Source organism: Eleutherodactylus coqui, chromosome 1 (assembly GCF_035609145.1).
Source record: "Eleutherodactylus coqui strain aEleCoq1 chromosome 1, aEleCoq1.hap1, whole genome shotgun sequence".
Taxonomy (NCBI): Eukaryota; Metazoa; Chordata; class Amphibia; order Anura; family Eleutherodactylidae; genus Eleutherodactylus; species Eleutherodactylus coqui.
The window spans coordinates 485,608,024-485,729,936 of record NC_089837.1 but is presented as its reverse complement, the minus strand read 5'-3'; the positions used below and the strand labels follow the sequence as shown (position 1 = coordinate 485,729,936).

The 121,913-nt window shown below is 43.3% G+C and overlaps 1 protein-coding gene across 1 annotated transcript; it reads right to left on the bottom strand.

Moving 5' to 3' along the window:
• Positions 1-17,801: 17,801 nt before the first annotated feature.
• HTR2A (5-hydroxytryptamine receptor 2A) lies at positions 17,802-84,468 on the bottom strand. Its single transcript, XM_066594067.1, has 3 exons — positions 84,069-84,468; positions 56,070-56,270; positions 17,802-18,955 (listed from the first exon to the last, which is right to left on the bottom strand). The coding sequence occupies exons 1-3, from the start codon at positions 84,451-84,453 to the stop codon at positions 18,174-18,176; spliced, it is 1,368 nt and encodes a 455-aa protein (XP_066450164.1). The 5' UTR covers positions 84,454-84,468; the 3' UTR covers positions 17,802-18,173.
• Positions 84,469-121,913: the final 37,445 nt, after the last annotated feature.

Below are 121,913 nucleotides of genomic sequence, written 5' to 3'. Positions count from 1 at the left end.
TCTTAATGCACGTGAAAAATAAAAATGATTGATTTCTTTGAATTGGATCTGTTTACGTTTTTGTTCTTTTGCATGTGTGAAAAACGGATGGCGTACGGAAGAAAAACACCACCCAGAGGGCACTGGTTAATAAAGGCGCGGCGCAGGGATGGCACGCTGACAAGTGTTTTTACGCTCACATGCCCCTAATGCAGGGCCCTTTAAGATGGGACAATTATCGTTTAAAAAAAAAAATCCCTCAAATGAACGCTAATCGTTTCGTGTGAACGCAGCCAAGGGTCAAACGGTAAATCGTTTTTAATGCAGGCAGAAAAGTCACGTTGCCTCATTTGCGTACGGTCCAGTTTTAGCCGCGCTCGTTCAGTCGCTCTCATTCCCTTCAGGCATCTTTCACACGGGCGTTGCGATTTTTGGCAGGCGAAAATCACATGAACAAGAGAGAGCCGCGACCAAGTCACGGCTAAATCTCCCGTTTTCTCGCCCATTCAGACGGCCTCGAATTCCATTGGCCAGGGGGAGAGACTTTAGTGCTAAACTCACTCCCCCTCCCTCTGCCGGCTGATCGCACCAATAGAAGCTCCCATAGAAGCCTATGGGAGCGGCCGGCAAAGGCAGGGGGAGGGACTTTAGCAGCACTTGCCATGCTTATTTCCCTCCCCCCTCTCCTCAGCCTATGGGAGCTTCCGGCAACGGGAGGAGAGTGACTTTAGCAACGCAAGCCGCCGCTAAACCCCCTTCCCATTTCTGACAGTTCTCATAGGCTCCCATAGGAGTCTCTGGGAAGCGGCTCCGTATTCTGGCAATTGATAGGACAATCCTATCTTTTCTGGCCGCATGTAAAAGCGGCCGGCCGGCAGGCGAGCGCGATAATGGGCTCAGAAACTCAGCCCAATATCATGCTTATCAACGTGTGTTTTACAAGCGGATCTGAGGCGTTTTTCATGTAAAAACGCTTCGCTTCTGTGCAATTCCGAAGCTCGCGCGTTTCACATACGATAGAGGATCGCAAGTGTTTCCTATTGATTTCAATGGGAAACCACATCTCACTTACATGCACACCACACGGCATGTGCGAGCCATGTGATATGTTTAAGGTCCCATTGAAAACAATGGACGAGGCGTTCCGAGGGATGCGAAAAACAGGACATGCAGCCATTTTTTACAAAAACGAAAAAGGAGGGGGTTTGGTACCTAATAGATCAAAGTGTGGTTGTTCGCAGCGAGAGAAACCAAGTAATCCTGTAGATATGATACCTTTTAATGGCTAACAAAAATACATGATGTTATAGCGAGCTTTCGGGTTCTTCTATCGACCCATCAGGCTAAAATGGAACTGGTTTGGATGGGGTACAAATATAACATACAAATGCAGAGACGACCCTCTTGATCTCAATAAATGTCCACACAAAAATTTGAGACCGTTTCGCACTCAAGACTTAAAATAACGCCAAAAATACTGAGCAAAGAGATAAATGCTTAATCAGTCCACTGACCTAAGGAATGTGACAGTTTTATGATGTCTGTTATCTCTCCTTTAAAATCTTTGGAAACACTACCTCTGCAGCACCACCTACTGGATGACGACATTCTCACAAATCAATTTCTGCATTTTTATGAAGTTTAAAAAAAAAAACCCCAAAAAAACAAAAAAAAACAAACAAGGATTGGTAAGCAGACACCCCTCTTGACTTTTTTTCTTTTTTTATGCTTAACTTTCTAATGACGCTGCCATTTTTTTTACATATTCGTTTTTCCTTCCCCCTTTTAAAAAATCGTAACGCCTTTATTTATCCATCGACGTTGCTGCATGAGGGCTTGTTTTTTGCGGGACGAGTTGTATTTCTCAATGGTGCTATTTATTGTACCATATAATGTGCTGATAAACTTCTAAGTGGAGTAAAATGAAAAAGAAAAAATGACATTCCGCCATCTTTCAGTGCGTCTTGTTTCTACGGCGCACAAACTACAACAAAAATGACACGATAGCTTTATTCTGTGGGTCGGTATGATTGCTACGATACCAAACTTGTATAGGTTTTTTTTTGCTGTACTACTTTTAATTCTTTTCAAAGTCTTTTTTTTTTTTTTTATTCTCTGCCCCAATCTTTCTGCGCGCAATAACTTTTTTTTTTTGTAAGAAGGCTCATTTTCTGTGGGATGTCCTGTAGTTTGCAATGGTATGATTTTGGAATACATACAGCTTTTTGATCGCTTTGTATTGCATTTTTTCTTGGAGACAGGGTGACCAAAAAAGCACACTTTTTATGTGTTTTTTGGGGGGGGGGGGTGAAATTCATCGTGCGTGGTAAATGATGCATCACTTTGATAGATTGGACTTTTATGGACGCAGCGATACCAAATATGTATTTTTGTTTTATAATTTTGATATTTTTATTGTAAATATGGGAAAAGGTTGTTTTTTTTAAACTTTCATTACTTTTTTCAACAATTAGCAAAACTTCATTGTTCTTATTTTTCCTTTTTTTTAGTCCCCAGAGGGGAAAACAACCAGCGATACTTTGATCACTACTGCAGTATGATATAATGCCATAGCATTACATCATACTGCTATCGAGCACACAGTCTATCAAGCCGCCCCCCGGGCCATATGAAACCCCAGAGCATCGACCGGGGGATTAAAATTTAAAAGGTTAACAGCCCCGATGAGCAGCAAAATGTATGAAGGGAGATAACCCCGCAATATCTTTTCGTACATAGACCATACAGGCCGTCAAAAGACATATCGGCAGTCATTTACCCCTTGCCTCCATATGATGTAAGGGTACGTCATGGCAGCGGGGTACTTCCCGCAACTAGACACACACTTACGTCATGTGGACAGCGGGAGCCGGCTGTCAGTGATAGCCGACCTCCTGCTGCAACAGAGGGGGGGCATCGCAGATGCGCCCCCCACTGTTAACTCCTTCCCTGCCGTGATCTATGTAAATCCCTGCATGGGAAGGGTTCACAGAGGGAGTGGGCTCCCTCTGTGACATCAGCAGGCTTTCGCGATATAATCGCAGAGAGCCTGGCAGGTTGACATGGTAACAGGACGCCACCTACAGTCCTGCAATGCCTTATCATAGCGATCATTGGTGCTATGCTGCAAGTCCCCCACAGGGACACAAATGGTGTGAAAGAAAAAGGTCAAAATAGTGCAAAAAATAAAAATGTTAAAAAAAATGTAACCCCCCCCCCTCACATAGCAACATACACCTGGGGCGTAAACATATATTAATTATCAGTATCGTTACATACTAGGCCAATCATGAGTTGTTATGATGTTGGGAGGGGCATGCATGTAATTGGTGTGCCATATTCAGTATGATTGTATTGTACTTCCTTTCAATAAACCAGAAGTGTATGGGGGCTGATGGTGAGTTCAAATACGTATATTCATGCAAGAAGCTTCTCATTATAACCAATCTGGAGCAAACCAGTGAAATCTTCTGGAATATGATGTATTCCCATAACATCTGGCGCCGAACGTAGGGGTAAAAACTGAGGGAAAATGGTAATTTTTATCATTTTGCCACCCAAAAAACGCAATAAAAGTGATCAAAAAAGCCGTATGTACCCCAAAATGGTACCAATAAAAACTACAGCTTGTCTCGCAAAAAATAAGCCCTCACAGAGCTCCGTCCATGGAAAAATAAAAAAGTTAGAGGACTTTCAATGTAGTGATTTTAGAAAAAAAAAAGATTACTAAAAAAGATTACCAAATAAAGGGTTTTTATTGCAGAAAAGTGGAAAAACCTAAAAAAAAAATCAGAATTTTGATATCGTTGTAATCGTAACTGGCCTGCAGAAAAAATGTGTTGTGTCATTTATGCTGCATAATTAACGCTTTAAAACCCCCCCCCCAAATCTATGGCAGAATTGATGCGTTTTCTCTCCCTGTTATCATAAAGGAAAATAATAAAAGTTTTACAATATAGTCTATGTACCCAAAAAAAGGGCACAGATAAAAACTACAGTTCGCCACGCAAAAAACAAGCCCTCATACGGCCGCGTCGACGGAAAAATAAAAAAGTTATGGCTTTTGAAAAATGGAATTTAAAATCTCCCAAAAAACATTGCGTCCTCAAGCCCTAAATAGGCCGTGTCCTTAAGGGGTTAACATAAAAAACTGATCTATACAGTAGACCATTTCCTAATGACACATTCACTTTAAGAGCTTGAACATTGACTGACAAGGTATCTACCTCTACAGTAAGTACCGCTACACAGGCAGTTCTCATCCGTGCTCGCATGGGACCTCGTGACATGAATGGTGGGATCACTGGAGTCTGCTTGACAAATTCTGTCAGTCATGGCGTATTATAACGCTCACTATGGTGAACCTGGAAGTAAGTCGGTACCTTAATTGCTGCGACTCTCTGTAAGTGCACATAGCGGCAGCGCCGCTGTCATTCATCACCCGATTTGCTTGTCAGACTGGTATCAGAATAATATTTGCATATGAATAATAGACGCTCCAAATGTCATCTCACGCCTAACGGTCGCTGCGCAGCTATAGCCGCGGTAATGACTTGGTTTTATGCATTTAAGTGCTTTTAGAGAATTACGGAACAAACCGCATGCCTTTGGCACATCTACAGTACGAGCCGTTTACCAGGGTGCCGTTAATATTTATACTGAGACTACTTTGCATTATTGTTGCTCATTTGCATAAAGCCTGTGGTTCGTGACTGCTGACTTTTTAATTGGAGGCGGATTGAGAAAGGCACCACTATTATCATGGAGCAACAGCGCAGTACTTAGGGAAGGCACACCTGTCAACAAGTGCCTTATGTGGCAGGAGAGCGTCTGGCCTCCTAGAGAACATCTGCATACGCTGTATCATAAAGGTTGGAAGGAATGACGGATTCTTTCAAGGGATTACATAGTTTCATTGAATTCCACCATTGCCGAATGAATATATAGTGTTGTCTATATAGGATATTTGTATATAGTATGTAGTGTTGTCTCAATTGGGTATGCATATGGCTCCGTATAGAATAAATATAATGACGCATTAAGTATTTTACGGGCACAATGGTACTAAACTTAATCCAGCCAAAATGCTCAGCATGGTTGACATTTAAAGGGGTGACGGCTGAGGATGTGAGGCTATCGCTGCATTTAATGTGATGTCACCGCAGGGCTCAGTCAGACGGGCGTTTTTTGCTGCACATGTTACTTGCGTTGCGATCCGCATCTATTAGAATCAATGCTTTTCAATGGCAGCGGTCACATGCCCGATTTTTACCTGTGCACAAAAATGCGCAGCGGTAAGTATAGGGCAGCGGATTTTGAAACGCAAATACCTGTGGCATGCCGTCTTTTTGGGATATGCAACCCCTGGATGCTGTCACATCTGCAAGAGGAGGAGGCGGGCCTGTCTGGGAGCTAGTGCACTGAGCTCCCGCCCTCTCTGCCCATCGCCACTGTTTGCAATAGGAGGGGCAGGGCGGTCGGAACTTAGCCCCAACCCCGCCCTCCAATTTCAAGCAGTGGTAAGGGGCAGAGAGAGCTGGAGCTCAGTGCACTGCTCCCGGCCAGGCCCGCCTCCTCCCCTTGCAGAGAGGGACAGCGTATATCGGCCGGGCGTGAAAACCCAACCGATATATGCCTGCCTAAATAAGCCCTTATATTGCATATCAGTTTATTTCAGCATGATATTTATCACCTGGCTCACTACGAACACCAGTGTTATATTGCTAAGACATGCATCTAATGTCACATCAACGGGGGGCCTGACCACTGTAACTCTACCGAACAAAGGGCTGAAGCAGCTAGAACATCAATTGCTCTGCTGATGGCTCTGCTTGGTGTTTTTTTATGTAACCACCTTGAAAAAGCTGGGTATACAGAATATGTCATGTGCAGTTTCCTATCATTCAGCCTAGCCTAAGGCGGAGTGATTTGGCTGAAAATTAAATTCTCAAATTTCTTTTTTTTAATCTTTTCTCGGTTTTGGATTTTTATCTCGATTTTCTTTTTTGTGTGTTTGGTGCTAAACAAGCTAAAATGCCAAGACACCTTTTTTACTTAAGGAAATTGTATAACCCATTACAATCCAATTTCCCTGCCACCCACACAATCCCCAGCGCTTATTTATTTTGGGTGGGAAAGTGTGTTGTGGATTGCTTGGAACTACTCAATAGTAACACATAGAAATGAACCCTCATGATGATTTTTTAGCAATCTGCTGAAAATTTAATGTGAGTTATGAGTGTTTCACATCAGGAACATTATTGTAATAATCCCTGAAATATATGAATATTGATATTAAATACATTTATATAATAAGACTCTAATAAATTCTAATTTATCTAGTAGCTATCAATTAGAGATAAGCGAGCACGCTCGGTAAGGGCAGTTACTGGAGCGAGCCTCGCTCATCTCGAGTAACTGCCTTCTCCTCCAAATGTGCTCGGGGGGACGGTGGGGGTGAGCAGCAGGCGGCGGGAGGTAGCGGAGGGGGGGGGGGGGGAGACAGAGAGATATCTCTCTCACTCTCCTCCCCGCTACACTCTGCTCTCCTCTGCTGCCCCCCCCCCCCCCCCCCGAGCACGCTCGGAGGAGAAGGCAGTTACTCGAGATGAGCAAGGCTCGCTCGAGTAACTGCCCTTACCGAGCGTGCTCGCTTATCTCTACTATCAATCTATGGCCCCTGCACACTGCAGAGCCACACTGCACGCAGAATCCAGCTATGCCAGCAGCGGTGTCCACGCGTACCTGGTTAGTTTCATCTTCTTCTGAACTGCAGATGGTCCGCACGGCTTGTCGTCGGACATGCCCGGTACAGATTTTTTTTTTCTTAAAACTACTGCTTTACCCGCGTCATCAATTTTGGCCTAGCGATGACCAAAATCCGCAACCTTTCCTCAATGTCATTGTGGAAGGGCCGCAGATCAGACAACTTCCATTGATTTCAATGGAAAACGTCCACGCAAAATCCATGAAGAAATGGAGCATGATGTGATTTATCCTCCGCTTGCGGAAACCGCAATTGGTTTCTGCACGTGTGCAGGAAAAATCGATTTCCCATAGCATGCCATGGGAGCTATTTGCTGCAGATCCGCGGTGCAGACTCCTGCCGTGGATTCCGCAGCAAATAACCATCCGTGGACACGAGCCCTATCTCATATCTATCTATCTATCTATCTATCTATCTATCTATCTATCTCATATCTATCTCATATCTATCTATCTATCTATCTATCTATCTATCTATCTATCTACCTATCTATCTCATATCTATCTATCTCATATCTATCTATCTATCTATCTATCTATCTATCTATCTATCTATCTATCTATCTATCTATCTATCTATCTATCTAATTCAGTGCCATATAGAGGCATTCTATAACTGCATACAATGTGTATAGCATATGTTTCTAACACTATGCAGAAGAGTGTTCCGATGTTGAAGGTCTCTTCTGCGTAGTGTAATATACATATGCAGAAGAGAACTCTGACATCGGAGCTCTCATTTGCATAGTGTTAGAAACTTGTGTCGGGCCTCGCACAACATAGGAGCTATGCAGGGAAATCTCAATGTCATACAAGGTTTAACACTGGATTGAAAAGGGTTAATATATTGCGGGAATAGGACACTTCTGCTAATCAGTGTGTATATGATTCCCTTACGTAAAAGAATTGGGCATGTACTTTAGTTATATACATGTGGAGAAAGGAGTTCCACACCCCGGTCGCACAGTCCCCTTGTACCAGGCACACTTCCCCCAATCATCCCAGCACCCATGTACTATGCACACACCCCATCACAGTCTCCATATACTGTCCTCTCCCTCTCATCAAAGCCACCCATGACCTTTCCTCCCCCAGCCCTCACTGCTAAACTTCCCGCAAACCCCAATTAGCCTCAAACCAATATTCGCCCTGCCCATAGGGTCAGAGAAATCTCGATTTCATGATTCTGATGAGAGTTGAAATCATGTCTCAGCAAAAGAATTTGATTAATTGGCCAGCCCTATTTTACCAGTTCTGTACTCATATTCTCTGCATTCCCATTTTATGTAATGCAGGCGTTTTACCAGTGAAATGTCCATCCAGGCGTGTTAGATCTTCCAGTACATACGCCGCAGATCCGGGCTGTCGGTAGAATTGGATGTTGAATCTAGTTCCAAGTTACAATGTCCCTGGAAAGACCATTGTATGCTGAAAATATTCTATCCTGAGGCCATTGTAACTCGAGGGATCCCTAAACTGGAAATAAGGGTCTGCCTATGACAGCATGTAATTTTTCTAGAATTTAGGAAGATCCAGTATGTCATCTAAATCCCGTGACTTGTCTATTTTAGTTTTCGTTTAGTCAGGGGACATTTAGTGGAAATTTTGCTTGATCCATGAGAATTTCACCTGTCGTTGGATTTTCCTATGTGAATACAGTAGAGAATAAGGTATTGAATAAATTGACCTTTCCACATCTTCAACCATTCTATCCAGATTACTCCGGACATTGTCAAATTTTGAGTCTTTTTTTTTTAACTATTTCTGTATTTTTTGATTAGCTGTATTTGGCAATAAGTCCCAGTTTTTTTATCTTTGCTGCCTTTAATTATTTATTTGCATTATTTATTATTTTCTTATTTAGGCCCCCTGTCCAAGGCCATTGCGAAATATCACCAGCGATATTCCTCCACGGGGGAGAGCTATCTGACGGATAGGCTCACCGGGGCAAATCGCGGCATGCCGCGATTCAGATCCACTGAGCGTAGAATCGCTATGATTCTCTGCTTGTGGATGCCGCAGCTGCGCTCTCCATAGCAACGCTATGGAAAGCGTTCACTGCGTTACCTGCGGCTGGATTAGTGCCGCGGGTAATGCAATAAGCAATTGCCTGTGGACAGGCAGCCTTACCTTTCTTTTAGTAGTTTAAATTATTTATTTTTTCTTATTTTTTGAGTCACTTACATTTTTATTTAACCAAATTGATTTTCTCCCTGTAGCTTTTTTCTTCCCAAGAGGAATACAGGTTTCACAAGTAATGCAATGCTTGTAAAGAACTTTTTTTATTTCAGCTTTTGTTTAGTTTTGAGGTTTTCTCCGCAGTGTATTAAATTTAGAGCTCTAAATGCATATATAGAAAGAAGGAGAAAAGCTTTTCTATGGGTAATGGTGTTCCACACATAACGCTTGGTATTTGTATAGTGACACCTTATTCCGCAGCGCTTTCAGGTAATTATTACTTATTACCCCCCACCAAGCTGGGTTCTCATTTTACCGACCTCAGAAGGATGGAAGGCTCAGTCAACCTTGAGCCGGCTATCTGAATCATGCAGGGATTGAACTTGCAACCTTCAGGTCGTGGGTGAGAGCTTACACTCTGCGTCACACAAGGCTCTATGCTCATTTAAATCCTTTGCATATTTTTAAAAATTTCTCATCATACAGGACCATTGTAAATAATGCCAGTTTGTGTCCCTCAAAAAATGCTTGATGAACTCAAACTAATGTTCAGGGAATACATATAATAAAAATGTGTCCTTTAGGGGATTTAATGGAAAACTATTCTTAACTACACAGATGTCACTGCACTCAAGTCTCATGTGTCTTTCAATTTATTCTACCCTTTTAGCGCATCTGAACACTAATTCAAAAGGACCGTAGTCTTGACTAATACTTCCTTAAAGGAGTTGTCCAGTTGCCAATTAATGTTAGCCTATACTTAGGTTAGATCATCATTAGTAGATCAGCTGGGATCTGCCACCTGGGAGTCTCGCTGATCAACGGTTTGCCAGGCCGGTACGCTCATGCACTGGGATGATTTCTGCAGGAAATAGATAGTTTTGATCCTACTGCAGTGACCAGGCTTAGTATTACAGGCAAAGTTCACTTCAATGCCTACAACACCAAGACTTGAGCACCAGAACACCACTGATATATTATTGATGGCCTATGGCACACGTGCCAGAGGTGGCATACAGAGCCCTCCCTGCTGGCACGCGCCACCATCCGCCACTCACCCAGTTAGTGAATACCGGCAGGGGCCATGGCTCCCCTGCCAGTACTTACCCAGCTGCGCTGCTAGCGGCGCTGATCCCAGTGCACACAGTGACGTCAGTGTGCAGCCAGAATCCGCCCCTGACGTCTCTTCTTAGTTTCCGCGAGAGCAGGAGAGGAGGTTACGGCAGCATACTAACGTCAACAGTGTGAACCTGGGATCAGCGCCAGCAGCAGCGCTGAGCAGAGGAGCAGCCGCACTTCCACGAGGAGGAGGGGGTAAGTATATGGGTCTCAGGGGGGCACTATCACTACTGGGGCTAATATAGGGGATACTATTAGTAATACTGACCCCTATATCGGCCCTAGTAGTAATAGTATTACTAGTGAGGACCGCTATGGGGTGTCACTATTACTGCTGGGGCCGCTGTGGGATGTCACTATTAATACTGGGGCTGCTCGGAGAGGGGAGTGGGTCACTATTACTGCTAGGGTATGTTTACACGTGGCGGAAATGCTGCAGAATGTCCTCAGCAGAAATTTCCGTGGCAAGTTCCACAGCATTTCTGCTTCCAAAAGCAGTCAAAATCTACACCCTGTCAATTTTGAAATAGCTCTGTCCTTTTAAGAATGACGGAGGTAAAAATCATACGTTGTGATAAGCCCGCCCCCTGACGTGTTGGCACTTTGGGATAAATAAGTGGGTTTTGGGTTGCAGTATGGGCACTTGGTCTCTAAAAGGTTCGCCATCACTGGCCTATCTAAGAATAGACCATCTATAGTTTACAACCAGGCAACCCTTTTAACACAACAGAAAATATAGTGGAGTCCTTTTATTTCGGGACCTGATTCTCCATTTTCAATCCGAGGAAGAGGAAGTCTTGAACTGCTTCGATTTTTTTTTTTTTTTTTTCATTGTTGATTTAGATTTTTCCTCTGCCGTTACCGACTGTTGTCGTGATCCTAGTTTTCTTGATATTCATGTACAGGTCTGCTTTTTCACTTTCTTCTTTAACTTTTAGTATCAGTTGTTCAAGATCTTCCTGACTTTCTGCCACCAAGGTTGTATCATCTGCATATCCGAGATCTTGACTCAAATGTTGGATTCGTCTAAATTGCATTGCCTCAAAATTGCCTCTGCATAGAAGCTCATAAGATGCAGGAGATAAGGGTAGTAGTGTATCTTGATGCCACCAAAAGCTAGGGGTTTGACAGGACTTCCATGGAGGAACGCCCTCTCACACCCCTAACTTCGGATAGGGGCAAGATAAAGGTCCTGGAAGGTCCTAGGATTAATTATATCGAAGCCGCCGGCTTTAGCGTCTCTCTGCAACGGCGGTCAGCAGCGCTTGCATGGACTGGCGGGTCTGGCCAGTGGCTTCTCCGCCACTGCATCAAGTGCACCACCAAAGCTCAGCAGCGCTCACATTTGCCAGGCAACGGCTATGTCCGGGGGCTTCTCTCCCACAGCGCTTACATGTGCCAGGCAACGGCTGTGTCCAGGGGCTTCTCCCCCACACCATCAGGAGCAGGACGGGCGACAGCGGGCCAGGATGTGCGACTGTACAGCCGATGCGGACACTGCCGCCCCGCAGCCTCAGGGTCCACTGCGGGTTCCACAGCCGAACAGCGGCTGCTTATCCGGTGGCGACAGCGCCTTCCCTGCTGGCCTCCCTGCACTGCCAGCGCACGCACCACAGAGTGACGACAGACAGTGAGGGAGCGGCGGTGCCGCATGGCCCACTCTTACTGCACTTTGAAGCCACTGTCACAGCCGCCGAATACTACGAAGAAGCCGCTCTTAGTCACTGGCAGAACCTGAGAGCTCGAGCAGGGGGAGGCAGGCCTGCAGCCAATGAGAAATGAGGGGCGTGCCCAGGCTGTCAAGCAGGCTGTATCTTGACACCACCCACAGTTGCGGTGGTGCCAAGATACACTAATACTGGAGATAAGATCCAGCCTTGGTGTGAATGTAAATAATCTGCAATGCCAGACCCAGACTGGTGTGGCACTGTTTGTGTAGTAAAAAGCAGACCCTTTTTTCTAATCCTAGATAATCCTTTTAATTTCCCTATATTAAGATTGTACATATACACTAGGGGCAATTTAGTATGAAGCTAATTTAACCTAATATTTCTCCCCCCCCCCCCCTCCGAATGTGTGAGTTGAGAAAATTGGAGTAACCGGAGGAAACTCACTCAAGCAAAAGGACATAAACTCCATGCAGATGTTGCCCTGGGTTGGACTTGAGCATAGGATCCCAGTGCTGCAAGGCAAGAAAGTAATTCTGTTGTCTCTAAAGAATTGTTATTGTTAATATGAGTCATCGAATATAAAGCATCGCAAGATATTTTCAGTCATTTAGATTTGTCCAAGTGACCTAAACAGAACACAGAATTAAAAATAACTGCATTGATTTAATTTATAATATTGCTCAAAAATATACAATGCATTTTCACGTAAATGAACCATTTGAATTTCCTTAAAATTAAAAACATCAAGATATTAAATAACAGATGGAAAACACTGTAAGATATGCAGGATATTGGGTACAAGTGCCACAGGTACATTCAATTGATTTTAATTGTCATGAATATTGGTTGAAGCTAAAGTATATAGATAATCCACAATCCAGTGACACCTTCAGGTCGCATTTCAAAAGATGTAGCCCAAAAAAATGTAAATAAAAATAAACCATATAAATATGTTAACAATATAAATACCATAGTAACTCATGACTGCAAAAATTGAAGTGGTATTTTGTATTTTCACAATTCACCCACTTGAAATAAATAGAAAAACATGGAATAACTTTTTTTTGAGTCACACTTCTAGCACTGGGACTTTCAGTAAGAGCAAACCAAGTAACCAGTTCTGCTAAATTGATGTTTGCTTCATTAATTAGTTTGTGCTCCTATTGCTAAACCTAGAATATTGTAGATAAATCTCCTTATAATATGCAGCATTGTTCCATTCTAAATGCCAGAAGACCCGCAAATCACTTAGGTTTAACCCTTTCCAATTCAATTTTGGATTCAGGGTTTCCTAAAAGGCTTTCTCTGTTTGCTGTTATACAACGGTGCCATCTGCTGGCTAAAGCCAGTGTGTGCGTGTGCCAGAGAGGCTCCGACAGTGGTGTGGCCAGCAATAGATGGTAAGAATACCCTGTCGGACGTCTTCTAACATTGGAGCTGTACAAGCTTCAATCAGAATGAAGAAAGACGTCAGACGGTGGATTGGAAAGGGTTAATAAGACAGCACTGAAAACCATACATGTCAACAGTGAACAAAATTACAACTTGTAGTTCGGTATATGGAATCGATATCATATCAGACTTCATTCAGCTAAGAGAGTCATGGTGCAGTTTACATATGAAAAAAATCTACATAAAAGCTGACTTTACAAATATAGTGTATTACAGGGGTGTCCAACCTTTTGGCGTCTCACTGGAAGAAGAAGAGTTAGTCTTAGGCCACACATTAAATACAAAAATACTAACGATGGAGTGCATCATCCTCCACACAAGCCCTATCATCTTCCACAGTCCTCCAAATAATCCCCCATCATCCTCTACAGCCCTCTAAAGAATCCCCCATTGTCCTCCACTGTGCCCCTAAACAATCCCAATCATCTTCCAAATAACCCCCCTGCTGCCAGGCCATATGGACTGCTTCTGCATGCCAGGCTGGATACAGAAAACTGTCTAGGCTCACATGCAATTTGCGGCCACCGGCCCGTTTCTGGCAGCAGGGGAGAGACACATAGCGTCGGCTGGCTAAGATGAAGCCAGCACCTCTCATTCTCACTGGATGCTGGATAGAAGCCATCAGGACAGGAAGGATAAGTGCTGCCACACTCTGCACCCAGAGTGACTGAGTGAGTCAGACAGTCACAGAGCTGCAAGTGCTGCCCGCTGCCTCATCCTCTGTATGAGTCTGCTGCTGCAAGGAACCGCCTGCGGCCTCGCCTCCTCCAGATTCAGCCTGTACAGACCTCCCTGCCCTTTGGACGGCGCTCATAGCCATCCTGGGCCATTGGTTGGATACCCAAGTTGTATTTCTTACCTTGTATTGATCATATAGTATATCCAGAGCAGCATTCACAATTCTGCATGTTGTTAAGCAGGCATTTCTGATTATTTCTTGCTAGTTCAGTGTCTGAACAGAGTGTGCACTGGTGATGTCAATTCTGTGAAATATCTTTTAGGCCATGTTCACACGGGTCGAGAATGTTGCAGAATTTTGCAGCATTTACGGTATAAGGCAAGTGGAAGAGATTTCTAAAATCTCCTTTAGGTGCTGTGGAAAATGTACGCAAAAATCTGCAGCAATTTTGTAAAACGTTGCAGATTCAGAATCTGCACCATGCCTATTTTTGCTATGGATTGAAATACAAAGCTTAAATCCTGCAGCAGATCTCCATTTAAAAGTGCAGCCAAATCTGCACCATTTAGACACAGATTTGGCCACTGTGGATTTTGTGCGCATATGCTGTGGATTTTCCGCTGCGGAAAACGCATAACAAATACACCGAATGTGAAGTGTCCTTACACGGGTCACCGTACAATACTCAGAAGTAGGAAATACTGCATTTTAGACACTCACCTGAGCTAAAAGACACGTGCATCAATAAATTTCTCGATTGCTCCCAACAGCTAGCAGCAGAACTGTGAATGATGCTTTATGCTTTAATGAAAGCTGTAATTTGTATTAACAGATTGGCATAAGATGTCTAATGTATTTAAACTGTTTATGTAGATTGTAGCAATATAAACTGTCAAATGGTATTTGAAGATGAACTAGGACTTTAAATAGGCCATACACTGTAAGAAATATACCAATATGAATATTTATATCATCAGCGAAACCTTTGAAGGATTGTAGAGTCAGGGCAGGGTAGGACAGGTTCCCTTCAGATTACAAGCATCTGTGTCAATTCTGACTTAATGGACATATGTCTCCAGTAATTGGTGCCTCAAAGTGGTAGGTTCAGAAGAAGTGAGCTTTGCAACCTCTCTCAAACTCCTAAGAAACAGAAAGTCATCTCAGTCATTCGGCAAAGCCATGCTGGGTATTATGAGTGGCATGATATGACAGAGGACTTCATATTTCTAAGCAAATGTTGAGGGACTGGACTCACTTCTTCTGGCTTCCTTATCATCACATTTGGTACCACTGATTGGCTACAATGTAAATGATCTGATCCTGGTAGCAGGTTACCTTTAAAATGAGAAAGAATCCACAGAGCAGGTAAATAGGAGGTATACATGTTTGACATCCAAATCTCTTGTTTTATAACCACTATGATTGATCTCCATCCAAAGTAGTCAATTCTTATTTTAGCTGCTTGATATTTGCTAACTACTCAAAACCTGAAAATGCAGGTCAGACTGCAAAAAAAACACCCAAATTCTCCCATCTCACTGTAACACTATCATGGGTCCACGCTAGAGTTCAGCGAACGTACTCTGCCGAGCTTGATGTTCGTTCGAGTATTAGCATACTTGATAGAGACCCTTCCCCAGTTTTGGCCCCTCCCCGCTGCGCATGTCAATGGTAGTTTGTGGCTGGCTTGGGGGAGGGGGGGGGGGGAGAAGAGAGAGAGAACAAAGAAGAAAAAGCCCGGCAACCGTCGGGTCCCATACAAAAATGCTCAAGTCTCCCATTGAAGTCAATGGGGTTCGTTACTCGAATAGAGCTCTCGTATTTTACGAAGAGCTCGACTCGAATAACGAGGACCCGAGCATTTGGGTACTCGCTCATCTCTAGTCCACGCAACTGATACATGGTAAAATATTTGAGAATTGTTTTTCTTCACACTGGAGAGTTGGTGGTAACTTGTGGTTTTGTTTCCCTGATTACATGCTAGGTCTTCTGGATAATATACTTTAGGAGGTTGTCCCAGTTTAAAAAAAAGCACTCTCATATGTCACATTAGGGAAATTTTGAGAAGGGCATTTTTGGTAAAGGATCCTCATCTCTAGCTCAAGGGGGCATGTCCTATTCTGCATTATACAGGCAACCCATTAGTGCACTGTATAATGCTTCAGTTCCATTGTGGTGGGGTAGTAGTGAAATTGGACACGTAGCCAGTTTTCCCCAAAAACTACAACAGAAAAAAAAAATATATATATATACAAATTTGGTATTGCCACAGCCGCACTGACCCTCAGAATAAGGATTTGTCTAAAAAAATTTTGTGTTACGGAAAAAAAATATTAAATCGAAAATCTGCAAGAAAAATGAAATGTTCAAATGTATCCTCCACTTTGCTTTAGTTCCTGTGAAACATTTAAAGTGGTTCTTCCACAATATCAAATTGAGACCCCACCGATCTCAAGAACCGGACTCCCGTGTCTCACGTCCTCCTCACTGCAGGGTTACTACACCCCCCACAATGATCCAGAGACTGAATGGAGCGCTATTAGAAAATGAATTTTTGATATTTTCATCAAAATTTGAAAAATTGCCCCTATTACATTTCTTCTAACGTCCAAAATAAGTAAAACAAAGCTTTCATAATGGTATCAACGTACAGCTCAAGTATGGTAAATATCAGCTATTTTCTGTGCCATTATCTCTCTTACATGCAGAAAAATTCATTTTGAGAATTGGAAATCTTTCAAAATTTTCTGTAAATTTAGGATTTTTTTTTTTAACAAATAAAATACAAAACGTATATTGACCAAATTTCACCACTAACTCACAGTACAATGTGTCATAAAAAAACAAACATTCCAAAGTTTTTTATCACATAAAGTGACACATGTAAGATTTGAAAAGTAGGGGAAGGGGTTAACCTGCATGTAGTCAGGCCTCATGTCCATGGGGAAAATCAGGCCCGCTACGGATTCTCCATGGAGAATCCGTAGCGGGTCCCTCCTGCCCCGCGGACATGAGGGCTGAAAATAAGAATAAACTTACCCGCAGTGGACTGGGCAGATCTTCTCTTCTTTGCGGCCGGATGTTCTTTCTTCGGCCGGCGGATGTGCTCGGCACGCCAGCAGCGTGCCGCGCGCATGCGCCGGACACATCCGCCGGGCCGAAGAAAGAAGATCCGGCTGGGAAGAAGAGAAGATCTGCCCGGTCCGCTGCGGGTAAGTTATTCTTATTTTAGGTCTCCCACGGATCCGGATGGCTTCCATAGGCTTCAATAGAAGCCTGCGAGAGCCGTCCCCGCGGGAGACCCGCACCTAATTGGAGCATGTCCATTTTTTTTTCATGCTCCATTTTTTTAAAAAAAATCACTTTTATTGACCATCCGCGGGTATTTATCTACCCGCGGGTGGTCAATGCATCCCTATGGGGTGCGGATCCGCGGGCGGGAGAAGAGTTAAAATCCGCTGCGGATTTTAATTCTTCTTTTCCCCATAGACATGAGGCCTCAGGGAGCACATCACTAGTGACCGTTGGTAAAATTGGTGCCTTGCGTTATGACCTTGCAAAACAAAGCGCTAAGGAGGAATGTTTCCCTTTTTAATATTCGGATTTACTGCAATCACATGGACATTTTCAGGCTTTGAGTAGAATTCGTATGCTTTTGAAGGGTTACGTAGCAAACCGGTACAATGCTTAACATTCAAGTTCAAATTTTCTTTTCTTCTCTTGTACCAATTTTGAGTTACATTATGTATTCTTCTACATTCATGTCTAAAACTAATCTCCAAGGTCAAACAGCGGGTAATTGAAAGCAGCTACAGTAGTCATATGCATAAAAGACATGGAATAACTCAACATAGGTACAATAACCATAAAGAAAAGAATGTATAAAGCTATGATGTCGTTTTAATCGGTGAATGTTGGTAAAAGCGGAACAACAGTAGATCTGAAGAGTTTCACTTTGCAAAGTATTAGTTGAAATCCTCTTAGATGTAGACCGACCCATGCTAGAACGTAGACCATTAAAGTGCTCAATCGTAGATAGAGGGAGTTGTTTGAGGTACAGTAAGACGCATGAGGCGTGCCTCATATAAAATCTTTTGTTACTCTTTACTCTTCAATTTCTATTTTCTTCAAAGAGTGAAAAATAAATATTTATGTAATATCGGATATTTCTACGTTGTCCGTATAGAAAATCCCACCCTGGTTTCCGTTATAAAATCTTTAGGAAGGTCTTTGTTTCCCATATTTAACCCTTTTATCACCATCACTTGTGAATCACCGGCTCCATGTGCAGTCAGTATACAACACATTGACATTTTGTAACATGACCACATTCACAAACAACTAACATTTTCATTAACGGATGGTTTATCTAAGGGGTGCAACCCTATAGTCACCAAAGAATAGTCATTGGTTTTCGTTTTGGCTTCTTTTTTCATGTTCTTCATTTGTTCTAGCTGCAGTTGACTTGAGTTGTACGCCAGTGCTGGAATGGTGTTCACTAAAATTAATTGTAAAGGCTTCTTTTCTTCCCTGTACCGACACTGAATGTAGCGCGAGAACGCACGGCGGTAGGTTTGGTTGAAAAGTGTGTATACAAGTGGATTAACTGCCGATGAGAGGTAACCAATCCACACAAATACTTTCAGCAGTTCTCCCATAATATGCTCATTGCATAGTTCCTTGCAGAATACGGCCATCACATTAGTGATGAAAAACGGACACCACATAATCACAAAAAGGAAAAAGACAATCCCCAGGACCTTGGAGGCTTTCTGCTCGTTGCTGATGGACTGCATAGTTTTTCTCCCATACGGAGCAAATTCTTTTTGCAAAGAACGCTGGAATAGTTTCTCTGATGAAATAGATGTTTGCGGGAGGAAACTGAACAAAGCGAGCTTGCTCTTCGCCCCCAGGTTATTAAAACACAGGTCAGCTTCTTTCTGGAGTGATCTTATGGTTAAAAAGTATGTGACCAGCATTATGAGTAGAGGAATGAAAAAAGCTACAAAGGAACCAAAAATGATGAAATACTCGTCGGATAAAGAGCAGTTTTCTTGGTTGAACACTTTGCTGTCATCTTGTAGTCCAAACACAGGCACTGGCATGGAGATACCTTAACAAAAAAAATAAGAAAAGTATCAAATATGTGTCAAAAATGGTCTGTAGATGGAATATCAGGCTTAAAGGGGTTTTCCAGGGAGAATACTACTGATGACCTATCCTCAGGATAGGTCATCAATAGTTGATCGCCTAGGGTCTGTTGCTCGGAACCCTGACCGATCAGCATTGAAATCAACACAAGCTGTGGCTGCAGTTAAAAGCGCTGGCCACTACACAGAGCTTGGCACGGAGACTTCCGCTGCTTCAGCTTCGACCTCTGTGTATTTGCGGCGCTAATAGCATGCTCCCGCACCAAAGCGACGGATCCCAGCCGATCAACTATTGATGACCTATGCTAAGGATAGGTCATCGATAGTATTCTCCCTGGAAAACCTCTTTAAACTGCATCACAGCTGAATCGTGTACCTAAAAAGACTGTAACTGACCCAACCTCATGCAGTATGATTCCAAGTTTAGGTCCCCTGTACATATTCGCCCCTTAACATACATTATGGTAGATTAATATGATTCATATTGATTATTGTTTTCTTATTTAAATGCAAAGAATAACACAATTACAGATACATTCTGAGGGTGCATTCACACAAACGTATATCGGCTTGGTTTTCACGCCGAGCCGATATACGTTGTCTCTCTCTGCAGGGGGGGGGGGGGGGATAGAAGAGCCAGGAGCAGGAACTGAGCTCCCGCCCCCTCTCTGCCTCCTCTCCGCCCCTCTGCACTATTTGCAATGAGAGGAGGTGGGACGGGGGTGGGGCTAAGGTCCTAGAATTAGCCCCACCCCCATCCCACCTCTCACCATTGCAAATAGTGCAGAGGGGCGGAGAGGGGGCGGGAGCTCAGTTCCTGCTCCTGGCTCTTCCATCCTCCCCCCCCCCTGCACACGAGGACGACGTATATCGGCTCGGCGTGAAAACCGAGCCGATATACGTTCGTGTGAATTCACCCTGAACTTTAAAATACAATGTTTCACTGGATCTCATTAAAAACTTCACATTTATTTAAATAGACACTAATTGTTCATCAAACAGCCTTTTATGTGTATCACAATAATATAATTGCATGACTTTTTTTGTTGTTGTTGTTCTACCACTGAAAATCAAGTTTGAAGCAGCTTCCATTAGGGGTCTCCCTTTCCAGCACCTTTGCAATCCACTACCTGTCATTAGGCATTTAGCTTCTCTAGTAACAGGGATGTTAAGACAATGCTAGTTAAAACATACAACAGGAAACAACCCTACAATACGCAAAATCGGTATATACCCTGTTGTGTTTTGTTCTATCATGTTACATTATTGCTATGTTAATAAAGTGTTAAAAATTTCAATAACTCTGTTCTACAACCAAATGTTTAAAACCTATCCCCCTGCGAGGGGTAAATGCGGCAGAGTGTTGCCAACACTACATTTATAATTCAATAAAAACCGTTGAAACATAAAACATACAACAGAGGGGCGGGCACTCAGATGTTGCCTTGCAGCTTATTGGAGCAGAACTATGCAAGGCAACATGTGAAGTGCAGCAGAGGAAGTCCCAGACAGTACAGCAACGGCAGAATGATTGCTCAGGACACCCATCATCTGTAAGTGGACTGCAGGCTCCCAGAAAATGTATCTGGAAAACCGAAATGAAAGAGCTCAAACTGGGTGCAAACAGCATTAAAACCACAGCCAATGAGTATCTGGGCTGCTTATGATTTTTTGGGGGAAATTCAATTTGTTAAATAAATTGTCAAAAAAAATGCTTTGTCTTCAATGTTTTTGATATACCACCTTATATAGGTCCAGGTTGTCACATTGCCATTGGTCAGCTACCCTGCTATCGCCTTACCACTGCAGTAATCTGCATGTCAGTTTCTATTTCACAATCCGGAGAAAAGTCTACACATCTCAGCTCCTTGATGAACTGAGTCTTGCGTTCAGGGAAATGCATGGAGCATAACAGCTGAGGTTTACTGAGAAAACACAAGGTCACTAAGGGAAAGGTACACTTTTCAGATCAACAACCTTGCTTTCCACTACAGGGAATTAAGAGTTGACATCAAAACTGACATTTTTCCATCTTTCTTTTTTTTCAACCATAATAAATTTGAAACATAACCAAAGTCAATAAAACAATAGATTAAAAAAAATAATACAGCAAATAATAGTTTGTTTACTCATTTGTCATCTTACACAAGAAAAACCTGAGTACATCAGAGATGTACAAACCCTTTCCAATCCACTGTCTAACGTCTAAAGACATTCTGATTGAAGGCTGTACAGCTCCGACGTCCGGCAGGGTATTCTTACTGTTGTTAACTGGCCGCTCTGTTGTCAGGGGCCTCTCCAGCATGTCACATACTGCAGTACTGACTCTAGCCAGCAGATGGCACCATTGTATAATGGCAGAAAGAGAAAGCCCCCTAAGAAACACTGAATCCAAAATTGGATTGCAAAGGGTTAACTGACACAAGGACACTTTAAAGAGAATATTCACATATGTACTTTTTAGACAAATTATGTTGTGCTGATTTCTTAACACATCTTTATAGCTGTGTGAGATCTGATAAATTGCTCCAAATCCCCACATACACATTATAACATTGTTAGCTAGAAACAAGATGACAGGCTTCACCTATAGCAGTTACCTTTCCCTGGTGCTAATGGTTTCTTCCAGTATTCACAAACCCCTAGGACTTAAAGTAAGGCTGAAATATGCAACAACCAGACAGTCAAATGAGTAATAATATAAATCAGGTATCAACACTAATGTAAGTCTAGGAACTCACCAATAGATGACAGGAACAGCATGGTAATCAGATTATGGCACAAACAGAAGATGGTAGTCAAATAATGGAGCAGACAGATGAGGGTGATGTTTTCAGATAATGAAGCAGATGGATAATGGAGAATAGATAATAGCAAATTGACAATAACTAATCCTAACTCTAGCTTTTTTTTAAGTCCTCCCCTAATCTACCCCTGATGTTGACCCTAATAACAGGCACCACTGTCCCTGGGTATCCCTAGATATTTCTCTAATAGAAACCCTATAAACCATATCTGGAACACTACCCTGGCAAACAATGATATAATCCAAAAAGAGAAATATATGGGCCAGCACTATAGCCTCAACTTTCAATAAGTGAACCTATTATATGGATTTCAGTGTAGTTCTTAACATGTGTAGTAGTGTTCAAGTGCTGTAGATACGAGCAGAAGATTCAGCACAGCACTCATCATATCTTCTTAGTGAATTCCATGGTCCATCCAGGTGACACATGTATGACACAAAACAGCTGTCTAACAGATCATGGAAGAAGCCTGCTATAGCCCGACTTATCTGGAAGTGGTTTTAAAGGGGTTATCCAGGGACACAGTAGTCAGTAAAACCTCACTCAGATTGCAGTATTAAAATAACAGAATACATACTCACCCTTCTCCGTTCCTCTGCTACTGCCATCTCACCAGCTCTCCGACCCTCACTGGTCTTTACTACCGGGTGTAGGGAGCCAGCAGTGATGTCCATGACCAAAGGGCCACGTGACCGCTGCAGCCAATCACTGGTTCCCTACAGCCGGTAAATAGTTGCAGCACTTCAGTCACCCAGTGTCAGGTCATCTTCACTATCCTCCTAAAAGTGAAGTTTAGCAGGGACTGGAGAGCCGACAAGATGGCAGCAGTGGAGGAACGGAGAAGGGTGAGTATTCATTGTGTCATTTTAATACTGCGAGCTGAGTGAGGTTTTATAGAATACTATGACCTCAGATAACCCCTTTAAGTTGTATCTGTCATACTAATAAAAGCGCTAAGAAGGCATGGTGAGTGATGTTTTTTTTTTCTTATATGAACCTCACAAACAATGAGAGGGCACTAAGCCCCAGGGACAAGAAAACTAAACTGAGGAGAGCTGAAGTAAGAGCAAGGCATAGGAAGATGCAAAGAAAGAGCAAACAACAACCTACAAAACCGAGAAGCAAGGAATGGACTATAATATATTATATATAAATAACCACAAGAACAAAACTACACTGACAAAAACCAAAACTAGAATTGGAACTGGCACAAAATGGAAATTCTGAAAATGTTAAAATGTAGGAGGTATGGCTACGTAACATCAACCCGTACCTTTTAGCTGCCACTCTGGACCCTCTACATCAGTGTTCCCCAACTCCAGTCCTCAGGGTCCGCCAACAGGTCATGTTTTCAGGATATCCTCAGTGTTGCACAGGTGATGTAATTATCATCAGTGCCTCAGACATTGCCACAGGTGTTTTTACCATAGGATATCCTGAAAACATGACCTGTTGGTCCCTGAGGACTGGAGTTGGGGACCCCTGCTCTACATCCTGTGCCGTCACCGATTTGCCGCTGTGATCATCTCTCTCCCTAGCAGTCCCTCCCGTTCAGAGTGTAAAGATTGCAGTTGAAGCTTGGGACTTCAGCCTGGAAAAGTCGTTCATTCATATGTTTTTCAGCAGCTACTAGAGATGAGCGAGCGTGCTCGTTTAGGACAATTATTCGATCAAGCATCGCTTTTTTCGAGTAACTGCCTACTCGGCCAAAAAGATTCTCAGGGCGCCGGGGGATGGCAGGGTGGAGCAGGGGGATATCAGGGGGGAACAGGGGGGAGCTCTCTCTCCCCCCCCCCCCCCCACTCCCCACTGCAACCCCCCGCTCACCCCCCGGCGCTCCCCGAATCTTTTCGCCTGATTAGGCAGTTACTCGAAAAAAGCGATGCTCGATCAAGTAATTGGTCTAAACCAGCACGTTCGCTCATCTCTAGCAGCTAGAGTTGCGATTTTTTTTTTTTGCACAGCTAGCAGCTGCATGAATTCCATGCTCATGTGAACGAACCCTAACTGTGTTTTTTATGCAATCTCATAACATATTGAAGCAGAAGTTCACAAAGAAGAGAAGGGGACCATATCAAGGACCAAACATGACCCAGCAGTATAGACCCTGGTTTTGTAGCCCAGGGCAGGGATTCTGGTTCCCCGCTGTTTTCGTGACCATTCTGCCAGTTCCCCACATGTTGGGTTGTTGCCACTTAATAGTCAAGAGGATTGGACTAACTATGGATGGTCTTCTCCAATTCAATTATGGCACTATCTTGGCATTATTGATTTCAAAGAAATGGCATTCCAGCAGAATGCCAAATTTGACAAGTTCTTCCCCCTTTTTCACAAGTTTCTGAGAAGAGATATGTCTTTCAATCACATGCGATTTACTAAAGATCTCTACCGTGTTTGCAACATATAACCTATACACCTCAGCAGCTACACCATATTTCTTGTGCACTATGAGGAATATGGCAGACACCACTAAAATTTCCTACTGGCACACTGCTATTCACATGAGCATATTATATGCCTGCAATATCAATGATTGTCCCAACCTGACCGTAGATCTACTGACACCAAATCACAGCATCATAAGTGCCCATAATACTGACAACTGCTTCGGCTTTACCGTGTATCTACTGACCCAAACTCTCAATATCATAGGTATCTAAGTGCACCTGTAATATGCCAGTGTGAAATTGGCTTTATGCAATGAAAATATGCCCCAATCACAAAGATAGCACATCAGCTTATCCTGCCGTCCCATAGAAAGGCACAGATAACATTGGGGGAGATTTACTAATACTGGCATATAGTACAATCCTTATACAGATATGCAAGGTGGTAAAAACTACAGTCAGCTGACTTGTGCTTTTTCATCGTTCATATGGAAGCCTGCTTATCAGATCTTACATATTGTATAGATGGATATATCACCTTGTTGGAATTGTAAGGCTGGGTTCACACAGGGCGGATTTGCCGCGGAAATTCCGTGCGGAATTTCACCGCAGCAAATCCGCATGCGGCCGCTAATCCCGGGATTAGCCAGCCAGGTGGACGAGATTTCTCAGAAATCTCGTCCACACGGGACGGCAAATCCACTGCAGCTAAGCCTGCAGAAGCTGCTGCTGCGACGCGGATTTGCCGACCGCAGCATGTCTATTTTTTTTTTCTATGGTAGCGCCAGCCGCAGTGGAAGAGCAAGCGGCCGGGCCACTTCAAAGCTGCGGCGGTTCTCCCGGCGGAAATGTTGTGGTTTTTCGCTGCGGCCAAACCGCGACATTTCTGTCGGGAATCCGCCCTGTGTGACTGTGGCCTAAAGCTGAACAAGGATAAGGCTGCATTCATATTTGTCATAATTTCTATTTAGAAGTGAAGCCATGATGCTGTGAGAAATCTATTATACAATGGATGCAAAGGTGACTAACAGACCCCATTGAGACCCATAAGCATTTACAACTGTTCTTGCAGTTTAAAGTGATGGAAATCCTGGTGGAGCCCCCAATGAAGTAATTTAAAGGTAACCTGAACAGAACCTAGCTGCAATAAAGACAGAGTAAATAAAAAGTTCCAGCACTCCAGGGGTTTCGTAAGAACAATACACTAATATAGTTATAAATGAGGGCAGATAAATTCTCACTTATGCTCTGAAGGGCTCCAAAGAGGGAGAACCCCCCCTAAATTCCAGGTGTGCCTTGAACTGACCAGCGGTAGGGAAATGAAGTACAGGGCCACGATCCTAGGCTAACACTATTTTATTACTAAATACACACAGAGATACATCAAACAGGTATGCATTTTCGGAGATTCTATATCTCCTATGCTTGATATCTCCTATATCAAGCATCACAGCCAAGGTTCGGACTTCCCATTTCCCTATGTTTTTCTGATGTGTTCATTTGAATCAAAGGCCAAATACTACTTGAGGGCTTAGTCACACGGGCGCATCCGGGTGCCGATGTGCCTGTCTTCCTGCACGAAGAAGACGGATGCACCTGCCGGTACGGACGATTCTCCGCAGCGCCGGAAGAAAGAACACATGACCGGCAATGAAGCCGGTGATGTGTTCTTTCTGCCAGCGGTGCGGAGAATCGTCTGTACCTGCAGGTGCGGCCGTCTTCTTTGTGCCCGGATGCGCCCGTGTGACTAAGCCCTGAATGTGAAAGCAGTCATAAAACATTTATAAAACTTTTATTTACATTTTGTTTTAACCTCTTCCCACCACGGCTAAAAAAAAAAAATCACTGGGGCAGTGGGAACTTACTATTCAAAAATGCCCTTCACAGAGAAGCACCCTTGAAACCTAACTTTTAAATAAACCTACGGGCCATATAAAAGACTAGCTGATATACCCGGCTTCGCCCGAGTTAATTTGGTACTGGTGTTTATCTGGTGTTCACACGGAAATCTTATGAAGTCATGGTTACTTTAGAGATACCAGAAAAACATATGTTCACCATTTTGCATAGTTCTCTGTGTTACCCAGAAAACACCACGTGGAGGTAACCATGCGACGTTTCCTTTATATAAAATGACATCAGGAAGTGAGAGAATTAGATTCCATACGTAAAATGTGGACGCTATTTCTTTTGCGCTTAGAATTAAACAATCGAGGTGGGACCCATTAGCTTTTCCTATTTATGACATAATCAATGCTCGTGCCAAATTTCATGTTTCTATGACACCGGAAAGTGAGAAAATTACATTCCGTATGTAAAATTTGGACGCTAATTCTTTTGCGCTAGAATTGAATATTCGAGTTGGGACCCATTAGCTTTTCCTATTTATGACATAATCAATGCTCGTGCCAAATTTCACGTTTCTATGAGACCGGAAAGTGAGAAAATTACATTCCGTACGTAAAATTTGGACGCTGATTCTTTTGCGCATAGAATTGAATAATCGAGTTGGGACCTATTAACTTTTCCTATTTATGACATAATCAATGCCCGTGCCAAATTTCACGTTTCTATGTGAGAAAATTACATTCCGTACGTAAAATTTGGACGCTAATTCTTTTGTGCATAGAATTGAATAATCGAGTTGGGACCCATTAGCTTTCCCTATTTATAACATAATTAATGCCCGTGCCAAATTTCACGTTTCTGTGTGAGAAAATTACATTCCGTACGTAAAATTTGGACGCTAATTCTTTTGCGCATAGAATTGAATAATCGAGTTGGGACCCGTTAGTTTTTCCTATTTATGACATATTCAATGCCTGTGCCAAATTTTAAGTTTCTATGTGAGAAAATTACATTCCGTACGTAAAATTTGGACGCTAATTCTTTTGCGCATACAAAATTGAATAATCAAGTTAGGACCCATAAGCTTTTCCTATTTATGACATAATCAATGCTTGTGCCAAATTTCACGTTTCTATGACACTGGAAAGTGAAAGAATTAGATTCCGTACGTAAAATTTGGACGCTAATTCTTTTGCGCATAGAATTGAATAATCAAGTTGGGACCTATTAACATTTCCTATTTATGACATATCCAATGCCCGTGCCAAGTTTTAAGTTTCTATGACATTGGGAAGTGAGAGATTTAGTTTATGTACGTTAAATTTCGACGCCAATTCTTTTGTGCTAGAATTGAATAATCGAGTTGGAACCCATTAACTTTTTCTATTTTGGAGATAATCTATGCTCGTGCCAAAATTCATGTTTCTACGATATCGGGAAGTTGGAGAACTTTTGGCGAGTCAGTCAGTCAGTGAGTCAGTCAGTGAGTCAGTGAGTCAGTGAGTCAGTGAGTCAGTGAGTCAGTGAGTCAGTCAGTGAGTCAGTCAGTCAGTCAGTGAGTCAGTCAGTCAGTCAGTGAGTCAGTCAGTCAGTCAGTGAGTCAGTGAGGGCTTTCAGCTTTATATATATAGATAGACAGGACATACAAACAAACAAAAGGTATCCCCCCAGGTCAGTAACCAGGGTCACTCAAAATAAGTCTCTACAAGTGCCCACTCATTGGGGGAACCAATAATGAATATATAAAGTCAGGCTGTAGGAGTCTCCCAGTAGGATGAACACCCCAGGAGGTAGAGTTATACTCCTAGCTAGAGTGCTCAATATAAAAAGTGCCAAATATATCACCAGGCACTATAAGAGAATGGATAGGTGCATCAATTAGATCAAATCAGTTCTGATTAGAGATGAGCGAGCGTACTCGGATAAGCACTACTCGCTCGAGTAATTGGCTTTATCCGAGTATCGCTGTGCTCGGGGCTAAAGATTCGGGTGCCGGCACGAAGCGGGGAGCTGCAGGGGAGAGCGGGGAGGAACGGAGGTAAGATCTTTCTCTCCTTCTCTCCCGCCCGCTCTCCCCTGCTCCCCGCTGCGACTCACCTGTCAGCCGCAGCGGGGAGCAGGGGAGAGCGGGCGGGAGAGAAGGAGAGAAAGATCTTACCTCCGTTCCTCCCCGCTCTCCCCTGCAGCTCCCCGCTCCGTGCCGGCACCCGAATCTTTAGCCCCGAGCACAGCGATACTCGGATAAAGCCAATTACTCGAGCGAGTAGTGCTTATCCGAGTACGCTCGCTCATCTCTAGTTCTGATGCATCTAGCATGGTAGATCTAAGGGATCTCGATAACCCACATTCTTACGTCCTCTTCCTGCCCATCAACCGAGTGCCTAGTTGAGCCACTAAAAGAAGAATCACCCTATGTTAGGGCAATAAACTGATACCTCCAGACTTCAACAAAGCTAGAAGAAACGGTTCTTTATCTAGGATCTTAACGCGTTTCCCTGAAAATAAGACACTGTCTTATATTAAATTTTGCCTCAAGAGAGGCACAGTGTCTTATTTTGGGGGGGGGGGGGGGTGTCTTATAATACTCACCTAGCAGCCGGCGTTAGGGTCCCTCGTGCTGGTCTCAGTCAATGCTGCAGGCTTCTGTGTCCTCCTGCATGCCGACAGAGCAGTTCTTCCTGGTAGCAGGGTTTAAACACCCTGCCTCCAGCAAGTTAATGCCCTGATTGGTTAATCGAGCACCGCGTCAGCCAATGAGAGCCTGCACTCGATTAACCAATCAGAGCCATTCATTCAATGACATCATTGAATGGCTGTGATTGGTTAATCGAGCGCCGGCTTTCATTGGCTGACGCGGTGCTCGATTATCCAATCAGAGGATCACCTTGCTGGAGGCGGGGTATTCAAGCCCTGCTACCAAGAAGAACTGCTCTGTCGGCATGCAGGAGGACACAAAAGTCTGCAGCAGCGCCGCAACCCAGCGCAAGGGACCCAAATGCTGACTGCTAGGTGAGTATTGTTTTTTTTTTTATTATACGTAGTCTAGCTAGAGCTTATTTTCAGGGGATGGCTTATATTTCAAAAATCAGGGTAGGGCTTATCGGGGAAACATGGTACTAACATGATTCTTAAAATTGAATCTGTTGAGCAACGTAAAGGGTTCGACATGTTTCAATCAGATATCAGACCCATGAGGAACCTTATAGATCTTAAGTGCTAATAATGACCGACCACTAGATCAGATGCACTACAGTTACGTGAGGATCTATTTTAGGGGAACTAGATAAATTAACTACCACTGGTAAGCTGCTTGTATACATAGATCTCACTATGTGATGAGCTCTGCTAAAGTAACCCTAGGCCTAATCACCCAAGGTCACCAAACTAGAGCCCAGAGCTCAGTCCTCCCAAGCCCATGAAGAGCAGTGAATTCAAAATAACAAAGTGGCAGCGAGGACTGCCCTGATGGCGGACAGCCTGTCCTCGCTACCACTTTGTTATTTCGAATATGCTGCTCTTCTTGGGCTTCCTGGTATTGCAACTCTGTGTCATTTCATTAAATGGAGCTGAGTTGCATTGGCGGATACAGCCACTGGATAAAACTGGCACTAATTGGACCGAACAATTGTAAAATAATAACTATGGCGGTAAATGAAGCACCCACTTTCTATCAGTTATATCACTTCACTGTTGATGACATTTGATTTCATGGTTGCTTCCCTGATTTATTATCTGAACATTAATGAGTGATTCCAATAATAGTTGGATATGGGAATTTCTGTCCATGCATTTTCCGAACTTGGTGTATCTTCGCCATGGGTAATATTTATAAATAGATTCTTTTTGTCTATTTTATATCTTCTGATGTGCTGAACTTTACTTTTTGATGGCACACTGCATATTCCTCAGTGTTATCTTCATGCCCAACATCACAAAATAGTCCACAAAAGAGATTTCTCACTCCGTATTTATCTCTCCCAAATCATGTCTTCTTTGCTATCTTTATCAGTTTTTCCTTTCATGCGGCAACACACTAAGGCATGAGTCACGAAGCAGAGAAGGGGGGCTGCGGAAAGCACAAGATTTAGGTCATCTAGAGTAAGTCGCAATGTAAAATCCCATGCAGTGCAGAGCATTAGTGCTTCATGAGTCCTACTTAAACTGTCAATATTGTGTTACATTTCTCCTCCTTCAATATGATGTAAAACGCAACAGGGAATAAAAAGGTATTCTATAATATTAGATAATAGGAGCTTTCTAAAGAGCGGATGTAATACAAAACATGTATAGGTTGGTTCCTTGTCTTACATCTCTGAAGCATAATATTCAGTCTGTCTTGTAAATGTAATAACTAGGCAACTAATTATCTCTTATTATTAGATGTGCATATTGTATATTATATGTAACTATTATTAAGGATTGTCTGTACAAATAAGATACAACCTTAATTGACTATGTCATCTACATAAAACCTCACACATATATATAGTAGTGGAACTTGGAAGTGTGGCAGAAAATTTCTGAAACTTGGATCAAATTATCTCCATGTGAAGGGTATTGAATAATTAAAAACTGGATGAAGTACATGTATTAGTATGCAAATTATGGGGCCCTTTGTTATACAAAATGCTACATTGTCTTAGTTTATAAGTCGTAAAGTATGTTATGTAACAAGGTCCTTTCTTGTCTACAGATTCCGTATGCCAAATCATAGAGTTTAAACTCCATACACCCAAATGTCTGACTTTGAGAGGTCGGATAATTGGCATGTTCGGAATTGGAGCATCATATCATGAAATCTCCCAAAGGACTGGCTGTAGTGCAATGTCAGTATAAAGAATGGTTACTCAGTAAACACAGGATGGCTCCAGTACTCACAGACCTGGCACAGGTCCGCATAGAAGTACAACACCATGTAAAGATTGTCAATTTGTACAAATGGCAGTTGCTGATAGATAGTACAGATCTGAGCAGTGGTTGGAGCCAGTTACCCAACGAACAATTGTAAAGTGATTGCTTGAAGCTAGGTTGTATTCTTGGACCTCCATGCAATGTATTCCGTTAACTAGATTTCACTGCCAGCAATGACATGATGTACTGATAGACACAACTGGACACATGAATGGAGAACAGTTGTGGTTAGTGATGAGTCCTGTATTGTCTGGAGCATAGTGATAACCGTCAACATATTCAGTTATGTCAGCAGGACTGAGTTGTTGGTTGTTGAAGGCACAATGACTGCCCACCAGTATGTGGACAGAATGATACACCCATTTCTCATACCCTTCATGACCACCATCCAAAATGGTATCTTCCAACAGGATAATGCTCGTCCATATATTGCAGCCATCCCAAGACACCCCTTGCAATGTGTCATACCATGAAATAGCCCACATATTTATCCCCCATAGAACATGTCTTGGACACCATAGGAAGACGCATTACGCCACATGGCCACCCACCACAAACTGTACAACTACTGACTGCACAACTCATGCAGGCATGGAGAGAACCCAACAAGATATCCGAACACTTATTGATTCAATGCCTGCAAGGCTCCAAAAGTGTATAGGTGCTCATGGTGGGCACATTTCTTCTGGAAACCTGCACCGAACAGTCAAACTTTGTCTAATTCATTCCAATTTGCTATAATTTATTCTGGGTATGACTCTGCATATCTACCAGGTTTCTTGAAAATCCTCCAATTTCTTCTGGGTGGAACACTATCCATTTCCACTAGGGTATATGTACAGAGGCGTAACTTGAAGCTCCTGGTCCCCAATGCAAAACCTGGAACGGGGCCCCCAACTATATGCTTTATTCATAGTACTGGGCTCAATATATGGAGAAGAGAGGCCTTATGGGCCCCCAAAAGGCTCCTGGGCCCGGGTGCAGCCGCATCCCCTGCATCCTCTATAGTTACGCCCCTGTGTGTATACGTAGAAATGTACAGTATATGAACCATTTCTTCGAGTGGCTTTATATCTTGCAGCCTGAGATTGATTATCTCATGAATCTTTCATTTATTTATCTTCCTAAATTCTTACCAACTTGACAAATAATATACAGATTAAATACAAAACTTTCCCAAAGTCTAGAAGGATGGACAAACACATCTTGCACTGGGAAATGAAAAAAAATACATATTGGTTGTATAAGATTGTAAATGAAGAAGAAAATAAAGACATCTACAAAAATATAAAACAAGATGTTGTAAGGCCACATAAACAACACAAACAGGCCTATTAAACAACATCCGCTGACAGGGGGATGACCATTTAAAAAAATGCTTTTACAGCTTAATATGGTCTTAAATCCCAAATACTTCAAGTCACCTGATCTAATGATGTACACTATGTTGACAAATGTATCGGGACCCCCACCAATGCTGTGCTGTCAGGAGAAAGGGATATGGTGGTGTGATGTCGCCTGTGCAACCAGTCAGTACGGGACATCGTAGCACTTTTGGACTTTCCAAAGTCTATTGTTGAAAATGTTATTTAGAAATGGTAAACTTTTGGTACGTATGAAGTGCAGTCACATTCATGGAGACCTTGTAAACTGATAAAACATGGTCAACATAGTCTTGTACAAGCTGTGAAGGCATCACACATGGTCTTCTGAAACACTCAGGAGAGAGGTCTTACAGACCATTGGAACATCCATTCTGTTATGGTGTGAGGGTGTTTCTGCTGGTAAGGACTGGAACCAGTGAAGTCCACCCTCAACGCCAAAGGGTACAGGGACATTCTAGACAATTTGGTATTACCTACTCTGTGGCAATGTTTTGGTACAGTTTCATGTCTCTACAAACATGACCAAGCACCATGTCATACATCATGTAGTGCTTCGTTTGAGGAGCAGAGCCTCTGCAAACTTCATTGGCCAGCCCAATGTCCGGATCTTTGGGACGAACTAGAATATCGTATCCATGCACATCCAACACACCCATCCTGCCCTCTCATGACTATTTGGCCAGTATTATTACTGCGGCCACTATGAGGGGGGGGGTCACTATTACTATTTGGGTCACTATGAAGGCAGTGTTACTATTGGGACTACTATGGGTGGCACATTCTTACAATTACAATCGGCCCTTTGAAGGCAACCATAAGGCTAATGTGGCTGAAAATGACTTTGGCACCCCTGCTTTAGAGTGAATTCTCACTTGGCAGACTTGTTGCACCCACTCCTGCTTCACTTCCTCCTGCTTGAGGTGTCCAGGATTTCGGAAACAGCCAAACTGTCTGTTCTATGCTGTTTCATAGAAGTGAATGAGAGTTGTGTAAACAGTGTAGTACACCAAGCTACACTGTTTCTACATCTCAGAAGTTACAGAAACTGCGTATCTTGCTGTGCTAGGCTCTTTACGTAACTTCCATCCACTTCTAGATGAATTACAAAAGTGTAGAACAGCCAGTTTGTCTGTTTCCGTAATTCTGGCTATAATTCTCCATCGTTGGGTGTTTTTATTGCATTTTTTAAAATATTTCTTATATCCATTGCTATTTTCAACATTTTTTTCAACCTCATCATGTTTTGTGTAACATTTTAATATCTAATACTAGAACATTGTTTAGTATGTATAAACGATATAGCAAAAAAAGACACATTTGAAACAATTTTCAATTTGTGATGGATATCGTGATCGCCTGATGAAACTTTAAAAACCGCTGCACAGGTAAACTGGGGATGAAGTAACAAGTAATTGCAGAAATATGTCTTTTGGTTTGAGATACTTTTTATGAGCAGCTGATGTGAAGCAAAACAACAATGTTACAGCAGCTTAAATGCAGGTTCCAGTGTCTGGGGAAGATGGAAAAAGCACTCATGTGCAACGCTTCTCCATACGATGCAATGTTATTTCGAATACCCCTGTTACACAGCGAGCTATAATCACTCTTAATAGCTGGATTTCAGCAAGGCTTGAATGAACTCCATGAATATAGTCTTAAAAGCAAATACTGTTTTTAAGCAGCCAACTTTATAATACTACAGAAGCTTTGGATGAGATGAAACCAGTGCTAGACTGGAATACATAGGGGCCACCAGTGGAATTGATTCTCAGAGCCCACCTTTCATATAATAACAATGCATGTTCAGTTGAATTATTACTGAATTAAAGGGGTGTTCCGGGACTAATATAATGATGATGCATCCTCAGGATAGGTCATTAGTGTCAGATTGGTGTGGGCCGCTGCCGATCAGAAATCCAAAGGGGCTGTGGTGCTTAGGTGAGCACTGCTGTCACTTCACAGCATACCACCCACAGCGCTGTATATTTTATAGTGAATGTGTCTGGTATTACAGCTCAGTCCCCGTCACTTGAAAAGGACTAAGCTAAAGGTAGTTTTCTCGGAAATACTACCTGCACCATGAGCAGCGGAGCTCAGGGAGGTAAACAGGTGGCTCCAGAGTTGGTGTAAGAAGAAGGATATTTGGTTTCCGGAGAACTGAGGTGACTTTGCTGTCGGCTACAGTAGGGACGGGCTACATCTCAATGGGGAAGATACAGCTGTGTGGGGGGAGAAGATGGCTAGAAGGTTGGAGGAGTGTTTAAACTAGGGACTGGGGGAAGATAGTGTAGACAGTTACCTGGGACCAAGTATCGGGAATGGGGGTCAAGCAGGGGAAGGGGTTAGTACAGTTAGAACAGCTAATAGGACATAAGTAGCATAATGAATACAAAGAATAACAACAACCGTATAAATTGTATGGCAACGAATGTAAGAAGTCTGATCAGTAAAGTGGGTGAGCTTGAAGCAAGGAACTCTGAAGAAAATTACGACATAGTAAGAATAACTGAAACATGGCTCGATGGGAAGTGCGATTGGACGGTGAATTGGTGAAAAGGGCGGTGAGAAGGGTAGCAATTAGAGATGAGCGAACGTACTCGTTTCGAGTAGTTATTCGATCGAGCACCGCGATTTTCGAGTACTTCAGTACTCGGGTGAAAAGATTCGGGGGTGCCGGGAGGTGGGGGGGAGGCATGGCGGCGCGGGGGGTAGCAGCGGGGAACAGGGGGGAGCCCGCTCTCTCTCCCTCTCCCCCGCTCCCCGCTGCAACCCCCCACTCACCCACGGCGCCCCCGAATCTTTTTGCCCGAGTACGGAAGTACTCGAAAATTGCGGTACTCGGGCGAAAAAGTGGCGTGGCCGAGTACGCTCGCTCATCTCTAGTAGCAATCTCTTCAGGAGAGACTGTGGGAAACAGAAAGGGGGAGGGGTATGTCTGTACATTAAATCCTACTAAATGCCGAAGCTAAGGGAAGATATAGGTGTGGGAGACGAACAATAAAAAAATAACACAATTCTGATAGGGGTTTTCTATAGGCCACTAAAAATAAAAGAAGAAACTGAAAACTTAAAAATAAAGCAAATAGAAGAGGTGTCAGACTGCAATGAAGTAATTATTATGGGAGACCTTAATTATCGATATATAATATGGGAAAACGAAACCTGTGAAACTCACAAGGGTAATAAGCTCTTGAGAACAATCAAAGACAACTACCTTATCCAACTTGTATGGGAGCCAACTAGAGGGAGGGCCACTCTGGACTTACTTTTAACTAACACACGGGACAGAATCATGGGGGTGCAGGTGCAGGGACACTTGGGAAATAGTGACCACAATATAGTTAATTTCCAGCTGTTATTCTATAAGAAGCCCTATCAGGGAGCGACAAAAAAAATAAACTTTAGGTAAGCAAAATTTGATCAGCTTAGAACTGCTATCGGTAACATTAATTGGGATAATGTCCTCATAAATAACAGTACAGACGCAAATGGGAGAAGTTTAAAACCATCCCAATTACCTCATATGAGCAGCTCATACCCTTTAAAAATAAAAGATCTACAAGCAGAAGGAAACCAATGTGGCTTGATAACACTGTAAGGGGGCAATAAGTGAAAAAAAGAAAGATTTAACCCCTTAGTGACGAAGCCTGTTTGCGCCTTAGTGACGGAACCAAATTTTGGAAATCTGACATGCGTCGTTCAACGTAGCATAACTCCGTAAAGGCTTTACATATCCAAGTGATTCTGACATTGTTTTTTCACCACATGTTGTACTTCATTTTGGTTGTAAAAAGAGACCGATATAATTTGTGTATATTTATTAAAAGCGCCAAAATTGGGAAAATTTTGAAAAAAATTGTCATTTTTTCACATTAACTGTAGTATCTCAAATATGTCCAAACATACTGTACAAATTTTTGATAAGATATATATTTCCATCTGTTTACTTTATTCTGAATGCACATTTGAAAAACTTTTGTGTTTTTTTTAACCATTTAGATGACGTACAAATTTAACATTACTTTTCAGCATTTTGAGGAACACTTTGTTTTCCTGCACCAAGCCAAGTTTGCAAAGGCTCATTAGTGTCAGAATAATAGATACCCCCCCAAATGACCCCATTTTAAAAACTACACCCCTTAATGTATCCACTGAGGGGTGTCATGAGTATTTTGACCCCACCGTTTTTTTTCAGGAATTAATTAAATTTAGAGAAGAAAAAATAAAATTTCATATTTTTGCAAATATGTCATTTTAAAGACATTTTTTTCCTGTAGTGCCCATGAAAATGAGGATTTACACCCCAAAATGGATACCCCCGTTTCTCCCGTGTTCAGAAATATACCCATTGTGGCCCTAATCTTATGTCTGGATGCACAACGGGACCCAAAATGAAAGGAGTAGTCGGTGTCTTTCAGAACATAAATTTTGCTTGAAGGCCTTTTAGGCCCCATAGCACTTTTGTAGAGCTCTTGAGCAGCCAAAACCAAAGAGAACCCCCACAGGTGACCACATTTTGAAAACTACACCCCTTAACGAATTTATCTAGGGGTGTACTGCCCATTTTGACGCCACAGTTTTTGAATGAATTCAAGCAAAGCAAAAGGAAAAAAATGTGATTGTCTTTTTTTTGGCAATTCTGTCATTTTAAAAACTGCTTTTTTGTACAGCACACACATGAATGAAGACTTGCACCCCAAAATAGATACCCCTGTTTGTCCCGTGTTCAGAGACATACCCATTGTGGCCCTAATCTTTTGTCTGGATCCACAGCGGGGCCCAAAATGAAAGGAGTAGTCGATGGCTTTCAGAACAGAAATTTAGCATGAAGGTGATTTAGGCCCCATTGCCCACTTGTAGAGCCCTTGAGCGGCCAAAACGACAGAGAACCCCAACAAATGACCCCATTTTGAAAACTAGACCCCTTAACGAATTTATCTAGGGGTGTATTGTGTATTTTTACACTACAATTTTTGAATAAATCTAAGCAAAGCAGTAGGGGAAAAAATTACAATTTTCATTTTTTTGTCAATTCTGTCATTTTAAAAACAGCTTTTTTTGTACAGCACACACATGAATGAAGCCTTTCACCCCAAAATGGATACCCCTGTTTGTCCCGTGTTCAGAACCATACCCCTTGTGGCCCTAATCTACTTAAAGGACACATGGCTAGGCCTATAATGGAAGGAGCACCCGTTGGATTTCAGGGTACAACGGAATAAATTCCAGGCCCCATCGCCCACTTAGAGCCATTGAGCGTCCAAAACGATAAAGAACCCCCACAAATGACCCCATTTTAAAAACTAGACCCCTTAATGAATTCATCTGGGGGTGTATTGCGAATTTTGACCCCACAGTATTTGAATAAATCTAAGCAAAGCAGAAGGGAAAAATTCCGATTTTCATTTTTTTTTGGCAATTTCATCAATTTAAAAACTGTTTTTTTTGTACAGTGTACATAGGAATGAAGACATTCACCCCAAAATGGATACCCCCGTTCAAAAACATACCCATTGTGGCCCTAATCTACTTACAGGAAACATGATGACGATAACGTGATGACGCGGGTACCCGCAGCCCGTATACAACGTAGTTGCGTATGGGCAGCGGGTATATCCACGACCATGGAGCACAATGGGCTCTATGTTGCGGATATCTGCGGTAAAATAGAGCATGCAGCGTTCTCTTTTCTGCAAGTGGATTACGCAATTCCAACCCTCTAATGTGAGCGGAATTGTGTAATCCCATGCAATTGATCTGCATATTACCACAGATCAGACGCATGCGGAATCCATAATTCCTATCCGGTCATGTGAGACCGGCCTAAGGTAGATTGCTACCTTTTTTCACGTGACGTGGGACCGCTCAACGAGGCCACTAGAGATGAGCGAACGTACTCCTTTCGAGTAATTACTCGATCGAGCACCGTGATTTTCGAGTACTTCAGTACTCGGGTGAAAAGATTCAGGGGGCGCCGGGGGGCGGGGGGAGGCGTGGCGGCGCGGGGGTAGCAGCGGGGAACAGGGGGGAGCCCTCTCTCTCTCCCCCCACCCCCCGCTGCAACCCCCCACTCACCCCCTGAATCTTTTTGCCTGAGTACGGAAGTACTCAAAAATCGCGGTACTCTGGTGTTATTTGAGTGTAACAGGGTTGAGTAGGTGTCAGCTGTTGTGAAGTGGAGACGCCCTTGTCAGAGCGAATACCCCTTTCAGGTAGGGCTTAACTGCAGACAGAAGAGAGACATCCTGTTTATCCCTATATCCTGATATACTTTTGTTTCATGGCTTATTAAGAACCCTTCTGGTCCATGAGTGACCGCATGATGATGATAATGAAGTTCCACAAAGTGTAACTAATTTATTCTTACTTTATTGCCCCCAGCTTACATGGTTGATAATTACTATTCTATGTTTGTATCTACCTGTTTGTGTTTATTATTGTGGGTGGTCTTTTACCAAATGTAATGAAGTTTACAATTTTAATATTAGAGTGTTTTGCAGTGAAAGCTGTGATTGTGGCCATTGCAGGCAGGTGTCCGCTGTCAGAAAGTTGATAACTGCAGGGTGGTCTGGCTAAAATAGTTTAAGTTGCTAAATATCACTTATGATGTATAATGGACTGTATTTATTTACTATTTCATCCTTAAGGCTATTTCAAGTCATTACAGATATAGTTACAGCATCATTTCTCATCCTGTCGGTGAGGCAGTTACTTGTTTGATTGTACCTAACCCCGTATAAGCTGAACTGTAAACATCAACAGGATCTCTTCTCTCAATGCTCTCTTTTTGATACAAGGTTTGAGAAGGAAGGATATTTATTAACTCTTTAATTACAATTCTGGACCTGCTGGTCCTGTTAGGTTCTGTTAACATCTGCATCTCCTGAACTCCATATCTGGCAATCAGAATAATCCCCAGACCACAGACCCTTCTGAAGTAATCAGTGACACATGTAATATTGTATCACTCAAGAAAGGAGTCCAGGTCCCTTTTGAATAGTGAGTTCGCCATCACCATGTCCTCAGGCAGAGAGTTCCAGTTGTCTCACTTCTCTTACAGTAAATAACCCACTTCTGTGTCGGTATAAATATATTGTTAGAGAGATCTTTGTTCTGACCTCTGATATATTTATACATAGTTATTAGGTCTCCCCTCAGCCATCTTTTTTTCTAAACTAAATAACCCCAATTTTGATTACCTCTCTGGGTATTGTAGTCCGACCATTCCATTTATTACTTTAGTTGTCCATCTTAGAACCCTCTCAAACTGTGATATATCCCACTTGAATACTAGCGTCCAAAACTGTCCACAATATTCCATGCGTGGTCTGACCAGTAACTTTTAAAAAGGAAGAACAATTATCTGGTCATATGCCCCTAGAACTCTTTTGATGCACCCCATAATCCTATTTGCCTTGGCAGCAGCTGCCTGACACTGGTTGCTCCAGTTAAGTTTACAGTTAATTAAAATGCCCAAGTCCTTTCCAATGTCAGTATTACTCAGTGTTTTCCCATTTAGTGTGTAATAGTGAAAGGTATTTCCTCTGCGCATGGGCAGAACCTTACATGTATAATGCACTGTGATTGGGTTATGCAACTTGAGTGACAAGAGCAGCTGGGAGTCATGAAAACCACTGAGCAAAACCAGACCTGCTCCTGCTTGGTTGCAGGGGCAGAAACTTTAATCCTGCACCGTACTTTTTCTATTGGCCGGGATTAAATCCCAGGACCAAGCGCCATACATTTACTGCACTTGGTCCTTAAAGGGTTAAATGGGGAAAATTGACTTCTAACTCATTGGTTTGTCTTTTTGCCTGCCTCTCGATCAACATTTGGAGAAAAAATAGGCTGAACTCGATGAACGTATGTCTTTTTTTCGAAAATACTGTGTTACTATATTTGTATATGGGACAAAATGATGTGAACTATGCTAGGAAAAGGGTATAACTGCGTCAGAGTTAATTTAGTTGTCAAAGTATACAGTTAATTTATTTTTTTCCCCCACTGTTTTATCTATAAAACAATGATATATAATAACAAATACTATAATTACAACTATGAAACCTTGTCCATGGTAAAGATCAGTATAAAACACTTATTGTAGCGTGGCATGGAGCCACTCTGGCATGCGTGTGTATTGAACCAGCTAATTTGTTAACCACATTGCTAAAATGGTGCCCTTTACTGTCTAGAACAGATACATTTCCCTTAGATCTTTTTGGAAACTCGTTAAGTGTGATGAATGAAATTTTAATGCTCTGGATTTATTTTGATGATCAAAGAAAAGTGGCAGTAATGATGTTTCCAAGATGAAAATCTCCCATAAGTGTTCTAAAGATCGTTATGTACTTACTGCATGAGTGAAGGCAAAACAAAATTAAAAGAGTAGTTTTCTTTTCTGTCTAACTTTTGAGCATTTTTCCTAGCCCTAATAGGGCAGTTTTAAACTTAATTTTTAAGGAAAAAAAAACAATTTTTTTGTCTGACAAATTTTGCCAAAAACTTGTCTCCTCCAGATCTTACTGTACCTCAGTATACAGTTATGAAATGTGCATTTTTGTGCTATTCCCCTCACCGTTGGTGTTTTTGGGGGGATGTCTGTGGCATCTTTTTCAAAGTGCAGCATGCTCTACGGGTGGCATTTTTAAGGCATTATCCCATAGACTCCTCCATAGGAAAAAAACACCCGAAAAAGATTTATGTGTATAAAAAAAGCCAATAAAAAAAACCTCATGTCAAATTCTTGTCAATCATGATGTTTTCTACAAGCCAGGAAAAAATGCTATCAAAAACGTTTGCACATTATGATCACATAATGATTATAAAATCTATATAGATAACATGAATAGAAACATCTACATTGGTTTAATTGGATTTTCGGACTATGTATAAATTTGAGGGATTACCTATGGTGAGACAACCACTTTAACTTTAATTTTCCTGAGCTGCACCAGTTCTATGGAATGCGCTGTCCTAGACAATCAGGTTTATAACCAATGACTACAGATTTAAGCGTGCTCTAAAAACACATCCCTTAAGGGAGGTCTTTCACATTTCCTAAGCTAACTCTAGTCATTCACCCAGCTTCTACATTCCTTCTCAGAACCTGACCCCCTTTATCCCACTGCATCCCCACATCCCATACACTTCATATCTGTATATACACTGATACCAGCTGGTGGCGGGGGAGTGGGTTATACAGCTTTATATATACAACCCTATTTATATAAAAGATGGCTGGACAGAGGTCCCATCTAAGGCAAGATATGAGCATTCTTCCCTCATTGGGACTGAATTTACCTGTTTTAATTGAGGAATATAGGACCCTTATGCTTTGAAAAAAATTCTGAATATGTTGTTTTTAAGATCACGATCACCAACATGGATACCATGTTGTTCTCCTTACAAGTGCGATTTACTTGGCCCTCCGGATGGGTCAACTTCGTACCCTAGTTACCTTTTGGTTCCTTACTCCCATAACTGTTTTTTACCCATTTCCCCTTGTTGGTTACAATTAGAGATGAGTGAGCATACTCGCTAAGGACAATTACTCGAGCGAGCATTGTCCTTAGCGAGTACCTGCCCACTCAGAAGAAAAGATTCAAGTGCCGGCAGGGAGTGGCGGGGGAGAGCAGGGGGGGAACGGAGGGGAGATCTCTCTCCCTCTCTCCCCCCCTCACTCACCCCTGCTCACTCCCGCAACTGACCGCTCTCCCCCGCCGGCACCCGAATCTTTTCTTCCGAAAGGTCAAACTTACAACTTGTCCTTCATCAAATGGGATTTGGGGGGCCCTTCTTAAACCTTATTACAGCCCTTTATTCCAAACCTACAGCTTTTCTTAAAATCCCCTCTACCAGGCCTACTCCTGTTAATATACGAAGAGGCACTAGGCAAGGTCGCCCACTTTCTCCAGCCCTGTTCGCGCTGGCAATAGAACCCCTAGCTATGGTCATACGTAACAACCCTAAGAATTTCTGAGGTCCCGGTGGATTCTCAAAATTCAAAACTCAGTCTCTTTGCCGATGACCTCCTCCTGACACTGACAAAATCATTAACCTCTCTCCCTAATCTGTTGTCGGTTTTGGGGAACTTTGAAAGGGCATCTGGTCTCAAAATAAAGCAATCAAAATCTGAAATACTTTATTGTAATGTTCCGCCCCACATTCAAAAGCTCATTGATATTAATTTTCAATTCCACATCTGCCCACAATATTTACCCTATCTTGGAATCAGACTAACAAACAACATACATTCTATCTATAAGTGGAATTATGAACCCCTTTTTCAAAATCTCAGACAAGACCTAATAAAGTGGGATTGCCTGTACCTCTCCTGGATAGGCCGGATTCACAGAATAAAAATGGTGCTCTTACCAAGGATATTATATCTATTTAGAACACTCCCAGTCCCAGTCCCGCTTCAGGCCATTCAAGCTCTACAAAGAAGAATCATGTCCTTTATTTGGTCCCATAAATGTCCGATGATATCAAAGAACATCATGTTTCTTCACAAAAACATCAGGTGGACTATCTGTACCTAATCTCCTTATTTACTATAAGACAGCCCGTCTAGCCCAAATCCCGCATATTTATGCAGGGACTAGCTCCCCTCTATGGGTCGCCATAGAAAACATACAATTACGTCCCTATAATTGGCCAACCCTGCTTTGGACCAAGGCCATCCTCCCAACTAGCCTCAGAATGTCAGCTCCTCTTACATTTTTCACAATTTTACTATGGTGTAGGGCACGATTCAAGTTGACGTCTCATTCAGGACCATCTCCTCTGACCCCACTCCTGTCAAACCCAGCATTCCCCCCAGGATTTGATACCTCAAGCTTTACCTGGTGGCAGTTTAATAAAATAACTACCCTAAACGAATTCTTGCTTCATGGTAGGCTAACTTCACTTTCTGCCTTCAGAAACCATTTCCAGCCACCCCCCAACAGAGTGGTGGAGAATTATCCAAGTATTCCACTTTTGGTCATCCTTGGTTCCCCCAGAGACTAAGGTTGAAATGAACCCACTGGAGGCACTCTGCAAATATTGTCCAATTTACCCAGGCACATTGTCGCATCTCTATAAGATATATATCTCTATATCTCTGAATAAAGCTGAACCAGACAAATTACCTTACATGATTCAATGGGAATCATTGCAGTGAGAGTCTAAGCAAAAACAGCTGGCGGGTTAGTCTTACTGAGACTTCCTTAAAGGTGCTTCATAGAGCCTATTTGGTGCCAGCTTGCATACATGCTATCTACCCTGAGGTCTCAAGCATGTGCTTTAGGAGATGTGATAACATGGGAACCCATTTACATACATGGTGGATGTGCCCCATAGTGCGGGCCTTCTGGAAAAAGGTTATCCACTTTATTTCATCAGTCACGGGGACTTTTCTAGGTTTGGACCCATATATGCTGCTCCTAGGCAATAACCCCCCCAAAATACGCAATGCCCCCTTTAAGTTTATGCAATTTATAACTATGTCAGCTCGTACCCATATTGCTCAAAATTGTCGAAAATCGCTTCTTCCCTTCAATCCCCTCATTTCCCAAATTAATAAAACACTCCTAAATGAGAGATTGACTGCCATACGCCAAGACAAGATTGCACAATTTGAGACAGTCTTGGATCCATGGATCACTTTTGTTAATATTCCTAACCTACAATACCACCTACAACTCTGTGACCATTTGTACCTTAAGTATGTAATCGTGGTGAGAGAGGATTGATTGAATAACTTGAGAGATAGAAGAAAAGAGATTAAACATAGCACCACCCCGACTCGTGGTAATATGCCGGCACAGAGATTATATTGTATTTCAAAGTTGGGCCAAGATCTTCGGCCCCTCCCCCCTCCCTCCCCTTTCCCCCTCGCTGTTTTACCCTGTACAATGCTAGTTTTGAATTTGTACCAGTTTATAAATGTTTATTTTAGAGCTAATTGATGCTATATATGCCAAAAATTCCTGTTGTTTTGCTAAACTTGTTGCCCCCTGCGTTGGGTCTATGCGGCAGGAATGTTGCCAATAGTTAAATTTTCTTTCAATAAATACTTTTGAAACATAAAAGATGGCTAGACCATCATACAGAACAAGCACTTCTACTAGAGATGAGCGAGCGTACTCACTAAGGCAATCTACTCGAGCGAGTAGTGCCTTATGCGAGTACCTGCACGCTGGTCTCAAAAGATTCGGGTGCCGGTGGGGGAGAGCAGTGAGTTGCGGGAGTGAGCAGGGGGGGGCGGGGGGGAGAGAGGGAGAGAGAGATCTTCCCCGTTCCTCCCCGCTCTTCCCCGCTCTTCCCCGCCCCCTGCCAGCACCTGAATCTTTAGAGACGAGCGGGCAGGTACTCGCTTGAGTAGTTTGTCTTAGCAAGTACGCTCGCTCTTCTCAAACTTCTACCTCTTCTGTCACCCCTATTTCCCCATAGACTGTAAGCTCCTTGTATTCAAAATATCTATTGGTTTAAAGGGGTTGTCTGAGTTTTATTTTTAATTAAGGCTTTGCGACCCCAAGCCCCAAATTATGTCTTGCATAACATACTTACCATGGCATCACTGCGTCTGACAAGTGACATCACTGGGCTTTCTGCCTGGTGATGTCCAGCAAGCTTGTCATGTGGGCTTCTAATGTAAAAGCCTTGGCAGGCTTATGGGACATCACTGATGATGTCCTTGTCAGGACTCCTTTTGGCTGCAGCAATATTATGGATAAATAACCATTGTGACCAAGTAAACAAAGCAGCAGGGGACTGAAGTGGCTGTGGGGCAGCATTGTGGCAGCGGAGAGATTAGCTTTTTTTCAACTGGATAACGACCAAGCACTGTAAATCTACGCGCTTGGTCCTGGCCTTTAATCCCAGCTGATCGTAAAAATACTGTGCAAAAATAAAGTTCCTGCTCCTGCAATCTAGCAGTAGCAGGTCAGGTCCTCAGCCCTTAGTCACAGCCAAGAACCTGGAGGAGAAGGCAGAAGTAGTTTTTAACCACTTCTGCCTTCTCTCTTGCAGACTACATAGCGCTCAATGATTGCTACTTCCTCTATTCGACCGGGTAATCACGTGACCGTCGGGTGCCCCCTGCCATGGCAGACATGTAGGGTCCTAACAGACCCTGATCAGTTCTATGAGTGACTACTGTCACTGCAGTGGGGATGATTTTTCCTGTAACTAGGGTTCCTGTGGATGTGGCTCCTATGAATACCCCAGCTCTAATGAATACCCCAGCTGTGAAATTGAAACAATTAAAAAAAGACAATTTGAATGACCCCCAGGGGTCTTATGATAGATAGATGTTAAAAAAATAGTTACAAAAGTAAGCAAAAAAATTACAGTATAAAAGAAATATATACATAAAAAAGAAAATGACCCACCGCCGACCAAAAGCGTTACCATATGCTCCCTGTAATCCAACACTATACAAATTATATATCAAAACATCCAAAACAAAATGAGGAACCTATTCCTGTACTTTGTTTTAGCATAAATATAATAATTTTAAAAATAAAAATACTGTAAATTTAAAAAATTATTTTTAAAAAATTTATAGCACAAATTTTACCCATAATAAGACTAAAAACTGAAAAACAATTAAGGGAAAAAGATATAAAAGAATAGCCCTAGATATCACGTACCAAAAAAAAAGCACAAATAATTTTGTTAGCTAAAAAAAAAAAAATAGTGACACTGCCTACTGTCCCATTGGTTTCAATGGGACCGGCACTGCTGCCCCATTGAAAGCAATGGGATGAAGGCAACCCCTGCAGTGATGATTTTCGTGGGGGTGGCTTAAAATTTAAGCCCTACCCCAAAAATCATCCCTAGCTGTTAAAAAAAGTCTAAAAATTTGTAACTCACCTAGAAGTGCTGTCTGGCTCTTCTCCCCATCCCTGTCAGTCTTCATTTGTATTCTGGTGGCCGATGATGAAAAAATCCCCACCTCTAGAAAGTTTCTTTTGGTACCATGTTGGAATACATAGGACTTTTTGATCCCTTTTTATTGTATTTTTTTCTTAGAGACTGGGTATTTGAAAAAGTGCAATTCTGGCGTTTTTTCCTTTTTTTTTTATGATGACATTCTCCTTGCGGAGTAAATAATCCGTTACTTTGATAGATTGGACATTTACAGATACAGCGATACCAAATATGTGTTTTTGTTTTATTATTTAGATTCTTTTATTACAAATATGGCAAAAGGTTTTTTTTAAACTTTTATTACCTTCTTATTTTTTTTAATTAGTAAAACTTTTTAAAACTTATCTTTACTTTTTTTTAGTCCCCATAGGGGACATGAACGTACAATGGTTTGATCGTTCCTGCATTATGATGCCATTTTGCCAGTCTTTTCACATAAGAGGCAATAGTTTGGCTCTTCAAAAATTATTTCCTGGCCTGTCCAGACTCCCCTGACAGACCATCGATTGACTGAACAATGCACAATGAAGAAATGTAAACGGTCATTTGCACATACAAATAGCCATCATTTAAAAGCAAGCAACTCATTATATATATATATATATATATATATATATATTACATTGTTTTTGTGGCTAATCCTGCATATCTCACATATTATGTCTGATTTAAGGGGGGGGGGGGTTAAGCTGAAGAAATTACACATGCGTTTTTTTTAACTAAAAACGCTTCACTAAGCTTCCATTAATATCAATAGGGCCTCTCGGACAGGAGTTTTAGAGCAGCTTTTTCAACATGTGCTAAAAAAAAGCTGTATGTTTTAGTTTCAGCATTGCAGTGCATTTTTGACCCTCTGCATCGTCGATTAAAATGAATGAGGTGTGTTAAAAACGGTGCTTCCTATGCCACCGGGAGGGGACAAAAAGGGTGACATCATCACCTTGCTTTGCCTGCAGGCAAACGCTCACGAAAACACTGTAAAACGCTGGGTTAAAAAACACAACCTTTTTACAAACGCTTGTGTGAGAGTGGCCGAAGGGCTCCTGCACACTTGCGTTTTTTAACACAAATGTCAATGGAATTTTCTAATGTTAAATCGCACAAAAATCGCAAAGCACAAACTTGCTAAGCGTTTTTAGTAGAGATGAGCGAGCACCAAAATGCTCGGGTGCTCGTTACTCGGGACGAAATTTTCGCGATGCTCGAGGGTTCGTTTCGAGTAACGAACCCCATTGAAGTCAATGGGCGACTCGAGCATTTTTGTATATCGCCGATGCTCGCTAAGGTTTCCATTTGTGAAAATCTGGGCAATTCAAGAAAGTGATGGGAACGACACAGCAACGGATAGGGCAGGCGAGGGGCTACATGTTGGGCTGCATCTCAAGTTCCCAGGTCCCACTATTAAGCCACAATAGCGGCAAGAGTGCCCCCCCCCTCCCAACAATTTTTACTTCTGAAAAGCCCTCATTAGCAATGCATACCTTAGCTAAGCACCACACTACCTCCAACAAAGCACAATCACTGCCTGCATGACACTCCGCTGCCACTTCTCCTAGGGTTACATGCTGCCCAACCCCCCGCACGACCCAGTGTCCACAGCGCACACCAAAGTGTCCCTGCGCAGCCTTCAGCTGCCCTCATGCCACACCACCCTCATGTCTATTTATAAGTGCGTCTGCCAGGAGGAGGAACCGCAGGCACACACTGCAGAGGGTTGGCACGGCTAGGCAGCGACCCTCTTTAAAAGGGGCGGGGCGATAGCCCACAATGCTGTACAGAAGCAATGAGAAATATAATCCTGTGCCACCGCCATCAGGAGCTGCACACGTGGGCATAGCAATGGGGAACCTATGTGCCACACACTATTCATTCTGTCAAGGTGTCTGCATGCCCCAGTCAGACCGCGTTTTTTTATAAATAGTCACAGGCAGGTACAACTCCGCAATGGGAATTCCGTGCGCACCCACAGCATGGGTGGCTCCCTGGAACCCACCGGCTGTACATAAATGTATCCCATTGCAGTGCCCTGGACAGCAGAGCTAACGTCAGATTAAATGCAGGTGGGCTTCGGCCCACACTGCATGCCCCAACCTGACCGGGGTTTTTAATTCATAGACACAGGCAGGTACAACTCCCTATTGTGAAGTCCCTGTGGACAGACAGCATGGGTGGGTGCCAGGAAGCCACCGGCGGTACATAAATATATCCCATTGCATTGCCCATCACAGCTAAGGTAATGTCATGTTTAATGCAGGTGGGCTTCGGCCCACACTGCATGCCCCAGTCAGACTGGGGTTCTTTAAAAGTGGACACATGCAGTTACAACTCCGTGTGGACCGACAGCATGGGTGGGTGCCAGGAAGCCACCGGCGGTACATAAATATATCCCATTGCAGTGCCCAGCACAGCTGATCTAACGTCAGCTTTAATGCAGGTGGGCAAAAAATTTATTGGATTACACTGTAGGCGAGGGCCCCAAAAAATTGGTGTACCAACAGTACTAATGTACGTCAGAAAAATTGCCCATGCCCAACCAAGAGGGCAGGTGAAACCCATTAATCGCTTTGGTTAATGTGGCTTAATTTGTAACTAGGTCTGGAGGCAGCCCAGTTAAAATAAACATTGGTTCAGGTGCAAGTTTCAACACTTTAATGAGCATTGAAACGTATAAAAATTGTTTACAAAAATTATATGACTGAGCCTTGTGGGCCTAAGAAAAATTGCCCGTTCGGCGTGATTACATGAGGTTGCAGGAGGAGGAGCAGGAGGAGGAGGAGGAATATTATACACAGATTGATGAAGCTAAAAGGTCCACATTTTTGATGGTGATAGAGAACAATGCTTCCATCCGCGGGTGCAGCCTATGTATTGTTTAGGTATCGCTGCTGTCCGCTGGTGGAGAAGAGAAGTCTGGGGAAATCCAGGCTTTCTTTGTTCATCTTGATGAGTGTTAGCCTGTCGGCACTGTCGGTTGACAGGCGGGTACGCTTATCTGTGATGATTCCCCCAGCCGCACTAAACACCCTCTCTGACAAGACGCTAGCCGCAGGACAAGCAAGCACCTCCAGGGCTTACAGCGCGAGTTCAGGCCACGTGTCCAGCTTAGACACCCAGTAGTTGTAGGGGGCAGAGGCGTCACGGCGGACGGTCGTGCGATCGGCTACGTACTCCCTCACCATCCTTTTACAGTGCTCTCGCCGACTCAGCCTTGACTGGGGAGCAGTGACACAGTCTTGCTGGGGAGCTAGAAAGCTGTCAAAGGCCTTAGAGAGTGTTCCCCTGCCTGTGCTGTACATGCTGCCTGATCTCCGCGCCTCCCCTGCTACCTGGCCCTCGGAACTGCGCCTTCGGCCACTAGTGGTGTCGGATGGGAATTTTACCATCAGTTTGTCCGCCAGGGTCCTGTGGTATAGCATCACTCTCGAACCCCTTTCCTCTTCGGGTATGAGAGTGGAAAGGTTCTCCTTATACCGTGGGTCGAGCAGTGTGTACACCCAGTAATCCATAGTGGCCAGAATGCGTGTAACGCGAGGGTCACGAGAAAGGCATCCTAACATGAAGTCAGCCATGTGTGCCAGGGTACCTGTACGCAACACATGGCTGTCCTCACTAGGAAGATCACTTTCAGGATCCTCCTCCTCCTCCTCAGGCCATACACGCTGAAAGGATGACAGGCAAGCAGCATGGGTACCCTCAGCAGTGGGCCAAGCTGTCTCTTCCCCCTCCTCCTCATCCTCCTCATGCTCCTCCTCCTCCTTAACGCGCTGAGATATAGACAGGAGGGTGCTCTGACTATCCAGCGACATACTGTCTTCCCCCGCCTCTGTTTCCGAGTGCAAAGCGTCTGCCTTTATGCTTTGCAGGGAACTTCTCAAGAGGCATAGCAGAGGAATGGTGACGCTAATGATTGCAGCATCGCCGCTCACCATCTGGGTAGACTCCTCAAAGTTTCCAAGGACCTGGCAGATGTCTGCCAACCAGGCCCACTCTTCTGTAAAGAATTGAGGAGGCTGACTCCCACTGCGCCGCCCATGTTGGAGTTGGTATTCCACTATAGCTCTACGCTGCTCATAGAGCCTGGCCAACATGTGGAGCGTAGAGTTCCACCGTGTGGGCACGTCGCACAGCAGTCGGTGCACTGGCAGATGAAACCGATGTTGCAGGGTGTGCAGGGTGGCAGCGTCCGTGTGGGACTTGCGGAAATATGCGCAGAGCCGGCGCACCTTTCCAAGCAGGTCTGACAAGCGTGGGTAGCTTTTCAGAAAGCACTGAACCACCAAATTAAAGAAGTGGGCCAGGCATGGCACGTGCGTGAGGCTGCCGAGCTGCCGAGCCGCCACCAGGTTACGGCCGTTGTCACACACGACCATGCCCGGTTGGAGGCTCAGCGGCGCAAGCCAGCGGTCGGTCTGCTCTGTCAGACCCTGCAGCAGTTCGTGGGCCGTGTGCCTCTTCTCTCCTAAGCTGAGTAGTTTCAGCACGGCCTGCTGACGCTTGCCCACCGCTGTGCTGCCGTGCCGCGCGACACCGACTGCTGGCGACGTGCTGCTGCTGACACATCTTGATTGCGAGACAGAGGTTGCGCAGGAGGAGGAGGAGGAGGAGGGTGGTTTAGTGGAGGAAGCATACACCGCCGCAGATACCACCACCGAGCTGGGGCCCGCAATTCTGGGGGTGGGTAGGACGTGACCGGTCCCAGGCTCTGAGTCTGTCCCAGCCTCCACTAAATTCACCCAATGTGCCGTCAGGGAGATATAGTGGCCCTGCCCACCTGTGCTTGTCCACGTGTCCGTTGTTAAGTGGACCTTGGCAGTAATCGCGTTGGTGAGGGCGCGTACAATGTTGCGGGAGACGTGGTCGTGCAGGGCTGGGACGGCACATCGGGAAAAGTAGTGGCGACTGGGAACTGAGTAGCGCGGGGCCGCCGCCGCCATCATACCTTTGAAAGCCTCCGTTTCCACAACTCTATACGGCAGCATCTCCAGGCTAATAAATTTGGCTATGTGCATGTTTAACGCTTGAGCGTGCGGGTGCGTGGCGGCGTACTTGCGCTTGCGCTCCAACACTTGCGCTAGCGACGGCTGGACGGTGCGCTGAGAGACATTGGTGGATGGGGCCGAGGTCAGCGGAGTTGAGGGTGTGGGTGCAGGCCAGGAGACGGTAGTGCCTGTGTCCTGAGAGGGGGGTTGGATCTCAGTGGCAGGTTGGGGCACAGGGGGAGAGGCAGCGGTGCAAACCAGAGGCGGTGAACGGCCTTCGTCCCACCTTGTGGGGTGCTTGGCCATCATATGTCTGCGCATGCTGGTGGTGGTGAGGCTGGTGGTGGTGGCTCCCCGGCTGATCTTGGCGCGACAAAGGTTGGACACCACTGTTCGTCGGTTGTCTGCACTCTCAGTGAAAAACTGCCAGACATTTGAGCACCTCGGCCTCTGCAGGGTGGCATGGCGCGAGGGGGCGCTTTGGGAAACAGTTGGTGGATTATTCGGTCTGGCCCTGCCTCTACCCCTGGCCACCGCACTGCCTCTTCCAACCTGCCCTGCTGCTGCACTTGCCTCCCCCTCTGAAGCACTGTCCTCAGTAGGCGTAGCAAACCAGGTGGGGTCAGTCACCTCATCGTCCTGCTGCTCTTCCTCCGAATCCTCTGTGCGCTCCTCCCTCGGACTTACTCCAATTACTACTACCTGAGTGATAGACAACTGTGTCTCATCGTCATTGTCCTCCTCACCCACAGAAAGCTCTTGAGACAGTTGCCGGAAGTCCCCAGCCTCATCCCCCGGACCCCGGGAACTTTCCAAAGGTTGGGCATCGGTCACGACAAACTCCTCCAGTGGGAGAAGATTCTGAGCTATTGCTGCCCATTCTGGGCAGGGGCCCGGGAACAGTTCCTGGGAGTCTGCCTGCTCCTCAGAATGTGTCATTGTAATGGAGTGAGGAGGCTGGGAGGAAGGAGGAGCAGCAGCAGGAGGATTCAGAGTTGCAGCAGTGGACGGCGCAGAATTCTGGGTGGTCTATAGATTGCTGGATGCACTTTCTGCCATCCACGACAGGGCCTGCTCACACTGCTCATTTTCTAATAAAGGTCTACCACGTGGACCCATTAATTGTGAGATGAATGTGGGGACGCCAGAAACATGCCTCTCTCCTAATCCCGCAGCAGTCGGCTGCAATACACCTGGATCAGGAGCTCGGCCTGTGCCCACACCCTGACTTGGGCCTCCGCATCCTCGCCCGCGTCCACGTCCTCTAGGCCTACCCCTACCCCTCAGCATGCTGTATTACCAGTACTGCAGAAACAGATCGCTGTAATTAAATGTGCCGCTTATTGGCCTGTGGTTGGAGGCTGACTTCCCTTACGGAAGGAACGCACAGCAGAGCCAGGAAACAATTTTGTGCACGCCTGTAGTGAGACGTAGGTGCGTATGACTGAGCTAGTGGAATTCACAGCGCAGAAGCAGTCAAGTGGCCAAAGGCCAGTAGTAGGCCTTAAGTATTTTGCTTCTATTTTTTGAAAATGCTGAGCTGATACAGCAGACAGATACTGTAGGCAGCGTATAATATTATGTATACTGTGTCCCTCTGGCGGGATGACGGCGGTGATGTAACGGAGACAGCAGAGCCAGGAAACAATTTTTGCAAGCCTGCTGTAATGCTTAGCTGCGTATTAATTAGGACTACTACCCCCAGCAGATAGATACTGTAGGCAGCGTATAATATTATGTATACTGTTTCCCTCTGGCGGGATGACGGCGGTGATGTAACGGAGACAGCAGAGCCAGGAAACAATTTTGCGCAAGCCTGCTGAAATGCTTAGCTGCGTATTAATTAGGACTACTACCCCCAGCAGACAGATACTGTAGGCAGCGTATAATATTATGTATACTGTGTCCCTCTGCCGGGATGACGGCGGTGATGTAACGGAGACAGCAGAGCCAGGAAACAATTTTGCGCAAGCCTGCTGTAACGCTTAGCTGCGTATTAATTAGGACTACTACCCCCAGCAGACATGCAGTAAACTGAAGACGGTCACAGGCAGCCCAAATATAGTAATTTTTCCCAATTTTTTTGAAAAAGCCCACTGCCTATAGAGCCTGTATATCTCTTTCCCTGCCTCACCAGTACTGGCCCTATACTCTGTACAATGACTGCAGACTAAGGACGCAATACTCTGCACGCCCGATATACAAAAAAAAGCAGCCTCAACAGTACTGCACACGATCAGATGTGGCCCTAAGAAGGACCGTTGGGGTTCTTGAAGCCTAAAATCACTCCTAACGCTCTTCCTATAGCAGCTCCGGCATCAGCAGCACTTTCCCTGATCTCTGTCAGAATGCATCTGTGGCGAGCCGCGGGAGGGGCCGATTTATATACTCGGGTGACACCTGATCTCGCCAGCCACTCACTGCAGGGGGGTGGTATAGGGCTTGAACGTCGCAGGGGGAAGTTGTAATGCCTTCCCTGTCTTTCTATTGTTCGCTCATCTCTAGTTTTTAGTAAGCCCCATTGACAATCGCGCTAACAAATGCAGCGATATCACAGCGTTAAAAAAATGCAAGTGGGTAAAAGCCCGAAGAGACTGTCTATAGAACTTACTGCACCCACAGCAGTAAACTTTCATCCCACACATGTATATGGGCAGTTACTAGGCCGAGTATCATTCTTCATAATTTAGAGACAAGGTGGGATCTGTATATCGGGGTGTCCTGACTCTCCCCAACAGTAGATGTCTGAGAAAGAAGGATTGGGCATATTGAATTTCAGCATGCTCAATCCTTTTCTTCCCCACAGGAGATAAGTGAAGTGAATGGGGTCATCCCTCTATACAAGTTGACATATATGGACCGAGGCTGCCCGGACAAATTTGCTAAGATATGGGGCCGGTGGGTTGGCTGCCCTAATGCTGCATCAGGCGTATCTGACTAGTTTTTTGGCCAAAGGGAAATTTAGAGGTTTTTCTTTTTCTACTTCTCACTATGCACAGGGATATTGAATGTTTGCTGTGATGACGGTCGTGTCGTGGGGGAAACCTTGTTTTTATGTTTTAGTTACTACTATTTCCCAGTTTGGGAATCTTCGGTTCTGTTTTTTGGGGGAAAATAAATAAAAGGGTATATGTAACTACAAAGGACGGGAGGAGTACAAGTTCTGATTTTAAAATTTACAAAACACTGCCGATATCTCTTCCTATGCGTGTTTGTATTACATTGTATGAGAATGCCCAATAAACGTTTCTCAAAAAAAAATAAAATAAAATTACGCTATTAAAATGTTTCGCCCAAAAACTACAGAAAAGTCTGATGTTAGGGATGGAACAGTTAGTGAGTTGTTAGCTATTCCAGCATTGATGGTTTTCTAAACGAAGCCACTTAGAACAAATATTTACCAGATTTGATCTTATAACCACGCACGCGGGCTCTAAAGCTGCCCATTCACAAAACAACCTGCTGCCAAGGCAAATAGGATGATGGGGTGCATCTAGTGGCACATCTACTAGGGTCTAGTGGCACATGACGAGAACATTCTTCTTCCTCTTTACAAGTCACTGGTCAGACAACACATGGAATATGGTGGACAGTTTTGGGCACTGGTACTCAAGAAGGACATATCAGAGCTTGAGCGGGTACAAAGGCGGACAACTGAAGCAATAAATGGAATGGGCGGACTACAATACCCAAAGAGGTTATCAAAAATGTGTGTTATATAGTTTAGAAAAAGACGGCTGAGGAGCGACCTAATAACTATGTATAAATATATCAGAATTCAGTACAGAGATCTCGCTAACCAAATATTTATACCCGGGACTGTGCCTGTAACAAGGGGCGCCCTCTACGCCTTGAGGAAAGAAGGTTTCTACACCGACATAGTCCCTTGTCTTAGGGCTCATTCACATGGGTGTATTTGCGCTCGCAATACGCAAAGAACATTACCCATTGATGTCAATGCAAATTTGAAAAAAATGCAGAAGTCTATGGGGGTGCGCAATATGCAAGGAGATGCATGAAACACTGAGCTGGAAAAAGAACACATCTGGAACTCATTAGGCTAAATAGCCATTTAAATCGAGGCGTGATTGTCTGCCGCACGCAAATAAACATGCCCTGCGTGCGCAAAAAGTACAGTAAAATATGCCGACACACATGCAAAAAAAACCCCTGCTCCAATCGCAAATATTTTGCGCTTAAGAGCTTAGTCACATGGGTGTATCTGCACCTGTACACACCGGTGTGACTGAGCCCTTACTGCAGGAAGAAGACGGCCGTACTTCAAGACGGACGACTCCCCGCAGCGCTGAAGAAAGAACACGTGACCAGCAATGAAGCCGGTCACATGTTCTTTCTCCCGGCGCTGCAGAGAGACGTCCGTCCTGAAGTGCAGCCGTCCTTTCCCTGCGCCGATGCACCCGTGTGACTAAGCCCTAAGTGTTTTGCTTTTGCGCATCCGTCATTGTGAAGGAGACCTTATTGTTTGCTTGAATCTCTTTACTGTTGAGTTCTTGGCCATTGCATGTATTATTCAGCATAATACCTCCACATAATGAAAAGTCCTGCGTCTACGGACAAGTGTTTGGCAATAAATGTTTCCTTATGGCGTGATTTAGTGAAGGCAATTGCTAATGAATTATTGCCGCGCTATTACACCTAGAATGGCGTAGCTCATCTCTACATTTCCTACTGGCACAAAAATCAGAACTTTAAGGGTGTTAATAAAAAGAGCAGCTCTACAGCTGGCGGTCTCTCGGGTCTTTGGTATTAGTTAGGTGGCGTTATCCTGTCGTAATTTGTCTTTATAATTTGCTTCCAAGCCCTGAAATATTACAGCACTTACCCACAGATATAGTCCATACAGCAATTATTTTCGCAAAAGCCTTGGTTCTTGAGTTGAAACGGCTATGATGAATAGGATTTCGTATTGCAATGTACCGATCCAGAGAAATTGCACAGAGGTGCATGATAGAAGCGGTGGAGAACAGTACATCCAAGTATATCCAGACAGGACAAAGCTTCCTATGTAAAGGCCATTCATAATCTATGAGACAATGAGAAGTAATACTATTAGAATAACATTATGAATATATTTATATATTTACAATCAGTTTTAAAAGGAATGAAAAAGAGTAAAAAGGTACATTTATTGGAAACAAACATTCATTGTTGTTTCCTACTATTTATACTAATATTCATATAATTTACAATACATTCTAATTTTTTTTTACTGTTTTAACTAAAAATAACATATACACATGCAGGACCCCTCAAAATAAGACCTACCCTGAAAATAAGCCCTACCCAGTTTTTCATGGGGACTTGAAATATAAGCCCTACCCTGAAAATAAGCCCTAGAAGCATTACATAAAAAAGGAGTACATTACCTAGCAGGCTTGACCCATGTCCTTCTCACTGCTCTCCGGAGCTCCAGTGCACTTGTGCGGTCCTCAGCCACCCACAGAAGATCACTTCCTGGATTCATAAGTCCCACCTTCAGGAAGCGATGGCTTTGATTGGCTGAGCAGCGCTCGATGAACCAATGCAATGGCTGTGATTGGTTCTTCTAGTGCTTCATTGATTGGCTAAGCAGAGGTCGAAGAACCAATCATTGCAGCGCTCGAAGAACCAATCACAGCCATCGCATTGGTTCATCGAGCACTGCAAAGGCAATCACAGCCATCACGTTGTGGAGGCAGGATTTATAAATTGGCCAATCAATGCTATAGCTCAGTGCATCGGAGCTCCAGAGAACAGCAGGAGGGACCTGGACCAAGCCTGCTAGGTAAGTATAATAAGACAACCTCCAAAAATAAGACCTAGCACCTGTTTGGGGGAAAAATTAATATAAGACAGGGTTTTATTTTCGGAAAAACACGGTGTATATATATACTCACACACATGCAGACTATGTTGTCAGAAGTATTGGTACACATTGATCACCCTCACTTTTTGACACTGAGGGTGATCAATGAGTGGGACAGGTTACCATGGGAGGTGCTGATTCTCCTTCAATGCAAGTAGGTTGGACCCGATGAATCTGGAGGTCCCTTTCAACTCTAACATTCTATGATTCTACATGTAGAAGGTGATGAAATTCGATTTTATTCACATTTTTCAATATGGTTTTGGGCCGCCATTGGACTCAATGACTACAGTAACCCTCCTACGGATGCTCTCTACCAAATTCTGCTAGATGTGGGGAGGGATTTGGCTCCATTCCTTGAGAAGAGCTTCAGATGTGGTGGATGACGGGCATGTTGGACGTACACAAATGTGGCATTCTAGTTTGTCCCAAAGATGCTCAATGGGATTGAGATCCAGAGTTTGAACTGGACAGTGAAGTTTGCAGACGTTCTGCTCCTCAAACTAAGCCTCAACATTGCCTGCTGTATGACATGATGCTCCTCATGTTGGTACAGACATGGAACTGTACCAAAGTAATGCCACATTGTTCACAATGTCACTGTACCTATTAGCATAGAGAGTGGACTTCACTAAAACCAATGGCTCTTGTACTTGCCAGCAGAAACACATTCACACCATAACCGAACCTCCTCCAAGCCTCACTGTTAATATGATGCCATTGCGTAGAAACCGCTCTCCAGGCAACCAGCACACCCAACTGTGGCCATCTGATTGGAAGATGGTGTACTGTGATTCAGTTGTCCACAACCCTTGCTTTCACTCATCCAAGAATGACGCTCCAAGCCCCATCGCAGACGCCTCTATGCATTCACTGCTGTGATATTGGGCTTGTGTGCAGCTAGTCATCCATGGTAACCCTTCACATGCAGTTCTCTATGGATGGTTATGGTGTTAATAGGTATTCTAATGGCCTGTGAGATCTCAAAGAGCAAGTGTTTCAGCAGATGATATGCATAATGCCTTCGCGGCTTGTACGAGGCTTCGTTGTTCACCTTCTGTCAATTCATGAGGTCTCCCTAAATGTGGCTGCATTGCATACACCAGGTGGTTTACATGTCCAAATAACAGTGTCAACAGTGGACTTTGAAAGGTCCAAAAGTGCTGCAGTGTCCCATACTGATTGGTTGTTCAAATGACATCCTGCACATCTGATTTGCATATCCCCTTCTCTTGACAGCCCAGGATTGGTGGGGGTCACAATACTTTTGTCTACATAGTGTATAATTATATTAAGCAATTAATATATTGGCTATTTAAAGAATATGTAAATATATACCAAATTTTACTCTATGACTATACAAATTAAGTAAGATTTTCTGGCTGGTAACTAACACTTAAAAGAGTTGACCCACAGTATAGGCCATCAATAGCAGATCAGCAGGGGTCGGCCAGCCTGGACCGACACTGATCAGCTGGTTGCCAAAGCTGGTATTTTAATGCAGTTACTTTTTTGATTATTTTGCCTCCCCAAAAAATGCTATAAAAGTGATCACAAAAGCCATATGTACCGCAAATTCATTCAAATAAAAAAATACAGCTCATCATGCAAAAAACAAACCCTCCCAGATCTCTGTCAATGGAAAAATAAAATACTTGTTGGACTTTGAATGTAGCTATGCCCCCCCCCCAAAAAAATTACAAGCAAACTGTTTTTATTGTGCAAAAGTGTAAAAACCTAAAGCAATTATATAATTTTGCTATTATTGTAATTGTACCAACCTAGAGATAAAAATGATCGTGTCGTTTAATGCTGTCAAAATGAAACAATGTCAGATTTGATTTTTTTTCTCCCTACCCTTAAAAAAATGAATAAAAGTTATACAGTCCATGTACCCAAAAATGGTACCAGTAAAAACTACAGTTTGCCATGCAAAAAACAAGCCCTCATACGGCCGTGTCGACAGAACAATAAAGAGTTATGGCTTTTGAAAATTAGAGATGAAGACCCCCAATAAAATCGCTGTGCCCAAATGGCCAAAATAGACCGTGTCACTAAAGAGTTAAAGAGATTGTTAACTTTTTTTTTGGTTTTGTTTTTATTGATACCACAACTTCAAATGAGGAGCGACATGGGATGACTGCCGCCAATCTAGATTTGTGTTGCTCAGCTGAGACATGTCTAACACTCTGCTTGAGATGCAAAGCTAGAACTGACAGAGAACTAAGTGCATTGAAGGGGCAAGAAGACTTATTCAGTTGTTGTGACTGATAGTGAAATCTTGCGGAATGGAGGTTGTATTATAGATGTTTTTAAACTTTTAATATACTAAATATGCAAAATGTTTAAAGAAAATATTCACCTTTTATTGTCATGTTTGTCCTCCAGAGTACTATAGAACCCTCCCATCAATCACGGCCCGATATCGCGCTCGCCAACATACAATTTACCTCCGGATGTGAAGCATTTTTATCTCAATACTTTGGGGAAGTAGGAGGATCACAGAGTTTCTCCCATTGTCTTCAGGTACGGCTGCAAAAAACACTCCTGCACTGTGCATATACATTGCACAGGATCGAGCATTTTTGCGCTTACGCATGTGTGCAGCCGCCCTTCTGCTGATGTGCGCTCTGAATCTGCGTTTGCTGATGCTTGAAAATGAAGTTTGCCCATGTGAACTCAGTGCAGGAGCTTAGGCCGCCTCCACACGGGTGGATTTGCATTGCGGAATCCAGAGCAGCCGTCCGCCTCCGGATTCTGCAGTAAATGCCACCCATAGCATGCTATGGCAAAACAAGATTTCCTCTGCATAAGCGGAAATTGATTGCGATTTTCTGCTTGCGGAGGAGAAAACGCAGCATGCTCCATTTTTGTGCCGACTCTGCACGGACGGCTTCCATTGAAGTCAATGGAAGCCATCTGATCTGTGACACTTCCGCTATCACATTGTAGAAAGGTCACTGACTCTGGGTCATCGACTAGCGACGATGTGGGTAAAGGCCCATTTACACGTAACGATTATCACTTGAAATTCGTTCAAATGATGGTATATGAGCGATCATTGTTGCACACAAATGCTGCCATCCTTTACTTTTCGGCTGAACGATGATTTTAAGGTGGCTTAGGTGAAACAGGGACCGCACGCTGTGTTTTCCATGGGAGCGCCGCTTACATTGTATTCTGTCAACAGCCTGTGCGAGAACAAAGCAGTTGATTGCAGAGCTCAGACCACATGCTGTACCCTGCAAACAGCTCCTGGGGGCCCTTTTACACACAAATTAAGCTAATAAAGTGTTAATGGACATTAGTAGCCATTAACACTTTGTGCAAAATGATCGCTAAAGCCGTCATTTGAAAGATTTTCTTTACGTGTAAATGGGCCTTAAGCCGGGATTTAAAAAAAAAAAAACTAAAAAAAAACAAACCTTTACTGCGCATGTCTGATGGCTTGCCCTTCGGACCATCCTTAGTACAACCGGCGAAAAAAAAAGCAGGGCACAGGGTTGGATTCCGCTGCGGGATTACGCATGCGGAATCTGACCCGCCTATGCGCAGTCGGCCTAACACCACATATCACAAAAACGCAACACATTCTACAGCAGAAAATCAGCACTTCTGTTAAGTGTGTCTTAAGATCGTTTGGGGCTTGATTGCGGTTGGTATCGATGGTCTGCACCTGTGGGTCTCCCCTGGTTAGCCAATCAGGACACAGGTATGTGGGGGTGTTGTCTTGAGGTGTCACACGGGATGGTTATTTATTGAAGAGTATATGTTCAGAAAGCAGAAAGTCAGAAAGCCGGGGTCACAACAGGAGTCAAACAATACGCGGGTGCAGCTGGAAGACCAAACTAACATTCGCAACCATTTGCACTCAAAGACAGGTTTAAATCTTGTCAGAGCTCCCGCCCCAGCAACTGATTGGGGCGGAGAGTCTGACAGCCTCCAGGAACACCCAGCCCCGCTGGGGACCCTGTCCCCAACCCTGCGTGAGGCGGAGAGGATGAGTGACAGATTGCCATGGGGCCGAGGATGTGGCCCGGGGCGGCCCCCGCCACGTCTCTAGCAACCCAGCGTCGAGAAGGAGCCTGGCGGCCAGGGGAGATGACAAGGACTGGGGCTCCCCTGCGCCGCACGGCCGCTGTCCGTGTGATAGGACCCTTTCCCTCGCCGCCGGTCCTGACAGATGTAATTATTTAATCGAGGAAGATTCCCGTGTGCTGCTTGTTATACTTTTCGGGGCCGGCATTAGGGTGGCCCATAGAAATATGGCAAAAAGTAAAGTGGCAGCTATACAGCAAGACACCTTTCCAATTTGTTACATCTGCTAATAGTAAGGTTAGGCTAGTTCCACACGGGCGATCGCGATTTTGCCATGAGAAAATTGCGGCAAAATCGCATATTTGTTCAGAATCCACAATCCACAAATCAAATCATTCAGAATTCACATTATGGGCTCAGGAACATTATAGAGCCCCAGACCTGATTGGATTCTCCCGCACTAATCTCAGTATTAGACCTTCTTTGGTCTGATCTATGTATTTGTCCCCACTTCTGTCTCTGTTCGGGACAGACTTACTTGTTCTAAGTGACGGCACGCAGGCAATACTTGAGTGGTCTGGGATCATGGGCACTTGTGCCATTCCCCTTCATAACTTCTGAGGACTATTTTGTCCTCTCTATCTTAAACCACTAACACACTTATTCTATGTCTCTTACACACTAAGACATAGTTGGTTACTCTATATAGTAACTATAGGCAAGGCCTGCTAGTGGAGACTATTATTTATGTTGTCTTTGTCCATAAGCCGCATTTCTCTTGATTTTACTATTTCTTTATTAACCCTTTGCAATCCAATTTTGGATTTAGGGTTTCCTAGGGGGCTTTCTCTTTCTGCCATTATACAATGGCACCATCTGCTGGCTAGAGCCAGTACTGCGGTATGGGACATGCTGGGGAGGCCCCCGATAACAGAATGGCCAGTAATATACAGTAAGAATACCCTACCAGACATCTTCTGACATCGGAGCTGTACAGCCTTCAATCAGAATGTCTTCAGACATCAGACAGTGGATTGCAAAGGGTTAAAGGTTATCTTTTAAGGAGTTTGTCAGTGATAGTAGTGGAAAAGTGTGCAATCAAAAAAAACATGTGAATGTCCCCCAGAGATCCTATATGACGTCATGAGGGACATAGATGATGACAACAATAGTTACATAAATAAGTAAGAAAAAGTTACAGAATAAAATAATAATATATACATAAAAAAGAAAATAACCCAAAGCCAACGCTAACCAAACCCGTCGCTGTATGCGCCCTGTAATCCAAAACCATACATATTATATATCAAAACGTTCGAAACACAATGAGGAACCCGTATCCATACTTTATTTTTGTGTAAATATACTAATTAAAAAAAGTAACCATAAATGTTAAAAAAAAAATCTTTTCTTTTTTAGGTTTTTACCCCCAATAAAACAACAACAAAAAATATCAGTGAAAAAGGTATTAAAAAATCGCCTTATATGTCACGGAAAAATAAAACACTGTAAAAATAATTTTGGTAGTTGAAGGAAAAAAATATAGGGCAGTTAAACCACCACATGGGTAAAATCTCTAAAAAGTGTCTGGTCCTTAGGGTACAAAACAGCCTGGTTAAAGCATCCGGAACTTAGTTTTCATTATACAAAGCTTTAAATTCCCTGTATACCTGCATGGTTTATAAGACCCTGGCCATTAATATACTTGCTAGTAATCAGCAACTTTTTTGCTCTTTTATAGCATTAACACAGTTTATGATGATTACACTAGAATATTCACACAAGTTTTTTTATGTCATTTCTGGATTAAAGGTGTCTTTGGGATTTTTATTTCTGCCATTGCAAGTCTCAATTCCTAATAACCTGTGGTTGGTGGTACATATATCCATTAGACAATATTAGTAGGGGACCTTTGACACAGGACGGAATATTCCGCAACAGTGTTGCAGCACATACCCTCCTGTTCAGCTCGACCCCCCACCACCTGTACCGGTACACAGAGGCGTAACTTGAAGCTCCTGGGCCCCAATGCGAGAACAATATGGGAGCCCGAGAACAATATGAGAAGGGAATTGAAAGGCCAGGTAAAAATATACAGCTAATTAATACATTTGAGAACCTTGCTATTAGAAGTAAAAAGAAAGAGCAAAAATTAAAAAATCAGAAGCAAAGTAGAGGAGCAAGAGACACCGATCACAAACTAAAATGTTTTTACACAAATGCACAAAGCATGGGAAATAAACAAGGAGAATTGGAGCTCCTAACTCAGGAAGAGAAATATGATGTCATAGGCATGACAGAAACCTGGTGGAATGGTACACATGATTGGAATACAAGACTTGAAGGATACAACTTATTTATAAGAAACAGACCTAAAAAAAGGGGGAGGAGGTATTGTGTTGTATGTTAGGAAAACATTAATCTCTACAGAAATTCAAGCTTCAGAGCATGGGAGTTCTGTAGAAACTGTCTGGGCAAGAATACCAGGAGAGAACAACAGAGATGGACACCATTGTAGGCATTTACTATAGGCCGCCTGGACAAGCAGAAGATATGGATGAACTCTTTCTACATCAGATGACCAAGCTCTCAAAAAAGCATGCCAGGGTGTTCATGGGAAATTTTAACTATCCAGACATTTGTTGGGAATCTCAGGTAAAAGTAATGGATCCAATAAATTCTTATCTTCCCTTGCTGACAACTTTATCTTCCAAAAAGTCGAAGAGAAAACAAGGGGATCTGCTATCTTGGACCTAATTCTTACCAACTGTAAGGACATGGTTGAGGAAGTAAGGGTGGCTGTGACCTTAGGAAGCAGTGATCATGCTATCCTTGAATTTTGGATAAAAAGGAGAGGAAAGACCTGAGAAAACTCAGACCTCAAGGTTGGATTTCAGAAAGGCAGATTTTAATGAGCTCAGAAAGAGGATAGGAAGAATCCAATGGCTGGATGTTCTTAAGGACAGAAGTGTCCAAAAAGGTTGGGAAATATTGTGAAATGAGATTCTCAAAGCTGAATCATTAACAATCCCTAAAAGAAGGAAGAATGGGAAGCATTTAAAGAAACCAGGATGGATGAACACAGAACTTGCACACATGTTAAAAGGAAAGAAAAATATGTTTATCAAATGGAAAGAGGGGGGAATATCTAAAGAAGAATATAATGCGGTCTGCAGAAACTGTAGGGCAAGTGTCAGAAAAGTTAAAGCTAATAGTGAATTGAAGCTTGCAATAGAGGCCAAAAGCAATAAAAAAGGATTTTGGGGGTTATGTCAAAAGCAAAAGAAAAGTCAAAGATGCTATTGGATGCTTACAAGATAAAAATGGTAAATTGGTTAAGAATGATGTTGAGAAGGCCGAACTTTTAAATTCCTATTTTGTATCAGTTTTTTCTCAGAAAGTAGATGGAACATCAACTGATCTTTCCTGTGCTATTGGGGGAATAAAAGACCGCAGGCTATCTATAAGCAGAGAGATGGTAAGGGAACACTTAGCTAACTTAAATTAATTCAAGTCTCAAGGTGCAGATGAATTACATCCTAGGATACTAAAGAAAGCAGCGAAGTTAATTGCTGAACCACTTGCCATAATCTTTGAAAATTCCAGGAGAAGTCCCAGAGGATTGGGCAAATGTTGTCCCTATCTTCAAAAAAAGGGAAGAAGGTGGATCCAGGAAACTACAGGCCTGTGAGCCTGACTTCTATACCAGAAAAGATCTTTGAACAAATCATTAAACAGCATGTATGCAAGTACTTGGATGAAAATAGAGTAATTAACCAGAGCCAGCATGGGTTTGTAACAAACAAGTAATGCCAGATTAATTTAATTTCTTTCTATGACAGTATCACCGACTGGGTTGATCAGGGAAATGCGGTGCATATAGTTTATCTTGATCTTAGTAAAGCATTTGACAAAGTATCTCATACCATACTTATTAAAAAAAGGGCAAATATGGGATTGATAAGGCAACTGTTAGGTGGATTCACAACTAGCTGAGTGATCATACTCAATGAGTGGTCAGAAATGGCTGCACAAGGCTCTGTCCTAGGCCCAGTGTTGTTTAACATTTTTATAAAAGATCTGGAGGAGGGAATTGATGGGAAACTGATCAGATTTGCCCACGACACAAAGCTAGGAGGGATAGCTTTCACTAAGAGAAAGACAGTATTCAAAAAGATCTAGAAAAGCTTGCACTGTGGGCAGCCACTAACAGAATGGTATTTACCAAGGAGAAATGCAAAGTCCTACATCTGGGCAAGAAAAATGAAGAAAGCACATACAGAATGGGAGGAACTGGGCTAAGCAACACATGTGAAAAAGACTTGGGTATACTAATAGATCATAGACTGCACATGAGTCACCAATGTGATGCAGCAGCCAAAAGTCAAACACAATTCTGGGATGTATTAGGAGAAGCATAGAGTCTAGATCACGTGAGGTAATTATTTCCCTCTACTCTTCCTTACTCAGACCTCATCTGGAATATTGTGTCCAGTTCTGGGCACCCCACTTTAAAAAATACATCGACAAACTAGAGCAAGTTCAAAGAAGAGTAACCAAGATGGTGAGCGGTCTGCAAATCATGCCCTATGAGAACAGTTAAAGGATCTGGGAATGTTTAGCTTGCAAAAAAGAAGGTTGAGAGGAGACTTAATAGCTGTCTACAAATATCTAAAGGGCTGTCACAGTGCAGAGGGATCAGCCCTATTCTCATTTGCATGAGGAAGACTAGAGGCAATGGGATGAAACTGAAAAGGAGGAGACACAAATTAGATATTAGAAAAAACTTTCTGACACCACGTCAATGAGTGGAACAGGTTACCACAGGAGGTAGTGAGTTCTCCTTCAATGGAAGTATTCAAACAAAGGCTGGACAAATATCTCTCTGGGATGATTTAGTAAATCCTGCATTGTGCAGGGGGTTGGACCCGAGGATCCTGGAGGTCCCTTCCAACTCTACCATTCTATGATTCTATGCAAAACAGAGCCCCCAACTATAATGCTTTATTCATAGTGCTGGGCTCCCTATATGGAGAGGAGAGGCCTTATATGCCCCCTAAGGCTCGTGGGCCAGGGTGCAACCACATCCTCTGCATCCCCTATAGTTATGCCCATGCCAGGGGCATAACTAAAGGTTCAGGAGCCCAGGTGCAAAAGTTCGGCTGGGCCCCCATCCCCTCCACCTGTACCAGTACCAATATCTAAACCGTACTGCATACAGTTGCAAAACGAATTTACATACATGATCCAGCCCCTTAGCAAAAGCTTTCTAATGATGATTAATTTCCTGGACTACATGAAAATTTGTTTTGGGCGCCTGAGGGCTGTGAGACACACAAATATCACACAAATATAAACCCATTTCTCTTGAATGGGGTCATATTCATGGTCAATCTTTTCGCGGCATGTTTCTGCTCTCACATCGCAGCGCCCATTCTTTTCAATGGACCCGGCAGTAACATCGCACCACATGCTAGGTGCACACAATGCAAGGTCTCCTATTGAAAACAATGGGAGAAACTCTGTGATCATCCTGTGCGGCTATCAGCTGCGGCAGAGGATCGCTTCTTCCCCGAAGTGATGAAAAAGTTGTTTTGACATTAAAACGCCTCACATCCATGGGGAATTCACATGTTGGCGAGTGCGATATTAGGCCGTGAATCATGGCGTCATATTGCCCTTGTCCATGTGAAGTTAGCCTTAGGCCGTGTTCATGTTTTTTGAACCACAATTTAAATCGTATCAAAAAACTGCATGTGGATTTAAACAATGTTTTGTATTTTTTAATGCATGCAGGTTTTTGATGCAATTTTTAATTGTGTGTAAAGTGTGCAATCATATACAGGAGATAACAGCATGACTTTATCACTAATTGCATGCTCCATATCACTATATACAGGGATATGTATATACATCTCCTGAATACAGTGATATCGGCCATGCTGGTGTAAGGACAGGTTCACATCTGTGTTGGGTCTACCGGCTGGAGATTCCATTACAGATCCATCACAAAATACTGGAAGAAAAAGCGCTGCATGCAGTATTTTTTCCTCTATCCAAAAGCCGGATGGAAAGCGGACAGAGCCTATTGTAGTCAATGGAGTCTATCCAGCACTGTTTGGTTCCGTCCTCAGACGGGGCTGTTCGGCCGCGGAGATTCCCCTTTCCTGCCCTGTGAACGGAGCAGAAAAGCGGATTTCCCTAGTGCAGGTGTGAAGCCAGCCTTACTTGAGTGTCTCTTGTATATAATTACATATGTACAGTTGATATAGGTTATATATCTCCTGTATATACTGATATGAGCCATGCTGATATAACCTGGGTATCTTTTGTACATAAATATATATGTACAGCTAGTATAAATTGTACATCTACCTGTATATAGTGATATGCAGCAAGCTGGTATAATCTGGGTATCTCCTGTAAATAATTGTATATGTACAGCTGGCATAAGGTATACATCCTGTGTATAGTGATGGGCCTGGGCCAGGACATACCGGCAAGGTTAATATCACTATAAACAAGATGTATAACTCATACCAGTTGTACATATCAAACTACTAACAACAACCTGTCCGTGTGTGCGTGAATGAGTGGCTTTGTGAGTGACTTACATGCTCCTCCCCTGATCACGACAGTGACGTCCTTTAAAGGTCCTACATCGCCATTTAGGAAATTGACATCATCACAGGTCCTTCATCTCCAGTCCTGCGCTGCTTCTGATCCCTGTTGTATGGGATGAACAATGTAGGTAGCAGTGCTGTGTGTGTGACATTCATGTAGCACAGCTTTTTTGCGCACTGCACCACCAGAAACATTGGTACTATAATTTCCTAATAATTACTAGTAGAATTATACAGGAGATACCTAGGTTATACCAGCATGCTTCATAACACTATACACAGGATGTTTAAAGTATACCAGCTGAATTTGTAATTATATACAGGAGATACCTAGGTTATACCAGCATGTTCAATATCACTATACACAGGATATATAAATTATACCAGCTGAATATGTAATTATATACAGGAGATACCCAGGTTATACCAGCATGCAGCATATCACTATATACAGGATGTATAAGTTATACCAGCTGAATATGTAATTATATAAAGGAGATACCCAGGTTAGGCCTTTTTTACACGGCCGAGAAAATCATATGAGATTTGTGCTTTGCTTGACGCACAAATCTCACACGAATATGAACCCCATTCTTTTGAATGCGGTCATAAACACGTGCAAGCTTTTCCCACATCACAACGTGATGCAATGTAGGAAACATATTGTGCCACGTCATACCTTTGGGCGTGCCCTCGTACTGTGTGCTAGGTACATACAGTGCCAGGTTTTCACATTGAAAGCAATGGGAGAGGCTCTGTGATCCTTCGCTGCAGCTGTCAGCTGTGGCGGAGGATCGCTACTTCCCGAAAGTGATGCGAAGCAGTTTTGATGTAAAAATGCCTAACAATCGCGAGAAATTCACATATTGAAGAGTGCGATATCAGGCCATGATTCATAGCCCTGTATCGTGCTTGCCCATGAGAAGTTAGCCTTATGCCAGCATAGTCCATATCAGTGTATACAGGAGATGTTAATCCCCCTGTATATGGTGATATGGAGCATGCTGGTGTAACTTGGATATCTCCCGTATATAATAATGTATGTACAGCTGATATAATTTATATCAGCTATACATATTTGAGAACATATAGTACATACCACCGCATGTACTCCCACTCCGCTCCCTGACTCTGTCAGTGTGCTACCAGCTGGACCAATCAGGCGGCCGGCAGTGCACTGATAGACTGCAGTTGTGACCAATGCAATTGGCTGCTGACACCCTGGTAACAGCCCTCCCCTCCTTCAGTACCACCCACAGCCAGCCCCTGGGCCGCAGCAGTGAGACTGCATATGGCAGGGGGCCCACAGACCCCTGTTCGCTACGGGGCCAGGTCGCAATTGCAACCCCTGCGACCCCTAGCCATACGCCAGTGGTATGTTTCATTTGGGTAGAAAGGAATGCATAAATTTGCCCAAAAGTCAATTTACTAAATGAATAAAAGGGGCACCCAAAAGAAACGTGAATTAATTTATTAAAAAAATATTTTTTTCATTTGTACATTTTGAAACATCTGTCTCCTTCAGAGTCCTCTCCATTTGAAACAATACATTCATCCAAATGTTTTTTCCACTGCTTAAAGCATGTTTTAAGCTCTTTGTTATTGATGTCTTTTAGTACTTGTTCCATTTTTTGTTTGACCTCTTCAACATCAGCAAAATATTTTCCTTTGAAGTCTCTTCTAACTCCAGGAAATAAAAAAAAGTTGCACAAAGCTAGATCAGGTGAATACAGAGGGGGAGGAAAGGGTTGGCATTCCATTTTTCATCAAAAATTGCTTAACACTCAGTTTAGGTGCGTTGTCATGATGGAAGAACCAGTCACCTGTTTGCCCACACAGCTCACAGAGTGTTAACTAATTTTTGACAAAAAATGGCATGACACCCTCAACTCACCTTCTGTAGTCACCGGATTTCACTCTGTGCAACTTTGAGCAGTGGAAAAGAAACAAAATTTCACAGCTGCACGTTTTCTGCATGAATCCGACATCACAAAATAGGCAAAAATTTGAAAAACTTATTAAAAAAAAAAATTACTGGAGCAACCTTTCCCAACAACATCGGATGGTACACCGCCTCAGAAGGGATTCCGCAGACATCCACCTACCAACAAAACCCCGTACTAGTAACACTCCATCACCAGCAGAAGACTCCTGTGTCTTTTGGGTACCCCCTCATATATTAAATGTCCGATTACTGTAATACAACATATGGATGTTTAACCTCATACTCCCCCCCTTGGGCTGGGAATTTTCTATGTGTGGAAATGAATGAAAACGATGCAAATCTCATTTTAAAGGGGATGTGATACTTGATACTCCAATACCAAACATTATGCACCAAATAAGTAAATGTAAGGTTCTGCACACGGTCAGAGGAAATACATGTCATCATAACACACTAAATGGGAAACCACTGGGGAACACTGACATGGAAAAGGACTTGGGAATTGTAGTTAACTGTAAACTCAACTGGAGCAACCAGTGTCAGGCAGCTGCTGCTAAAACAAATAGTAGCATGGGGTGCATCAAAAGAGGTCTAGGAGCACATGACAAGAACATTGTTTTTTCTCTTTACTAGTCACTGATCAGTCCACACATGGAATATTGTGGACAGTTATGGGCACCGGTACTCAAAAAGGGCATATCAGAGTTTGAGCGGGTACAAAGGCGGGCAACTAAAGTAATAAATAGAATGGGCGGACTACAATACCCAGAGAGGTCATTAAAATTGGGGTTATTGAGTTTAAAAAAAAAAGATGGCTAAGGGGCGACATAATAACTATGTCTAAATATATCAGGGACAATACAGAGATCAATGAGCATCCTATATGTCTAGAGGAAAGAAGGTTTCTACACAGACCTAGGAGGGAGTTCTTCACTGTAAGAGCAGTGAGACTTTGGAACTCTCTGCCTGCGGACGTGGGGATGGCAAACTCACTAAAAGAGTACAAGAAGGGCCTGGATGCCTTTCTTGAGTGATACAATATTATATGTTATAATCACTAATAACTTCAGAAGGGTTGGTGATTCAGGGATTATTCTGATTGCCAGATTGAAGTCAGAAAGTCATTTTGGTTTTTTCCCCCCTTCTTTTGGATCTACATTTTGGGGGCTGGGGGACAGGTGATAGGCTGAACTGGGTAGACATATGTCTTTTTTCAGCCTAAATGGGATTGTTCCCAGCAAGAGAAACCAAGTAATCTTGTGATACCTTTTAATGGCTAACAAATTACATGATGTTATAGCGAACTTTCGAACCGCTCAGGGTCCTTCCTCAGGCATAATGAAATAGATCCGAAGAGGCATGCATATATATAAACACACATACTTATGACAAGACACAGACATGGATGTGATTAATTTGCACTTAAAATAATACCACAACAGGATGAGAAGAGAAATAAATAAATACTTAAATAGTCCACTTATAAAGATGTGAAGATGGTCTCTAAATTAGTGTTAGGGGGTCACCAGGCTTGTGTGTTATCTATGCTATAGATTTCTTGTACTTCCCAGTCATGCATGAATCCTCTTAAACCCTTTGTTGAAAATGTCAAAAGTTGTTATAAGTACTCCCAAATTCTTCTATGGCTTTGTGACTTGAAATTGTCTTTTAATATAGTGACTTCCATGTGTTTTTTAGCCTTACACACTGTTATTATGTTACTAAGTATACAAGGTGTATTTTGCTTTGATATTTCTGAATGGAAAAGCTTTCTTGATAAAGCTTTAATTGAATAGTTTAGTGATGAGTGAGGAAGGCACCTTCGATCTTCTAGCTAGTCTGTGACAGAGTGCCAATCTGATCTCTGCTGCACAGTGTAAGTTGGTGCTACTATATTTAAAGGGGTTATCCAGGCAGTGCCTGCCGGGATACACCGGGGTCGGAGCGGAAGCACTGCTCCAACCCCTTGTAGTGTCCAGAACTCGTAATTGCAGGCGCAGCCCTCACTGAAATCGATGCGACCCCTGCCTGCAAGCACAAGTGCAGCTCCCATTAATTTCAGTGAGTGCTGGCCACTACACAGACGTCAGAGCAGCACTTCCTCTCTGATCCCGGAGTATCCCGGCAGGCGCTGCCTGGATAACCCTTTTGAGTAATTTGAAACAATTCTAAACTGCCATTTATAGTTCCTTGTCATCCATTATCTTGAAAGGGGGTGAACTGGAGGGGTCGTACATTTGCCACTTAGAAAGCTAAGCTGTTGTGTTTTACACTGTAAAGCATTATGACATATGACCTCATTATGGGTTTTATTTTGCCTTCCTCTGGATCAACATTGGGGAGGGGGTAATAGGCTGAACTGGATGGACGTGTGTCTTTTTTTAGCCTTACATGCTATGTTACTTTATGTTGTGTTGTGACGATATACTGTTAATACTGTACTGCGTTGTTTAATGCCATGTACCTAAAGAGGTTGGGCACCCCCTGCGCTTACGGTGAGAACTGGCAAATTGTTGTCTCAAAGGTATAGCCAATCCTGTGTTAGTTGATGACACAAAAAAGTGGGGCAGATTTACTATTTTCTACTGCAAATTGTGTCAGAAAATTGTCTTAAATGCAATTCATATTTATGATGTGTTTTACGCACTTTTAAATACTTTTTTATGTGTATGGAGAAGGGGTGTGTGTATAACCAGTAAAAGGCAAAATACAACCCACCAAAAATCTTGATCCACAGCATTATGCCAGCCAACCTCCAATAAGGGGAGTACAACACCAAGCCAATTTCACAGGAATGCAATGTGGAAAAAACTTCTTATAAAAAAATGACTCTTTATTAGAATATATCCATGGATAGGTAAAAACGCTCAAATGTGCAAACAGGGACCTACGTGTTACGGCAAAACCTAATCCTTAATCATATAGCCTGTACAAGAAGCAAATAATTTAACGGTAACAGGATATGACATAACAAAAGCATGACCCCTCCTACTCATGAACAAATAATGAGGAAATGAAACACATGAAAAACAATAAAAAACAAAAGAAAAACATTAGTATGTAAACATAAAATCAGATCTAAAGTTGAGGGTGCCTACTCACTAGCGATACTTTTTCTTGCGATGCGAGAGCGAGTGAAAACGCAAGCCTCGCAGTGCTAAGAAAACTCAGCGATATCGCCCATTGTTTTACATGGGGCCGGCGACAGCAGAGCCGACCCCATTGAAAACATAGGGAGTATATCGCGGACTTCTGCCACAGCTATAGCAGGAGATTCATTCATCCCTGTGGGGACCTCGGGGATAAAGGAATCCTCTGCCACAGCTGTCACAGTTGTGGCAGAAGTCCGCGATGCTATTCTATTGCTTTCAAAGGGGTCAGCACTGCTGCGGCCCCATTGAAAGCAATGGATTGCAGGCAACCCCCACAGCAATAATTTTCGGGGAAGGGCTTGAATTATAAGCCCTTCCCGGAAAATCATCCCTAGCTGTAAAAAAAAGTGAATTTTTTTCCCCACTCGCCTAGAAGAGCAGTCCGGCTATTCTGTCCGGCCCCGGCAGTTATCGTCTGTCTTCTGGAGGTCGGGGTTTGAAAAATGCGGGATGTTTGGGGTCCCTATTATCATAAAATATTACCATGCAGCTCAACTAGGACAATTAACTTCCATTTCCTGCCATCATGATAAGCCCCAATAGGTATCAATTTAGGCACAAGCAGTTACCCCCCAATATCTAAGGTATCTTTTGGCATAGAGTATAAAATAGTAATCATGAACCCTACCTTGTCTTCCTCCCTGGCACTCTGTGATAGACTCTCTAAAATATATAATCTGATCTCTGGACATCTCCCTATATCCAGTATATTTGGTAATCCTGCCTTTACTCCTGGTATGAACAAAGCCAACTTTGGATAGTGGATAGCCAGAGATTTCACTAGAATAATTGATTTCGTTGATAGATTTGGCTTCAGACAATTTGAGTTTTTTCGAGATGTCCACTCCATTCCAAATGCAGAGATTTTTCGTCTTCAGCAAATTAAGCATTATGTATTGGCTCTTACCGAAGATAGACGGAATCTGTCTGAGTTAACTATTTTCGAAAGCCTTTGTAATACAAATGCCAGGGGCCCTGGAATAATTGCCAAATTATACTCCAATTTCACAACACCTATGGATAAACTCCCCTACATGCGGAGATGGGAAGGGGTACTAGGTGAGGAATTACCAATTCTGGATTGACATAAAATTGCCATATCAACTGCAAAACTTTCTATTAACGTATCAATTACAGAGGCGGGTTATAAACGTCTTATGCGTTAGTACCTGGTTCCTAGAAGAATCTCCAGTATGTTTCCAGGGACATCAGGCCTATGTTTTAGGGGATGTGGAGGCGAGGCTACCTTTCTACACATCTGATGGAACTGCCCTAGGCTCTACAGGTTCTTGATTCAGGTATAGACTCTTATATTCTCCTTTACTAATATTTTGTTACAAAAATCATCCTGGGAAGCTTTACTGGGCAAAAATCCCTAACATCCCCAGACACACACAGAAATAGACATCGTATTGCTTCCTAGCTATGTGTATAGCAATTGCTCGCTCCTAGAGGAAGATATCAGTTACCCTTGATTTAGTTAAAACAAAATTATCGTGGATTATGGTCAATGAAAAACTGGCAGCTATCCTAATGGACTGTGAAATGGTATATGAGAAAACCTGGTGGTCCTGGCACCAGTACTCGCTCACTATGCGTCTGTGGAATCCTACAGCCAGATCTTCGACCCTTCCAGGAGAATCTAGCTTACCATCAAGTATATTCTCTACACCCCCCAACAAACCTTTGAAGGTACATATCATTTGATCAAGTTAATAGAAGAGTTTACTTTAACTTTCCAACAGAGGTGCACCAACATGACAAGCAATAAGCACAGCTTAACTGCCTTCACCCCATAGAGCAGGGGTCCACAACTTCAGTCCTCAGGGACCATCAACAAGCAATGTTTTCTGGATATCCTATAATAAGAACACCTGTGGCAATATCTGAGGCACTGACAATAATTACATCACCTGTGCAATACTAAGGAAATCCTGAAAACATGACCTGTTGACGATCCATGAGGACTGGAGTTGGAGAACACTGGCCTAGAGCCTCTCCTTATGTGTTCTCACCAATGCCTTAGTTTCCTCCCAAATGTTTCTTTGGTCTTTGGTCTCTGATCTATTCAGGTTGATTCTGTTTTACAATATTAAGGGTTAATTGTTTAAAGGAACAGTACCTTGAACTTTACATTATCTTACTGTTAGGCAGGTTCGAAGATAAGACTGGGAGTCCCTAAAAACCACCCACACCTTTGACCCTACCTACTTGCCTCGCCCTAGCTAAACCCAGTGGGACAACTGGGCTGCAGTCCCTATACTGTCTAGGGATAGCCTGATACTACCCGGGGGAAAAAGGAACACAAATACTTAAGAAGAAACTACCAAGGAGATACACAAAAGGCTCAATGAAACTACAGGAAAGGAAGGCAAGGATTGAAGCACAAGAACTAAGAGGACCAGAGAGACCTAGTTAACCTCACTAGATACAAACAAACACTGGCAATGAAACTGCTGCTGCCTCTTATCCCTAGAAAAGGGGCAGAGCCAATGACATGCTGGTGGGTGGGGGAAAAAGACCCACCCACTCACATCAGAAAAGGCTCCCAGAGCCACGTGGCCACCCTAAAGGAAACGCTGCCGACCCTGGAAGGAAGAACACCGTGCCTGGACCCCCGCAGCTGGACCGGCGTGCTGCCGAGACCCGACCGCGCTCCTGGTAAGTTTCCTCCTAATACTTACCTTTCATAAAAATCAATATCTCTGATGTAAGTTTTGGGCATTTTACTAAGTAACCCATTGACTAGATCCATGAATGTAATGCAAAATTTCCACATAAAAGTGCGGTGCCATCGCTGTCAAAGCCGCAGCAGGGGATTCCTTGGATGTGAAACCTCTGAATGCTGTCACATCCAGGGGTTTCACCTTGTGGTCAATGGGGCCGGTAGCAGCAGCGGCGGTCCTATTGAAACCATACAGAGAAGATTGCAATCCTCTGCCACAGGTAACTTGGAAGCAATGTTCAGCTCTTTTCTCTATCCCTGGCAGTCTTCTCTGTATTCTGGTGGCCACAGATTGAAAAGTTCCCACCTCCAGAAAGCGGTGCCTCTAATTGGCTAACTGTTGTGACCAATCAAAGGCAGCACTCAGCCATTGAATTACAGCTGAGCACTGCCTGTGATTGGTCCCTACACTCAGCCAATCAGAGGCAACACTCAGTCATTCATTGAATTTTGTATTTTTTAAAAATTGCTGTTTCATGTCCTCATTATTTGTTCATTAGTAGGAGTGGTCATGCTTTTGTTATGTCATATCCTGTTACCTTTAAATTCATTGCTTCTTGTAATTGTATGCTTAATTTTTGGCTGAAACGTGTAGCTCCCTGTTTGCACTTGTGAGCGTTTTTACCTTTCTATGGATATATTCTAATAAAGATTCTTTTTTCATGAGAAGTCCTGGAACTATATACATCATTTTTTTTTACCAGAATGACCGAAATCCAACATAATGCGCCAAAAAATTGCATCAGAAAACTGGCACAACCTAGGGTAACTAATAGGTGATGTAAAATTAGACAGAAAGGTCTTAAACTGTCTGTCTAAGGGCACCTTCGCACATCGTGTATATGCTATGGAATTTACGCAGCGGATTTTTCTACAGAAATTCCAGTTTTTATATTACAAGCCATGTGGAAAATTTCTGCACAAATTCCGCTACAGATTCTAGATCCGCAGTATGCCTATTTATGGATTTTTGCTGCAGATTTCAACCCTTGAAATACAAGGTTTAAAAACTGCGGCAAATTTGCAACAAAATTGGTGGCAAAATCTGCACCATTTAGGATTTGTGGCGTATTTGCTATGGGTTTCCGCTGCCCAAAGCCCACAGTATATACACAATGTGTGAAGTCTGCACTGTCTAACTATTAGGGCTTCTTCAGATTGCTGTGATTTAGCAACTTTTTCCTGCGGCAAAAAGTGATGAAGCACAAGCATTGATTTCAATGGCTTCATTTTGTCTAGTGGGATGCTCACGCGATATTACTGCGCACAAGAAAAGACAGTGCTTGTCCTATCTTTCTCGCACGCAGAAAAATATGCGAGAAAGATAGGGCAGGACATACCTTCCTGATTTTTTTTTTACACCCACGCACAATAGTGCGGAGTTTAACTAGTCAAAAAAAAGAAAAATCACTGGTTCATGCGCAAATATGCTCTGCAGCGGCAAGTTGTTTTACTCTTTGATGCAGCTCTGCTCTAGTTGTCGCAGTTTGTTGCCTTCCCTGGCATCTGCAGGGAAGGCAAACGGCGAGCGCCATTATTATTAATCCCAGTATTTATTTTGAGGGTCACTATAGGGGCTCATTACCATTGGGGTCACTAAGTGGGTGCACCATTACTATTGGGGCCATATTGTTATTATCTGGACACAATCTGGGGTACCAATACTATTGGGGCCATTAACCCCTTAGCGCTGCAGGATGTACAGTTACGTCCTGCAGTGTCGGGGTATGTATGAAGAGAGATCATGCGTCAATCTCACTTCATATGGCTGCCGGCTGTTTTTTACACAACAGCTCCGATAAGCCACACTGCTCATAGGAGCTGTTAACCCTTTAAATGCTGCTGTTAATTCTGACAGCGGTATTTAAATTCCCTTACCAATGTTCAAGGGTCCTGTACGGCCCCCAAGCGATGAGATCACAGGGAGCCTATGGCATGGCTTGGAAGAATGCCTGTCATATCGCAGTATATTGTAATGCTATGGCTTTATATCATACTGCAGGAGTGATTAAAGCATTGCTTGTTCTTGTTCCCTCTGGAGACTAAAAAAAAAAGAAAAAATAATTTAAAAAAAGTTTTATTAATTATTAGAAAAAATAAAAAGTAATAAAAGTTTAAAAAAAACCCTCAGTGATCAGACATTTGTCACCTACCTTGTGGTAGGCAATAAATGTCCACAGTGGCACAACCCCTTTAACAGCCCACTTGTAAATAGACAGGAAAGGGACTCCTGTTTGAGTCTACCATATTGTTGAAGGATAATGACAAGCACTTGAAGCACCACTTTGTGCTCACAACATTGTCAGGTTTTTAGGTCTCATTCACACTATTGTATACAGTTGATGTGCATGACAAATGCAGTGTTTTCATGCATGTTTATGTGCATATTTAGTGCATTTTTGGTGAATGTTGTATCCGTATCCATTTTTCACACACAAAAAAACCCCTTAAGGACCAAATTGATGTTTCCTTTTGTCACACGGTCTCATAGCAACATGCACAAAAAATGCGGCAAATTCACAGTGCATGTGTATTCACTGCATCTTTTTAGCACTCCCATAGAGCTTAGAGGGGGATTTTGATCCGAAAATATAGACTATGAGAAGGGTATGCAACTTTATGAAAGTAAAAATGCAAATCTGAATACAACCATGCAAAGTAATGGTGTTATATGCTGCCCATATGATGTCAGTAAAAAATTTGGACAGAAAAAATGGCCGTTTGAATGTGGCCAGGAAGGGGGGACCTTTGGGGATGTAGAGGATGCAGTTGCACCCGGGCCCAGGAGCCTTAAAGGGGTTGTCTCGCGGCAGCAAGTGGGGTTATACACTTCTGTATGGCCATATTAATGCACTTTGTAATGTACATCGTGCATTAAATATGGGCCATACAGAAGTTATTCACTTACCTGCTCCGTTGCTGGCGTCCCCGTCTCCATGGCTCCGTCTAATTTCGCTGGCTTCTAGCTTTTTTAGATGCGCTTGCGCTGTGCGGTCTTCTGCCTGGTGAATGGGGCCGCTCGTGCCGGAGAGCTGGTCACCGCGTCGTCATCGTAGCTCCGCCCCGTCACGTGTGCCGATTCCAGCCAATCAGGAGGCTGGAATCGGCAATGGAACGCACAGAGCCCATGGTGCACCATGGGAGAAGACCCGCGGTGCACCATGGGAGAAAACCGCAGTGCATCCCTGGGAAAGGACCGGCGACCATCTTAGGGAGAAGATTTTTTAAACTCCTTATTTTGTCGGATCGGTGAGTAGCAAGCGGTTTAAAAACCGCTTTAATTTGCTATTTTATGCTAGGGGGGTGACAGGGGGAATGGGGTTATGTTAAATTTTGATGCTTGCCGCGAGACAACCCCTTTAAGGGGCCCATAAGGCCTCTCTTCTCCGTGTAGGGAGCCCAGTATAAAGCATTATATTTGGGGGCCTTGTTACAAATTTTGCATTGGGGCCCAGAAGCTTCACGTTACGTCTCTGAATGTGGCCTTAGTCTCTCAGACATCTTGTACAAATGATGTTATTTCTGAATGCTCAGTATTTTCTTGCACCATCTTGTGGTGCGATGTAATACTCTTCTTTACCTGTTGATAATTCTAGTCTGCAGTGTAATTTTAAGGGGGAAGTGTTGCACCCCCTCTTATACAGTGCAGAGAAAAGGTCCTGGAACTTACTAGGCACTTATAAGGGGCCAGATAGACACTACAGTGTGTGCAGGAGCAGAGACTACAGAGAGTCCCGTGAGACACAGCAGCTACAGAAGACAGAACCAGGACTTGCATGAGTAGCTTAGGGGGCTGCTGTGCCATGGGGGAGAGACTATACACTAGGACGAGTGAGGCAGCACTGGGGCAACTGTAGTATGGGCAAGGAAAGGCTGCTGCTATATGAACTGTAAAACTACATTTACCATAAGATGGCCACCGAGACTAAATAGTCACCGAGACCCAGACGGAAATAGTGACTGGATTTGCATAACAGAAACCCCGTACTAAGATTCAAAGCAGTACAGCGGTTTCTTGGTCAGCATCAGATTGTAAGTGAGCCCGGTCCTCGATAAAAGCTGCGTGCATACGAGTTGTGATTGTTAGGGACTACGCAGTCCTGCTAGTCACATGACACTTATCAATGGGACACTAGCTTGGACACATAGAGCAGGAACTGCGACTCTACTGTAACCAAACCTGGAATTTTCGGTGATTTTTCTTGCACTTTACAAATCCACTAGTCGAGGACAGTTGTTGGGTTACTTACGGACAGCTGCAAGCCCTGATTTACCAGGAACTGTGAAAGTACTGTTCTCTACTTGGTGTACCTTACTGATATTTTGCTTTACTGATATCATAATTGCTAACTGTTGTATTACATAGCTTATACAAAAGGTACAGCCAGGTTTGTGTAACCTATCCATGGAAGTTACGTATTTTCTCAACCGTTCTCTAAAATTGCATAATCATTTCTCTTAGCAGTTCATTCGTTATAATAAAATGTCTTTAGTTTTGTAACTCCTTTGTCTGCCTCGTATCCTGGAACCTGCGCCGCTTACCAGCACCTGTGACAATACTAAAAGGTGGAGCTCTTACCTAATCTGCTATATTAATTCCTACTATATCATTTAATTATATAATTAATGATACATTTTTATATTCACACTTCCGTCTATCTTTCCCTGTCTGTTTATTAAAAACCTCAATTAGAACAAATTCTAGTCCGTCTCCCACTTGCCTGTGTCCAGAATTGTCTAATACCGTTGTGAGCCTCCTATTTAAATAAAGCTAAAGGTCAAAAGAGAATTGCTATGAAAACACGGGCAGATGGGGACAGTCGTAGCCTGCAGGGGCTTGTTAACTTGATGGATAGATAGAGCACAGGTAAAAGGCTAAACACAGTCCAATCCAGATTTTGTTAGAATGAAAGGAGGGTAAACATCTCATGTACGGAAATGTTACGAATTGCTTATTACTCAGTTACATATGTTACGTTACGAATTGACCAGGTGCAGCTTTCTCTATTGCAACAGAATGCTTCATAGTGTCACTGCTCCAAAGACAGTGTGTGTGTCTGGAAAATTAGATTGTGAGCCCCATTAGTCACAGGGACTGACGTGAATGGCAACAATATAGATTATAAATACTATCCAGCTTATCTCCTTCGCCTGTAGTAATGTAAATGCATTGTCACCAGCAAGGGGAGCTGCGGTGCTATGGAAATTCTCTCAAGATGTAGCAAACAATTCTGGCATATAGCTATAAACTATTTACACTATGTATATATATATAACCATTAGAATAAAATATTTACTTTGCTCTGTGTCTCTACTGGGCTTCTTAATGGTTATATATACATGGTGTAAATATAAAGAAGATATATCCCAGAATTGTTGTCAACCTCTTGACAGATATATATGTTATCTATAATACAATATTTACTTTGCTACGGGCTTCTTTATAGTTAATGCTATGATTACTACTAGATATTATGCTAGCAAAAGACAGTCCAATGACGTGCGTTACTGATATGCTGCTGTTGTTATAGACAGTGTTTTTATTTTTGTATGATAAAAAACATTATATATTATTATATATCTCATGCAACGCCTTGTTCTAATTGTAAATGCTTCTTCGCAGCATGGACGTCTAAGGCCGCCTGTGTTAGGACTTAGTTTAGGGTTTCTGTCTCTCTGCTCCATTTTTGGAAGAGAGAAACTGAAAAAAACTCATGTTTTTTTCCCCATTGATTTCAGTGGGGTTTAAAAAAAACAAAAAAACACAAAAAAAAAAACACAAAGCAAACGGGAATGCTTTCATTTACTTACGCTCCGTCAGATAGAAAAATAACACTGCAGACTTTGCTATTTTTCCTTGCAAAAAACAGAAGCCTTTGCGGTTTTTTTAAAACTCCATTGAAATCAATGGGGGAAAAAAAACGGATCTGTTTTTTTTTCAGTTTGATTTCAGTTTCTGTCATCTGAAAAAGCCTAATTGAAATTCTTGAATAGAGTCTCTTAACCCTTTCCAATCCACTGTCTGACGACATTCTGATTGAAGACTGTACAGCCCTGATGTCGGAAGACGCCCGTCAGGGTATTCTCACTGTATTTTGCTGGCCACTCTGTTGTCAGGGACCTCTCCAGCATGTCACGTGCCGAAGTACTGGCTCTAGCCAGCAGACGGCGCCATTGTATAATGGCAGAAAGAGAAAGCCCCCTAGGAAACCCTGAATCTAAAATTGGATTGCAAAGGGTTAAAAGCGCCTTATTCTGAATATAGTCTTCTTGATATGCTACGTAGAATATAATTTATGAACTTGAACTATAATAATTATTTTACTGTGGTGAATATGGTTCGCTTGACATCATGTTTGGAGGCTATGTTGAAGGTATGTGTTAGGATGATCTCCCAACATATACCTTTAATGGAAGGCTGCAACGTATTGCACGGGAAAAAAAAAAACACACACACCATATGTTATAGAGTGTTAAGGCAGCAGAAAGGCAGTTCGAAGCTCTCGCTCATGACCTGAAGGTTGCGAGTTCAATCCCCTAATGGTTCAGGTAGCTGCCTCAAGGTTGACTCAGGCTTCCATCCTTCCCAGGTCAGTAAAATGAGAACCGAGCTTGGTGGAGGGGTAATAAATAAATTAGCTGATAGCGCTGTGGAATAAGTTGGTGCTATGCAAATAAGAAGATTTATTTTTATTTTATTATTTAACTTTGTTTTCTTGTATGGAATAACTTACAGGGGTTGTCTGGTTGTAAACTATTGCTGGCCTATCCTCAGGTTAAGTCATCAATAGTAAATCAGTGGGGTTCTGCCACCCAGGAATCCAAGAGATCAGCTGTTCTCTGGGCTGATGTGCTTGCACATTGAGCTGATTACGACAGGAAGCAGACAGCTCCATTTTCACTGCAGTGGTCCAACTTGGTATTGCAGACCAAGTTCACAGTAATTTTAATGTCTGCAATATGAAGCCTGGCTATTACAGTGAGAAGGGAACTGTGTGCTTACTGCACAAATCAACTCAGTACCCATGCACACTGTCCCAAAAAAACAGCTGATTGGCAGGAGGCCCTGGTAATGTATCTCCATTATTATCTATTATTGATGACCTATTCTGAAGATAGACCATCAATAGTTTACAACTAGACAACTCCTTTAAGGTACCTTTACACGGTATGACTGTCAGGTGGACAAGCGCCTGACAGTCGCCCCCAGTGACTATCACGCATGTGCTCTCACATAGGAACAATAATTGTCCAATAATGGAAGCGGCGCGCATCGGAGCTATCTTCCATCCGTCTGCCTACATTCACTACAAACAGGTAGTTGCTCAGAGATTGGACGAGATGCCACTCAGTAGTCGTTCCATTTAAGTAAATGGAATGGCTAGTGACTACACAGTGACTTCTTGCTCAGTGCCCTTTTGGGGGCCGTGTGTACACAGGCTGATAGTCGCACAGAAATGCTTGTTTGAGTGATTATTTGGGCAGCTATTGGCCTGTATAAAGGTACTTTTAAGGCTCATTTACACACAAAGATTATCGCTCAAAAGATGGCTTTTGAGCGATCAATTTGCATAAACTACTAATTGGTACTAATGCCTATTAGTACCAATTCGTAGCTTAAGCAATGCCTGTGAGCCGCTGGGAGCTATATTCAGAGAACAGTGGATAGTCTGTTCTTTAAATACATTTCTATTGTTATGCCGCGGGGCTGACAGCTGAGACGATGTAATCAGCGCTCCTCGCGGAGAACACAGCGTGAAGTCCCTGCTATCAGCTCTTCTGCCGAACAATGGATTTTATGCTGAACTGAGAATCATCGTTCTGCAGAAAAGTTAAAGATGGCTTTTGAGCGATAATCATTGTGTGTAAAAGGGCCTTTAGCGAACTACAGTTTTTCATATCAGTTTAGGAATACTGATGCATACTGGCCTGATAAGAGACCAAATAGACAATAGTTTACTCTGTAAAGTTAGTAAAAAACAGATGGTATCTAATTCATCTGCAATGAGTTCCTTATTGAGTGGTATAAATACAAATGCATTCTAAAAAACTAACGACTCCACATTCATGTTGTAATTAGAGATGAGCGAACGTACTCATTTAGGGCGATTTCGCACTCGAGCACCGCTTTTTTCGAGTAACTGACTACTCAGGCGAAAAAATTCGGGGGACGCCGGGGGGTGGCATGGTGGAGCAGGGGCAGCAGTGGGGAACAGTGGGAAGCTCTCTCTCTCTCCCCCCCTACTCTCCTCTGCAACCCCCTGCTCACCCCCGGCGCCCCCCGAATCTTTTCGCCCGAGTAGTCAGTTACTCGAAAAAAGCGGTACTCGATTGCGAAATTGCCCTAAACGAGTACGTTCGCTCATCTCTAGTCGTAATATCTTATAGTTTATGTGTCTCTGGCTATTTTTATGCTCTATTCCTTAAGCTGTAACATTGCTGGGTGTTCACATATGTACACATATTATATAGTGTTTGCTATATTGTACTTACCATACAGTATATTTAGCATAGAGATGGGCATAACAAGGAAGCCTATAAGCATATCAGCTATGGCAAGGGACATAAGGAAATAATTAGTGGCATTCTGAAGCTTTTTCTCCAGAGATACTGCCATAATCACTAGTATATTCCCAGCAATGGTCAGCACAATGACTGTGACGGTTAGAAGAGCCGGCCAGTTCTTTTCTAAAGAAAAAGAACTTCCTTCTGGAGTGAGATGTGTTAAATTTTCCGAATTCAAGGTCCAGTTGAAAATATCAGTTGAATTAGCTCCTCCTGTCGTGGGTTCACTGTTGTAGGATCCCTTGTCAGAGTTTAGTTGGAAGAGAGAGCTCTTGGAGATATTCAGAAAGTTCTCCTTTTCAAGAATATCCATATTTAATCCTGAGTTTTGCAGAGAAATGATGTGAAAGAACAGAAGGGAGTAACTTTTCTCAAGCATTGGTCTGCTTTTAATCCACAAAGAAGAGATTCATAAAAATTGGTCCAGCTTCCTACTGAGAAGCTCACTTGGGTGTCGACCTTAAGTCTATACGCTGTAAGATCCATAGGTTCCTTACCATAATTGCAGGGCACCAGAGCAATTTTCTGTGCTTCCTTTTATACTCAGGCATCAAATAGCAACTGCATTTAATCCATTCTGAACCGATGTTGCATTAGGAAGTTTTCAGCTAGAGACAATCATCCTAAACTGTAATCTTTCTCCCAGTGTTTAAGTACTGCACCTCCTGGGGAATCTGAGAAAAACAATTGCAAGAGTGATACATTTAGCCTTCGAAGAACATGAAATGTCCCTGAAAGTGGCAAAATTTCACTGCTAATATGGTTATTTTTGTGTAAATCTCTATATTTGATGTCTGATCAATAATAATTGTAGTCATTTCACAGCAGCTTGGTGTATTATTACTGTTCTCATGAACCGGTAATTCACTTTGCACTCCGATGAAAGACTTAAATTGACTTTTAAGACTGGAATCACACGCACGATGCAGTTTTTGAGTCACAGACAGAAGCATATTCAAAAGGAAGGGTAAAGTATAAAGAAAAGAATGACATTTCTCATCTCTTTTGTGTCCATTCCTGTGCTTGGCTCAAAAACTGCATGTGTAATTCAGATTAAGAGCATAGAAAGAAAATGCATCAGTGCAAACAAGAGAAGTAACATACGAATTGCACATGCAGTTTTTGCTACAGTTTCTTTTTTAAGTCAAACAACTGTAACTTCTGGCTGAGGCATAAAAACTGTATCAAAAACTGCATGTGTGATACCAACATAATGATCGTTGACTGCACAAGAAACACACACTAAAACACAATTTAAGAAAGTCACTTACAAGAGTTGCACAATGTGACATCCATTCCAGCCTGTGCTGTCTTTTGTCTTTTCCTTACTCTTTCAATGTTCTGTATGGTAACATTCCAGCAGGATTTTAAGGACATCACATGTTCCTATCGGATTGAAGGCAATCCATGCCATAAGAATCTTGTTTCCCCATCACAGATCTGCTCAGCTTGTTGACTTTCCAACACCGCATTTTAGGAAAAAAAGCTAACAGATGAGCATCCAGAACAGCTAAAAAAATAAACAGTTTTAGTTTTTAATTAAAACACACATGGCAGCAGCTCCTTGTAACCAGAAAGAGCAGTCTCTACAAGGAGATTACATAGTGATTTAACCAGGAATGGCATTTCTTCTAGAGTGCCTGGGTTCAGTCTTTCAGACCTCCCACTACAAACCATGTCATAAACTGCTAGGTAGCAACAGAATACAGTAAACTGACAATAGTGGTCTGTATTCCTCCCCAATCTGTGCTCTTCTCTCATCATATTACACAGCATGATTTAAGAATGGCTTTTGAGTATTTGGAAATGCAACATCTCTATAAATAAACACGTGCAATGTAATGACACATAGGAAAGGTTATTTCGATGTATCTCAGTGAGCATGTATCACTTATGTTGTGTTTATGGAGGATAGTTTGGTTTCTATTTCTAAACATGCTTTTTTGTCTCTATGTAAATGGATACAATTGTAACAGTGGGATATTTATGCAGGTTCCCCTCCAAGAATGATGATATAAGTAGCGGATCTGGGAACAATCTATCCTCTCTGGGCATGTTACGTGATTTATTGTGTCTGTCCTCAGCAATCTGCTCATTTGTTGTATAGTAATATTACTCTGATCGCTACAATTCTCATGGAAGCCTTTGGTGCCAAAGAGGATGTTTGGTACAAAGTAGTTGAAGAGATGCCCAATCTTTTTTTTTGGACAGTGGAAACATTCATGGCTTTCATAAATAATCTTCGGTGGTTTAGCTGGCATTAAGAAAGTTAACTAAGGCAGCTTTAAAGAAATGCCAATATAGCTGGCCGAACTATAGAAATGTCATTAAAGTAGGACAAAGGGAGATAAGTGTCATCTTTTGTACCACTGATTACATGGACAATAGAAGCACTGATCACAGGAAATAAAAAAAAAGCAACTGGGGAAATCTGTACGGTCAAATTTTTGATTCTTCAGCTGAGGGTCTGTGATACGTTATAGATGCTGGATTACCATGGATGTTATTGACAGTTACAGCATCCACAGATTTAGTTGTCCTCCTGTGTGAATTTTCATAATATTGAAGCTATATGTAATCTTTTTTTTCCTTTTTGTGGATTGTATATAAACCTGAGGGCTCTTCCACACGGGCGCCGATGGGCCCGTGTTACTGCACAATAAGCTGGCTGCACCAGGTGCGGAGTCTCTCTGTATGACCGGCTCCATTGCCGGCCATGTGTTCTATCTGCCGGCTGGTGCGAAGAGTCGTTTGCACCTGCAGTGCAGTGGCCGTATCGGGCAGAAACATGGGCAGATCAGCGCCCGTGTGACTGAGCCCTAAGGGTTACATCGTTTTAGAAATGCACCAACTTTTTTTGAAAGTGTTACTGAGGTTTTATCAAGTTTTCTAACTTATAACAGGTTCTCCTTATCCTCTAATTTGCTGCTATTTGCTAATTCCGTCTCATTTTCAGGTGGCTTCCCCCATTTTTCTGTTGTTCTGTTTTCAATCTCTTCAGAGAGGGGGGAGTGTAGCAAGCCTGGCATTCTAAATGTAGTTCACTGCCCTGACTTCCTTGCCCTTCTCATGCTGTATTGCACTGTCTCTGTTCCAATCAGCAAGGAGGCAGTATCTGAATGACTGTCCCTCTGCTTTCCCAGTATGATTCAGGCATTCAGAGACATTCTGGCCAAATGGCTAGTACACACACTATAATGTGTGTGTAATGTGTGCTCATACACACAGACACACACCAACATGCTGTAACAGCAGGAGAGGCAGAGACTGTGGAGATCATTATCACAGTGTCTGCAGATCTGTCAGCCTGCGGCCTATGAGTATGTGGGAACTACCTGTGATTATAGCCCCTCCCACTGTTGTTATGAATCATCCCTGTGTCCTTGTTACTGTACTTAACGACAAGGAGTGGATTGCAGAGAAGCTAGAAGGGAGACCACTTGTGGCAGCCACTTTAAATGTGATTTATAGTGGTAAAGCAACAACATTTTTAATGCAAATATATTACAGAAATGATTAGACTGATTGACTGTGATTGTTTCATCGAGCGCTGCATTGATTGGCTGAGCCGCAGCACTAGAAAATTGATCAGAGCTAGCACTTCCTGGAGGTGGGATTTATGAAACCCCTAACCAGGAAGTGTCAGGTGAAGAGTCAGCTGAAGACTGCAAACAAGTGCAGTGGAGCTTCGGGAGGAGAAGTGCGGCAGAGCGGACAGCACCTGTTAGGTAATGTATTGGTTTTTGTTTTAAATGTCGCTAGGGCTTATTTTCGGGGTACGGTTTATCTTTCTAGCCCCCCCCCCCAAAAAAAAAATCCAGGCAAAGGAGCACTAGAAAGTCATGGGACTTTGTAGTATAACAAAATAGCGATATCACATAGAAATTGCAGGTATGCAGCTGTGATTTTCTCGCGGCGATATCACTGTCGCCGTGTGAAAGAGGCCTGAATGTGCCCAGACTTTTATCTAAAGGCACACACAACAAACTAACACATATATACACTCACTACCTAGGCTGGGTTCCCATGGAATGTAAATCTCGCGGAATGTCCGCAATAGGACCGCTCGGAAAAAACGCGAGATTTCAGCAGCAGAAAGGTTGCGTCAAAACCTGAATTTTGAAGCGGCTTTTCAGCCTGTATTCCACTGCGGAAAACTCTCCCTATAGAAAGAAGTGAGGCAATGGTCGCAGTGGAAATGGCACTAAAATTGACATGTCGCGGATCTTGAATTCCGCACCACATGTCAGTTTCCACGCAGCTTGTCCGTAGCGGACTGCCAGCAGCATGTGAACGAGATTTTTGCAAATCTCGTCCACTTTGCTACTTCGTCTTAGGTTTAAAAATGCATGCGGAATTTCCAATGCGGAAAGTCCGCACAGAAATTCCGCAACAATTCCACCCCGTGTGAACCCAGCCTTACAGGCATGCACATAGTAATCACACTCTGTATAAACAAACACTTGTACTGTTACCAAATAGATGCAAACACTTGAAGTGGTTGTGCAAGATTTAAAGGATTATCTAGTTGTAAATGATCGATGGCCTATAGTCAGGGTCGCTAGAGATCCCTACCAATGAGCTGTTCTTTAGGCTGATGTGCTCATGCACTGAACTGATTTCTACAGGAAGTAAAAAACTTCATTCTCTCTGTAGTGGCAATGCATGGTATTACAGGCAAAGTTCCTGTTCATTTCAATGGAAACGTGGCCTGCAATACCAAGCCTGGTCATTGCAGTGAGAATGGAGCTGTCTGCTTCCTGCAGAAATAAGCTCAGTGCACAAACATACCTGCCCGGTAAATGGATGATCAAGGAGGGTCCCAGAAGAACAATTACTAAACCAGTAACACAGCAGGTTCGTTGATATAGGGGACTCGGGGACATGTTATACATACCTTCTCCACTACTCAGTCTGCCTCAGGAGCTACAGAATCTTCTTTTCAAGGTGCCATGCACCATATGTAGCCTAGTCCAACAGCAGTTGATTCACTGCTGCATGTCAACCTCTACGGCTGGCGCTTGATTGATGGCACTAGACATGTCTGTTTCAAACTGACTCACTCACTGTCTGCCTTACTGTACAGTCTTAATATTGCTTCACCACTTCTCCCTTACTCACATTGCCATCACTCACTTTCGGCCACTCTGCTCCAAGCGTTCACCAGCACCACTCAGAGTAGACCTTTTGATCCTGGACAGCTCTCTATCTTGCACTGTAGACCTTATTAAGATGAGGGAAATCACATTAGTCAGTAATGACTCTCTGACCAGAAGATAGCTTACCCCACTCCAGCTGATGGCGTTGGCATCTATTTCTCCGTCATCCTTCACTCTTCTTGTAGAACATTGAAGATGTTCACTACACTTGCTCTGTCAATCCCTACTGGACTGGTGGTAACTCCACTTATATCAGACCTTATCCACACCCACATATAGCGATACTTGCGTCAACATCACTACATTATTCATAGGCTTTTCTTTAATACTCTACACTGCATTACCATTACATACTTAAGCCAGTAGAAATGCAGTCTTAAGCTCTCGCTCACGACCTGAAGGTTGTGGGTTCAATCCCCGCATGGTTCAGTTAGCCGGCTCAAGGTTGACTCAGCCTTCCATCCTTTCGAGGTCAGTAAAATGAGTACCGAGCTTGGTGGGGAGTAAAAAATAGACCTACCTGAAAGCGCTGCGGAATAAGTTGGCGCTATACAAATAACAAGATTTTTATTTTTTTTTATTTATAAACATAGCGCTTCACTCTATTCTAGAAAAAAAACACAGGTAGAGGCAAATCATGCAGTACTGGGGCATTAATGCCCACGACCCCAAAACTCAGGATTTGAGCACTAATTCATGTTAAGAAAGAATACACCTAAAGGTCCACTTGGAAGCTACTGATACCCCAAAGTCAGGGGAGACCTTTCTCAGCCCCCTAAACTCCCTCTTCCTCACTGTCCTGTCACTGGATGTGAGATAGCTGGCTGCAGCAGGAGCCTCCCCCCTCTGTGCTGTCTGCAGTATGATTTAAGAATGTTAAGCCCCACCCCCTGACTAGGCACCGCCCTCATCAAGGTATTATCCTCTGTGTTCTCTGCAGGATTTACACAAGACAGTTTGTGTAAGGAATGTGCAGAGAATGCTACAGACTGACAAATAGTGCAGGCAAGTGTATATTCTGTGTTTGTATCATTCTAAGGTTTCCTTCGGGTGTATTTCCATGCACGACATTTTTGAGCAATACGCTGATAATAAGTACCAATTGATGTCAATGGGTTTGTTCACATTCCCTTTTTTTGCGGGCATGGAAAAAAACACAGAATGCTCTACTTTTGTGCACATTTGTGCATCAAAGGTCCCCCTAGAAGTCTATGGGGGGGGTGCGCAAATGCGCATATGCTCGTATGAAGGAGCCCTAAGTTCCGTGCTCCTTGCAATGCTTCTAGGACAGAATACCTCCATACTGCAATCTCTGTTGGATTAGTACAGCATCCAATAAAAAAGTACACATATTTCCATGTGAAATCAGAGGTATGCAAAGGCATGGTTGATGCCTCTTGCCCCTTTTCGACAGCCCTTTTCTGGCTCCCTGTAATATGTCTGGATGCATTAACCCTTAGGCATTGTATCCCTGGCAACAAACCTGATGCAAATTATACTTCCCTAGTCATTTGAAAACTGTATTGTCACTCTGCTGGCAGTAAGGAAGAGGAAAACGATGCTGGCCGCGGTCATGCTGCGCCATTCCTAATATCAGCAGTGACTTAATTGTAAAGTTACATGCAATTTAAGACCTGCAACCAGAAATCCAACTGTTTGGGATTTCTTGCAAATGTATTTTTTTGCGTTAGGTCACAACACGACCATATAGAGGATCACTAGATGGTCCCACATGAATGTACTTGAAATGCGGATTCTGCGATCGTCGTCTGCACGGATGATCCGTGGTAATATATGGGCATTGAAAGGCATGGACTTTCGAAGTTTTCCTGGGTAGGAATTGCGTATTCTGATAGCGGAAGAAAAATTGCAGTATGCTCTATTTTACTGCAGATTCGTTGTTTATGGGTTCCATTGATCTCTATGGATGCGTGCGATTAACATTGCGTATGGACGTGAATTCGCTCACAAGTTGCTTGGAGACCAGATACAAAAGTAAGATGCACTGCTAGGTAAATACTGTGGCTTCATCACAGATATACCCTGCACAGGTATAGTCCCATGAACTCTGTACTGGACTGCCTTTCTTCAAGTCGTTAGCAGCACCCACTCAGATGAGGCTCCTAGGAAGTCAAGGCATATTTGAGCAATATTCTATCACTTACTTTGATTAGAATTTCCTTTCATGAGTGTATTGGGAGATAACATTAAAGGGGTTCTGTCACTAAAAAAGAAAAATGCTATACTTATCTATTCCTCCCCTCTCAGTCTACTTACCAGATCTTCGCCTCCCTTATCTTCTCCTGTCTCCTGCACTCCAGGGGGTCACTTCACCTCCAGCTGCCCGATTCTTTTCCTTCCTGTGAGGTTAAGTACATTTTGTTGGCAGTCTTCCAATGTACATTACATCACAGCTGACAGGCCAGCAGGGGGACTGCCTATCTTCTTCAAAGATAGCTCATGCGAGCTATCTCTGAAATAGATTACAATTCCTTCCTAGGCAGTGAAGCTACAGCACAGGGATGTGACCTTCACTGACCCAGCAGGAAGGAGTTTGTGATAACCAGCCCAGCCTGCAGTGAGCTGACCTGGGGCACTGGAGAAGCTCAACCAGGAGAAGATGTGATAAGGAGACAGACAGGGAAGGAATAGGTAAGTTTAGATAATTTTTTTTTATGACAAAATCCCTGTTAAAAAATTGTCTAAATTACATTTACGTGTATTTAACACCAATAAACTCCTCGAACTTTTACTTTGCTTTTTATTAGTGCAACTATTTTATATAAATACATTTCCATTTTAGATTTAGAATTCCATTGAAGCAGATAATTGTTTGATTGTTTTTATTTTTTCTAATATTTCAAATTCTATCATTAAACTTATTTTCACTTTTCATTTAAACCCAACAGGAAACCTGAACTTGTGATCAGCTGATCGGTTATATAATATACCGCAATGCTTCAGTATTGCGGCATACTGTATTTTCACTGGCAGCCTATTAATAGGCTGAAATACATGGCAGCTATGAGAGTCTTCAGCATCCTGCAATCCCGTCGCATCGAGTCCATAGTCAGGCCAGTTGCTTAGACACCATGGTTAGCATTGACAGTGACATTTAAGCAGTTAAACGGCTGTGATAGGAACTAGCTTTGATCACAGCAGTTGCTGGCGGCTGTCAGAAACAGCTGATATGGAGCTGACTTCATACAACCCCTTAAGACCCACTTCGGATATATCTGTCAAAGGTCATTAAGTGGTTCTATACTGAAGGTCTGCTTTAAGAAATCTCTTTTGTAAGCATGGCCACAGCTCTAGTTTATCAGATGTGGAGGATCTTTAAAGTGAAATAAAGAAAAACTTATATTTAAGTATCTTCCATAAGATCCTTCAATTATTGCTCTAAGTGGTTAAATTATTAACCACTTATTGCTCCTCGATAAAATAACTTGAAAGGGTATTTACAGATTGTCTAATGCTCACGCCCATGTTGTAAAAGGTATGACAATTTAGGAAGTTTGGGTGTATTTAACAGGTCACTAGTGTTCAGTACAGTTTAAGGGTGCAATCAGACGACCGTATATCGGCTAGGTATTCACGCCGGCCGATATACAGCGTCTCTCTCTGCAGGGGGAGGAGGCTGGAAGAGCCGGGAGCAGTGCTCTGAGCTCCCGCCCCCACTCTGCCTCCTCTCCACCCCCTCTCCACCCGTCTGCACTATTTGCAATGAGAGGAGGCGGGGCAGGCGGGGCTAAGCCACGGGAATTGGCTCTGCCCCTGTCCTGGTTCTCCCCATTGAAAATAGTGCAGGGGGGTGGAGAGGAGGCAGAGAGGGGGCGGGAGCTCAGAGCACTGCTCCCGCCTCTTCCAGCTTCCTCCCTCTGCAAAGAGGGGTGCTGTATATCGGCCGGCGTGAATACGCGGCCGATATACGGTCGTCTGAATGCGCCCTAAAACTACATTTTACACTGATTGGCTGTGGTTCTGCTATTGTACTTTTTTTAGGTGAAACATTTATTTTACCTGTGAAAGCCGCACCTCATACCTGCAGCGATTTACAAAAAAAAGTTTTAAGTAAAGCAAGGAAAGTATCCATTTGTGGTTGAATGCACTTTCTATCTACATGTCTTGATGATGGAGTGTATTATAATAATCTGTGCTACGCAGCATTCATGTCTTTCATTCGGACATTAATTTAGATAATTAGTGAATCCTGTTACTCGTAATGATAGTCTAAAGTTTTAATGAATTAGCTGATACCAAGTAAAGGTTTGCTTTTGTGAGATAGGATATCATTCCCTAAATCAGGGGTGCACAAGTTTTTCTGTTCTGAGGGCCACATTGTTATAATGAAACACTTCCAAGGGCCGCAAGAATATTTCCATCTGAAACATTTATGGTATATCCTAAGCATATGCCATCATAAATTCCACTTCCAGGATTATTGGGAGAATAGGGGTCACTTCCACCCCCAATCAGCACTCCAAAGAGGAGACAATGCATGTGGCTCTCTCCATTGTAGATGATGGATGTCCTGTAAACTACAATGGAGAGAACTGCACGCATGTACAATGCATCCAATTTATATACTCATCTCTGGAGTGCCAAACAGGTCAAGAGACTCTATTTTGCTACATGGCTGCACAGGGCACCCGTATTACCTGTCCTAATATATAGGGGAACCAGACATAGCTATACAGTGTACCCTTAAAGGGGTTCTGACATCAAAAAAAAAAATTTGTACTCACCTTGCCTGGCCTGGCCCGATCGCCAGGCATGTCCCCTCCAGCCGGCATCTTCTTCTGTGCCTTTAAAGCAGAGCAGGAGCGGTCAAAAAGACCGCTTCCTGCTCTGGTCCGTCCGTCAGGCACTTCTGAGGTGAACGGACGGACCGCACAGTGCTTGCTGTGGGCGGCCCGTCCGTCCTGCTGAACTCCGGAGTGCTGCGCATGCGCAGTGGAGACGCAGCCCGTCCTGACTCCTGTCAGAGGGCACCTCTCCACTGCGCATGCGCGCGATCCCGGAGCGGCGCGGCTCGTGCAGACAGAAGAGGAGGAACAGCGCCTGCTGGGAGATGACCCCCCCGATGTCAACAACAACAGAAGAACAGGTAGGTCCATTAAGCAGACCAGGGAACAATGGCTGCTAAAGCATAAAAACATTATTTGTGTCAGAACCCCTTTAACCCCTTCATGACACGGCCTATTTTGGGCTTAAGGACACAACAATTTTTGGCGGATTTTCTTCTCCGTTTATCAAAAGTCATAACTTTTTTATTTTTCCGTCGACGCGGCCGTATGAGGGCTTGTTTTTTGCGTGGCGAACTGTAGTTTTTATTGGTGCCACTTTTGGGTACATAGACTATATTGTAAAACTTTTTTTTTTTTTTTAATGATAGCAGGGAGAGAAAACGCATCAATTCTGCCATAGATTTTTTTATTTTTTTTTTTACAGCGGTACTCATGCAGCATAAATGAGACATTTCATTTTTTCTGCGGACCGGTACGGTTACAACGATACCAAAATTCTTACATTTTTTTTAGGTTTTCCAACTTTTCTGCAATAAAAACCCTTTTTCTGGGTAATCTTTTTTTTCTCTCTAAATTGCTGCATTCAAAGTCCTGTAACTTTTTTATATTTTGATGTATGGCACTCTATGAGGGCTTATTTTTTGCGAGACGAGCTGTAGATTTTATTGGTACCATTTTGGGGTACATACGGCTTTTTTGATCACTTTTATTGCGTTTTTAGTGAGGCAAAATGCTAAAAATTAGCATTTAGCCTCAGTCTTTTAGCATTTTTTTTAGCATTTTTTTCCGTGCACAGTCAAAAGCATGTGCAACTTATTGTACACGTCATTACGGACGCGACAATACCAAATATGTGGGATTTTATTTTTTTTTTACCTTTTTTTATGCTAATCTGAGAAAAAGAATTAAAAAATTTTTTTTTTTCCTCTTTTTTTAAAAGTTTTTAAAATTCTTTTTTTAATCTTTGTTTTTTTTACACTGTTTGTGTCCCTCTGAGGGACTTTAACCACTGCCCTGATGATCGCTGGTATAAGGCATGGCAGAGCTACTGCTCTGCCATGCCTTATCGCTTGTACAGCGATTATAGGCATAGGCAATACAGGACGCCAGTGTCTGGCATCCTGTTGCCATGGTGACAGGCCGGGCTCTCGCGATCACATCGCGAGTTCCGGCCGGAGACACAGAGGGAGCCGCGCTCCCTCTGTGAAGTCTCTCTCTGCCGCGATCTACTTAGATCGCGGCAGGGAAGGGGTTAACAGCGGGGGAGGCATCTCCGATGACCCCCCGCTGTTGCAGCGGGACGCCGGCTGTGACTGACAGCCGGCTCCCGCTGCGGGATAGCGTGGGATCATATGTGATCCCGCGCTATCTCCAGGACGTAAGTTTACGTCCTGTTGCGGGAAGTACCAGGCTGCCAGGACGTAAACTTACGCCCTGCAGCGGGAAGGGGTTAATGCTTGTCCTAATATATAGGAGACCCAGAAATGGCTACACAGTGCACCCTTAGTACTTGTCCTAATACATAGTGGACCCAGACATGGCTACACAGTGCACCCTTAGTACTTGTCCTAATATATAGGGCCCCAGACATGGCTACACAGTGCACCCTTAGTACTTGCCCTAATATATAGGGGGCCCAGACATGGTTACACAGTGTACCCTTAGTACTTGTCCTAATATATAGGGCCCCAGACATGGCTACACAGTACACCCTTATTGCTTGCCCTAATATATAGGGGGCCCAGACATGGTTACACAGTGCACCCTTAGTACTTGTACTAATATATTGGAGACCCAGACATGACTACACAGTGAACACTTATTACTTTTCCTAATATATAGAGGACCAAGACAGGACTACAGAGTGCACCCTTAGTACTTGTCCTAATATATAGTATATAGGGTACCAGACATGGCTACACAGTGCACCCTGAGTACTTGTCCCAAAATATAAGTACCCAGACATGACTACACAGTGCACCCTTAGTACTTGTCCTAATATATAGGAGACCCAGACATGGCTACACAGTACACCCTTATTGCTTGCCCTAATATATAGGGGGCCCAGACATTGTTACACAGTGCACCCTTAGTACTTGTCCTAATATATTGGAGACCCAGACATGACTACACAGTGAACACTTATTACTTGTCCTAATATATAGGGGGCCCAGACATTGTTACACAGTGCACCCTTAGTACTTGTCCTAATATATTGGAGACCCAGACATTACTACACAGTGCACCCTTAGTACTTGTCCTAATATATAGTATATAGGGTACCAGACATGGCTACACAGTGCACCCTTAGTACTTGTCCCAAAATATAAGTACCCAGACAGGACTACACAGGGCACCCTTTAGTACTTGTCCTAATATATAGGGGACCCAGACATGGCTACACAGTGCATCCTTAGTATTTGTCTCTTCGTGTTGCCTTACTGTACGCCATTCATCTTCACCCTGACACGGAAACTACATGCATAGATATTTCTGTCATTAGGGCTGCACGGAATGGCCCTAAATGATATAGTGGAGTTTATGTATGCAAGATATGGAAATAAACAGACTCAGGAGTCGTGCACATAGCTATACGACAACTCTGTACAACTTCTGACAGGCTTCTTGCACACAGCTCTTTCATATACATAAATATTTGGGCCGTTTCACACGGCCTTAATACAGTTACATATTAAAGCAACCCTCCAGTCATGAACAAAGAAGATGGCCGCACTGCTTCTCTGACTACTTGAGTCACACTGTACATTAATATGCATAGCTAGTCTAAAACTAGAGATGAGCGAGCATACTCGCTAAAGGCAATTACTCGAGCGAGCATTGTCCTTAGCGAGTACCTGCCCTCTCGGAAGAAAAGATTCAGGTGCCGGCGCGGGTGAGCGGTGAGTTGCGGGAGTGAGCAGGGGGGAGCGGGGGGGGGGGGGGGGGGGGAGGGAGAGATCTCCCCTCCATTTCCCCCTGCTCTCCACCGCCGCTCCCCGCCCCCCGCTGGCACCCGAATCTTTTCTTCCGAGCGGGCAGCTAAGGACAATGCTCGCTCATCTCTATCTAAAACATTACACCTGTTTTGCTTGGCCAGTGCTGCCCACATGAGCACCACTGGCCAGTCAGAACGGCATGTAGTGTCTTAGAATACCAATGCATACTAATGAAGTGTGTATCAGGTAGTCAGAGAAGCGGTGTGGCCATGTATTATAGAGTTCTATGGTAATATACAGTAAGTTCAGTTCAGGAGAGAAGCATGGGGACTGGATGTTGCAAGTTTAATATGCACCCTAAAACGTTGCAATATTACAGCTTGTAACTTTGGGATTGGCAGCTTCCGTTGTGATATTTGCCTGTAAGAATAAACAGCAGACAAAATAAAAATCTATGAACCTTACTAAACACAGTTACTAGTAGAATGGCACACTATGCGCTTTGGTTACTGTCATTTTCAGAGGCATAATAATCTTAGTGGTTTGAGTACACACAAGGTGGCAGAATTCCTTTAAAGGGGTGGTCTAGTTTTAAACTGTTGATGACCTGTCCTCAGCAAAGGTCATCAGTAGGGGTCTACAGTCCAGAATCACTGCCGTTCAGCTATTTACTGGGATAGTGTGCTCTCACAGTGAGCTAATTTCCAAAGGAAGCAGACAGCTTTAGTATAGTGCAATATGTCCAAACAGTGGTAGATAGATACAGACTAGCAGTGCTAAACAGTGTCCTTAGGATGGGCCGTCAATAGTGGATCAGCACAGCTTTGCCACCCCGGATCCCACTGATGAGCTGTTCGCCAGACCAGTGCGCTTGAGCGCTGAGCTGATTTCTACAGGGAGCAGACAGCTCCGTTCTCACCACAGTGGCCAGGCTTTGTATTACAAGCAAAGTTCCATTGATATGAATAGCAACTTTGTCTGTAATACCAAGTCTGGACACTGCAGTGAGAATGGAACTGTCTGCTTTCTGCAGAAATCAGCTCACTGTATGAGCACACTGGTCTGGCAAACAGCTAATCAGCAGGGGGTCCTGGAAAGTGGAAGCCCGTAGATCTACTATTAATTGTTTATCTTAACCGTAGACTACCAGTAGTTTACAACTGGGCAACCAATTTAATGTCTCAGATGGTATAGGGGCCAGCAACAATACTCCCAGAGTGTTTTAGAAGTTACTATCCTTGGTAGTCTACTCTATATTAAAGGGATGTTCCAGTTGTAAACTATTGAATGCCTATCATCAGGATAAGTCATCAATGTCAGATCCGTGGAGGTCCATTGCCCGGGTTCCCTGCCAATCGACTCTTCACAGGCCGATGTGCTCATCTATTGAGCTGATTTCTGCAGGAAGCAGACAGCTCTGTTCTCACTGTAGTGTCCAGACTTGGTATTATAGACAAAGTTTCTATTAAAGTAAATGGCCTGCAATACCAAGTCTGGCCCCTGCTTTGTAAACAGAGCTGTCTACATTTTGCAGAAATAAGCTAAGCACAGGAGCACATCAGCACAGAAAACAGCTGATTGGCAGGTGTCCTGGGCAGCAGAACACCACCAATCTGCTATGAATGGCCTATCCAGAGCACAGGCCATCAATATATTACAACTGGACAACTCTGTTAAGATCTCCTTATGGTCAATATTGCATTAAAAAATAATATTGTAATATTTAAATATGCATTGATTTCAACAAGATCTGCGCCTGTAGTTGCAAGCGGCGGTCACTACACAGGGGTCAGAGCATCTGCTTCCACTCCAACACCTGTGTATTGGCAGCGCTGTTAGCAGGCACCCGTTCAGCTGATTGGATGGGGTCCTGAGTGGCAGACCCCAGATGATTAACTATTGAGCGGTGACTAACAGAATGGTATTTAACAAGGGGAAGTGCAAAGTCCTACATCTGGGCAAGAAAAATGAAAAAAACAATGGGAGGAATTGGGCTAAGCAGCAGCACTTGTAAAAAAGACTTGGGTATAATAATAGATCATAGATTGAACATGAGTCAACAATGTGATGCAGCAGCCAAAAGGCAAACACAATTCTGGGATGTATTAAGAGAAGCATTGAGTGTAGATCACGTGGGGTAATTATCCCCCTCTACTCTTCCTTAGTCAGACCTCATCTGGAATGCTGTGTCCAGTTCTGGGCACCTCACTTTAAAAGAGACATAGACAAACTGGAGCAAGTTCAGAGAAGAGTTACCAAGATGGTGAGCGGTCTGCAAATCATGTCCTATGGGGTACGGTTAAAGCATCTGGGAATGTTTAGATTGTAAAAAAAGGAAGTCTGAGAGGAGACTTAATAGCTGTCTACAAATATCTGAAGGGCTGTCACAGTGTAGAGGGATCAGCCCAATTCTCATTTGCACAAGGAAAGACTAGAAGCAATGGGATGAAACTGAAAGGGAGGAGACAAATTAGATAATAGAAAAAACTTTCTGACAGTGATGGTGATCAATGAGTGGAATAGGTTACCATGGGAGGTGGTGAGTTCTCCTTCAATGGAAGTGTTCAAACAAAGGCTGGACAAATATCTGTCTGGGATGATTTAGTGAATCCTCCATTGAGCAGGGGGTTGGACCTGATGACCCGGGAGGTCCCTTCCAACTCTACCATTTTATGATAACTATCCCGAGGATTGATCATTTAGAGTATTTTCCCTGGAAAACTCATTTAATATCTCTGGTGGTCCAAATTGGTATAGGGGCTATTGATTGTGCATCCATCAGCATGGATGGGCGCTAACATGAGTGCTGCTTATACCTTCAACACTTCTTTTGTTATCAAGCTTGTAATTGTTAGGCTGAGAGCAGGGAGGGTTGGGTTTGTATATATTTGTGACTTGAGAATGTTGGAGAGAATAATTGAGTTGCGGTTGTGGCCGACATGACCCAATTTCCGTTGTCTTGCATAAAATTTCAGAAAAAGGCTTACATTGCTGCAGTTACAAATTCATGTGCAGCCATGTACAGTAATATATGACAGTAACCTCTGCAGACTCAGGGTAGTGCTAGGTTTTGTAGCCTATTATATCAATCCTAGCTGAGGACCTGGTCAAATTAAAAATGAAAAGCATAAGAATGAAAGGCCTTTAACAGTTGATTAGAGCCTGTCTTTAAGTATATCTTTTTTGACAGTTAAATGCTAGAAAAATTGAAAAGGCTAAATTAAACTGAAAAATATGAACTGTTAAGATAAGAATATCTACAAAGAGTTTGGACATAAGAGATAAGAAATACGGAAAGTACCGCAGAGGAGCCCATATCCATGTGCATTTACCTCAACAATGAACTACAGGAATCCCACTATTAAATGATTCTATGCATAGAAATAGAGACAATTTCAATTAGTGCAATAAAGACATGAAATCAGAAAAGCAAGTAAAGGATGGAAAGGGATTGCATTATCTAAAGATTCACTGGAAGATGAAGTCACAGTGTGAGCCGGATAATACTCAGGTGATATAGATCAGGGGTGCCATAATGGTGCTATAAGCTCTGATCTGTATGGGAACTGTTGAGAGCCACTAGGGACATTGTTGGGCATTTAGATCTAGGGCATATGTGCCAGATTAAAAGAAAACTGCCCTAAACTCTTAGCTGCCGTGGCTGACCATCCCAGCCCCCATAACTCTGTGCAGCACATGAGCAACTTTACGTCTTACTCGGACAGCAAAAAAGAAGGCTGAGAGGAGACTTAATAGCGGTCTACAAATAGCTGAAGAGCTGTCACAGTGCAGAGGGATCAGCCCTATTCTGATTTGCACAAGGAAAGACTAGAAGCAATGGGATGAAACTGAAAGGGAGGAGACACAGATTAGATATTAGACAGTGAGGGTGATCAATGAGTGGAACAGGTTACCACGAGAGGTGGTGAGTTCTCCTTCAATGGAAGTGTTCAAACAAAGGCTGGACAAATATCTGTCTGGGATGATTTAATGAATCCTGCACTGAGCAGGGGTTTGGACCTGATGACCCCAGAGGTCCCTTCTAACTCAATCATTCTATGATTCTACAGCTGCCAGACCCAGCATGGATCCGCGCATTACATAGACCGACTCCAACTCCTCTCCTGCTCTCATGCTGAATTTTCAGAGTGCAGGAGAAGGGGAAAATTGGTCTTTGTAAGGGTGCCTTTACACTGGACAATTATCATCTGAATAGTCATTCAGAAATGACAGAGAGAGAGACAGACTGTGTTAGACAGCTGCCCAAGTAATAAAGCTTTGTCCTGTGTTGGACAGTGATGTAGGGGACACTGTCTGTGTGTGAGGCCACAGAGGAAGGACAGAGTCTGTGTTTGGAGCCACAACCTTATTTCCAACGCACATGCAGATTCTGCAGCGGAAGACCTGCGTGTCAGTGCGGAAATAATTTTTAAATGCATGCCGGTGATTGCGGATGCAATTTTTCCCCCCAAGCGGACGTATGTGGATGCACTGCGGATCATCCGCACGAAAAAAAAAATCTGCAACCCCACCACCCAGCCTTTCCCCCACCTCACTAATTAATTTTAGCCTTCAAATCTGCAGTGCATTCGCAATTGTATTTGTGGATGGGATGTACGATCCGACTTCTGATGTATACCCAGGGCATGTAGGAAATGAACAAAGATTTATTGTGTCAGCACAAATCTGAGCCTGAGGGACGCGAAAGTTCACAAATCTCAGACTGGCTCTTACATCACAGACATAGCTTTATATATCCTGTAGGCAGGCTTATTAAAAGCTAACATTTGTTGGTTCATCTTATCTTTTCATCACATAAAGAAACCAGGAGGAGTATATTTACTTTAACTTATGTGAGTTACGTACAGAAAAGGTTGGAGGGAGGTACAGGAAGAGAGAGAGACAGAGAGATGTTGAGACAGAGGGCCAGTAAGGGCGCTGGTGAGCGGGATGTCGCTGCATCTCCCAGTTTTCACTTACACTGTGTTCTCAGCTATCTATATGGGAGACTTATTACAGCAGAGCAGGGAGGGGTAGAGTGAGTGAGTAAGGGAAGGGGGGGTGTTGGTGGGTGAATTCCAGTTTAGGTTCCTGGTACCTGGTTACACAGTGTATCTTAGCTACATTTTATTTGGTAGATACATAACAAAATACAATATGCTTCAGCCTTCGGGCTGAAACAAAAGCTTATAGGTCCTCATACCACAGATGCCCTGCAGATCGTGATGGATGGAGCATGCTGTGATTTATTTTCCACACCAAATTGTCCGCAAATCAAATCTGCATTCTTAAATTCAGTTGCGGATTCCAATGCTTTCCTATGGGCACTTTGAATTGAGGATTCTGCAAATCAAAGCCGCCCATGGACATTGGGCCTTACTGTGTGGAGATACTGCAAGGGGTATTATGGGTAGCAGAAGAATAGGTAGAGTATGCAGAGACGAGTCGTGACTGGAAGAAATCTTCTTCATGCCAATTTTGGCCCAGATAGAGGAAAAAGGCAAAGTGTACCACTCCAGTCATAGAAGTCCCCACCTATGAAAAGTGGAGGTAACTGTACTGTAATCACTATCACTGTGTAGACCTGGGATCTGACTACTATATGGAAACTGCATTATTTAGAGAAATACTAGAGCTTAAAGGGGTTATCTCGCGGCAGCAGGTGGGGTTATACACTTCTGTATGGCCATATTAATGCACTTTGTAATGTACATTGTGCATTAATTATGAGCCATACAGAAGTTATTCACTTACCTGCTCCGTTGCTAGCGTCCCAGACGCCATGGATCCGTCTAATTCTGATGTCTTCTTGCTTTTTTAGACACGCTTGCGCTGTGCGGTCTTCTTCCTGGTGAATGGGGCCTCTCGTGCCGGAGAGCTGGTCCTCGTAGCTTCGCCCCGCCACGTGTGCCGATTTCAGCCAATCAGGAGGCTGGAATCGGCAATGGACCGCACAGAGCCCACGGTGCACCATGGGAGAAGACCCGCGGTGCATCGTGGGTGAAGATCCCGGCGGCCATCTTGGTGAAGGAAGAAGGAAGACGTCACAGAGCGGGGATTCGGGTAAGTAATAAATTTATTTTTTTTTTAAACACATCCTTTGGGGTTGTCCTGCGCCGAACAGGGGGCCTATGGAAAAAAAAAATGTTTTGGCGCGAGACAACCCCTTTAACTCTTGTACGCAAGCCCACTGTGAGATATACATATTAGCCTGATGTGGTACGCTTTGTTATCAAAACAACTCTGCCCTCATGTGTATACATTATGTAAGTATACGCTATGCCTCATACTCACTCCTCATCATCATAGCAGCTACAGCAGTGTTTGCCAACTCCAGTCCTCAGGGACCACCAACAGGTCATGTTTTCTGGATTTCCTCAGTGTTGCACAGGTGATGTAATTATTGTCGGTGCCTCAGACATTGCCACAGGGGTTCTCTCTATAGAACATCCTGAAAACATGACTAGAGATGAGCGAGCATACTCGATAAGGCAAACTACTCGAGCGAGTAGTGCCTTATTCGAGTACCTGCCCGCTCGTCTCTAAAGATTCGGGTGCTGGCAGTGGGCGGGGAGCAGCGGGGGAGAGCAGGGAGGAACAGGGGGAGATCTCTCTCTCCCTCTCTCCCCCCCGCTCCCCCCCTGCTCACCGCCGCAACTCACCTCTTACCCGCGCCGGCAGCCGAATCTTTAGAAATGAGCGGGCAGGTACTCAAATAAGGCACTACTCGCTCGAGTAGTTTGCCTTATCGAGTATGCTCGCTCATCTCTAAACATGACCTGTTTGGGGTCCCTGAGAACTGGAGTTGGGAAACACGGATCAACAGGGTTGGCCACGGATAAGTAGCCCGACATCAAACTCTTATGAAAGCAGTCTAAAAAAAAATCTGTCTTTGTTGCCCCTAGCAACCAATCACAGTGCAACTTTCATTCCTAAGAGCGCATTCAGACGATGGTATATCGGCTGGGTTTTCACGCTCAGCCGATATAAGGCGTCCCTCTCTGCAGGGGGAGGAGGCTGGAAGAGCCGGGAGCAGTGCACTGAGCTCCCGCCCCCTCTCCGCCCCTCACCACTAGTTGCAATAGGAGGGGGCGGAGCTACACCTCAAGACTTAGCTCTGCCCCATCCCACCCCTCCCATTGCAAATAGTGGCGAGGGGCGGAGAGGGGGCGGGAGCTCAGTGCACTGCTCCCAGCTCTTCCAGCCTCCTCCCTCTGCAGAGAGGGACACCCGTATATCGGCTGGGCGTGAAAACCCATCCGATATACGGTCGTCTGAATGCACCCTTATACTACTACTGAGGTCAAATGAAAGCTGTGCTGTAATTGATTGCTACATGCTATGGGCAGCAAAGATTTTCTTTTAGACAGCTTTCATAATAGTGTAGGCTAATTGTCCATGACCCACCCTGTATAACACATCTGCAGACAAATTTAACTACTTCACGACCACCGAATGGCCATGAAGTGTGTATAGAGCAGGCTCAGTGTTGCTGACACTCGGCGGACACTGCCACGATCACAGCTAGTTCTGGTCATAGTAGATAACTCTGGCCCGGCTTGGTAGGCAACATCGAAAATTACTATATACTGCAATACGGAGGCATTGCAGTATATAGTACAAGCAATCAAGTACATAAAAAGTATTTTTTTTTTAAATTAATAGAGATGAAAAAAATATAAGTTCAAAACCTCACCTTTTTCCCATTTCCCACTATAGAAATTCTAAGCAATGAAAAAATCCCACATATCTGGTATCACCCTGCACGTAAAATTCCAAACTATTAAAATATCACAATATTTATACCGCATGCTGAAGGCCATAAAAAAAAAAAGGACGGAATGCCAGAAATGCAAGACTGACGACTCCATTCTGGAGTTGAAACACGTTGCCCCCTCTGTTATGTTTACAAATAAAAGTTAATCTCATTCTATAAACTAAGAGAATAATAATAAAACATAAAGGGAACGTAATGTGTATTAATGTAACTAATGATCTTTTAAATATAAATTTCTCTGGATAATCTAGTATTATCCGCTTATTAACAAGATCAGCGGACTGCAGCTTTAAACTTTCCTCATTATCCTTTAATTTTTCATTTGCAGATTCTTGTATTGTTAATCACATGAGTCAGTCTATATTGTGCTCTATATAATTGTGCAGCTTATTCCTTCTAAGACGACATCAAGTAGAGAATATTTGATTTACTTGTGTAAAGAAACTGATATTGAGACAGATCATTACTAAAGGGGTATTTCAGGGCTTTGTTAACTTTTTCTATTGATGATCATCAGTAGATGATTGTCGGGGGCCCACCACTGGGATCCCCGCTGTTCAGCTGCTTCCTGATGCCATCGTTGCTGTGGTCAGCAGCCTGGGTTGGTATTGCAGCGTAGATCCCAATGAATTCAATGTTTGAACAGAGAGCTCTTCCAGTACAGTAGTAGGAGTTGCACACAGATAACAACATAAGCAGGGACAAGCTTAGGGCTTATTCACTGGAGCATATATCTGCTGCCGTTTTCATGGCCAGCCGATATACACTATCATCTGAGCTGTCTTCCACCTTCCCTTCCTCTTGCCAGCTCACCTTCTCTCTCCTGCCTTCCGGTTGTTTGCAGTGGGAGGGGCGTAGCTAAGCTCCCGCCCCTCCCACGTAGCCAGCAATGGGAGGGGGAGGGGCGGAGCTTGGCTCTCCTCGCCCCGTCCCCTCCCATTGCAAACGGCTAGAGGGGAGGAGAGAGGAGGTGAGCCAGATAAGGGGAGGGAAGGGGAAGACAGCTCAGATGGTAGCGTATATCGGCTGTCCGTGAAAACAGCGGCTGATATACGTTCCTGTGAATAAGCCCTTATACTTACATTGGTGCCATTTTGGGATGCATGTGACTTTTTGATCTTTTTTCTATTGCATTGTTTAGGGAACTGAGGGGTACAAAAAAACTAAACTTTGATATGTTTTTTTTAAATTTTCTTTGCATGCCATTGACCATGCGGTAAAAATGATATGTTAATCTTATTCTGTGGGTCATTGTGATTCCAACAATACCACATTTATGTATATTTTTTTAGATTCACTACTTTGGATAAAATAAAGCATGTTTCATAGAAAAAAAAGTGGTTTTTTTTTTTTTTGCATCGCTGTATTCAGAGTCATAACTTTTTTATTTTCCCATCTATGAAGCTTATGAGGGCTTAATAACATAATGATTTTATAGTACCGATCCTTATGAATTCCGTTGATACCAAATTCAGCTATCCCCACAGTATATATGAGTGAGTTGATGTGTCAGGGATCAAACCCGGGACCTCCTGTGCTTGGGTTGATGATCACACAGTTCCTGTCACACAGTTATAACAGAGGGGATCACAGCTCATTCTCTTGACTGTATACTTAGCTTATTTAAGTGACCACAGAAGGTAGTGATAATTAAACATTCCCCAAGCAGACAGAAATGGTATTGTATCTATCTAATGCTGTGCTGATGCATCATGGGATTGATTGAAAGTAAAATTTAAAAAATCTCACTTTCATGGCTGATAAGCATCAGACAGGTGGCTGCAGTATACAAAGGAAACCTAGCCAAATAAAGTATCAAATATACACACACACACACACACACACACACATTATATATATATATATATATATATATATAAAAACAGTAGATAATTTCTCAAACTAAGGCTGTGCGGACTTTTGGTAGGAGCAGCAAAACCACGAATGGAAAACGTTGGCGATGAATTGATCGTGTCATATATTTGTGTAAATAAACGATCTTATGTGTCTCTGTATAATTAAACTACAATAATTGCTATAGTCTAAATTGCATGTAGTGATGTCCCTTTACTGAGTATATAGATTGGAATAGGATGATGTCCCCATTGAATTAACTTCCCAGCCAGCACTGCTTTTCAATTTCACAAAAAAATGCTGATAACGTTGGTCTACATATGAACAATTTTTTTGTGCTGACTCAAGTATTTGTACTAATCCTACACAACTTGAAGGTGCTGAGTCCAAATCTGAAATGATGCATCAGGTCAAAAGTGAGAAATGCTTGTTTCCATGTTATTTAGTTTAAATTGAGGAATTACCAAACTTGTGAAGAATTTATTAACACATAGTATTGCTCTAGTATACAGATGTCAAACACAAGGCCCGCTGGCTCATTTTATGTGGCCCGCCGACAGTGCTTAATAAAGGGGCTATCCAGGCAGCGACCGTCAGGCTATATTGGGGCCAGAGCGGAAACCACTGCTATGACCCTTGTGTAGTGGCCGGTGCTTGTAATTGCAGTCGCAGCTCTGGTTGAAATTAAGCGCCACCGACTATGTAGGAGTTGGAGCAGTGGCTTCCACTTCGACATCAATGTATCCCAACGGGAACTGTCTTTACCCACCCCATCCTGCAGCTCGGGTCTGGCAGCACAGTGCAAAGTCTGTGACCGCTGACCTCTGCCACTGATGTGAGAGGTCAGCGGACACAGACTCAGCAGCGGCTGCTGCCACTGCACCGGAGCTGCAGGCCGGGTGAGTGTAAAGCTTGTAGGGATTCTGCCTGGCCAGAGGCCAATAGGAGGGTTGCTATTGGCCTCTGACTGGGCAGCTTTCCTGGGACTACTATGGGGATCACTATTACTACTGGGGCCATCATGGGGGTCACTGTAACTACTGGGACCATTATGGAAGTCATTATTTCTACTAGGGCCACTATGAGGGTCACTGGTACTACTGAGACCACTATGGGGGTCATTATTACTACTAGGGCCACTAAGGGGGTTACAATTAGCGCTTCTTCACACATGAAAATATTTCGAACTGGCCCTGTCCTTTTTATAACAACAGAAGTAAAATCATAGGTCGTGATAAGCCCCGCTCCATGACCACACCCCTTTGTCCTGCTTTGACCCTGGGAAAATCTAGTCACCTTACTCTCTTTCTCTGCCTTTCTCTCTCTGTTTCTTTGCCTTTCTCTCTCTCTTTCTTTCTTTGCCTCTGTCTGTGTTTTTTGCCTCTCTCTCTCTGCCCCTCTTTCTCTCTCTGCCCCTCTTTTTCTCTTTCTGCCCCTCTCTTTTTCTTTGACTCTCTTTCTCTGCCTCTGCCTATTTCTCTGCCCCCCTCTTTCTCTCTCTCTCTCTTTCTCTAATGCACATGGGTACACATGGATTCCGTAGCAACCCTGTCTGTGTCTTCTTCCGTACTGCTTCTGTGTACGGATGTGCTGGCCGATGCACATGCGCAGTACAGATTTCCCCACGCCATCCCTAGGCAATGATATGACATTTCTGGAATTGTCATTCCGGATGGGCCGCAGGTCCCATGTGGGAAGTTATCCGAAATAATGCTCTATTTTTGCTCCTCCGTGAGCAAAAAATTGCAGTTGATTTCCACTCGTGTGTGTGTGTAAGAATCAATTTAACATTGCATCCTATGGACGGACATTGCTGCGGAATCCGCGGTGAGCATGAGCTTCTTTCTCTGTCTCTTACTCTGCCTCTCTTACTCTGTCTATTTCTCTCTCTTTTTCTCTGCCCCTCTCTTTTTTTTCTACCTTCCCCGCGCTCTCTGTCTTCTGTTCCTTCCCTGCTGTCTCTCTGCGTGGGAAGTGGGGGAAACAGGTAAACCCGCTTACCTGCATCTCATCGCAGGGATTCCCCCCGGGCCCGTCATCTCCGAGATCTGCGGCTGTACTGCGCCTGCGTACGCGGCCTGCATGTCCAGCTTTCCTGTGTCTCGCACCGGGAAAAATTCAGTCAGCCGCCACGATCTGTCCTTCTGCAGTCTTCTCTTCAGCATGTTGGCTTTTCTTCTGTCCTCTGGTGAGTCTCTGATCCCGCCACCTCTCCATTTCACTGACAGCAGCACCCGGTGCCGCTATGAGTGCTGCTCATGCTTCCTCCTCCACCACCAGTTCCCACACACGGAAGAAGTCGGTTAGCCACTTGGGTGCCGGCTTCGTCACTCTCCTCCTTGGGCAAGTCTCCAATGTTGCTCTGGGGTCCCTCCGGTGAAGCTGGATGTGGTCGCTGTCTGCTTTCTTAGCGGAGCTCATGACTGTGCTCCCGCTGTCTCTGTCCATGCTATAAGCGTCGCTTAGAAACACTTAACTTTCCCGACCAGTGCCCATAGACTTAACCCTTATTCCAGTTACACTCCTACTGGACAAGTATATATTCTAACAGTAGTAAGTCCATATAAGTATATACCAGATGATGCGCTAGGTTCTAACTCCACAACCACAATGACCCAATCTATATTGTTGGTGCATGGGTCGAGATATATATTATGGTTGTGTACAGCTCCACGTGTATAAATGGCCACAAGGGCTAACAAAGCACAATGTAGGTTATATTTTTTGTATTTATACGTTGGAGCCGATAAATGGGTAAAGGCCAGAATAATAAATGTAACCCCCGTCTGGCAGAGTGTTGAGGCATATATTAATGCCCAGGAAATATAGCATCAATCAGGTATATACTATGTGGTATATCCCCTATTATGGTGGATTATACCCTGATGCGATAACCAGCTATAGTAAACACGGTCACTAATTTCATCTATATAGTGACTCGCTTGACTGACGTCATTTAGCGTGTTTATCTAGTTTATATAAAAGCTGGCAAATAGACTGCAGCACTGAGTGGTCTGTAACTAGGAGTTAAATGGTGCAAGGACATATTACAGCACCAAACGTTCCTTTTATTTTACCACATTCCCATTAGGGACAGACACAGCGGAGAGTCTTAGACCAGGGTCATTATCTCATAAGACCCTGTCACATGGACTAAACACTGCTGAGTGCAGCTAATAAAAACAGCTGATCACTGCTTCACTAGAGATGAATGCCGCTGTTTGTGAGATTTTATAATCACCAGCAGCTACGAGCAGCTGAACTGAAGAGGGTTCAATAAGATATATAATGAACCCTCTTTGTCAGTAACTGCTGCATTCACTATCACCATTTAAGCATAGATAGCCCGATATACAATGATGTGGACATCTGTGGCATGTCAAGCACAACAATAAGGCTATCTTAGGCTGGCTAACACCATCTACGCGTTTCCGCGGTCCTTAATGCAGTGACCGCATCATCAGGATGGTGAGTCTAGGTTATAGAACCGAACAGCCTGAACGGCTGTGTGAAAATGAGCAGTGACCGCATCATCAGGATGGTGAGTCTAGGTTATAGAACCGAACAGCCTGAACGGCTGTGTGAAAATGAGCAGCTCATTTTCACACAGCCGTTCAGGCTGTTCGGTTCTATAACCTAGACTCACCATCCTGATGATGCGGTCACTGCATTAAGGACCGCGGAAACGCGTAGATGGTGTTAGCCAGCCTAAGATAGCCTTATTGTTGTGCTTGACATGCCACAGATGTCCACATCATTGTATATCGGGCTATCTATGCTTAAATGGTGATAGTGAATGCAGCAGTTACTGACAAAGAGGGTTCATTATATATCTTATTGAACCCTCTTCAGTTTAGCTGCTCGTAGCTGCTGGTGATTATAAAATCTCACAAACAGCGGCATTCATCTCTAGTGAAGCAGTGATCAGCTGTTTTTATTAGCTGCACTCAGCAGTGTTTAGTCCATGTGACAGGGTCTTATGAGATAATGACCCTGGTCTAAGACTCTCCGCTGTGTCTGTCCCTAATGGGAATGTGGTAAAATAAAAGGAACGTTTGGTGCTGTAATATGTCCTTGCACCATTTAACTCCTAGTTACAGACCACTCAGCGCTGCAGTCTATTTGCCAGCTTTTATATAAACTAGATAAACACGCTAAATGACGTCAGTCAAGCGAGTCACTATATAGATGAAATTAGTGACCGTGTTTACTATAGCTGGTTATCGCATCAGGGTATAATCCACCATAATAGGGGATATACCACATAGTATATACCTGATTGATGCTATATTTCCTGGGCATTAATATATGCCTCAACACTCTGCCAGACGGGAGTTACATTTATTATTCTGGCCTTTACCCATTTATCGGCTCCAACGTATAAATACAAAAAATATAACCTACATTGTGCTTTGTTAGCCCTTGTGGCCATTTATACACGTGGAGCTGTACACAACCATAATATATATCTCGACCCATGCACCAACAATATAGATGGGGTCATTGTGGTTGTGGAGTTAGAACCTAGCGCATCATCTGGTATATACTTATATGGACTTACTACTGTTAGAATATCTACTTGTCCAGTAGGAGTGTAACTGGAATAAGAGTCCACGCCTTTTATACATTTTTATTTTTATCTTTACCTAATAAAAGTTATATTTTAGTGATTCCCTCGGTGATAGGCTTGTTGACACACAGGGTTTTCCTTTCTGTCACGGTGACAAACCCATAGACTTAACGTAGGAACTTTGGGCTGCCCTCACAGGTCACTCGCTGTATCAAACTCAATTTTGGGGATTTTTACGGCGGTGGTGAGGACCTAACAATTCAAATGACACAAAAATCATCCTCCTAAGGGGAGGCAAAGTGGATAAAGAGTTGTGCAAGAAAAATCATGTAGGCTTAATTATATTAGATGTCAGTCATATAGAGATGTCAAGCTCGTCCGTGTTAACACAAAACCATATCTCTAGATATACCTGTGGGTAATTTGCATTCGGGTCCAATGCCCATGAACATTGGTGGTGGCAGCGTTTGATTGTATTTTGTGAGCATTGTAGAGCTCTGGAGTGTGCTGGAACAGCCTGGTGGATGATTTGAGCTTTCGCTCCACATGCATGCAGAAGCCTGAGAAAGCTGGGTACAAATCAGCCGGTTTTCTAGCAACTTCCAGCTTGCAATCTCAGCTATATTGGGCACAGATCCGCACAGCGGACATATCAGTGTGACTGGCACTACCCTGTGCTGTCCACAGAGAGGGGTGAAAAAACGATGGTGGCAGAATCTCTTAATGAATATTATTCTTTTCTACAGATTCTAGTTTTCCCCACTAGATGGAGAGTGGTGAGACAGAGACAAAGTCCAGCTCTAAACAATGTGGTTTAGCCATTACAGCAGGCTCATATGAAGATGAATTGGAAAATATGATCATCACCTGCATGTGTTTCAATGGGATTTAAATTGTTATGCTTAATAAAACTATTACTATATTTGGATCATATCTGCACATTTATCTTATACGTAGCTAGGAAAGCCTTGAGAAAAATATGTCCTGAACTTGTGGGTTTCTTTAGTGCAGGATGTTAATATTAGATATCATTAACTCCTTCACTCCCCATGGCTGGTGATGAAATCACGAGGTGTCATTTGGTTGCCATGGCAGTCTGAAGGCTCCCAGGGCTGCCATAATTGTTTGCCTATCAAGCTATGCCTGTGGAATGTTTGTCAGAATGTAATCACACCACTTGCTGCTCTCCCTAAGGAGAAAATATAGCGTTTCTGACCCACATCACAAGCCTCTCACTAGCAAAGGCAGAAACCTGCTGCACGCTGATATGAGGGGCAAACACTCCGAACAGATTGTCTGTGCATGGAATCTGGCTTGGCTTTCAATTCCTAGTCATTGTTACAAGGCTTGTATAAAGAGTCTAACATTGATTTGAGGGAGTGCTGCCTTCCCATGGGTGGCGCTGTGGAGGTATTGTACCATCTCTCTTATCAGAATGCAATATAATGCAATACCGTGGTATTGCAGTATACTGTATGAGCAATTGGATGATCATAAGTTCAAGTCCCCTATGGGAACTAAAACAATGTAGAAGTGAGTAAAAACATTTAAGTAATTGTTTAAAAAAAAACAAAACACCTTTTCCTAAATTTATAAAAAAAAAAATCACAAATTTAACAAACCCTAAAGGCCCATTTACATGCAATGATTATCGCTCAAAATTCGTTAAAATGATGGCATAAGAGCGATAATCGTGTGTAGATGCTACCATCGTGGACTTTTCGTCTGAACGATTATTTTTAGGTGAATTTAAAAACCATCATTCAAACCGCATGCTGTGTTCTCCTTGGGAGCTAGAAATAGCATTGTATTCTCTCCGCAACCCATGCGAGAAAACAGACCGCACATTGTGTTCTGTACGGGTGCGGCTGATTACATTGTATTTATGCTGTCAGCCCCTGACAGCCCATGGAAGAACAAAAGAGCTTATTGCAGAGCTCAGACCAACTGCTGAGTGCTGCAAGCAGCTTCAAAAGGCTCATTTGCATGCAAATGAAGCTGATAAAGTACTAATGGGTATTAAAATGTCAATCTTTCAATCATTTGAAAAATTGTCTTTGCGCGTATATGAGCCTTAAACCATATTTGGAATCTGTGTCCATAAAAGTTGATCTATCAAATTAAAACACTATTCATTAGAGATGAGCGAAGGTGTTTATTTAGAGCAATTACTCTAACGAGTATCGCTTTTTTCGAGTAACTGCCTAATGGGGCGAGAAGATTCCGGGTGAGCAGGAGGGGGGGGGGGGGTTGCAGGGCGGAGCTGGGGGGGCACAGAGAAAGAGCTCCCCCCTGCTACCCCCCCGCTTCACCCTGCTGCCCCCGCCTGCCGAATCGTGTCGCCCGAGTAAGCAGTTACTCGAAAAAAACGATGCTCGTTCGAGTAATTGCTCTAAACGAGCACATTCGCTCATCTCTACTACGGTGAACATGATTAGAAAAAAAAACACAATACCACCCGTATCCATGAAAAAATGTAATTAAAAACGATTAGAAATAAACCAGTAGAAACTACGGGGCATCATGCAAAAAATGAGCCCTCACACAACTTTTTTTCACAAAGATATTTAATTTTTTTAAAGGGCTTATTCAGACGACCGTATATCGGCCGGGTATTCACGCCAGCCGATATACAGTGTCTCTCTCTGCAGGGGGAGCAGGCTGGAAGAGCTGGGAGCAGTGCTCTGAGCTCACGCCCCCTCTCTGCCTCCTCTCTACCCCCTCTACACCCCTCTGCACTATTTGCAATGAGAAGAGGTGGGGCGGAGCCAATTCCCAGAACATAGCCACGCCCCTTCCCGCCTCTCCAAATAGTGCAGAGGGGCGTAGAGGGGGTGGAGAGGAGGCAGAGAGGGGGTGGGAGCTCAGAGCACTGCTCCCGGCTCTTCCAGCCTGCTCCCCCTGCAGAGAGGGATGCCGTATATCGGCCGGCGTGAATACCCGGCCGATATAAGGTCGTCTGAATGCGCCCTAAAGTAGTACACCAAAATAAATATACATGAATTTGATATTGTCGTAATCGTATTGACAAAATAAAGTAATGTCATTTTTGCTGCAGTGCGTATGCCGTGAAAACAAGACCCCCCCCACTGAAAGATGCCAAAATTCTTTTTTTTTTTTTTTATCAATTTCACTCCACAAAGAATTTTTCAAAAGTTTTTCAGTACATTATATGGTACATTAAATAGTATCACTAAAAAAAAACACAATTCATCCCACAAAAAAGATGCTTTCAGACAGCTACATAGATGGATAAATGAGAAAGTAAATTTTTCTGAAAGGGAGAAGGTAAAACCAAAAAAAACAGGGGATGTGCTATTAAGGGGTTAATAGACTACTCACTCCATTAAATTATAACAGCTGGAGCTTGGAGAGATCAGCATATGCACAGCAGCATGACTTTTCAGAAGGCTGTCTGCGCGCACCTCCCACTTTTAAAGAGAATCTGTCACCATGATTTTACAGCCCACTCTGAGAGCAGCATAACATAGTGATATGTTTGCTGTATGTATCTGTGCAACAGATAAAAAGAAACTTGCTTTTTATCAGTAGCAGCACATACATAGAGGACTACAGGAAGTAGTCCTCCATATACATGAGCTGCAGCCAACACACCTAACCCAAACTCTAGCCACTAATTGACAGCTGTGTGCCTATTACTATGAATTGAGAGGTAGTTGTCAATCCGGGGCTGGAGGCTGGGGCTAACTGCAGCACAGGAATATCAAGGATTATATCTTTGAGTGGCTGCTACTAAAAAATTCAAGTTTCTCCCAAACTACTGCAGAGATACATGCAGTAAGACATATCAGTGAGCATGTACTCTATGCTGCTCTTAGCGAAGGCTGCAAAAAGAGAGTGACAGATTATTTTTATAGTAGCAGATTATTTGCCCTGAATTGTTTATGTTGTACCAGTGTGGTCTACAGACACTGCAATGGAATAGCTACTGCACCTCCAAAATATACAGTATATGGTGGAACATTCCAGAAGATACAGTAACAGACTAATTTATGCTCAATACAGAAAGAGTTGTGTAAGGCAGTTGGATTCGCCTTGCCACTCACCAGTTTGATGTTGGACTATCTAAGGAAGCAGCACCGGGGTTACACCAGTTTAAACTCTTGACACCTCCAAGAGGAATATGGTCTGTGATGGGTGGTCCTCAAACTGTTACTCATCTGGATAGTCCCTGTAGTGTGGCTGGTGATGCCGCACTAGGCCGAGGTGCAGTACCTGATGGTGTAGACTGTGACGTAGTAGTCAAACAGGCAATAGTTTGCATAACTAATAACCTATAGCTAAGTATCTATGTATTTTGATTGTATAAGCCTCACCCGTATCCTACAAGGGACATTTACCACTGGGACCACTATGGGGGTTTGACAAAGCCCATATTTCCAATTGCCTCTTTTTGTGTTCAACATATCTTTTGGTGTAACAATAAACTTTAATTCATTTTAGAGTTGAATAAATGAATGGGTTTTTTTTGTTGCCCCGGACAATTTGTTGATGTAACTAGGGCTATTACATGGCCTCCAGGTTTGCCATGTATGGAAGTGCATTAGGCCCCATGAGAGACAGAAGTTCAGGGACACTTTTAGTGTCCAGGATAAAATGAGAACTGGTCATCCAAGAAGTGTTTCTTGATGATTCTTACAATAGAGGAACCTAACAAGGGAGTTAGGGAAGGGAATGAGAGAAGCAGGATGACTGTGGGCCCTCAGCCTCCTCTGGGCCCCTATGCAGACTCTATGTACACTATGTTGACAAAAAGAATTGGGACACACATAGAAGGTGATGAAATTTGATTTTATTCATATTTTGCAATACCGCGTTGGGCCGCCTTTGGCCTCGATGACTGCAGTAACCCTCCTGAACATACTCCCCATCAAATTCCAATAGATATGCGGAGGGATTTGCTTCTATTCCTTGAGGAAAGCTTCAGATAGTGATTCAGGGGATTATGGTTGTGTTGGGTGTGCATAGATAGTCGTTGTAGGTTATCCCAAAGATTGCTCGATGGGATTGAGATCTAGACCTTAGGCTGGCCAATGGAGTTTGCAGACATTCTGCTCCTCAAACCAATACTCAATACTGCGTGCTGTGTAACATGGTGCTTGGACATACCAAAGTATTACCACAGGGTAGGTAATGCCACATTATTCACAATGTCTTTGTACCCCTTGGCGTTGAGGATGAACTTCTTTAAAACCAATGGCCCTAGTCCTGCCCAGGAGAAACACCCTCACACCATAACAGAAGCTCCTCCAAACTTCACTGTTGGGACAATGCAGTCACTGTAGGGACAATTACTCTCCAGGCAACCTTCACAACCAAATGCGGCCATCTGATTGGAAGTTGATGTACTGTAGTTCAGCTGTCCACAACACTTGCTTCCACTCATTTACAGTCCAAGAACGACGCTCTAAGCACCATCGCAGACGCCTCTGTTCACTGCTGTGATGTTGGGCCTGTGTGCAGCCGCTCGTGCATGGTAACTCTTTGCATGCAGTTACGGACGGTTCTGCTACTAATGCTTTTTCCAATTGCCTGTCAGGTCTGCTGATCGAATGTATCGAGAGACAAGTGCGTGATGCCTTCATAGCTTATACAAGGCTTTGTGGTCCATGTTCTGTCAGTTTATGAGATAGCGCTGCACACACAGCAAGTTTTTTCCATTTCCAAATAACAGTGGACTTTGAAAGGTCTAAAAGCACAGCAATGTCCTGTACTGATTGGTTGCTCAGGGGACATCCCACCACTAGATCCTAATGGAAGTCTTTCAACTCTACACAGTATGGCATCCTGATGGTTTCTGTACTGGGATATTCCTGTGTGATACTCTTCTTTATACCTAATGTTAACACATCCAATTTGCATATCTCCTTCGCCTGACAATGCAGATTGGTGGGGGTCCCAATTGTAAGATCCCCTTCCTCTTTATGGTTTGCCCTTGCTCTGTCCTGCATCTGTGTGCTCCTTTGTCTGCTGCCAGTTGCTACATTTGCTACCCCATCAGGGATAGTCAGATCTGAGGTTCCAGTGCAGGGCCGCCCTTATCGGCGCGATCGCCTTGCTTTAGGTAGGGGTCTTCCATTCCCTCTGCAGCCAAGGGTCAGTCTCCCTTTTCCTGGCAACAGTTCCTCTATCTGAGGAGTCAGCTGTCAGCCACGGCCAGGTCCTGTCTAGGCTTGGTTGGTTGGTCCACTGGATCGACAATTCTGTTAATCCATAACACCAATACTTTTGTCAACATAGTGTATACCAGCAGACTATTTTACTACTACATTTTCTTACAATTAAAAAAATACGGACAGAAAATGCATGAACAATTCAAGCATTAAGAATAGAATATGCAGCATTTAATCAACTGTAATAGTAGCAAATGCCAAGCATGTACACTAGCATATTGAGAGGTACCCTCACTGGACTATATGCAAACTGAGATGAATCTATGATTTAGTGGTTTAGATGGATTTGCAACCCGCCATCTGTATGGACATAGCACTTACTGCGTCTAGATTTTTTTTTAAACCAGCTTTTAGTAGCTTTAGGGATTTATAAGAGGAACATGTATGCTTAAGCCATGTGTTTATCATATTATGCGCTTCTTAAAGACTGCATAGTTATTTCATTTCTGGCTCCATCAGGCATACAGAATGTCTCAGCTTAGTTAAAGGAGAATTATATATCTACCCTGCCCCCACCATACTTATAGTACATTACAAGACCCTGACAGTAGTGCTGGCAGAAATGGGTATCATATGCAATATGCGCTGAATTACAATATACAACCTATGCTGCTCAATCAATATTCTAATAACAGTAGAATGGGAAAAAAAGCAACTTTAAATGTTCCACAAGGCTGGCTTCACAGGGGTGAGAAAATCGTACAAGATTTGTGCGTTGCGAGACGCACAAATATCACACGAATATGAACCACCATTCTTTTGAATGCAGGAAACAAATCGCAGCAATCCTATCTTGGAGCGTGCTCTCGCATTGCATCTCCCATTGTTTTCAATGGGGCTGGTGGCAGCTTTGTGGTGCGATGCAATGGGAGAAACTCCGTGATTCTCCGCCACAGCTGTCAGGATCGCTTCTTCCCCAAAGTGATGTGAGGCGGTTTTGTTACGAAAGCGCCTTGCATCCACTGCAAAGCTGCATGTTGCGGGTGCAAAATCGTGATTCATGGCCCAATATCAAGTTCACCTATGTGCAGTTAACCTAATTGTTCTCTATTATATTCACACTAATAACTTCTTCCAATGCATTGTGGTGTAGGGAATCAGTGGTTTCCGCAGCATATTACATTGCTTAATTATGGAGCTTGAAATCTATCCCCTGGAATAAAGGGGTTGTTCGAATTATTATTTATTTTAATTATATGCTCCCCATTGCCAAATATAATAAAATATCACATAGTCACCTCTTCTGACTCCCCGCAGCTCCAGCTGCTGGTCTCCCCTCTGATACTGTTTACTAGCTGCAGTCAACCTATATACAGGACCTCACAGACTACTGCAACCTTTCACAGACACCAGGTTTTGAGCATTCACGGATTGCTTCTGCCACGTGTAAACAAACCAAGCACGGAGTACGCGTGTGCAGTGTTGGACATGCAGGGAATCAGGAGAGGTGAGTATAGGACCTTTTATTGTCTTTGGCAATAGGGAACATAAATTTAAAAGATAAAAAACCTCAGAAAACTCGTTTAAGAAAAACAGTGACTACAGAATTTAAAGCATGACTGAGTTTTCAACAAGTTTTCTAAAATACACCAGGTTCTCCTTACCCTCTCATTTTCTGCTGCTTGCATCTTCCTTCATGCCTGTAAGTTCTTATTTTCAGGTGGTCTTCCTGATTATTTTGTATTTCCTTTTTTTGCAATTCACTTTCAGGAAATGAGTATTTAGCAAGCTTAGCATTCTGACAGTAGTTCACTGCCCTGACTTCCTTTCCCTCATTTCTCATACTGGATTTCACAGTCCCTAGTCCAATCAGCAAGGAGCCAGTGTTGGAATGCTTGCCCTTCTGCTCTCCCAGGACGATCAGGCATTCAGAGACATTCTAGCCAAATGGTTAGTTAACCCACTATAATGTGTGTGTAATGTGTACACCCACATGCTGAAGAGGCAGATATTGAGACAATCATTACCACAGTGTCTGCAGATCTGCCAAACTGAAGCCTCTGTGTGCATGGTAGCTGCCTGTGAAGATAGCCCCTGTCCTTGTTTCTATTGAGACATCCCTGTATTATTGTGGAAACTCTTTATCTAGTGACAGTAAGTGGATTGCAGAGAAGCTGAAAGGGAGACCTCTAGTGGCAGCCACTTTAAACATGATTTATAGTGGTAAAGTAACAACATTTTTAATGGAAGTATACTACAGACATGATGAGACTAACACAAGTTAGTAGATGAGCAGAAATTGTCTGAAAAGCTAGTGCCCCTTTAAGATTAAAAGAGATACCTAAGAGTTCTCAACATTAACTACAGTTAATCACAATCCTCAGTGGTGATGCTAAGATGTATGGCCAGTGATCTTCCATTATCCTTTTGCAATCCAAATTTGGATTCAGGGTTTCCTAGGGGGCTTTCTCTTTCTGCCATTATACAATGGCACCATCTGCTGGCTAGAGCCAGTACTGCTGAATGGGACATGCTGGAGAGGCCCCCGACAACAGAACGGCCAGTAATATACAGTAAGAATACCCTGCCGGACGTCTTCCGACATCGGAGCTGTACAGGCTTCAATCAGAATGTCTTCAGACGTCAGACTGCGGATTGGAAAGGATTAAAAGCATATATACAATTGCAAGAAAAAGTAAGTGAACATTTTGGAAATATCTGGATTTCTGAATTGATTAGTAATAACATGTGGCCTGATAGCAAAATTATGGACAAATACAACCTAACTAAACTACAAAAAGAAACAGTTGTAACATGAACGTCTTTTGTTGAGTACATTGTGTAAACACATCCACAGTGCAGGGAGAAAAAGTAACGTAAGTACACCTCTGTGTTAATGGATTCTCCTAGAGGTAACTGGCAAAAGTTGTTTCAGCTCAGGTTGCCTGCACACGGCATAACCGTATTTCCGTATGCGGGCCCCCAGCAGCGGAAGTCAGCTCTGACTCCGGCCGGCGACCCTGCGTATCCGTCCTTTTTCTTCATTATCTGTACTGCATTATCTGACACCAAGCTGTCGGACATGAACAGTACAGATTTTTTTTCAAATGTTTATTTTTCCTGTGCCGTCGCTAGACGATGACACGGGTACCCACAACCTATCCACATTGTCAATTGTGCAAGGGCTGCGGATTGGACGGCTTCCATTGACTTAGATGGAAGCCGCCTGTGCGGAATCCGCACTAAAATGGAACATACTGCGATTTTTTTTATCCACGAGCGGAAGTATATGTTTATCAAGTTGTTTGGACAGTTGAACGTTAACACCAGTAAACGAGCTTAACTGACCATTCCCGATTCTGCTTAGAAAACGTTACCCTTGTGTGTGGACTCTTTATTTTGCAATGTCAGAATTCATCGCAGAGAACGGGAAGGTGGCGTCACGAGTGACAACAGGGACTAAAGATAAACCACATCTTTGGTTACCCCGTGAAACTCCCCCAGCAGTAACTTGGACGGGTCCCGTGTTACCCCCAGGGGAGGAGATCGTAGAGCCCCATGACAAGGCCTTATCTAACCGCTATCTCCTCGGCTGTGGACTCTCTCCTCGGACACTGCAATTGGTTTAGTTAGATTGTGTTTATTTATAGTTGTAACTTATAGGGAACCTATCAGGGGTTATTCATAGAATGGTAGAGTTGCAACCCCCTGCTCAACGCAAGATTCACTAAATCATCCCAGACAGATATTTGTTCAGCCCCTATTTAACCCCTTAGTGACCAGCCCATAGTGTTTTTATGTCCTGGCCTGCTGGGCTTTAATCCCTGAGGACGTAAAAACATGCTTCCTCTGGGGATTAAAGCTTGCAGGCTCTGGAAGTGACAGCTCCATGCCATCGGTTACCGGAGGTAGCCAACATCCTGGAGCTGTCATCCTGGGCTGCAGGACTTCCCCATAGGTCACGTGATCGTCGGTTTCCACCAGATACCGGCCATCGCATTAAAGTGAATAGAGAGTAAATAACAGTTAAAGTTTCAACTCCCGTAAGGGGAGCTGAGAATACTCACCCCCGTCCTCCATGATGTTCCAGGTGTTCTGCCACTGCAGGACCTGATGCCGGCATCTGCACGTGTTCGCCAGACATCATTACGTCACGCGCACGCGCAGGGGGCCGGAAGACCCAGGGAATTTAAAAGCTCCCTGCTCCAGGCTAGTATGAGTGCCCGAGAGCATACACCGGGAGATGCTGTATGCTGTTTCCGGTCACATGATCACTGCTATCCAATGGATAACAGCAATCATGTAAAAGTTAAAAA

Coding starts and splice junctions, on each gene's coding strand:
- HTR2A (XM_066594067.1), bottom strand. CDS start 84,453: ATGGATATTCTTGAAAAGGAGAACTTTCTGAATATCTCCAAGAGCTCT. Junction 56,271..84,068: donor TATGCTAAATATACTGTATG/GTAAGTACAATA, acceptor ATTGTCTCATAG/ATTATGAATGGCCTTTACAT. Junction 18,956..56,069: donor TGTATGGACTATATCTGTGG/GTAAGTGCTGTA, acceptor TTTTTTGTTAAG/GTATCTCCATGCCAGTGCCT.